At 37.3% G+C, this 139,249-nt stretch overlaps 5 protein-coding genes across 7 annotated transcripts; 2 read left to right on the forward strand and 3 right to left on the reverse strand.

Annotated features, from left to right (window-relative positions):
- The first annotated feature begins 12,362 nt into the window (after positions 1–12,362).
- LOC125225838 (RNA-binding protein 24-B-like) lies at positions 12,363–57,508 on the forward strand. 2 transcript variants are annotated; one of them, XM_048129697.1, is made up of 5 exons: positions 12,363–12,827; positions 31,392–31,518; positions 50,597–50,666; positions 54,105–54,343; positions 54,620–57,508. In XM_048129697.1, exons 1-5 carry the CDS (start codon positions 12,606–12,608, stop codon positions 54,751–54,753), a joined length of 792 nt encoding a protein of 263 aa, XP_047985654.1. In that variant the 5' UTR covers positions 12,363–12,605; the 3' UTR covers positions 54,754–57,508. The 2 variants fall into 2 exon arrangements, with proteins under 2 accessions (XP_047985654.1, XP_047985655.1); XM_048129698.1 differs by having other exon boundaries at positions 12,378–12,827; positions 54,623–57,508.
- Positions 57,509–60,996: 3,488 nt separating this feature from the next.
- On the forward strand, positions 60,997–72,755 carry LOC125225386 (mediator of RNA polymerase II transcription subunit 30). The gene is made up of 8 exons (XM_048129084.1): positions 60,997–61,285; positions 61,546–61,664; positions 62,452–62,521; positions 63,729–63,837; positions 68,776–68,848; positions 70,240–70,374; positions 71,104–71,235; positions 72,587–72,755. Exons 1-8 carry the CDS (start codon positions 61,165–61,167, stop codon positions 72,680–72,682), a joined length of 855 nt encoding a protein of 284 aa, XP_047985041.1. The 5' UTR covers positions 60,997–61,164; the 3' UTR covers positions 72,683–72,755.
- A 1,355-nt stretch (positions 72,756–74,110) lies between these two features.
- Positions 74,111–86,979, reverse strand: LOC125225387. Its single transcript, XM_048129085.1, has 2 exons — positions 86,822–86,979; positions 74,111–74,960 (listed from the first exon to the last, which is right to left on the reverse strand). Exons 1-2 carry the CDS (start codon positions 86,868–86,870, stop codon positions 74,623–74,625), a joined length of 387 nt encoding a protein of 128 aa, XP_047985042.1. The 5' UTR covers positions 86,871–86,979; the 3' UTR covers positions 74,111–74,622.
- Positions 86,980–110,723: 23,744 nt separating this feature from the next.
- On the reverse strand, positions 110,724–114,620 carry LOC125225792 (glycine-rich cell wall structural protein 1.0-like). Its single transcript, XM_048129642.1, has 4 exons — positions 114,328–114,620; positions 113,242–113,557; positions 112,540–112,906; positions 110,724–111,171 (listed from the first exon to the last, which is right to left on the reverse strand). The coding sequence occupies exons 1-4, from the start codon at positions 114,592–114,594 to the stop codon at positions 111,153–111,155; spliced, it is 969 nt and encodes a 322-aa protein (XP_047985599.1). The 5' UTR covers positions 114,595–114,620; the 3' UTR covers positions 110,724–111,152.
- Positions 114,621–122,160: 7,540 nt separating this feature from the next.
- LOC125225654 lies at positions 122,161–132,553 on the reverse strand. Of its 2 annotated transcripts, XM_048129468.1 has the most exons (6): positions 132,176–132,553; positions 131,952–132,086; positions 130,120–130,180; positions 129,053–129,106; positions 127,651–127,749; positions 122,161–122,263 (listed from the first exon to the last, which is right to left on the reverse strand). In XM_048129468.1, the coding sequence occupies exons 3-6, from the start codon at positions 130,175–130,177 to the stop codon at positions 122,211–122,213; spliced, it is 264 nt and encodes an 87-aa protein (XP_047985425.1). In that variant the 5' UTR covers positions 130,178–130,180; positions 131,952–132,086; positions 132,176–132,553; the 3' UTR covers positions 122,161–122,210. The 2 variants fall into 2 exon arrangements, with proteins under 2 accessions (XP_047985425.1, XP_047985423.1); XM_048129466.1 differs by lacking the exons at positions 131,952–132,086; positions 132,176–132,553 and adding an exon at positions 130,448–130,624.
- Between the last annotated feature and the right edge of the window lie 6,696 nt (positions 132,554–139,249).

The following is a 139,249-nucleotide window of genomic DNA, read 5'->3' on the forward strand; positions in this document are numbered from 1 at the left end:
CTTCTGTGACCATTTGTGCCTGTTACCAATCGTCCCCATTTGGGTCGCCGTGACTAAACGTCGACCGTACTGCGACTAAGCATTGAGACCCGAAGACCTGTGTGTACACAAAATAGGAGGATTTGCGTAGGAACGGCGACCGATTATGGTTATATGGGTGTATTAAGATTTGGAGTTTCAACTTTGCAAAGCGTTTATTGGCTACGTTGACTGTTCCATCTGGCGGACCGTATGTTTGTTTACCATCGACGTAGTATTAAAAAACCGGCCAAGAGCGTATCGGGCCACGCTCAGTGTAGGGTTCCGTGTTCCGTATTTTTCTCAAAAACTACTAAACCTGTCAAGTTCAAAACAATTTTCCTAGAAAGTCTTTATAAAGTTCTACTTTTCTGATTTTTTTCATATTTTTTACACATATGGTTCAAAAGTTAGAGGGGGGGGGGGACGCCCTTTTTTTCCTTTAGGAGCGATTATTTCCGAAAATATTAATATTATCAAAAAACGGTCTTAGTAAACCCTTATTCATTTTTAAATACCTATCCAACAATATATCACACGTTGGGGTTGGAATGAAAAAAATATCAGCCCCCACTTTACATGTAGGGGGAGTACCCTAATAAAACATTTTTTTTCATTTTTTATTTTTGCACTTTGTTGGCGTGATTGATATACATATTGGTACCAAATTTCAGCTTTCTAGTGATAACGGTTACTGAGATTATCCGCGGACGGACGGACGGACGGACAGACAGACATGGCGAAACTATAAGGGTTCCTAGTTGACTACGGAACCCTAAAAATAATAGCTACTTACAGTACCTACTTTGTGGAATCTGAGCCTTGAAAAAATATAAACGATGAGCGATGAGTCACTATGTGAATAAACAGTAGTTGTTATTCAGTGCGTACTAATCGCATCATCAGATACTAACCAATTCAGTATAGTGGTGGGACTGGAACTGTGACCTCCCGGAAACATGTAGCTGTTATAGATTTAGAGTTCATGATATACTGGAATGGAGGTGATGAACGAGCAGACCGGTGGAAGCTTGTGGTGATGACGACGATGCTGACTGTAGGAAACGTGGGTAGATAGATAATGCGTAATGATGACGAGATTTAATACGGCTGAGGAGGCTAGGATATGATGTAAATAATGATAGGTAACTGTAATGTGTCTAGAAGAACGTTGGCAGAGCCCTAGGCGTGAAATGAAATGACTAGGTAGTAGTAGTAGGTAGTTGTTAGCTAGAATAGTTATCTAGTTCAAAGCAGACTAGTGTTGCTTCGCTAATTTCGTAACCATGTATGTATATGGTAATATGTATAACGGAAGGCAGTGCCACGGCCTATATTTCTATGTTTGTATTTGAACATATTACACACCATAATCAATATTTTTACTAATAAAAAACAAACACCGTAAAGAGTAGGGTAGGTGACGCAAAAGGCGTCATCTCTCAAAATAACGGGTGAATAGATGAAGTACGAATAAATGACGTCACGGATGATTAACGCCAAAGACCTATATAACTTCGTAAAGACCGATAAAGTCTAAGAAAAAAACGTACCCCAAAACCATACAGAAAAAGGTACGGTGAGCTAGATGGCGATACACCTTTGGGGTACGCTCGGCTAGATGGCGCTCATATTAATATTTGACATTTTAAAACATATCAAGCTAAGAATAGGGCCAATCACGGGCCAATTGTCAAAACTGAGGTTCAAAAGTTTTAAGCTTGTGTCGAGAGATGGTAGTCTATGCACTGTGATTACACATTTTACTTTGACAGTCATTCTCTGTAATACTCGATCCTCTTTGTTAACGCCAAATGTCATATTACTTAGTCATCATGTCATCAAAGTCATTCAACAAAGAGACACGGTAAGGTACCTAATTCGCAAAAGTTCTATGCAGTTTCTGAATATTTTTTCCCATGTACCTGCACTGTTGAATGAGCTCCCTGCCGAGGTTTTTTTAGAGAGAACCTACTTTCTTGTATTTTGAGGGTTGGTACAGTCGCCATCAGATACACAAGAACACGCGAGGTCCTCAAAAATATCCGAAGGAACATGCCTCTAACGAGAATAAGGACTAGGCAATAGAGGCGTGCTCAGATATCTGTGAGCATCTCGGGCGCTCCTATATATCTGATGGCGGCTATACATGATAATGTCGTCGTTGGCACATTTGTTCAACTATGAGGTCAGAATGAAATGGTTCACACTTAGGTAACACACACACACACACACACATTTGATGGGTTCATCCGTTATTTTGAGATGTGACGTCGTTTGCCCTAACCTACTCTTATGGTCTTCGTAATTATTTAAATAACATTTTTTTTTCTTTTAATAAGAACATTTTTAATATACAGGGTGTATTTTGATAGCGGGGGCAGCTATGAGATTCCGTGGTCCTACTTACACGAGAATGGTCTAATTCCCTCGATTTCCAATTGACGAGGGCAAGCATGTGAAAAAAAACTTTTTATTTTCTACTATTTTCGACAATAGAAAAAGTTATCGCGCCTTTTCTAAGACCAAAGCTGGTTTGTGTTATACTGAGCCATCTATGAATAAAGTAGCATACCAATTTCATTTTAATTACAACGCCATCTAGGTGATACACCTAAAACTACAAAGTTACTAATGCAACTTGAAGCTAAGGTTGTTAGATGTCTACGCTGTCTACGTAGCTCAGTAGTTTTCGTAATCTCCACAAGATAGCGCTAAAATAAAATTTAAAATAATTGTTAAAATATTTCATAGATGGCGCTTTTCCATACTTTCGTTAATTTACATAAATGTTAAATATTTTTATTCATTCACGAACAATTTATTTTCAGTTGTCATCTATTGTTTGATATTTTGTATGCAATTTGTACGGGTTACCCAGTGCTACGCCTGTTAGTGACGAACTGCTACGCGCTACGACGTAGAGGCTACATTGGGATTGATATTGGACGATTAAATTGTAGGTATATATTTATGATTTCTCAAATAACGATTTCACAATAAAATAGACTTGTCATTATATAACAAATTTGTCGTTTTCTAACTAACTATGTAACTAGTAATGAATATAAATGAACGCAACATGCTGTGTGAACTCCTAATATATTATATTATGTACTCGTATCATACTCGTATGATAATTGTATTTATTTATGTTGTAACCTGTATTCTGCAAAAGAGAACCTCGAAACTCGCAATGCAAACGAGGGACTTAATGCCATAAGGCATTCTTAATCAGCCAACATTAGGGAGAAACAGAGATATTGTAATCGGCCCTACAATTAAATTACGACATCATCATCGTAATGACAAACTTTGCCCATTATCTTATTGGATTTAAGAGTAGCCCAGCCTCTTACACCTTTATTGACAAACAAAAACACCCAAGTGAATTATTTCAATTTGGTCAGCAGTCAGCACATTTCTTCGTCAATGATACGCACCTTACTTAGGTATAAAATCTACCAAATCTGAGTTATCATTAAAAATCTAAATAATGTCATATGTTACAGAAAAAATTACGGACACCACCAGTAAATAATTTGATTTGTTCCCATAGTTGCGTTTAGTCAGCATAATTATTTCTTCGTGGAAGTGGCGGAACTATGATAGTGCCGCGGCCCGCGCACCCTAGGTATGAATCGATACGGTCCGCTATGAAATCTGCCATGTGCATGGGGTGGAGGGTGCGCGCAGCTGTCGCGTGCGCACGCGCTACAATGCCCGCGAGCGTTGAACCCGGCCAGGTACGGTCGGAGGCTAGTGAGGTTCCGTAGGTGTCATAAAACACCAAAAATTAACTTTTAGGCCTGCAATGCTCATGATTGGCATGCCAGCCGCGGGTGTTACAATATGTATAAAAAGTTTCACATGGACCCCGATGGGGTGTAGCAAAGTCCTTATAATTAGGATTTACAATATAAAGTGTATCGCAGGGTTGAAGATGGTGATCTTAACATGTTCCTTGACATGCCAAAAATGGCCATTCCGACTTGTCCCATTCAACCTAAGGCACTGGTCCCATCGCGAGCTAGTAAGCTATGAGCTATCGGCTATAAAAATTGTCGTGCACGTAGCCAATAAAAACGAACAAAGATAAGCACCCCCGTGCTAATAAAAGAGACACGGCGATTTTGATAGCTCACTGGGCGAGTAACTATAAACAACGCCGTGTCTCTTTTATTTGCACGGGGGTGCTTATCTTTTGTTCGTTTTTATTGGCTACGTGCACGACAATTACGCCCACTACCATGTGAACTTGAAGTGGAAAATGTCAAAAAATGACATGTAAACAAACATTATATTATTTATATTTTAACGATTTTTCGTTAATTTTAAGTAAATCGAATAACAAGAGCTACTATTTCAAGTGTAATTTAGGTAGATAGATTATAAAGACATGGATATAATACCAAAAATCAGTTTCCAAAGCATTACTCACGGTATAAACTTCCAACCACAGACTACAGAAAGAGTCAATAAATTGGTGCTGGCAGGGCATATAAGGAATCTTGAAGAACATAGGAGTAATGGTACAAGTTCTTCGAGCTAGTGATATGGTATTCGCTAAACCTCCGTCCCGTTAATGCCATATAAAACAAATCTAAACGTAAGTACCTAGTCATGTCCGCGGCCGCAGAAATATCCGACACGGGCCTATTCCCAGGCTAGGCCTGAATCTTTAAGCATAATCTTTTACGGTAGGAAAAATACTAACAGCGTATTGAACAATATTGGGTAAACAAAGCTTAAATATAATTTATTATGTTTTGTTTTGACATGTCACTTACGTTTTCTTTTCACCGTAGCTATCCATTTAGTTCTTTGATCCAATCCAGTGTGCTCTAAGAAACGCATAGAACGTGCAACGACTATTTATGCCATTATTTTTACAATTAACAACGAAACAACATTGATGCCCTATATCAAACATTACACATTGTATTATATTTTATTAGTTTTGATAGATGACAACCACAATCAGTGTCGATTTTGACCACCGCAAGCACTGCGATCGCTTTGCTTACCCCCTCCATGCACTTCGCACGAAGCCAATAGCCGATAGCTCATAGCTTACTAGCTCGCGGTGGGACCAGTGCCTATCGTCCTTCCGAATCACGTAGATACTAAAAAAAAATATGTTTTCTTCTGAAACTCAAGCAATCAGCTCGAGATCACTGAAACCAAATTGCACCACAGTACAAGTCCCAAAATAGTTTTTTAAGCATTGGATCATTGGATCGTATTAGGAAATAAATGATTACATATATGATTTAGCCTTGTATTATAAATTAGTATAATAAATTGAGGATAGGCTGTGCTCTAATGTCACAAGTCACAATAGATATACTTATAGGGTATCCTAGCATAGGTACTAATGCAAAATCTAAATATTTTTAAGGTAGTGTTCTTGTACATTGAACTCTGTGATTGAACTTAAAATTTCAGGTGCACTATAGATCTGCATTCTATAATATCTTTGCTTTTTGGATTTACCTTATTGTAGCCTTGCCTTATAGTTATTTACCTTGCTAACAGAAACCTGCAGTTTCACTGTCGTGTATACATGTCACGATGACCACAAACGGTTTCAGGCTGAGGTTATAATTCTAGACCTATCTGCCCTGTGTTAGTCGAACGCTAAACGACTCATGATTGTATGCAATATTGCATGACATAATAATCGCTTTAGGTGCTTAGTACTCAGAGCGCTTTCATTAGGTATGCAAGTTGTTTTTTTTTTATGGAGAGTTATAATCAAAGAAAGAAAATATATTTTCAATGGGAGAGTCATCTTTATTTCAGAGTTGGTCCCATAGTAAAAGTTGATCAATTTTTGTAGGAATAATTGATTGTTTGAGATAAATAAATAATAAATACACTACATTTAAATTGTTTACTTACACATACAAATGTTTCATAATTGACAGGTCAACATCCAAATCTATCTTGTGATTCTAGTGATGTGCAATGATAAAAAAAAATCTTTCAATTTTCCGATACTTACAGTTATTTTCACAACGAAGTTAATATTAAGTGCTATTTGGCATTAACTGAGCCCAAATCTAGTATTTTGTATTACTTATTTGAAGTAACCCTGTATAGTTGTATACCTACTGTGTATTTTGATTCAAACAATTTCAATATGGCGAAAAGAAGTACAAGTACGTACCTACTATCATACGTGTACGGATTTTATTTCCTTCAGGGCTTGTTACGGAACTCTGCCTTCGCGAGTGTGTGATTGACTACATTTTTTTGGAGATCAGTCCCGCAGCTGCCAGTATGAAAGGCAGGAACAGCTGATCCGGTGAGAGAGGACTCTAAGGGATTGTTTGCTCGTCTTAGGAAACGGGAGCAACAGCTGATGCTTTTGTATCTTTATTTGTATTGACTTCGTAAGGTCATCCGTGGACGGAGCTAAAAATATTGCTTTAAAAGATGACTTCACTGATGTAATTTATCGTCACTTATTTTTACTGCTACCTAAATGGTAATTTAGTCAACACCTATCCAAATTTTGACTGAACTATAGCGTAAACAAGATCTCTTATCTATACAACTAGGACGAAAATAGAGCCCTATATAAATTGTTTAATTTCTCATGAAATATATTTTTTTTCTAATTAAAAATATTTTGAGAACATAGAAAAGGGTCATTATGATTTTGTTCATAGTCAAACATGTGCTAAAATACCTTGTCAGTAAAAAAATACAGCAAACTGAAATAAATGTAAGGATCTGATTTCCACTAGAATTTTTTTAATTTCGCGCATTAGGTTATTTCCAGTACAGTCAAGTGTAGAAATATCGTACTCAAAAATATGTCCCATGGCATCTTAGTCCGGTCCGGTGTAAGAAAGAGCGGAGTACCATATTTATGAGACGATTTTGCAATACATATGTTTGCGCTTGACTGTACCTTTATTTAGGCTTTATCTAGGTAGGGCCAAATTGTTTTGCAGGGACTTTCTCAGTAACGAAATTATTTTTTATAGCAGTGCGTACTATTGTTTTCCTATTCGATTTCAGGCGAGCGGAAGAAACCGATTGTCAGCGTTCTCGTACGGCGGAGGAAGCGACACAGGACAATACCACAGACAATATGCTTCCCACAACTCGCTTCCTGCCGAGTGCCGACATCCGATCCGACTCGATACACTTAGATACGTGCACTTGTGATCATTTCAGTCTACATGGTGGGTAAGTTGATACTAAAAGTTATTCAAACAAAACTACGTTGATAATAGATACATTCGGCTTATGGTGCGCCCACACTGGGCTGTTATAAATGTTATATTATATTTATAACTACCAGTGTGGGATTGCTGTAACGATACTGCCAAACGCATAGCTTCGCATGCCTCTGTTATTCAGGAATTTATATTAAGCTTTGATTAGATTGATTACAGACTACAGCAAAAAAGTAGAAATTAAAAAATATCAACATTGTAGTGTCGTCTCGTTTTCTCACACATTATCGATTTGAAAGGGACGTCACTACAATGTTGCTATTTTTAACCGCCTTCCAAATCTCAAAGGAAAGGGTTCTCAATTCGTCTGTATTTTTTTTTTTTTTATTTTTATTTTTAACCGCCTTCCAAATCTCAAAGGAAGGGGTTATCAAGTCGTCTGTATGTCTTTTTTATTTATTTTTTTTTTATTTTTTTTAATGTTTGTTCCTCGATATCTCTGTCGTTACTGGACCGATTTTGAAAAATTTTTTTTTATTGAATGTATAATTGTATATGCATACAGATTGGTCCCATTTTTCTCAGAACCCAGTTCTGATGATGGGATCCTGGAGAAATCGAGGGAACTCCTCAAATCTGAAAGGCATACATATGGTGATTTTTATGTTTTTAAAGGAACAGCATGCATTTACGTACGGAACAGTGACATTTGGTGCAGTGGAACTCCTGATGATGATCAGAACGGAACTCCTCAAATCTGAACGGCACACTTATAGTGACTTTGGTATTTTTATAAGAACAGCTTACATTACGTCCAGAACAGTGACATTTGGTGCAGTGGAACTGCTGATGATGGTCAGAACGGAACTCCTCAAATCTGAACGGCACACTTATAGTGACTTTGGTATTTTTATAAGAACAGCATGCACTTATGTCCAGAACAGTGACATTTGGTGCAGTGGAACTGCTGATGAACAGTGAGCCGCCCCTGGTTAGAGTTCCGTTTTGATAATCATTATCATCTGTAAGTACTTCAGAATCATCCAAATTTCAAAATTGGTTCAGAAATGACGGAGATATCGAATAACAAACATTAAAAATATACAGACGAATTGATAACATAATCCAACATTTGAAAGTATTTATCACCAAAACCCCAAAGGAAGGCGGTTTTTTTTTCTTAAAAATTATTTAATTTGGATTACAGTATAATTTTTACTTATTTTTTAACCGACCTTAACAAAAAGATTCATTCCAAAGCGTTTCTTCTTAAGTACTTAACTTGTTCTTAAGACTCGATATTTATAAAAGAATGAGCATGCTCCGTTGAGTGTAGATTGCCTGTTCTTATTATTCAATTGTCTACCCATAACTCAGTGACCGCGTGCGATTGTTGTATAATCGTTGGACGGTTCGGTTTTCCCATGAGATGTTCATGAAAGATTAAGCAATTTGATATGTAAGGAATCCAAACTTTGCAAAAATTCAACTTGGGATTCGCCTACACGCTACAGTTTTTTATAATTTTATATTAAGCATTTATTGAATACCACAATAATGGGAAACAAGCATACACATACAATATTAATGGTATGCAGCACCGTAGCCTACGGGCACCTTCAACTCCAGAGTTGATAATTTTTAAGAAAAAAAAACCGTCGCCTTTCGGGTTCTGGTGAAAGTTACTTGCGAATGTTGGATTATGTAGAAATGTGTAGGTATTTTTTAAAACTGCTTTTAATGCTTTAATTATTAGATGGCAACACAAATGAATATGTATAACGTTAAGGTTTGAGGAGTTTCCTCAATTCCTCATAAATCCGATTATATTATAAGAAATCGAAGCTTGACAAACTTTGACTTGAAAACTCAATATGCTTAACAAACATAACTAAATAAATGTCACTGTTCTGAACTTAAATGCATGCTTTTCTTACAAAAATACCAAAGTCACTTATGAGTGTGCCGTTCAGATTTGAGGAGTACGGTTCTGACTATCATCAGCAGTTCCACTGCACCAAATGTCACTGTTCTGGACGTAAGTGCATGCTGTTCTTATAAAAATACCAAAGTCACTACAAGCGTGCCGTTCAGATTTGAGGAGTTCGGTTCTGACCAACATCAGCAGTTCCACTGTACCAAATGTCAGTGTTCTAGACGTAAGCGCATGTTGTTCTTATAAAAATGGCAAAGTCACTGTAAGCGTGCCGTTCAGATTTGAGGAGTTTGGTTCTGGCCATCATCAGCAGTTCCACTGCACCAAATGTCACTGTTCTGGACGGAAGTGCATGCTGTTCTTATAAAAATACCAAAGTCACTATAAGCGTGCCGTTCAGATTTGAGGAGTTCGGTTCTGACCATCATCAGCAATTCCACTGCACCAAATGTCACTGTTCTGGACGAAAGTGCATGCTGTTCTTATAAAAATACCAAAGTCACTATAAGCGTGCCGTTCAGATTTAAAGAGTTCCGTTCTGGCCATCATCAGCAGTTCCACTGCACCAAATGTCACTGTTTCGTACCTAAATGCATGCTGTTCCTTTAAAAACACAAAAATCACCATATGTATGCCTTTCAGATTCGAGGAGTTCCTCGATTTCTCCAGGATCCCATCATCAGAACTGGGTTCTGAGAAAAATGGGACCAATCTGTATGCATATACATTCAATCAAAAAAAAATTTTCAAAATCGGTCCAGTAACGACGAAGATATCGAGGAACAAACATAAAAAAAAAACATACAGACGATTTGATAACCGTCCTTCTTGAGAGATATGAGGCGACGGTTAAAAAAACCGTCGCCTTTCGGGTTCTGGTGAAAGTTACTTGCGAATGTTGGATTATGTAGAAATGTGTAGGTATTTTTTAAAACTGCTTTAAATGCTTTAATTATTAGATGGCAACACAAATGAATATACGTATAACGTTAAGGTTTGAGGAGTTTCCTCAATTCCTCATGAATCCGATTATATTATAAGAAATCGAAGCTTGACAAACTTTGACTTGAAAACTCAATATGCTTAACAAACATAACTAAATGAATGTCACTGTTCTGAACTTAAATGCATGCTTTTCTTACAAAAATACCAAAGTCACTTATGAGTGTGCCGTTCAGATTTGAGGAGTACGGTTCTGACTATCATCAGCAGTTCCACTGCACCAAATGTCACTGTTCTGGACGTAAGTGCATGCTGTTCTTATAAAAATACCAAAGTCACTACAAGCGTGCCGTTCAGATTTGAGGAGTTCGGTTCTGACCAACATCAGCAGTTCCACTGTACCAAATGTCAGTGTTCTAGACGTAAGCGTATGCTGTTCTTATAAAAATGGCAAAGTCACTATAAGCGTGCCGTTCAGATTTGAGGAGTTTGGTTCTGGCCATCATCAGCAGTTCCACTGCACCAAATGTCACTGTTCTGGACGAAAGTGCATGCTGTTCTTATAAAAATACCAAAGTCACTATAAGCGTGCCGTTCAGATTTGAGGAGTTCGGTTCTGACCATCATCAGCAATTCCACTGCACCAAATGTCACTGTTCTGGACGAAAGCGCATGCTGTTCTTATAAAAATACCAAAGTCACTATAAGCGTGCCGTTCAGATTTGAAGAGTTCCGTTCTGGCCATCATCAGCAGTTCCACTGCACCAAATGTCACTGTTCCGTACCTAAATGCATGCTGTTCCTTTAAAAACACAAAAATCACCATATGTATGCCTTTCAGATTCGAGGAGTTCCCTCAATTTCTTCAGGATCCCATCATCAGAACTGGGTTCTGAGAAAAATTAGACCAATCTGTATCCATATACATTCATTCAAAAAAAAAATTTTCAAAATCGGTCCAGTAACGACGGAGATATCGAGGAACAAACATTAAAAAAAAAAAAAAAAAAAACATACAGACGACTTGATAACCGTCCTTCTTGAGAGATATGAGGCGACGGTTAAAAATTAACTTTCAAGAACCTTAAAAGTACATATATACACCTTTTTTTGAAGATACCCATAGGCACTGTAGAGGGATGTACCTATTAGGATGTAGGTATGCTCCCAGCGTAGATGCATATCACCAAAATCTTGTCACTGAGTTTTTGTGACAATCATTGTGAATCTCTTGTTGTTTTTAAATGTATGGATATTTTGTACGATAGACGAGTACAAGGTCTAAACATCGAACAAGCCAGTAAAATAAAATAGGTACAGTCGACTACAAAGAGATGTATCCACTTTTTCACCTTATTGCATTGTAATAAGCAGTGACACCGCAGTGACAATTCGCCTTAACGTTGCAAGGTCAACAATTAACATTGCTAGGTAACATTTTGACGAAAACTACCGTTTGGGATCTTGGGATACCTACTTCGACCCTGAAGTTGGAAAAAAGTTGACAGTGCCAGATGAAACCGTAGGTATAAGTAGTGAAATTACTCACATGAATTGTTATCGACGTTATCGTAGTGAATTAGACCCTTTGATACCAGTCTGGTATGGTGTTCTATTCCAAACCAAACATTGAAGGAGGTCAGTCTTGTTTATAGTTAGGGGAACTCTCGGTAGCAACACGCGGCGATGAGTTCCTAGAAAGGCTAGTTTTTTACCGTCTACAGAGGAACAATTTATCACAAATTAATGACTTATCGGACTTTTAGTGGGACTTGTAAAAATAGGTGTACATAATTAAGTATCAATTTCATTTCCTACTTACATGCTTAACAATCTACGCTCTTCTAATTTTCTAATTGTAGGGTAGTTCTAATGTACGGGAAGTACGGTAAACTTCAAACGTAACTAAGTACCTACACATGTCGTAATTCGTGAATAATGTAGAGGTAGAGCAATTGTAGAGCGAAATTTCTCTTCCTGGCCTTCGTGCTTTCCCCGTAAATGTGGAAACTGTGACAATTAAATGGGATCAGAAAATAATTAAGTAATCACCCTAACCATAAATATTGTGTCCCATTAGACGCTGACTTTTTTATAGAACACCTTCGAAGGAAAATCTGTCGATGTCGTACCTAATCTTAGTTAAAATGAAGTAGGTAGCTAGGAAGGCTTATGTTCTATTTTTTGTCATATTGTTAAAAATCCAAAATACCTAAATGATAACGAGGCATATCATTAGCATTACGTGGAGGGTAGCAGGCAGTAGGGCACGCCACGCATGTGGCGCGGTGCCGGCGCATCTGGTGGCGGGAGGGGAGCCGCGGGGGCTAAAATTAGTGCCGAGCGCCACGTGCGTCCACCAGTCCGCGCCCGACCTCCACCACGCACGCTCGCGCCCGGCACAGTGTTTACAAGCAAGTTTACCAGCCACCGGTTACCGAGACCGAGTCCCAGCGCCGCGCGCAGTGTTAGTGCACCCAGTGACCGTGGCCGTCGCGACGGAGGCAGTTCAAGGAATGCTCATGGCGGGCGCGCTGCCTGCCGAGCCGGAGGGGCTGCTGGCGTTGGGCGCGCTCCCCGGCCAGAAGGACACCACCTGGACGAAACTCTTCGTCGGGGGGCTGCCCTACCACACCACGGACAAGAGCTTGAGGGAACACTTCGCGGTCTATGGAGACATCGAGGAGGCTGTCGTTATCACAGATCGGCAAACCAGTAAAAGTCGGGGATATGGATTTGTGAGTGCCTTTATTTATTTTGCGGCTTCTGTTCCTTCGGGAACGTTCAGTCAACTGAATGAAAACATAATCAGTATAATATAAAAAAAAATAACGTAAACTTTGTATTCTCTACGTCCCAACCCAAATGGTCTTTCAACAAGTGGGAAAGCGTTAAGTTTGAATTTAGAAATGGCTTCGTATTGTGATTGTGGAGCGAAACAGCGCGCATATCGCACGGTTAGGAGCGTTATCGCACCTCAATGCTACTAACATACCTACCTAAGCCACCGGCAGCTACGTGTGTATAATGTATTCCCATACCTACAAGCTGTATCGCAAAATTACATCAAACACGGAAGTCGTGCCCTCCCGCGCAGGTGGTTTGTGTCGACACGGGCTGAAGAACACTCCTGAATTTGACACTAACATCGGTTGCCAAATGTTTTGGGATTTACTTTGAAAAGGCCACGTCATGCTTCTTGGAAGAAAACTGAAAAAGAAAATAGCACCTAGAAATAACATTTTTTTAGCTTACTGAAACTTTTTGTCGGTCTACGTAGATTCATGGACTGAAGGATTTTTGACGTTATGGACATTGCAACTTATAATTTCCAACTTCTTTTACCTAAACAAAAACATACCTATCATGCTTTTATAAGCATATAAATTATGAACACTCACTCACGTTTCATGATTTCACGACTGAAGCGACTGAATGCCGATGCCGGTGCCATTTTTTGCATGGAACAGATGCAAGTGAATTGTCCCATTTGTTCAAAACTGCGTGAATATAATAAATTTGGGAGCTTTGCAAGCGTCGGGCATGAGAAATGAATCACAACCCCATTTTCAATTCTCGGGTACAGGGTAGGGTGCTCGAGGGATGGCCGCTGCACCCCTGTGGCACAGAATGGCTGTAATAATCGCAATGCACTGCGCCTGTCACACTCCGACCCGAAGCCTAAATTTCGACGATAAATTGTGGGATTTCCAACTACATTATGTAGCTATTATTAAAAGTTAACTGTTACAAAGAATGAAATAATTAAATAGGTAGCTTCACACAGACAAGTTACTGCGCAATAGCAAAAGTACACGTGAATATTTGATAGGTCTTTGCAGAAAACAGGAATGTTAGTAAGGGAAATTCAGCTCTGCGTTAACTATACAATACAACCGTCAGTTACACGAATTTGACGTAACCTTAACCTTAATAGAATTCTCAAACTTCTTATTAACTTCTTGCTTCTTTAGACGAATCAATTCGATCCGTATTTACGCAGCTATCTAATTAAATCTAAAAATTACACAATGCAAAAATACTTCCATTTTCTTTGCACTCATAAGCTTCCAATTGCCTTTCAATACAGTGCTGATCTTACAGCCACTTAATGTCTTAAAGCCTTTACATTCATTGCCATTTCCCTTTGAATGGAGGCTTACTTGGATAGGTTGGTTGCTCGGTCGGCGGGCGTGCTTGAGTGGTGCCGGGAAACAAAAGACATCCGATACCGTGCGGGTGGTTGCTGTCGAGACTTCGGGAGGGAGCGGGGAAAGCACAGATGTGCCTCCTATACTAATTTAAAGCTAGATTAGCGCTGGTAAAGAAACAATTAGGAGAACATGAAATTGATTTACAGAGAATTTACATGTTGAAACGAAGGCTAAGCATACAACTTATTAGCCAGGTTATTTCTAAAATAGGCCCTTGAGGCTTTGTATTAAAGATGCCGCAGACATTTCTTTGCTTTATGCTTGTGAGATGTGTTCATGTGTTCTTAGGAGAAAATCACCTACTCCTTGATAATTATAATCTATATAATGCAAAAGAAAGATCCTATACAATTCAGTCAGATTAAAATACACATTAAGTCAAATAAAAGGCTAAAGTAATTAAAAATTCATGAAAAATTAAAGGATAAATAGTTATTTGTTTTACAAGGGGGCAAAGTAGTTGTTTAACCGCACGTGCCAATATTGATACCTGAGCAAGCGAAAGATTCCAATATTGAACCGCGAGCGTAGCGAGTGGTTCAAAAAGTGGAGTCTTGAGCGTTGCGAGGGTATCAAGGCACGAAGGTTAAACAAACTTTGCCACCGAGTGAAACACAAAATTTTTCACCACACCAACACGAACAAAATACTGACTATAAAACATCAAAATAAATCAAATTCATCAATTTATTCAATATTTTTGATTCAAAATCATCATTTATAGGGTAAAATCTAGCAGACATATTAAGACATCGGGTTAAAATTTGCATGAAATTACTTTGCCCCCTTGTGGATAAAATGCAATTTTGCTATCTGTTTTCGAATAGCAAAGAATGCCTTTACCAGTTGGTGTGGTGAAAATTATTTTAAAACCCCCCACTTGAGTTAATTATTTAGCTAGACTTATCTAATTATGGAAGAATTTAATTTAACAATACTTTGTTTATCTGTATACTGTCTGTTTATAAATTTCACTAAGGTTTAACATGCTTAACCTTGAAACTTCCTAACATTAGATTAGACAAGTTTATTATGGATTAAGATTATTTGTTTACACATAACATACCTGTTCCACATGGCATACGAGCTTTGCCTGGATCGTCGTAGGAATCGCAAGGGACCGGCTGTTTAGTTTCGCTTATCCAGGTTTTCCATTTATCCAGTTTTCCACTTAACCAGGTTCAAATAAAACGTTTTCTCACTTACAGAGGCTCTCGCTTATAGAGGTTGTCGGTGCTAGTAATGTCGCTTATAGAGGTCAAATAAATATGTATCTTTTATTTAATATGCATGTAGATATAAATTAACAAAAAATAGGTTTGTGATCCTGACTTCAAAAAGCAATAGGTAGTGTAAATAACCCACAATACTGTTATACAAAAACAATATCTTTCCTTTGTTATGAAGTAACTTATATACAAAATCACTCCTAATATTTATTTATGCAAGAGAAACCAGTATGGTTAAATAAATCAATATACCGATTGTACTTTAATGACAAAATCCGATTGTTTTTTAATTTATCCCCAAGAGATAAATACTTGATTGTGTGCTTAGGCATTGCTTATCTGACAGCACGGTACCGCACCGCAGCTAAAACTAAACTGAACGATGTGTGATCTCATACAAAATATATAGTTTAAACACAAACCATAATGTTAACGAAATAAGTTACCCTCCTTGTGGCGGTTTATTAAAAAAAACAAAATTTATAACGCCAAGCTTTTCCACTCATAGAGGTTTCGGAGACGACTGCTTCCAGTTGCAGAGGTAAAAATAAGAAATTTACAAAAAAATGGATTCCACTTATAGAGGTAATTCGGTCCTGAGGGACTGGGACCGAGAACTTGGGTAGGTTTTCTACTTACCCAGGTTCCACTTATCCAGTTTCCACTGTATTAGCGATTGAGCGCCATCTAGCCGAGCGTTTCCCAACGGTGTAACGCCATCTAAGGCCACCGTACCTTTTTCTCTAGGGCTTTAAGGTACGTTTTTTTCTTAGACTTTATCCGTCTATACGGAGTTACATAGTCTAGTTAATAAGTACCACGTCTTATCAAGATTCACAAATTAAGGTATCGCTATCGCGATACCTGAGCCGGTCTTAAACTTGTCTCAAGGGCAGGACCTTTCTTCTCAGTATCTTGGCAATAATCTTACCTTCATCTTCATCTTTATAGCATCTCAATATTCTCAAAGCAGTTCTTTTGTTAGCAAAAAAATTAACTTTCCTCCTATGGCCTTATGGGTGACGTAGAAGTCAACTGAAGCATATGGGTTCAATTAATTGTGATATAGGCGATGAGCTGGCAACCTGGCACTGCAATGAGTGCAATGTCACGATTTAATATTTTTTCATCTAAAAATATAAAAGAAGAAACTGACTGACTGACTCTAACACTGACTGCGTGACTGATATATCAACGCACAGCCGAAACCGCTGGTCCTAGAGATCCCAAATTTGGCACGTAGATTCCTTATAAGTTGGAGAGGAGCACTAAGAAAGGATTTTTCAAAATTCACATCCTAAGGGGATGAAATGGGGGTCCAAAGTTCAACGTTTGAATAAGATTGCTATCAGTACGCGGGCGATGCCGCGGGAAAAAGTTAATTAAATCCATAAATTGCTAAAAGTGAAACTTGAGCAGTTTCAGGTAGTCTGGCCCCCTTTTGAGAATACAGGCGTGAAATTATTGTATGTAATATGTAGTATATATACATTATATATATGTTTTATCTAAAGCATCATATTCAATAGCAGTACCTCAACAACTTTACATTTAGCTACCCATTTAATTTACACCTTAATTAAATTACAAAGAATTCAATGATCAAAAATGGTTAAGTGGATCATACTAATTAAGCTAAGCCTCGCTTCTTGACATCAACATTTTACTAAAGTACATAATACAATTAATACATAATGTAAAGTATTCTGAACTACGAGTATTTAGAAAAAAAATGCAAATACCAAATATACCAACGGTTCTCCGATAATAGGATTTTTGTTCATAGGTGTCCAGTCCAATATTATTTAAAATGGATTTTTTTTGAACGACTAGATATCTTTCGAATACGCTATTTACTAAAATTGTAAGTACATAAACGTATAATAGGTTTAAATAGCAGTAGCCATTACATAAGTTCAAAGTTGCATTGCCTCGCGTTTAGTTTAGTCCGGTCTACGGTGACTACGACTCACTGTTATGGCTTCTTTCGTTATCTGTTAGGTAGAAAGAAATGAAACAATAGACACGTATTATGGGTTTCGGTGCCACATTCCCCCAGAAGGGAAAATAATAGGACTAAGGAAAAATTCTCTTCATAGGAGATAGGAGGACACTTTGAGAATTTTCCTAAGAACGGCATATTTAGATAATTGTGTCGCTTGACTTCAAAACTGGGTAAATCCATTGTGCTATAAGGTTGATTATCTTTCAGATCATATTATATTTTTATATATTCAACCTTAAAGCGGAATGGATTTACCCAGGTTTGAAGTTAAGCGACACAATTGTCATGTTCATCTATATTTCTTTGGCCACAAAAAGGTTAGCTTTATGTGATTGAACTAAGAAGGATACTTCTTATGTTGGAACGGTCCGGGTGCGGTTAATTTATCCAGATTATCCAATGCTTATTTTTACAAAGAAAAAAAAATGACGTATTGATTCGAATCTTGTTTGTCTCACTCAAGATAATTAGTTTTCAAACAGAGCTGTAAGAATAGGTGCCAGTATCGGTAGAAACCAACCAGTTGATCAGGGAAATACAATACACAAACAAGTCTTATCTTATCCGATTAGGTAATATTTATTAGTATTCGCTACTCTTATCAATATGTGAAGGTTGTAATTAAACTCGAAGTTTAATTATGTGGCCTTGAAAGTTTTAATTCAATGCGTTTACGTCGAGTTCGTGGCAGGTAATTTCATTTATTTTTCCCAAAAAAAAAAATTTTTTTTATACAAATTGTTTTGCAGTCGTGGCAATAGACGCAATCGCCGACATAGGTATTCTCGGAGAAACATAATATTTAAATATGAAATGTAATTTTAATAACCACCTTTTATTAGGTACTTATTACATGACATGCCCATGGTTGGGCAGCAAAAATTGAAAATCATTTTATGTAGCACGAATAATTGTAGAAATTGCAGAACATTCCCAAAAAGCGGAAACATTCTTGAGAATGTTCGCAGAACATTCCCGCAACATGCAATTTATTATTTAAACAAGAGAATATACTTGAAATAATGTTTAAATGGGCATAATATAAAACTATATGTTATTATAGGTATAATATTGTCTATTACAGTTATCTATTTTGTTGATAATTAAGTGATAAGTTACCTAAATTCTCACTATACTTCAGGGAACATTTCGACTTTCAGACTTCCCAGTTTTAGTCCTGACTTTTTTAAATTAGGTACCGAACTATTATTTCTTGATGCCTGTTTTTGGTCATGCCAATATATGTATACTTAACCAAAAAAAAAAACAAACAAAATAAAAACGAAAAGATCGCTGTCAGGATCGAACCTGAGAACATCGGCATACGAAGCCAGCGCACTACCACGGGACTACGTCTTGACTTGCTGAGTTCGACGAAATTATGGTATAAACTACGAAGTTACTAAGTATTCTGATAAATTCTCGTTCTCGAGAACATTCTCAGAAGTTACCGAAAATTCTCATGAGGAATGTTCTGCAACTTTGGAAACTTCTCGACCGTGCATTGCTAAGCACGATAATGCACGACAGATGAAGTCGATGAATTAAGATGAAACCCATATTTTATGACAAATTAATAATAATTACTTGAAGAAGGTGTAAACAAAGAGCACTTGGTCCAAAATACCTAAACAGAGGTAGAATCAGCGAGGCGTGGCGAGAGCTACAAAGTAATGTTCACGGCGATTGGGCGGCTTGGATTTGGGCACGCCTCTCGACTCCCATCCACAATGCGTTTGCTTATTTCACTTCGCATTTCTTCTGCTAAGTAAATAAGTTAGTCTTAAGTAAATGTGTTGCCGTTTGGTAAATTATCGTCGTCATCATCGTCGAAGTCGTCAACGCTTTAGATCGAGAATGTGTGATTTGCTCTCATTTTTTAAACCCCGACGCAAAAACGACGGGGTGTTATAAGTTTGACGTGTCTGTCTGTCTGTCTGTTTGTCTGTCTGTCTGTGTGTGTGTCTGTCTGTGGCATCGTAGCTCCCGAACGGATGAACCGATTTAGATTTAGTTTTTTTTGTCTGAAAGCTGAGTTAGTCGGGAGTGTTCTTAGCCATGTTTCATAAAAATCGGTCTACTATGTCGCGGTCGGGGGTTTTTCAAAATTCTAATTCATCAGAATCAATTTTCTTTAAAAACTGCCACTGATGATGGATATAGTTTTTTTTAGGTTTAGGCCTTTAAGGGGCACTCATTTTGAAGTTTAGACTACATTAAATTTGTAAGCCACACTCAATCTAAAAAAATGAAACAATGTTCTATATTTTATCAAGTTATATGAGATCATATGAAGTAGGTTATCATTGTAATTTATTTTAAAAGGAGCAACTAGACCGGGAACCGAGAAAATTGATGTTCACCATCAACAGGACAGGAGCCATAATTTATCATTATAATGATAATAAAACCTCCAACTGATTCCGTTGTCTACACTACTGACCGACTAATAATTTAAACGATTTATAATCGTGAAATAATAATGACTCAAACGTACTTATTGACTTGATCTTGTGAGTTTTGGCACGAGTACAACTATTAAGAGTCATCTGAACATCTTCTATTGTTTACTTTCGATCTGCCAACGCGAAAATTATTTGGCTAGTTTATTTGCTAATTCCGAACCGGTATTTACTCGTACGACAGAAACTGTACAGTTTTTTCTGGATAACGTGGTTTTAGCCATAAAAACGTCGGTGAATGTGGGTCATTCCAGGACTGATAATACCACTGGTTATATTATTCCAATCCGATGAGGCACACGGTTCGCAACAAACCAATCTAAATGTGACTTCGGCATTATATTCAGCTATTCGTTATCGCAGATCACATTTTGCTGGTTTTGTTTAGTATGCGATATATTGATAAGCGGTTGGTGTAATTCCAGCTTGTTGGTTAGGTAAGGTGTTATAACTTATCGGGTATGCCTTGCCTTCTGTATAATAATGCTAATTGTGTCAGATAAGTAAAGTAGGCGATAGTCCCGAGCGGTGCGGTAGCATTTTTTCCACCATAGGATAATGTGTTATTAACGATAATGGAATGAGTTGATAACGGAAAGCCAATTGGTACGATATACAATAATTTGCATAACTCATATAAGTATGCGACATTAGGATAATGTATCTAAGTAGGCGTAGAAACTAGGTCCATGGGGTCCCAGCGCGAACAAGCTGTTCACAGAAATCGCGAAGCGGCTAGTTGAACAATTATATATTCTGTGGTTGAGGTAGCTAGTGACCGAAGAGCTGGCGACTTCCTCGCACAACGTATCAGCATTGCGATACAGCGAGGAAAAGTCGCTAGTATCCTTGGTACAATGCCTCAAGGACCTATTTTAGACATTAGCTAGCTTTTAAGTTTTGTCTTATTTTCTTATATAATTAATTATGTAAATATGTTCATGTAAATAATGTTCCAGTGAGATCATCATCACGTGAGAACCTTCTCTCACTTGAATTCGTTGTAAGTCTTGTTTCCCTTGCTAAGGTTGAACAACCTGAAAGAAAGGGCAGCCTGACCTTTTTTTAGGTAACAAAGGAATACTAAAAGCAAATATTACCGCCTCGCTTACATATGCTTGTGGGCTAACCGATGCCTGCATAATATAATGAACATAATGCCTGCCGAAGCATTATGTTCATTATTTTATGACTTTTATGAGTGTTTTAATTACCAGAAGCTATTACCGTGTGATACCGTACACCGTATGATTTGCATGATAACTCATAATAATTCATTTCTCCCGTTGTCTATCTGTGCCTATGTAGTTAATCTTTTTTATCAAACAGAAACTGCGAGCGATTTCATTTATACCTATCACACATCCAGCAGGCCTCTGTGACTCAGTTGTTCAGAGCAGCTAGACCGGCATTCCAAAAGGTCTAAGGTTCCAGTCCTCCCGGAGGTGTAAAATTTCCCATTTTTCTATTAATAAAAAAAAAAAATATTTGTGTAAGTCATCAAATCTCTCATGTTGGATTGACCCACTTGTTGTTGTTGTTCTCGATGCTGATGTTTGATCTAAGTATCTGATGATGGAAACAGGGGAGGCCACAAGAACCTTTAGAATCTTTAGACAATTGTACAGTCAGTTATAATAATACCTATTACATAAGTACATATAATTGCTTGTAAGATTTATTTTATTTTAGCGAAGTAATTTCAATATTCCTAATAAGACGACAATAATATTATAAATGTTACCGAAGTATTATTAGTTAATCTTTTTTATCAAACAGAAACTGCGAGCGATTTCATTTATACCTATCACACATCCAGCAGGCCTCTGTGACTCAGTTGTTCAGAGCAGCTAGACCGGCATTCCAAAAGGTCTAAGGTTCCAGTCCTCCCGGAGGTGTAAAATTTCCCATTTTTCTATTAATAAAAAAAAAAAATATTTGTGTAAGTCATCAAATCTCTCATGTTGGATTGACCCACTTGTTGTTGTTGTTCTCGATGCTGATGTTTGATCTAAGTATCTGATGATGGAAACAGGGAGGCCACAAGAACCTTTAGAATCTTTAGACAATTGTACAGTCAGTTATAATAATACCTATTACATAAGTACATATAATTGCTTGTAAGATTTATTTTATTTTAGCGAAGTAATTTCAATATTCCTAATAAGACGACAATAATATTATAAATGTTACCGAAGTATTATTAGTAGCTGTCTAGTCCGTGGTTAATTCCAAAACAATTGCATAAAGGTAAGGTATCTGAATTAAAAAAGGAAGAAAAATTTTATGCTAACGTTTCGCCTAAAACTTTTCTACGACTTATACCCCCTATTGTGTGAAAGGAAATTTTGGCTCGTGTTTTCATTTTTCTTTTAATTAATTACTAAAATGTTCTCCCAATTCTCCATTATATACGCTTCTGGCGCATGGCGAATCGAGGTCCAGTTTTCAATTCTAATTCTATGGATTACAACCATAATTTTACAAGCTACAATTATTATTACTTGTGTTACGATAGCCTGCAACTTTTATCGGTTCGTATCGAACTTTAATTTGCACGCTTTGATGAATGCGTTTCATTATACAGGATGGTAAGTATGTGATGTTTAGAAAATAAGTTAAAGTTGTTATTATAGAAGTTTATAACGATATTGAAGTTATGATTATGTATTTTCCTATTTTATAAACAAGTCATTGTTTTTTACCGTTAATATACTTCATATTACTTTCTGCATGTCAGATGTTGCTGCATATAATCAAGTGCTCGTATGCAAGAACTTTACATACGATTAAAATATTGTGCAAAATGTGCAACGAACCGGTGAAGTGTGATCCGAACTTAGTCGCTGAAGGCTTTGGATGTCTAGGCTCAGTAATTTGTGTTGGATTCGAATCTGATACCTAGTTTTCAAGAGAAAGAAGTCACAAAAGAGTATTGTTTACCTTGACTTGTTGCTTTGTATAATTAATTTATTTAACCGTGGACATGCTTGGTTCCTCACAAAACTAATACATTATTCAAGTTTAAACTCTTTTGTATAGATTCGTAATAAATTATAATATTTAGGTATATTAAGGTTATTTCGTATTTTAAATGTAGGATCTATTTACGTTTCGTATTCATATGCTGATCATTTTAAATTCTCTAAATCGACATTCACAAATCGGGAACACTATCAATATGCGATGGGTTTTTTACTTGCACTTTTGGTCGCACTTTGAAAAACGAACTCATTTAAATTGTCAATCGAGTGACGTCAGACCGCCGATATCCGGAGGTCATCAGACATTTTACTTTAGTTCAGTCGATTTGATCAACCCATCCGATATTATGCATTCAGGCCAGGTTAAAATGATCTCTGACGTTTTGAAACAGTATGAGAGTTTGTATGAGTGTTGACAGTGGAGCGCTGAGTGGGGAGGGTCAGGTACAACTGGTGAGTCGAACAGTGGGTACGCAGACCCGGCTCATGTTTTCATTACAATAGGTAATGCCGAGGTGTCCTCCAGCGTAGGCAGTAGGTACGGTATGAAAATCAATTCAATACAAACTCGGCGTGCGCTGAAACTATCGGTTTATTTGCTCTATAATTGCGGCAATAAAGTAAACCTAGATTACAACATGACATGACTAGTAGTACCTGCCTAATGCATATAATACGTTGATTACCACAATTGACGATTCTTCAGCTGTTTAATACTAACCCCTTTCAAGGGTCACTTGCTCGTTTTATGGTTCAGGTATTGCCTGTTGGCTAATCCGATTTCTAAAATCGAGTCGGCGGTAACTAGATCTTAGAAAAACAAAAATCAGTATCATCAGTCATGAAAAGGACGACAGAAACTAGGACTACTAGTATTAAACTCATGTTAAAAGCTATCTTTCAGCCGGCTCTATTAGCGTAATGGCCTGTCCGGTGTAATCCGTTTTCCGCAATTCAAACAAACATGCAGCTCTTTTTGTTCCAACTGCTCATCAATTATTCCAAAAGCTACACGTAACTTGCTAGAGGTGTCAATGAATATTTATTTGTACTATAGTGCCCCAATTTTGTTAACTGGCAGAAAAACTTTTAGAATGCTGAAAATAAATGTTTGCTCATGACATGACATTTGGTGACGCCTGGTAGCGTAACTTTTCAGTCGTGTAACATCTCAGTGTAACATACTATTACTCGAAGATTTAGTCGGTACCTATTAAAAGACCAATTTTACGGAGTACAACAATCGCAACCTTAAATTATCAATTAAAATCACTAAATAGTATAAAACAAAGTCGCTTTCTCTGTCCCTATGTATGCTGAAATCTTTAAAACTACGCAACGGATTTTGATCCGGTTTTTTTAAATAGATAGAGTGATTCTAGAGTGAATGATGAAATGACGGATGATAGGGAGGTATGGAAGCGGAAGACATGCTGCGCCGACCCCAAATGAATGGGATAAGGGCAGGCGAATGATGATGATGATGAGAGTGATTCTAGAGGAAGGTTTACATGTAGGTATAGTACCAGTGCGAAGCCGGGGCGGGTCGCTAGTAGACAATAAAGCCTGACCAGAATGACCAATATGACTGTATATTGTCAAGAGGGCGCTGTTATTCTGATGTATGCAGTGACAGTTCGGTATAGTATGAAGATTGAAGAATATAATTTTTAAGAAAAAAAAACCGTCGCCTTTCGGGTTCTGGTGAAAGTTACTTGCGAATGTTGGATTATGTAGAAATGTGTAGGTATTTTTTAAAACTGCTTTTAATGCTTTAATTATTAGATGGCAACATAAATGAATATACGTATAACGTTAAGGTTTGAGGAGTTTCCTCAATTCCTCATGAATCCGATATTATATTATAAGAAATCGAAGCTTGACAAACTTTGACTTGAAAACTCAATATGCTTAACAAACATAACTAAATAAATAAATGTCACTGTTCTGAACTTAAATGCATGCTTTTCTTGCAAAAATACCAAAGTCACTTATGAGTGTGCCGTTCAGATTTGAGGAGTACGGTTCTGACTATCATCAGCAGTTCCACTGCACCAAATGTCACTGTTCTGGACGCAAGTGCATGCTGTTCTTATAAAAATACCAAAGTCACTATAAGCGTGCCGTTCAGATTTGAGGAGTTCGGTTCTGACCATCAGCAGTTCCACTGTACCAAATGTCACTGTTCTAGACGTAAGCGCATGCTGTTCTTATAAAAATGGCAAAGTCACTATAAGCGTGCCGTTCAGATTTGAGGAGTTCGGTTCTGACCATCATCAGCAATTCCGCTGCACCAAATGTCACTGTTCTGGATGAAAGTGCATGCTGTTCTTATAAAAATACCAAAGTCACTATAAGCGTGCCGTTCAGATTTGAAGAGTTCTATTCTGGCCATCATCAGCAGTTCCACTGCACCAAATGTCACTGTTCCGTACCTAAATGCATGCTGTTCCTTTAAAAACACAAAAATCACTATATGTATGCCTTTCAGATTCGAGGAGTTCCCTCGATTTCTCCAGGATCCCATCATCAGAACTGGGTTCTGAGAAAAATGGGACCAATCTGTATGCATATACATTCAATTAAAAAAAAAAATTTCAAAATCGGTCCAGTAACGACGGAGATATCGAGGAACAAACATTAAAAAAAATAAAAAATAAAAAAACATACAGACGACTTGATAACCGTCCTTCTTGAGATAGTTGGGGAGTTTATTGAAAAACCTTAAATTTTTTGACCAAAGCATGAAACTTGGCACAGTTGTTCCTTATATCAAAATAAGCCGATTAAGATCGGGAGCCTTCGGGAGCCTCCCCCCTGGGGCCCGGGAGGGGGGGTCCAAGTACCGCTTCACCCGGCTTGGTTTGAAAAATTCTAACTTACCCCGTTTAGTTAATAGGTCATGTTTGGTATCGTTTTCGAGTAAATCAATAACGTAGAATTCATTTTTGGTACTAAAATTATAATTTAATGGTAAGTAAAATTAAAAAAAAATTAAAAATTTGAAATTTTCATCCATGATTTACAAATTCAAGTCATCATAAATGACAAACTGTTTGCTTTTTCTATAAATAAAAAATACGATATGAAAGCCTATTTAATGTAGATTATAAAAAATATAACTTTTATCCACCTTCACAAACGTTAAGTTCCACAAAAAAATTACTTTAAGACGCGCGGCGTCGGGACGCCGCGAGCGTAATTTTAAAATACCTCTATTTTAAAAACTCTATTAGACCCGGTTTAGCTATTAGGTCATGTTTGATATAGTTTTCGAGTAAATTAATAACAAAGAATTTATTTTTGGTACTACAATTATAATTTAATGGTAAATAAATTTAAAAAAAATCATCTATAATTTGCAAATTCAAGTCAACAAAAATGTCAACTGTTTGCTTTTTCTTTAAATAAAAATATGATGTAAAAGCCTATGCGTATGTCACCAAACACCCAGACAAGTTTGGTGGAAGCTTCCTTCACGAACTGCTTGGTGTCTGATGACCATGATCAATATGTAGTTGTTTTTTAAAAATGCATATTTGCGCGTTTAAACTGGGCGTTTTGCAGCAGCAGTCCCTGGTTTCTGGGCCGAGCGTTAGACGTTGGACGGAGCCAAGGTATCCACACAGGTCACGCCCCACGCCAAGGGTCGTCCCAAAAACCAAGGCAAAAGCGAGCAACCATCAGGCCGCTTTCCGTCTGCTGCTGACAAGCCGACAGTTTCGAGGGTTGTCGGTATGTTCGCTGTGCCGAGAGCCTTGCGGATTAAATCGTTAAGTGCAGCGTGTCACAAAATTCGGCCAGCAATAGACTGGCAGTGGAGTCCGTGGTGTCCTAATGCGTCGGCAGCAAGGGTGTGGTTGGCATGTCTTTAGCCCCAGTCTTAGACAAAATGGCAGTATATGATAAAGTAAGGCAGCCTCGGAAGGAGGTATGTTCTCCAAGTGTCGATCTTTTCTAGTAAAGAGGTTCTTCCGGCACTCATTCACTGTTGCGTAAGGACCCTTGATCTGAAACAATATGTGCATTGTCATTTTATTTAAACAGATTCTGCAACTATCAAATTACAACATTTTGGTGGATCACCTTCACTATTACACACTTACCTATCATACAAAATAATTACAAACTTTAGTAGAATCTGATTAGCCTATCTATGATATTGCTCCATCTCGTAATAGTTTGAAGCCTTGGGTGGCCATGTTTCTCCCTTGTTGATCGTTTCAAGCTGCGTTTATCGTATATATTACCCATACTATGTCTAATCTAGAAACGTTTTCTTTTGGCTTTGAAGCTTAGCCAGGCCACTCAAGGTGTCAAACTTAACAAGATGGAGCAATATCAGAGGCAAATCAGATTCTACTAAAGTTTGTAATAATTATGTATGATACGTAACGTAAGTGGGTAATACTGAAGGTTACGTGATCCACCAAAAAGTTGTAATTTGATAGTTGTAGACTCTAAAATGATAATGCACATATTGTTTCAGACCAAGTCGTTGCGTAACGGTGAATGAGTGGTCGAAGTACCTACCTCTTTAGGTACCAGAAAAGATCGACAATTGGAGAACATACCTCCTTCAGAGGCTGCCTTGCATCAGCATATACTGCGCACAGTGTACCAGGGGCCCATTTCTCGAAGCTACAAGTTACAATTTTCAACTGGTTGTCAATGTCTAATATGACAAGTTGGAAAGAGACTTCCTCTTGTAACTTGTAACTTTCAGTTTTGAGAAATGGGACTCAGGGCGTTCTTGTTTGGAGTCAGGCGTTGGTGCCACACCAAAATTTGCCAAGTTCGTCTTCTTGGGGATGGAAGGAAAAAGGAGACGAATGGGTACCACACTGGTCACTCTGGTCAGACAACACTGAAGTGGCCAGTATATGCTTAGAAGTTACAAGATGTAAATGTAAATCAGGTTGCAAAAAACGATGCAACTGCATAAAGAGGGTAGAGCCTTCTTTATGCAGTTCTATATGTACCCAGCTATGTTTCTGTGAAGGGAATGTATAGTATGAGTATGAGTATGAGTAATCTGTCAATTAGGACACCACAGACTAAACTATAAGTGCTAACTTTTCAGTGTTGGATACTCTATGGCAGTTCCGACTCAATTATAATAAGCTCATTATAATTGACTTTAGTTAATTATAATAATTTCAAAAATAGAACTTCATACAATTTCTATACTAATTTGGCATAACCTGGCATATACCTGGCAAATTTTCCTGCATCTGAAACATATTTTTTTTATCTGTCGCGTTATCGGCCAATCAGAGACGGTTATTACAAACAATTGGTTGCTAGGTAATTCGATGTTGATACAATGGTGAACGACTCTATTGACATTAATTTTATCTTGCATGAATGGTGATATTTCCGTCCATTGATGATGAAGATGATGACTCGTAGAAAAAGTATTGTATACAATAGTGATATAATTAAGCTTTTCACTCTCGTACTACACATGGTACTCTACTGAAAAGTTTTGTATTATATCACGATTGTATAAAATACTATTATATAAATTTCTTTCAGGATTCACTACAATAAATAAATAACAGGTACAGTCGGTCTTTAGATCGTGTGGTCCGACCCGAGTGTTGCCGTTGTCGACACCGGAGTCAATAATAATGAATCTTTTTCTATTTATGCATTAACACACCTCTGACACTGGCGATCAAATATATGAAAGAGGCGCGTTCCCCGCACACAGTCTAAGCTCGCGTAGGTGAACGCGTACTATCCTTTGTGAATAGGCTTTAATATCATATTTTTATATTTATAGCAAAAGCAAACCGTTTGACATTTATGGTGACTTGAATTTGCAACTCACAGTTTTTTTTTTTTAATTTCATTTAACATTAAATGGTCATTTTAGTACCAAATCTAAATTCTACGTTATTAATTTACTCGAAAATGATACTAAACATGACCTAATAGCTAAACGGGTTCTAATAGAGTTTTTTAAAATAAAGGCATTTTAAAATTACGCTCGCGGCGTCCCGACGCCGCGCGGCTTAAAGTTTTTTTTATGAAACTTAACGTTAGTAAAGGTGGGTAAAAGTTATATTATTCATAATCTATATTAAATAGGCTTTCATATCATATTTTTTATTTGTAGAAAAAGCAAACAGTTTGACATTTATGATGACTTGAATTTGTAAATCATAGATGAAAATTTCAAACTTTTAATTTTTTTTTCATTTTATTTACCATTAAATTATAATTTTAGTACCAAAAATGAATTCTACGTTATTGATTTACTCGAAAACGATACCAAACATGACCTATGAACTAAACGGGCTATGTTAGAATTTTTCAAAGCAAGCCGGGTGAAGCGGTACTTTGGCCCCCCCTCCCGAGCCCCAGGGGGGAGGCTCCCGAAGGCTCCCGATCTTAATCGGCTTATTTTGATATAAGGAACAACTGTGCCAAGTTTCATGCTTTGGTCAAGAAAAAAAAGGTTTGGCCTCTTTTTGTCGATAAACGTCCCCACTAAGATATGAGGCGACGGTTAAAAATAAGTTCGAATGAAATTCCGCAACATGGCGCGTAGTCATAAATTTCTGGTTAGGCTTTACATCACATCAGTCAAGTTGTTGTTATACAATATGTATACATATATATGATATACAACAATGACCATGAGACAGCGATTAGAATTTGTTGTAAGTCATGAAGATCACGATCTCTATAGGTAACATTAACTCATTTCAATCTTTCTCCTATCTCATGAACCACATTTTTCTATTCTCCAAAGCACAGATCAATACAACAAGATGGCCCTTACAGGGCGACTCGCGGTCACCAAGCATACGACAAATCAGGTTTATAAAAGTTTGAACGCGTGCGACACCGATCAGTAGCGCCCAAGTATACGACCCGCTAACAGTGTCCGTGTCCGCTCGGGAAAAAATCTTAAATAATCAATTTTGGTTGCAAACAATGGTCTCTTACAGCATAAAGTGGTGTGGCAAGTCTTCTAACACTTCTACATGTAAAAAAGATGGAACAACATTCCACAGTTAAGTCAAATTAATTATTTTGTTGAATATTGTTTATTGTCCGCGGAGTTCATTTATACTGGTCAATATGGTTGTGCTGAGCGGCGCCGAGGCGCGTCCATCCCTCTTTACCGAGTTAAGCTAAGTTCACATTTGTCTGTCGTGTCGTGTTGTGATGCTCTCTGTCGTGATGGCTACTGTTCACATTAATATGACGTGTTATGACGCATTCTGACGCAATTTTTTATCAGTTCGTTCTCAGCACTCGGATAGCTCACACGTTTACAATGTTTTTTCAAGAATCATCCGATTCAGATTCCGATTTTGAAGATGAATTGCAATTGTTGGCGCTGGCTACGCTTCTTAGAAAAGAAAAAAAGAGAAGGAGGTATTGGAGCGAGCAGTTCGCCATCCATACTTGCAGCTCTGATGCGTAACAACACAAGACTGGCGCGTTCACACTAGCCAAAGGAGCTGTGTCGTGTCGCTGCCCCGCCCCCCGTACTTCACCCGGTCTGACGCGGACCGGGATCGCTTGTGACGCGACACAACACAAGCCGTCACAACACAGTGCATCAGATAAATGTGAATGCAACAATATTAAATGGTTGAAACCGATACCGTTCTGATGCGTCACGACACAACACAACAGACAAATATAAACGCGGCTTTAAAAATGTGATATGCTATCCCTTTCACGTAAACGACTAGGCATGGGGCCATGTTAGTTTATGTCTGTTGCGGGAACTTCGTACTGCCGTTCGTACCATGTGCTACCATTTTATGAAATATAAAAGAAAGCAGATTTGTAATAGTGAATAATTATCTAGAATCTGTAGAGTCTGTAGTGGTATTTAGTTCATTGATTAGTTTAGAATATTTAGTTGGTTATTTAACTTAGTAAACGTAAGTAAAAATGCACAGTTTAGTTATTAGTTACTAGAATGATTTTTATTGAGATGCTATCACAATTATCATCCTCCTTGCGTTATCCCGGCATCGGCATTCGCCACGGCTCATGGGAGCCTGGGGTCCGCTTTGGAAACTACTACCAAGATTTGGCGTAGGCACTAGTTTTATGAAAGCGACTGCCATCTGACCTTCCAACCCGAAGGGTAACTAGGCCTTATTATAATTTAATTATAATATTATAATTTGTTGCAAAACAAATTTACCACAGTACTGGTACCGGTACCATTGTCTATAATAGACATGTCTCATTCCCATCCCTACTGCTAATCATAAAGGCGCGCCATTATTTGAAACGACCAATGGCAGCACCGTGCGCGCCCGCCTCACCCCGCAAGGATTGGTGATTTGCGTCTCGAACAATATCGCTTGCATTTGGCTTCTAGTGGGGTGTTCTGTGCTCCAAAGTGACTCTCGTGCCCTATGTTTCAGGTAATAATGGGCGACCGGTCAGCAGCGGAGCGGGCGTGTAAGGACCCCAACCCCATCATCGACGGCAGGAAAGCCAACGTTAACCTCGCCATCCTCGGGGCCAAGCCCAGAGGGAACCTTGCGCCAGGTACGTGAAGCCAATAAACGAATTCACTGCAACTGCATCCACCTAATTTATAAAGCTTGACCAAAATATGTGACTATTGCTTTGAGTAATTATGTTAACTAGAGAGGGCACCTCAACTTGATTTTGTGTAACAACATTTAGAGCCGATCGGCACAACCGCGCTTAGTCTGTGCCGAACGGCTGTGGTAGATTGACGTATCGCAATGAAAAATATTTCGTCTAAATAATGCCGTCATGTGTAGTGAGGTACTGTACAAACTGCTCCGGAAAATCTAACTAAAGCCAAGGAGTGACTTTTCATATGTAGGTTTACTGCATTTTTGTTTAAACACGCTTACTTTTTAAAAAATGTATCAATATAAACTCATGCCGAAGCGCCATGTTGCGGCGGCCATGTTTCGTTGAAACCAAAGAGTAAAAAATGCAACAAAAGCAGACGTGACAATATCGCAAGTTAGTTCAAGTTTCCTATCATACATTAAATTCTATCTATGTATCGACGCAAAAAAGGTTATTTAATTATTATTGTCAGAATTGCACAGTTTTCCGACATGTCGGTCTATAACAGATTCTCAATACGCGTGTCGAATTTCATGTGAATATGTAAATGTATGTGCAGTACCTAACCTATCTGAATGAATTTGGGTAGGTAGACGGTCAAGCAAATTATGAGAGTATAAAAACGCGCGAAATTCAAATTTTGTATAAGACGATAAACCCGCGCCCATACATACATGGATGTAGATAAAGTTATGTATGCGACTATACATAATTAGGCATTAAATTGTTAAGAAAAAGTTAAATCGCTGTTAGTTTTGCAACGATAATTAAGCATGGAATTTCAATAAAAACATCGTTTTTGTTTTAATTATGTAAATTATACTAAGCTATAATCTAAATACAAAACGTGAAACAAGTTTAGTTTTAAATACAGATTTCAAGCTTGATTGTCGTTACAAAAAACAAAACTAACAGCGATTTATGTTTTTTGTTAACAACTCACGCAAATTGAGAGTCATAAATTAAAAAAATGCCCATGTAAACCCATGTCACTTCTATACTACGACTTCTAATCTTCTTCTAATCTATGCACTCTATGCAGGACTCATCATCGCGACCGAAACGTCGTAAGCGCCGAGTAAAATCGTAGCGCTTGCGACGTTACGGAAGCAGGCCATTGGTTCACACCCCGCCCCCTCGCCCCGCCTTCAGCTTACAGGCTGTGACACGTTCGTTGTTTGGTATAGCTCCTCTATACGAAGTAATAATTACTCAATGGACTATTGTCAAGAGGGCGCTGTTATTCTGATGTAGGTACATATGCGGTGACAGTTCAGTATAGTATGAAGAAAATAGTTCTTATAAAATTCCGCAAGATGGGGCGTAGCGCAGTCAATATATTTCTGGTCAGGCTGTAAATAGTACTGCAACAATATGGACGACCGGTTATCAATCGTAAGAACAAAATTTACAGTCACGGCCTAACCAAATGAACCGGTTCGCGCAGGACCTGTAGAAAATTCTATAAAAAAATCCAAGATCTCTGAGCTTACTGGTATCCAAACCTTGGGTTGCCTTGATATATAGGATTCTGGTATTTATTTAAAATCACAATGCCTGGGCTAAACTTTAGATTTGCAAGTATTAGGAACTTAATGAATATAATTATACGGCCTTCCACTAAATATTAGAAAAGTTCCAAGTAAATTTATTTTCAAACGCATGGTTCGTAAGCACTTCACTGGCTCGTGATTAACGTTTCGTTGTAGGTACATGTAGGTATTATGTATATAAGTAGCTGTTTATGTAAGTATATCTTATAGAGTATATGTATAAGTTCATCCCCTCATTATAGTATTTAATGATAATAGTTTTAATTTGTAAATAGTAGAATAGAAAGTGATATCTGATTATTGTTTTCTGTCACGATGCCTGCACGTACCAAATGTTTCTTTTTAACCCAGTGGTTGACTGGTAGAGAATGCCTTAAGGCATTATGTCCACCAGTTGTACTTATTTTTTTATGTGCAATAAAGAATAAATAAATAAATAAATTATAAATAATATTTTTTATAGACTAACCTCTGTTAGGAGAGTATGCTAAATCTAATACTCAATAATAATCAAACGAAACATGTTTTTATATACTTATGTTGTACCTTTAGGAGGCCAACCTTTATCATTCGTAATAGCCAGCCGTTAGCCTAGTCTAATACTAATAATCGTAGATCAAAGTCGTAATTAAGAATGTTCCGAATATATGTGAATGTCTTTGAGTGTGTTCGAAACTTCCAAACGCTGTTAGACTGTAACTAATGGCTTCTCAAAATTTTAATGATTAACTTTTAGTTTCATTTCTAACGTTTCGTTTATATGCAAGGCATTACATTACTATCTGTCCTTGCATGTTTTATTAACATTTAATTACGTAATATTTTTTATATGTTTTAAAAACAACTACACACGATTAGATATTTAAACTGAAATGTAAGGCGTACCGATTGTACGACTATGTGACTAGGTAATAGGTACTATGACGTCACCGTCATTCAGAAGGGCTCCAAATCCTACAGATCTACTCGTGTATCAGCCCCCCTCTTACATTAAGTCTGACGTAATACACAACATAGTTGCGAAATGGCGTGGCGTTATGGACCTTTGTCAGTTCAACTGTACAATAAAAAAAAATCAATGTAATATAATGGATGATGTTGTTGTACCCTTGAGTCTATAATTGATTAGTACCTACCTATAAATTCCTACTGTTTTCACGCTGTTCATTATTAGCTTGTTAATCTCTTATCAACAGTAACTGCACCTTCAACGTATTGATTTGAAACAGGCAGCAAATAGCCATACCTATACGCTATAACTTGCAGTACATACGCTTAAGCTTAATACGCCATACATCGCAGGTACATACGCCTTTGGATGGTGCTTACGATAACAAAGTTATATATTTTCTGTTCTCCAAGTCTGGTGCTTAATTTCTAAATGTCTACATAAACGTTTACCAACAAACATATTATAATATTTTATTTCTAAAAACATAGCGGATATATATTGTATCATACTTAGCTTTCAAAAACAGGAAAAATATGTTAATATAATTATTTAACTGTGTGATAATCAACTGAAACTATATTCCAGAGTTTGAACAGCTCTATAATGAAGCAAACATTACGCTAAGGAATCCAGTACAAACCTTAACTCAGTAGATCATTAACGAACAAGGCGTTTAACCCGTGTATGCTCGTTGATTTCGTTAGTAACCTTATCGCTCAGCTGTTTGTAAAAGGAACGTTTTTTCTAGCAAGCACAATGATCCTTTTTTTATCTCCTCGCTTGACAAAAACTACGCCGTGTGTGAGACAATGCTTCGCGGGGGTCAGCGTACATGTGTCGCAAGCTTTACTTGAACATTACTTATTGATGCGCTTACTCAAATGTGGAATTTTTGTACAACTTCATTAGTTTATGCGTAGATTTCTGTATTTAAAACATTTCTTTATTCTTTAGATTACAGGCAGTGATTATACATACTTGAACTCAGATTTTGTTTAGGTCGGTCTAATGCTGTTAAGTACCGATTTTTTATTTAATTTTTTATACAACTTATAGCATAGTAGAATTGATAAACCGATAACAGTGAATCTAATTACTTATATCTGCGAATTCACTCGTGGTTAAGTATTTAATAATAAATCAAGCGTTATCAGGAGATAGTGCAGTCGATAAAATTAGCGTTAGATTAACTGCTATCTTTGCCATGAGCTGGGCTATGACGCCGACTTCTAGTGGCTTAGAACTTACTTGAAATATTAGGTGCAACTTACCTATTAGAATGTGTTTAAGTCGTTTAAGGTAGGTACCTACTAAATTTTACAAAGCAGTAAGGGCGAGTCGAAATTTCAGGCTACAATTAAAATAACGCTTTATTACGTGCATTACCTACTTATAGAAGTTTTGTAACAGAAAAATTCTTAGAGGGTTCTGAGTTTTTCTAGAGACAAAAACCGTGTCTAAGCATAGTTTCCCTGCTAGAAAATCTTTTCATCCAGTAAAGTAGTTCATATTGCAATCGCTTATATAAAAATACGTACCAGTGCCATTAGTTATCACGATTTTGGCAAGCGCCAAAAGCAGACATCGGGCTCTTAATCCCCGAGTAAGCGCCTACGCCTAGGGCCTCCCCACACTATAGCGTCCATTGAGCGTCACCGTTATAGAAAATAACGTTGCTGCGCAGTTTGCATCGAGGAACAGCCAATACAGTTTATACAGTTGACTAGACGCTCGGGAAATGTTTGTGTATATTGGCCCTATAAAGGGAATACCTTAGTTCAAGTTACTCTGGTAAATCTGAGAATATAACTTGCAACATATCAAAATTATCAAACTAATGTACTTGTACCTACCTTTGAGTAATTATGTTAACTAGAGAGGGCACCTCAACTTGATTTTGTGTAACAACATTTAGAGCCGATCGGCACAACCGCGCTTAGTCTGTGCCGAACGGCTGTGGTAGATTGACGTATCGCAATGAAAAATATTTCGTCTAAATAATGCCGTCATGTGTAGTGAGGTACTGTACAAACTGCTCCGGAAAATCTAACTAAAGCCAAGGAGTGACTTTTCATATGTAGGTTTACTGCATTTTTGTTTAAACACGCTTACTTTTTAAAAAATGTATCAATATAAACTCATGCCGAAGCGCCATGTTGCGGCGGCCATGTTTCGTTGAAACCAAAGAGTAAAAAATGCAACAAAAGCAGACGTGACAATATCGCAAGTTAGTTCAAGTTTCCTATCATACATTAAATTCTATCTATGTATCGACGCAAAAAAGGTTATTTAATTATTATTGTCAGAATTGCACAGTTTTCCGACATGTCGGTCTATAACAGATTCTCAATACGCGTGTCGAATTTCATGTGAATATGTAAATGTATGTGCAGTACCTAACCTATCTGAATGAATTTGGGTAGGTAGACGGTCAAGCAAATTATGAGAGTATAAAAACGCGCGAAATTCAAATTTTGTATAAGACGATAAACCCGCGCCCATACATACATGGATGTAGATAAAGTTATGTATGCGACTATACATAATTAGGCATTAAATTGTTAAGAAAAAGTTAAATCGCTGTTAGTTTTGCAACGATAATTAAGCATGGAATTTCAATAAAAACATCGTTTTTGTTTTAATTATGTAAATTATACTAAGCTATAATCTAAATACAAAACGTGAAACAAGTTTAGTTTTAAATACAGATTTCAAGCTTGATTGTCGTTACAAAAAACAAAACTAACAGCGATTTATGTTTTTTGTTAACAACTCACGCAAATTGAGAGTCATAAATTAAAAAAATGCCCATGTAAACCCATGTCACTTCTATACTACGACTTCTAATCTTCTTCTAATCTATGCACTCTATGCAGGACTCATCATCGCGACCGAAACGTCGTAAGCGCCGAGTAAAATCGTAGCGCTTGCGACGTTACGGAAGCAGGCCATTGGTTCACACCCCGCCCCCTCGCCCCGCCTTCAGCTTACAGGCTGTGACACGTTCGTTGTTTGGTATAGCTCCTCTATACGAAGTAATAATTACTCAATGGTACCTACACGGCTAGGGCTCCGCTCCGCCGGATGTCCCTAAACGCTCGGAAACGGAAGTGCTCGGTGTACGACGCCCGCTAATTGATTGCGGGCGACAACCCCCGGTTACCTGAAATCACCCTTTTTGGTTACAATGTTGCGTACACCAGAAACCAATATTGTCTGGCTTGTGATTAACATGTAAGTACTTGCTTTGGTTAAAACGCGGTACTCTATGTGTTATAGAGGAATACGATAATATATTAATTAACCCCCGACGCAAAAACGACGGGGTGTTATAAGTTTGACGTGTCTGTTTGTCTGTCTATGGCAATATGGCATCGTAGCTCCCGAAAGGATGAACTGATTCAGATTTAGTTTTTTTTTTGTTTGAAAGCTGAATCAGTCAGGAGTGTTCTTAGCCATGTGTAATGGAAATCGGTCCACTATGTCGGGGGTTTAATAGTTATTTGTTATACAAGGGGGCAAAGTTGTATTTTAACGCCGAGTGTGGAACTGAAAAACGAGCAAGTGAAAGGATTCTATAGTTGAACCACGAGCGAAGCGAGTGGTTCGAGAATAGAATCCTGAACTTGTGAGTTTTTGAACACACGAGAAGTAAAATACATTTGCACCCGAGTGTAACACAAAATTTTTCCCCTCACTATAGCGAGGAAACTACAACGCAAAAAATGCGTTTATCACTGCTTCCAGTAGTTCCACAGGTGGTAAATCATCTTTATTACTAGATTCACCTACTTTTATCAACTTTAAAGCAGTTAATTTGACTTTATTCAAGGTCAAATTACTTTACCCACTAGTGGATAAAATGCGTTTTTACCCGCTGGTATTAAAGGACAAAACACGTGTTTCCGAGCTAGTGAGGGGAAATAGTACATTACTATACAAGTGCGTAAAAAAGGAAGTTCGAAACGAGTGGCGATAAATTAAAACACGACCGAAGGGAGTGTTTTAAATTGACACGAGTTACGAATTTCCTTTTCGCACGTGTATCGTACGACGTTTTTCAGTACAGATGAGCCTTCAAAGTTTCGACCTGGCATATAATGAACCACTTCTCGCACTAGTGCGTAAAAAAACACCATCTGTACTGAAAAAAAAATTGTGTTTGGGTTATTTTACTTGGAAGTTTTAAAGGCGCGGAGTCTTTCTAGTTATCGAAATATAAAGTTGGAATATTCTGTGCACAACCACAGCGATGATGAGGTTTACAGTTAAACACGTCACCTCAGTCACCAATCCATTAATAATTAATGCTCTACTATGGAAATTATATGTACTTATTGTTTATTAGTAAGCCATGTGAATACACATGAGCACAAAATGTAGTACTTATACATTACTTTTTAACTGATTTCTTTTCTACTGATAATCCATACGTTGCCACTAAATCGATTTATAATCAATATAATCATGGCCTGGTTTTCCTGTTTGATTTGCTCAGTTATAGATATTTTATTACTTTTTCCCTATAACTAAACAAAGTGTAAATTACTTTATTATTTACATAGTAGGAACTAGGAACATGTGTACGTAACCTTTTCAGTCCTCATGAAACCACTAGCATTAACAATTAAATAAATTAATTGCGTTATCTGCAATCAATTTGTACGGCAGTTGCGCTTGCTGGCATAAAGTCAACAAAATTGCTTTGACCATCAGTGCATCACACGGCCGTGTGAGCCCAAAGACTTCCTCTCACAGACTCCACATTGTAATGAGTTATACTTATAATACGCGGTTTAGGTTATGAATATCATCACACAGACTTATACTTTTTTTGTGGGAAAACATTGACATAGAATTATTAACGTAAGTAAGTAAGTAAATATTCTTTTCCCCTCACTATCTCGGAAACACGTGTTTTGTCCTTCAATACCAGCGGGTAAAAACGCATTTTATCCACTAGTGGGTAAAGTAATTTGACCTTGAATAAAGTCAAATTAACTGCTTTAAAATTGATAAAAGTAGGTGAATCTAGTAATAAAGATGATTTACCACCTGTGGAACTACTGGAAGCAGTGATAAACGCATTTTTTGCGTTGTAGTTTCCTCGCTATAGTAAGGGGAAAAGTTTTGTGTTACACTCGGGTGAAAATGTATTTTACTTCTCGTGTGTTAAAAAACTCGCAAGTTCAGGATTCGATTCTCGAACCACTCGCTTCGCTCGTGGTTCAACTATAGAATCCTTTCACTTGCTCGTTTTTCAATTCCACACTCGGCGTTAAAATACAACTTTGCCCCCTTGTATAACAAATAACTATTATTGCACCATTTTAGCATTTTACATGTAAAAAAAAAAAAAAAAAACAGAATAAACGTAATAAAACTTATATGAATGACACTCGACCCGGTGTGCGAATTCTTCGCCGTGTTTGTATGTAGGTAATCCACCGTAATCACAAACGTCCAATGTCTATGAAGTTATGACGTTTAATTTACCCTCTACAGTGTGGGTTTTAGAGGTTTTTCTTACCCTAAAGTGATGGTTATTTAAATATGAAGTCTACAGTCTGTGCTAATAGGTATTAAAACACGTTGCATAGATAGATGCAATTGGTTTGGAATCGAGTCAAGTATCAGTGTATGGCGAATGGTGACCGAAATTCTTCTTCTTAGACAAAAATAAGCCATCTAGTAGGCAAATGATCTGAAGTGTGAGGTAACAAGAATGACATGTCATAATACACTTCCGTACACACACACATACAGGTATTGGATTAAATTGACGACTGACAATGCCATGCTAAGTTGGCTCCTCTTTAATTTGGCGCTGTATAGAATTACGCAGTTACGGTACGTGTCGTGATTTGCGAATTTGATCTTAATTAAAGGGGGAGAAGGTCGTACTTAAGTAACGGTTGTGGCTTGGTTACACGAGAAATGAGCCGTTCGGAATGGACCATGAAGCGATGAAATATTGCGTATATGAGATTGAAATGGTTTCGACGCATTTCGATCCAACAACCTAGGTAATCAATACCTTACCTGCAGTTGTTTATGTTTTCTACATTCTTTCAATAACTGCCTACTACAAAGAAGTAGAGCAATATTTTAACAGAAATATCAAAACAGGCACGACTTAATGTAACTTCCTACCACAGAGAACCTCCTAGGGGTTGGTCTGTGCTTCCTACTCACGCATTTACTTATGCGGGGATTGGATAAAAACTGCCAGGGACTGTTTACAGTACCAAAGAAGTGTCGCAGAACGACTGAATGGATCCTCGTCACATGCATGTCTATTGTGGAGGTCGCAGTATTGTTCCACGATGTGTCGGGTAATGCACACATTGAAAGCCGCTTGAGGCCGTGTGTGAGCTAAAAAAGGTCGTATAGTTACGGGATTTTTAATTACATACGGCTTTTTAGGGAGCCGGGTACACAATGGGCGCAGGCGCGCGTGACACCGCGCCACCTGGCCGTGGTGTACCGGCCCAGCCATATGCTCCCGCGCAAGCTTTTCTATATTGTCCACGCATCGGCAGCCCTAACGAAATGAGACGCGGCCCTAGTTACGGTGGGGTGATGGGGTCATCCGTGAACCTTATCGATCGCTTATGTTCCGGTGATAGGGAATCATTTGGCTGTTGATAATAAAGTTCCATGTGTAGTTAAAGGCCCCAGGGGTCTAGAATAGCTGATGATTCATCATAATGACCATCAGTGATGAAAGTCGTTTACGCTACGACAACTAAATATTTAACTTTCTGTGATAAATAATGATAAAGTATTTTCTTTATCGTAATGCAAATTGTCATTTTAGTTAGATCCGAAATTATAGTGTGATAATTGAAATCATGAATGACAATTTATCAGAGATGGATTTTTTGGATCATAAATGCGAGGCAAATATTAATATATTTTAGCCTAAGACAGCGTATTGCAGTAGCTATCTTCAAAGCGTTATAAGTTAAACAGTTCTGAGAACAATACCGACATAATGTCAGAACTGGATAAACGCATTAGATCTGCCGCCAAAATACCCTGTTTAGTCTACGGTAACTGCATGGCTGGGACTTACGAGCTGTATTAGTTTGTTTACAGAACCCTTCCGAAATGTAGGACTGCGCTGGGAACAGTTTACTGGCTTAGTCGTTTCCTCACAGTTTAATATCCACTGAGCTAGGGGTGGTGCGAATCAATAACTGACATAACGACATGTACGCTACTAGATTACAACGGACGTGGTCATGTTACAATAGCTTCTTTTATCAACGTCTTCCCACCGTGAGAACACAATACAATTAGCTTTCAAATTCAGGTCCTCGAAACTCGATTCTTGTACCTAGGTTTTGTGCTGTCACGTTTGATCAGGAGGGGCCGAGTGGGAACAGAGTCCGTTAAAACGAGTCCGGTTTTAGCGCAACCGTTTCATCCGGCGGGACGCAGCCTCGGGGTAGTTACCGTTATTTTAGAGGGGTTTCTATGAACGGGCGCATGCGCACCCGGCTCCCCTTCAATGTCCTCTGTACCTGCGATTTTTTTGTCTCCAACGAAAATAAGAGCACGTTTTTTAATGTAAATTAGGTGCATACAAATGTGCACGCTTGGTAAGCAGAGCCATTTGTTAGTTTTGATAAACAGGGATAAGATTATCAGAGATTTAAATTGGGTTTTTGTAAAATCTTGATTTAAATATCGCACAATAGGAAATACTGTCGGAGCAATATTTAAAACACGAATACAGATTTAGTTGAAGGGAATATTGATTGACTGTTGCTTCTATCGGTCTATCTACGTTCTATTCCGTGAGTTTTTTGGGGAAATCGATTTGTTACTGTTAGCAGCATTAATGGAGGAGTAAAGTCGTGTCTGTCTTCGCCGCTCGCGCATAGTGTTCGCGCCAAAATAAATAAGCGTTAATCTGGTTAAGCGGGGCATCAACGGATCGCGGCCGCTATCGAAACAGACTGATGCAGTTGTTAGCTGTAAACTATTCCTGTAGTTGGGGAATAATTAATCAACTATGTATGTGTTTTAGCTTAGCAGAATGTTTTATAAAATATGTATAAGTTTTACACATCGAATAATGAGAATTTTTGCCGTACTATCAGCTAATAAAATATTTGAACGGATTATATCATATCGCGTACAAATTGTCAAAGTAGGTAGTTTAATTTTACGAACAATAACGGTAATTGAAGACAATTATAAAAATTGAAAAAATATACATCTATGTATCTATATGTCTACACATATCAGCGTCAGGCGTGCCACCGTTATACGCAGCGCCTGTAGTTCAACCGACATTGAATTCGATTGTCGCTGTATGGCTGTTGTTTGACTAGCTGCTCCATATTTACTTACCTACATGAATACCAAAAGAATAAAACTACAGGATCGTTATCGTAAAGCCATTTACCATATTTTTATGTTGTAAACAATTTTTACTGTATTACCATCGTCTAAACATGCTAGCGGTTGCATACGGTGTATTCCTACAGTGGTGGCCGGGCAATTTCAGGAGCGTCGATTATGAAAACATTGTTAAAGTTTTATTGTACGAATGTACGGTGTTGATGAAGGCCGGCGGGGCACTTGTCCAAACACGAGGTGACGGTATGAATTATATAGTGGAGCGAGCGCGCGGTAATCGATTCACACCTGCCCAGAACTACGCCTTGTCCAAATTGTTGTCATTTGGGGCGCCACTGTAATTTTTAGACTTTCTGAGTCGGTATTTTTTTAAATATTTTTTTATCGTGTACGACGTGTACTGAGTTAAGGCTTATATGTAGTGTAACAAGATTATCAAATTACTTTTAAGCTAGATATCAAAAATAACACCAAAATCGCCATAAAATTGAGACTAAAGGGTAGTAGGGTAATTCACGTTCCGTATCAAATACCTATATCTGGCCATTATTCAAACAGAGCTTGTTATAGGCAATAAATAACAATAGACACTTAAAAATTATGCTTATGTACTAATTTTAGTTGATTACCTACCTAAAGCTACCTAAAACTTACTGCTAAATGAAACAGGTCTGACGAGTTAAAAAAAAGTAATTTACTCAATGCTACGTTTCACGTTTGTCACACTCACTGAAACCGTCCTCAGAGCACCGATGCGCGAATTTTCGAGAGGCACGCATCCAGTCATCATTGACTAATGAAGAGTTTAAGCTTAAGCCCTTTGTGCCGTCCCTGTTGGGCGCTCGCGTGCTTGCCCTTCGCCGCTGCATTACTTATGCATGTGCCCCCTCCGTCCGAGGACGTCGTGCAGGACTATCCCCGCACTAGTTTTTAGGGTTCTGTAATGTTGACCTAGTAGGTAGTTAGTTTTACAAGTTTCGCGTGTTCTAATATGCAGTGTCGTGTACAATCGTTGTAAAAAATGTAAACGTTCGGTGATGACTCATGTTAGTAAATTGAGCTTCAGTTCTTTTTTTGTGTTTTTAAATTATTGTTTTTCAAATTAACTTTAATAAAATTACTCAGCTTAAAATTCGATGTAACTTATTAAACTTATCAAAATTATCAATTAATACCCATCAGTTCGTGTTATGTCATTTCTAATGGTTTGCTAGGTAGTATAACTTCAACAGGCATTCTATTCCAATTGTTTTTCAACACTTTCTGTGTACATTGTTAGCGGAGGCATAAAAGTATTAATGTGGCATGGATGGTAAAGGCAAAAAAGACGACAATGCGATTCAGTACCCTTCTCCGTAAAGTGATTCGGGCCTGTGGTAGATCATGTCAATCTCGCATTCAACCTCCGACAACGGTGTCCAGCCAGTGTTACATCATACATCGTTTGCAATTAAACTCAAAGCAATTTTATTCTTCTGCGGAACCCTTTGGTGAGCTGGGAGTATTATATTGTTTTGGGTGTGGGATTTAGGCTGCACTGATGGGTAGCACCGCACGCGCCGCGATCGATATCGAAACGGCCGTTTCGTTCACTGCGCTTTGGGGAACGACCAATCATTATATTATTATTTTTACTTAGCTATCAACTTGTATGTTTATTGAACTTAGAAAATCCTTTAAAGTATTTTTTGAACCTTTTTTGATTTCTGAAGGAGTTTTGGTAATAGATAGAACTGATTAAATTTAGGTACCTATGGTCAGTCTATCTACACAGTGATTAGAGATTGTGGGGTAACTTGTTTGCTATTTCTCTACCTCTACCTTTGGTATGTTATTGATTATAGCTGTTCAAGCCACCCCAAGCGCCTTACAGGAGTAAAATTAATCACGAGTAGATTAATATTAGTCTACAAGAACTTAAAAGTTCTCTCTGATTTTCCTTTCCTTACTAAGTCTGTTAAAATTTGACATGCAATGGCTGGCTAGATAACATTTATCTATTCTCGTTTTACATTGTAAAGCCACTAATTTTCTAGGCATCTGATAGCATCTATAATGTATTAATCCTCTAATGAGCGCGGTCGATACTGCGCAAACTTGTAATTGTATGAAGCGAAGCCATAATCGGCGCTCCGCGGCGCCGCGTGATTCTGCTGTTATCGATATGCCGTCATACTCTAATTTCTTAAATCACATTTCTATGGGTTGCAGTATTGATTGTCTTAAGTGTATGTGTGTCAGGGTTTTAATTTGTTTTATTTTTAACGGATTTACTCAGTAGGTCAGTAGGTAGCTAGGTATTTAATTGTTATTAGCATGTAGGTTGTAGGTACCTACCTGAGGTACCTACATAAACCTAATTATTCAGAGTGGCTATAAGTATTGGAAATAGGTACATTAATCATAATATAACGTAGTTCTGTTCCTTCCTTTTAGTTCTGTTCTGATTAATCGTGTATATTTTTTATTTCCATTTAATTCTCTACATAATTAATATAATTATATTAAGTGGACATTGAAGAAGGACACACCGTTTTAACCAATCCATAACTTTTAGTTTGAGCTTCCTTAAAAACCTGACTTTATCAAATGGAGATTGCACCTCAAACCTCAAATGTATTGTATATGATAAAGGGTTGCATATGTATTGCATTGAAAGACACGTTAACGTTATCACGGTTCGCAGTAGAGCCGCATTGCTTGTTATAGGTATCATATCAGTATTTTATTGTGCACGGCGGAAACGAGTAATTACTAAACCGCGTGGCAGCTTGGCTGTGATCCCGACCGTAAAATCATTTCTATTACATTAGAATCGTGAATACCATAAATTTTATCATACATAAAAACCACGCTTTTACACTTCCGCAACTAGGTACTTTTTACACAAATTCTTCACTAGCTAATAAATAAGCTATGAGAATCGTTTGAAAACGTCTTTTATATACGAAGACTGGCCTATTTACAGAATGCATGATCATTGCCAAGAGGAAGTGAGATACCTACTTTCAATTAGTCATACTGTCATACCTGGTCACTACAATTTCTAGAACGCGAATTTACTTGCTAATATTAATAATTTCCACTTGAAAATTGTGATTAAATTTTCATTCAACGTGAAACATTCATTCAACGTTAAAATTTCCTTGACGTAAAACAGGCATTTCGCGTTAATAAATTTTCCCTTGGATATCTTCCGTGTCATCTGACATATGGCATACATCCCAAGTATGTGGTTCTGCAGTTTGTTGACACGATTATAACGTATTGGCTTTGTGCGAAGTGCATGGAGGGGGTAAGCAAAGCGATCGCAGTGCTTGCGGTGGTCAAAATCGACACTGATTGTGGTTGTCATCTATCAAAACTCATAAAATATAATACAATGGGTATGTTTGATATGGGGCACCAATGTTGTTTCGTTGTTAATTGTAAAAATAATGGCATAAATAGTCGTTGCACGTTCTATGCGTTTCTTAGAGCACACGGGAAATTGGATCAAAGAACTAAATGGATAGCTACCGTAAAAAGAAAACGTAAGTGACATGTCAAAACAAAACATTATAATAAATTATATTTAAGCTTTGTTTACCTAATATTGTTCAATACGCTGTTAGTATTTTTCCTACCGTAAAAGATTATGCTTAAAGATTCAGGCCTAGCCTGGGAATAGGCCCGTGTCGGATATTTCTGCGGCCGCGTACATGACTAGGTACTTACGTTTAGATTTGTTTTACATATGGCATTAACGGGACGGAGGTTTAGCGAATACCATATCACTCGCTCGTAGAACTTCTACCATTACTCCTATGTTCTTCAAGATTCCTTACATGCCCTGCCAGCACCAATTTATTGCCACTTTCTGTGGTCTGGGGTTGGAAGTTTATACCGTGAGTAGTGCTTTGGAAACTGATTTTTATTATTATATCCATTTCTTTATAATCTATCTACCTAAATTACACTTGAAATAGTAGCTCTTGTTATTCGATTTATTTAAAATTAACGAAAAATCGCTAAAATATATGTTTGTTTACATGTCATTTTTTGACATTTTCCACTTCAAGTTCACATGGTAGTGGGCGTAATTGTCGTGCACGTAGCCAATACTCATGAATATATGTCTACGTTGGCATTAATTTACCAGGTTTGTTCAAAATATTCTTTATACGACCACACGCACCCAATGCGCTGTTGTTTACGTAGGTATGTCTTTTGGGATAGCTTTGTGTTTACAAGAATTTTTGTTTTAGCCATGAATCTGGAAGGATAGCATATCACGTATCAAAGAAGCTGTGTCACATTATTTTATGTTTTAAGTGACATTTAATAATCTAAATTCTAAATTGTACTTTAAAAGGCTCCTAGAAAAGTGACATTAAAATAGTAATAACTAAATAAGACAGCGACAGCGTAACTAAAGGTTCCGCTCCCTTTGCCTTTGTAACGCGATCCGCCAGGCGACTTCCGCGCGAAGCCCTGCTCCGCCGATAATCCTTCGTAGATTACTCGCTAGCTGACGTTACCCATCACCACCGTTAGCGCGGTTGACCTCTTGCTAACCTATTGTGTTGTACCTACTTAAATTGAGATATATTGATACATTTACTAAATGTACCTTGTAAACTTCTCTGTCTTCTTTGATAAGTATTTAATTTGTGCCAATTCAACACATAGCGGTAGTGCAGTGTCTGATTAGCAACTTCTGGATGAAATTATCTTTCTTTAATTAAAACCCAGTCTAATTCGTCACAATCATCTCATCACCAAAAAGATTAGATAAGACATCTTTAAGTTGAAAACGTAGCTTTTTTCGTGTCTTAATTATTATTTATGTACAACAGCTGGCGAGCAGAGGTTGGCCGAGCGAGGCTGCCGTCCGGCGAACGACGCGGTTATTTATAAAACAGAGTTGCGTCTCGTTTTGTCTTCGGCTCGCTCTTTATTTTGTCTAAATATACGCAGTTTTGGGAACGTCGCTCGTCGCGGCCTCCGCAGCGACACCCGACCTGGCAGCCAGCCAGCGCTCCGGCTTCGATTACTCCACCTTTTGTACAGCCTACAAAGACATGCTTGTTTCGAACTTCAAAGTGCGTCTTTTGACCTGGACTGGGTATATTGAAAACAGTAATTTGCTTTAACATTGCGAATTATTTTAATTTAGGAGTTCAATAGAGTTCAACGCGTTTTCTGAAAATAACCGAATCTCTGAAACGTGCAGCGATTAATGAGCCTGTAAACGGAGGCTGGTCGGCGATAATTATTCCCGAGTGGATTGATGGCTACCGACGTTAAAGACGCCTTATTAGATCAAAGAGAAGGCTAACGCTGTTAGTTTAAACGCTAACCAAACATAATCCAAAATTTGAGTGGCCTCAGATCATGAATAAGTTCTTGGGATGTGACGGGACAGTGTTTTATGATGTAGGTAGTGAACATGAAAAGTGACACGGTCACTCGGAACGTGCAGTTTGGTCAAACGAAACCGGGCCACGGCTTGTCTAGTTCTATTCTCGGACCGGTAAACATGCGCGACATCGCAATCATGTACAATGTATTTGAAAGCAATATTGTATTACAATTTTAACGGGTTGTTTTCTACGTCTCTACCTCGGGTTTATTGCGATTTTAGCTTAACGCATTTCCTGAAAGTCGTAAACCAATATTAATGACTGTATTGCCCTATTCGCTTCGGTTCATAGGTAACAAATTGTTGTTTCTGACATATTGACGATTTGATTTCAACGTTAGCATGGTTTTGGCAAACGTTACAATTCTCATGAGTAGGTATTTAGAGAAGCAACACTTAGTATGCGAAAAGATTACTTCGTAGGTACTTATGTGGATAGCTGATGACTGATATTCGTATCGCCGCCCCACTCGATCCGCCTGCGTCTAAAATCGTATTTCCGTAGAATCCTTACAAGCGACTTTAAGCTCTTAGTGTCGGCTTCGCAGTTCGTCGACCCTCACGAAGAACGTAGACGTCCTGAAACAGGCGAGGAACATTAAATATAAACTGTTGTTTGCTACACCTACGGGATCCATGAATCACAATACCTACATGTTCCAAATTACACGTCGTTACTCTCATTAGATACACATTTAATGACGCAGGTATGACTAATTTACGTTCTTTGATCTGTACATATGTTAATCCAAAAAAATTACATATTTTTTAATCCTTACCGGCATCGATGATTGATATTCTGCTTTTAAACCGAATATGGAAACCAACGTTCGATTACGACGAAATTTAACTGGGTCACGCGCCGCTAACAAAGGGCTTACAACGCACTGTATGTAGGCTGAACGACAATGGTAATAAAGGAAAAAAAAATGAATCAAGATAAGCTTTATGGTGGACAGTGGTTCGACCTCGGCCGTCAAATGGCATGGCATCGATCGACTGGCTGCGGCCCATCACGAGACCATGCCACGGCATGTACGTAAGTAGGTATCTACCGTGTAGCACGCGACCAGCGCTTTCCGAGGGTGTCTTTGTGGTTTTCCTGTCAATTCGATTGGTAGTATCCATTCATCCTTAATGCCGCCTTGAATTTGTAAGAGCTAGTTTTACATTTAACCACAATAGTTTTAGCCAATCTTCTATATACGTGTTTATTTCATGGGTTATTATTATTATAAACCAAATTTGGTTGTTGTTTGGGCATCAGATTTTATTGAAAGATACAGCCTCACGGAAGGTTACAGTGACATTATCGCGACTGCCGAACCGCGACTCCATCCGGGCCATTCCGGATGTGATCCGCAGTAATCACCGATGAAAATTTCACCATATACAATAGCCACCATATTTACAGCCCGGCAGAGGTCACGCTCTTTTGGTCGTTGGTCATTAATCAGCGATTTACCAACGCTGTTATAATGATTGCGCATATCCGAAATGCGACATGTTATTTGCTTCCCGGAGTACTTGCCAAATCCGCGGTCGACTGTGGTTAGCATGAATTAATAGCGAGCGACATGTAGGTACCTATCTATTTGGAATTAGCGCATACCTGCAATTGCGCAACGAAAGGAGAGGCATTAAGATATATGTCGACCGGTCTGGCGCAGTCGGTAGTGACCCTGCCTGCTACGCCGCGGTCCCGGGTTCGAATCCCGGTAAGGGCATTTATTTGTGTGATGAGCACAGATATTTGTTCCTGAGTCATGGATGTCTTCTATGTATATAAGTATTTATATATTATACCGGGTGGGGCCTGTAACAAAAGCAAAAAATTAAACTGTAGGCTGTACTCCTTACACAGACCAACATTTGTTCAGCTACTTTTAAAAATAACTTGTATTTTGTTATTTATCACCCTTAAAAGTTTTTCCTAAGAGGTAATGTATTGCGAATTCTGTTAAGTCTAAAGTGTGACTGACAACGTCAATGACAACAATAATGGCGTCCATTGAAGCTAATATTTATTTTGTATGAAAAATAAGAAAATTAAAGACTTCATAATTTTTAAAAGTCGCTGAAGAAATGTTGGTCAGTTTAAGGAGTACAGCCTACAGTTTAATTTTTTGCTTTTGTTACAGGCCCCACCCGGTATATATCGTTGTCTGAGTACCTGCAACACAAGCCTTCTTGAGCTTACCGTGGGACTCAGTCAATCTGTGTAACAATGTCCTATAATATTTATTTATATCTTTACTTTGCCTTTTTGGACGCATCGATCCGTCAATCAATGTACCTCTAGGATGCCTCCTGAGAGCATTCTCTTCATTGGCCGGCGGTGCCAACGATTGAAAGCCATTTATAGAAGCCGTTTGTCGTCTTCTCTTCTCGCGAGCATGTCCCTGGATGCCGACGTCGGAGCCCGGGCGGGCGGCGAGCGACCAAAATAGATGCCGCCTCGGGCGACTTAACAATGCAATAAAAAGAAATTAACATTTTAACGTTGCCTGCGCTAAGTTCACTCTTGTGTCATTTGGAAGTGTTCCAATATCTTTGTGATATATTTTAGTTTGAAATCTCTAGCCACTTCCGTTAAGTAAGATAGTATATTAAAAGTTTCAAAACAAGAATGATGAAAGACTAATGTTTGCCGGGATTTAGTGTCCCCTTTTTTTCTGTCAGCTAGATTTATTTATTGTAACATTACAGTGTTATTAATAGGTTGGTTTGTTGCAGGGTTCGGTTTGGCGGCGGCGGCGGCCGGCGTGCGCGCCGGGTACCAGACGGTGTTGCCCACCCCGTACGGGTAAGTGCGGACTTGCTTCCCGCCTTCATCATCTGTATCGATGTTCAATGGTTCAACACTTTGATATTTGCCAGCACTAGCGGCGCCGCATGCCGCTGTAAACATCTCACGAGACAAAAATCAGATATCGATGCTCCAATGGACACTTTCGGACATCGTAAGCTAAAAACAACTGATACCTAATTACTATTACACAATAAGAGATACAAAGATAGTATAGGTAATGTAATGGTTTCTCTCTACGGGGTCTGTTTAATTAATTAGCTCAAACCTATTAATTTAGTGACTAACCAATCCAACAGTCCATATCGAGATATCGCAAGGTCAGTTTATGAAAAATTTTAGGTAGTTTATGAGAAAAAATTAATGGGAAATCTATTACTTAGTGAATTCTATAGTAATCTGGGGCAATGATGACTGCTAGGAAAATTAGGGTACTTATATGTGTGCAGGTGGTATTAATCGAAGAAATAACTGTTGAGCTGACTTTTGTCTCGGTAGATGAGGCGAGCGGCGTCTCCGGACGGCTAGCGGCGCGGCGGCCGATGGACCACACCTAGACTAAAAATTATCAAACATTTCACATAGGTATCTATGGCAAGCGTGAGCGTGAGAGTGGATTTTTCGTTTTGGGTGTGACTTAGTCGATTGGGTTTTTTAATGTTTACGTTTTACAATGCTATATCGGAGCATGGGCGGCGCCGGCTGCGAGCGCCGCGGGCGCCGCTCACCGCAGTGACACCTATACGCATCGTTCTCGACACTTCTGTTTATTTACTTTTTATGTTTTATGCCGTGTTCGTGTACGATTTTGTTGATTGGACTTGATTTTTGTTGGTGGTGGATTTCGTTTAATACACTTACGAAGACTGTATAGGAAGGGCGGCGTCAGCTCGCAGCGTCGGTCGAGGGCGCGTTGTGTGTGCGTAGGTGTGAACGCACTCGACCTGACCCTGTATTTTGATCGCTTGCCGAGCGCAGGTTAGCGTCAGCTCAGACGATCCAGCATAACAAAGTGACTCCGACACCCGTAAAAACTTTGTGTAGGTAATCAAGAGCCACGGATGCTGGTTCGCTTGAGCCACACGCCTGATTCTGCGGTCGGCGGGCACGGGCATGAGTGCCACGCGCGCGCCGCCCGCGCCGCTGCCGTGTCGTCCTTAACTGGGAAGTCCACTCCACCGAGTCAGGGTTGCATCCACGACGCCTTCAGCGTGCTCGTGACTTATATTCGTGTGCTGTTCGATGCGGCATCATCAAGCACGCCCGTCGCTTCACCACAACATATATTATTCATAGAAACACTACTCTTAATAGAAACACAATCAAGTGAAAGTGTCATTTGATTAATGGCTTTTTGTTATTTTTCCTTAGCACTTACAAAGCCGAACGTACGTCCTTACTTATTTACAAATGTACACGTCCACGTAGAGCAAAGTTAACTTTAACATCTACATGAGTCATTAACATGCCATCAACTGTATTTGACATGATTACCAATATAAAATGACTGATGATAACGAAAGTAGCGGGTGGGTAGATAGGTACTATCTACTTACATGCGATAATTATAATTGTGGAGATCACTTAAAAGATAAAGTTTCAACCTAACTATAGTTATCTTGTCTAGTGTATAATGCTAGGCTATTTCATGGTCTTTTGAAGTTATTTTGTGGTTTAGATACTTTGGGCTTGTGTGATGTTCCGCCAGTGTAAACTGCTGTGTTTTGCGTGTTTATTTGTATTAATTGTTAGACATGTTGTTATTAAGAAATCCTCCACACACCTTGACTCAGATAGCATCCAATGACTGAAGGAAGTATAAAAATCTGAATTGTCGTTTAGAATATTAGGAGAAACTGTTGGTAGGTTTCCACAAATTATACCTAGCGTTGCCAATAGAGTTTAGAATAAACCATGCCACCTTCTATTACTTAGTACCTACTAAACAGCATTTTACCTCGATTTGACGAGATAAGTACCTGCATTTATTCATTTTTTTGGATATGCAAGTCAAACTTAAAAGACTAGGTACTTGAATTTTATACTGCGAAGTAGGTAGTATTCGCAAGCTGTAGCAGAGCACAGGTGGGCGTGTTGGGCGGGCGGAGCGTGCCGGCGGGCGGGCACCACGCATGCGCCCCGCGCCTCCTCTCTGCAACCGCATAATCCCAACGACTCAACCTCGAATGACAATCAATCGCCTTCTCTATCAGCTATTAACGGAAAGAAAAGGAAGCAAAATCGCGTTCCAACTCCATTCACTATCAGAAGCGTAGCTCCCCGAGAGCCCTTACAAAATGCTGACGCGGCGAGCCGAGCCGCTCAGCAGAACCACTCCAATGCACACTTGACCGCCTTCACAAGAAATCAAGCGAACTCTACGTTATTTCCACACCTCCTAATGAATGAATAAATTTACCAATCTAACTCCTGGCAAGAGAACGATGCCGTCCCTGATGATGTACCGGTGTCTAATACATCACCCGATTTGCCGCATTTTGGTGTTATTTATGTTCTGGAACCTCTCCAACTATTTACCTTCACCGTAGGTAGCCATTAAGATTAGTTATTAGAGGTAGATAATCTGCACTAATGAACCCGAAACCCCTTCGCGTTTCGTAATTGACACGTGCGGCATCTTAATCTTAATTCCGAGAGTCTCCACCGGCGTCGCGCGATAAGACGAGTCAAGACGAATGATGCGGATATTTCGGGCGAGGCGGAGTGGACGGTGCCGCTTGCTCTATATTTTAAATACCTACCTAGTTTTTTAAATATTTTTCTGGCAATGACGCACGGCGGCGGTTCCTCCACGGCGACATCCCACTGGCTCCGATCCGTTGCATACTTACAGTTTTATATTCTAGTCGTTTATCGATGTCTACTAACCTAACAAAACTAGATTGCTCGTGCGGTGTCAACGCTGCAAACAGGGCTAGGTACTAGAGTGTGATGACAGTTCTGTTTTACAGTATTAATTATTAAAATGTGATGATCTTTCACATGCGTTCTGATTTAGTACACTGCTTGTGAACGGTTATCTTGGGGTGAATTAGCAGCACGCGCTGGGGAATACTAATCCTTTACTCGCGTACAATACATAATTAAATAAATTACCACAATGCAATGCGACCAATACGCATTAAGATGAAACATTATTACTTATCTAAAAAATAACCAATGGCTAGTATGCATTTTGGCTATGAACCGAAAGAGCAAAGTGTCTAACAAAGAAATAGAAGCTCTATGAAAGTGAAGAAAGGGACTTTCTCAGCGGAAGCAAACCCCTTCTTAAACATTGATCACTGTTTAGCTTCTTAAACATTGATCTTATTGCGTATTGGTCAAATCTCAGGCGACTAAAGGTTTATTCCTTAGCGCATGTTGTCCATAGCGTCCGCACCGGCGTTAACAATATTCCTTGTGTTTGGTCAGGTTGTCTCCGGGATACGTGTACGGCACGCCGGGGTACACGATGGGCGCCATGTCGGGCGTGGGTGCGGGCGTGACGTCGGGCGCCGGCGGGCTGGTGCAGCTGCCGCAGCTGCAGCACGCCGCCGCCATGGCCGCCGCCAACCACCTCTACGAGTACCAGGCGGCTGCCGCGCAGGGCGCCGCGGCCTACCAGCAGCAGTACGCGGCCGCAGGATTCGACCCGTACGCTACAGCTGCCGGTAAGTTTTGTTTACTTGCATTGCAGGATTGAACGACACTACTTACCTAACTCTAATTAAATGTAATTTTCCCGTGGCAAACTACCAAAAAGTAGCCGGTAGTATATTTGCGCCGTAAATATGCCAACTAAGTAAGTATCGAATCTACTCCACGTTACAGCATCCATTAATCTTATGGATTATTCTAATAATAAATTAGTTTCAAATCCTTTTACCTTAGGTTTTTTTCCAAATGTAGTAAGTTTGTTCCTAATACTCGTTTTTCATTGATTTCAGCAGCTGCTGCGGCGGCGGCCAGCGGAGCCGGCTACATGTCTCCCTACTACGCGCTGCCCAGCGGAGGGGTGCAGGCGCCCCTTCTGCCTCCCCTCTCCTACCCCCCACAACTCCAAGAGGCACGCATGCAGTAACCAATGAAGGAAACAGTGGCTATACTATGACAAAATTGCCCCAGAACATTTTAAGATCTGACCCAAAATTAGTCTTTGGATATCTTATTAAGGCTAGTGGATTATTAAATTTATATATCTGACAGCGTTGCAGTGTAGCCATGCAAATGACGACGTAGGATTTTAAAATGTGATGAAATGATGATAGGTAAATATGGCTGAGGGAATACATTTAGCGTTCCCGTTTTGGACGAACGAATATTAGGGAATCATAGTGCCTATAGTGTACTATACTTTAGGTTATTATAAAGATATGAAGTGAATAAATGAGGTCGAACAGTCCGTTTGTTACCACAGGAAAGCCAAATATTTAGACTAAACGTTAAACAATTTCTCGTACGGCTAGAAATTGGTGTCAACCAAAAATAAGCGACGACCAAAGCTGTGAGCTTTTAGTAGGATTAAGATGGCTGACGGGAGATCCACCAACCGGACGTCGGCGCGGCGCGGCGGTCCGTCTGGTTATTATACGTAGATATGTAAAACAAAGCTCTTGCCTGATTCATCCATTCTTCCTGACATCACATTATGTAAATCATATTTCCTATTTTTTATACTTGATAGATTAATTAGATATACTTTTCTAGATACATTTTCCATCATATTTTAATACCATTGTATAATCTTACCCAGTATAAATTACAACACACTTTATTTAAACTTACGTATCAGCTGTTAAATGACAATAAAATATAATATACTATTATTATCATCGAATACAGAATATTGCAGCTTGTGAGATAAAAAGGTCTCACCAAAATATTGCGATATATTTTTACTGTAAGGCAGCTAACGTCTTCAAATTATATTGTGTACTTCCTGATTTAACACATTGTATTTACACATATATTTTACGTAGATACCTTTATTACTTTATCAGTAAAATACCTAAATACATAATTAATATTGTAGAAGTGCCATTTCAAAAATACCATATCGTCAATAAATGACCTTCTCTTATTGTTATCTCCAATAAATAATTAAATGTTGTACTAGCTTCCAATCCATGTTGCAATACTGCACGTAGGTATAAGGTACATACATAATTTAACACGGTCCGATATAATCTGAGGCTATTAAAATGAAATGGCTTTGTAACTCCACTGCATGTATCGCAGTCGTAAAATAACTTATCATGGAAAGGACATGTTAGGAACTGGGCCTATTTACAGAGCTGAAAAATACTAAAAAAACAATGTACTTATTATGAATATAAATCGGATAATGTTATTTTAAATGTAGACATTATAAAGACCCACATTTTTATGTAACGCTTATCTATGACGTACCAAAGCTAATGTCATTGTGAAGCACTAGTTAATATAGCTTATTGAGGCAGGTAGTTCCCAGTTCTATAGAACGCTTTACCTACACGAGATCGTACCTTATGGTTAAGGGTCCTAAAGTTGTATAGGACAATTGGGAAGTACCTGCTTAGATTGAATAGCTTAGAGTAGTAAAGTCTGGAACGTTGAGTCCGGTCCCGGCTGATCGTTCTTTCAATCGATTATTGTGGAAATAGTAATTTGCGCTTTAATAATACTATTGTAGATCGGCTCCGTGAATTTAGGTTTCTAGACTTTAATATTCTTGGCTTATGTAGGTCTACGACATGTCCACGTTGCTCAATATGCCCAACGAGGGCTTGGTTTAGGGTTAAGGAGAGCAATAAACTTATTAAATGTTATTAATAAGGTTAATGTAATGAAATTCTCGGAAACGTAATTTCTTGTACTTGCCTCTTTCTAATATAAGGTTCGTTCTCCAAGGCGGTAGAGAGTACTTACTAGTTAGAATAATTCAATGACTAGTCCATATAACGTTATTTTAATGAATTTCAATGTCTGCCGGCCTACTTACTTAAATTCCTAACTATATTTTAATACTATACGATTTATAAAGCAGATAACTAAATCAATTTGTTGGGACGAAGATACTTTTAAGGCAATTGATGTCGACATTATCGACTGTGCAAAACATTGCCTCTTAATTTTCTTTTGTAATTGTCATAGTATTTTAAAATAAACATAGTTAGGTTAGTATATAAAATGAACCGTAAAGTTGGCCGGTGACTTAGTACAAGTTAGAAGCACTAGACATAGGTATAGATCACTGAATCGTAGTCTGTAAGGATAATTTTAATTATTGTAATATGCTGTTATTCGTAATTTATTTTGTTGATATTTGTAAATCTACACGTTGATAACTATTTATTATGTGGAAGAGGAATAAAAATTGTTGAATATTTACGCCGAATCGAATGACCAATCACAAGCGTCTAAGCACCAGCCAGATTCGGCTCTCTAATTATATACGAAATGTACACAATATACATTATAATTTAAGTAGATATTAACTATTAAATGCATACCAAATAAAATATTGAAACACGTTAGCCATAGCGGTGGCCATCTTGCCTTATATATAGACTACATAATACATAGTTTATAATAAATACTATACATATTACATATCCAAACGAGTAGGTATACCTACCTGCATATATTATTTTCTAAAGTTTCTAGGCTCATCACGCCAAACTGTCCACTATAGTGCATTTCATTCACAGTAATTTAAGCACAATATTTATGTATTATCTATGTACGATAAATGAGAAATCATAATAAAAACTTAATAATTGTTATCATTAATTTAAAAGTATACTATAATGTACTTAATATAGGATAAACCTAAAATGAAAAATTAAATTGTAAGGGACAAATGTGTTGTTTTTTTCTTTCTCTTATCCTTCTAGATTATATTATAACTAACGCACCTAAGCATACGTTTGGAGTAACGTATGCCAAGGTGGGTTTATATTCATTTGGTAATTCTATGATAAAAAGTTATATGAGCATTCTTATTTATGTTATACTTATGGAGGAAACGAGCAGTTTAGCTACTTAATGGAAAAAAAAATCATCGCCGCCCATGGACTTGAGCAACATCAGAGGAGTCACAATTCGTCGCCAACCTTCTACATAAATGAAAACAAAATATTATACTTACCTATTCGAAACTTCCAAAACCACAGCAACACTGTAAGAACTGAACACAAAATCAACAACGTATATATTTAATAATAATAACACAATTACTCGTGTTACACAGATAAATAAAATTTTCCTCCGATTTTTGACTTTGCCGCTTGCCGCCATTTTATGTGATGACAGCAATGTGAAGGCGCTAATGATGCAGTCCAAACGGTGCCTATTAATCTCCCTTAAATGTTGAAACACAGTAAATCTGCCAAAAGTCAGTACTAAGAGAGCGCGCACACGGGCAACTTTTGGAGGCGACTTTTTTGTCGCTCACGTCATCGGTCTATGGGCTAGTATGAAAGTGCGCACACGAGGCGACGCAACTTTTCATACAAATACGAAAGTCGCCGAGCAACTGTGTCGCCCGTGGGCGCGCACCCTAAGGGCCCCCACAGACGGGAGACAAACTGTTTTGTCTCCGTCGCTCGGTCTATGGGCTAGTATGAAGGTGCGCACACGAGGCGACGCAACTTTTCATACAAATACGAAAGTCGCCGAGCAACTTTGTCGCCCGTGTGCGCGCACCCTAAGGGGATCGAGTATACTACAAAATTAAATATATGTCATTGGTATGAGTATTTTGAGGGTTTACAAAAGTTATAGAGATAAAATAAATCAAATATGTTAGAGTACTTTAGCGTCAATTGGAACCTCGATTGATCTTCTTAGACTCCGCGCACACGGGCGACAAAACTGTTTTGTCTCCGTCGCTCGGTCTATGGGCTAGTATGAAGGTGCGCACACGAGGTGACGCAACTTTTCATACAAATACGAAAGTTGCCGAGCAACTTTGTCGCCCGTGTGCGCGGAGCCTTAGTAGTTTGTGGTAGTGGGTAAACCAAATACTATATACTATAATACGTGCAGCTTCTGACGTTTCCCATACAATTGAGCGGCAACAATTTTACTAGCGCCATCTAGCGGTTCGAGTTGATCAAAGTAGTTGTTCAGACTTTTATTTGAGTAAATTAAAATAGAAAATGCTATTACTCGATCTACTTTAACATTTTTAGACGGAATAAAACAAAAAAATAAGAATTTGTATTTTTTTTTAATTTTATGCTGTATGAAACTAAACTATTTTGATCAACTCATGCCGCTAGGAGCGCTAGTGTGCCTGTTGCCAACTTTGGCACCGAGCTGCACGTATTAACTCGTAGAGTTTACATAGTATTTGGGTAAACCCATGGACTTTCAATAGGGACTGAGCTCACACTTTTTTTGCCATACTAAATTAAACCTTATCACTGGTCCAGAAAGGCGTTCGTGTCAGACTAGTAAAAGTGTGTCCACATGAGAGGGTCAAAGTTGGAGCTGGTGTCCCTCTCGCACGTATGACCAGTGTTACTGAAGCTTACTATAGTAGTAGTATTTTTACCTGTATGATAACTAAGTTTATAAACTTCTTAAATTATTTTTTTCTACTCCCGAACTGTTATTAGTCATTTACAGGGTCGCGCATAGATCTTTAAAACCCTACATAAAGGTCTATTCCCCAAAGCCAGCGTCCGCCGGCTTTCCGCGCATGCGCGCAGTATCGAAAAAACTGAAAACGCATTGTTTGACTCTGTAACCATGGCAACGCATTGTTATGACGGTACTGCGCGCGTACGCGGGAAGGCTTTGGGCAGTTGAGCTGACAGTGCAAACCTTTGCGTCAAAATATAGGCAACAGTGTGAATTTCACGAAAGTTATTCAAGAAAACTATTAAAAACTAAGTGCATGGTCGTAGAAAAAGTATTGTATGCAACGGTGTTTAACTGAGTCAAAAAATACTCGTGGCATCTTAATAACAATTTTCGGCTTCGCCTCAAATTGTTACCCACGCCACTCGTCTTTTTTGACCTCCTTTAAACGCCTGTTGCATAAAATACTATTGTATTATATCCAGGCAAAGGTATTAATACCTTGTAACGAATTGGTATATCATTATTATGAAGCAATAAAACCAAAGATTTGCACACTTAAAAAAACCTTTAATTTTGTATTAGTAGATTTGGTAGTAACTTTGAATATTGACTGGTATCCCCAAATAATGACAGTGATGACGTCATTCAAAATTCAAATGATTTTGACAGTGGCAATAAGTGCGAGAGGGACACCAGCCCCAACTTTACCTTTACCAAAGACCTTTACAGGGGACAGCTCAATCACATTTTTTGCCATACTAAATTGAACCTTATCACCGAGAGAGAAAGTTGATCGTGTCAGACTAGCGAAAACGGTCCACATGAGAGGGCATTGTTTGGGCTGGTGTCCCTCTCGCACGTGTGACCAGTGTTAATGAGGTTACCACAGTAGTAGTATTTTTATCTCTATATTACCTGACTTTATAACTTCTTATATTATTTTAGTGTTATATTCAAACTAGGGTTTCGATATATTACAAAGAATTGGAAAATAATTATAATGTAATTATTTTGATGCCAATAAATCAAAGATTTGTATAATTAAAAAATATGTTCAAATGGGTATTAGCAAATACTATGTAAACTCTACGAGTTAATACGTGCAGCTCGGTGCCAAAGTTGGCAACAGGCACACTAGCGCTCCTAGCGGCATGAGTTGATCAAAATAGTTTAGTTTCATACAGCATAAAATTAAAAAAAAATACAAATTCTTATTTTTTTGTTTTATTCCGTCTAAAAATGTTAAAGTAGATCAAGTAATAGCATTTTCTATTTTAATTTACTCAAATAAAAGTCTGAACAACTACTTTGATCAACTCGAACCGCTAGATGGCGCTAGTAAAATTGTTGCCGCTCAATTGTATGGGAAACGTCAGAAGCTGCACGTATTATAGTATATAGTATTTGGTATTAGTAGATTTGGTAGTAACTTTGAAAATTGACTGGTATCCCCAATGTATGACAGTGATGACGTCACTGAATAATGTTGACATTGTCAGTAAGTACGAGAGGGACACCAGCCCAAACAATGACCTCTCATGTGGACACACTTTTTGACCTAACTACACAATCTAGTTTAATAATTCTAAATCTATGACCTTTACCCTCTCATGTGGACACACTTTTTGGCCTAACTACTCAATCTAAATCTATGGGTAAACCGCGATAGAGCGCCTGCCAAAAGGTTAAGGTGTATAGAAAAACGCTTCATAAACGGCTGTCACGTGGCTGTCACTGTCACAACTTTGACAAGTGTCAACCAACCTCTCCTCTCCTCTCCTCGTATCAGTCGTATCGTAACAAAATAAAGTAGAGAATTAGCCAGCATTTTTATTTGGCTCGGATTGTTTTTCTTATTGATAAAAGTATTTTTTTAATCTACATTTCAGTGTAAAATCATAACGTTGTTTAAACTGTTATAATGGCTGGGCAGGGGCACCAGTTCCCCGGTAACTTCCAAGGAAATGCCGGCGCGATGCGGTCCGGTTTTGGCGGCGCTCCGATGGGGGGACAAATGCAACCTATGCCTAACCAGTTAGCAGGTGACTATTAAAATGATTTCTTGAAGCAGACGGTATCTTCAACAAAGTAGTTGGAACAAAGTTGTTAACTTTTTTTATTTTTTTTATTATAAATGGGCTTACTCTTGGCCACAGACTAGCCTAAGGCAAAGACGTGGCCTACGATGGAGTGAGCTCGCCCAGAAGATGCCTGTTCACTCTTGATTTGAAGGTTGCCGGGTTATATTACTACAGTACTATGTCACTGTTATTTGTACTTTCATTGTTATTTGTACTTTCAGGGGTGATGGGTGGTGGTATGGCCAATCCTGGCGGCATGGTGGGTATGGGCAACCAGATGGTGCCTCCGTATGGAGCAGCTATGCAAAACCAGATGGGAGCTATGGGCATGGGCCCCCAGGTAATTACATTCATACTACTCTGTATTTTAGATTCAAAATCAATGGTTTGTTCATGGTAAGCACATAATTAATAGACTTTACAGCATTCTGTACTTTGTTGCTATTGTTGGATTCTGCGCAATAACGGTCAGCGCTAAAGTTATGTGCCGCTACTTGTACCTCGGGCTCCGATAAGCTTAGTTTATAAATACTTGATATAGACACTCACAGATATACCCAAAATGAAGAAAGTGTTATACCCAAATGAAAATAGATTATGTAAATTTTAACTATAAAACTCCCGTGAGACTCATACATATCCGCGCGCACCGAGCAAGCGCCCGCAGTATGCGTCGCGCTCTCGACATGTAAAGGCGGGGTGTCGCTACTCTTGAGAAAGGCTCTCGAAATTGAGCCGAAACATGTCGAACGCTATATCGACTTAATACGTGAGTAACCCGCTTAAAATATTTTTAAATATAGATTATGTAAACATTGCTTTACATTCACAATTTATTTGACTTAGTGTGTAAAGGGTTGATTGTTCAAAATTAGTCTCTTAATGCACCACCTACAATCTTCTCTGCTTTGCTCAAAGGTTGACTGGTAGAGAATGCTTCATGGCACTAAGTTCGCCTTTTGTACATTAAGTTGTTCTTTTGTGCAATAAAATTTGAATAAATAAATAAATATTTTCAGAAACTTTAGATATTTGTTGAAGTAAGAAATTGGTCCATAAAATTTTTCTTTGTTAGCTAATTATACTAATTATGATTAAATTATTAAAAAAGATTTATCTGTTTCTAGGGCATGGGAGTGGGTGTTGGAGGTAACCCAAACCCAGGATTAGCTCAAGCTGTGCAGCAGCAACAACAAGGTACTGGAATGTATTGGCACTGTTCTCCTTTTCTCACAGACCTCTCTGTCACATGGCTTCTTCATATATAAAACCTCATGACTGAGGGTTGTGGCCACCATAAGGCACTGGTCCCACCGCAAGCTAGTAAGCTATGAGCTATCGGCTATAAAAACGAACAAAAGATAAGCACTTCCGTGCAAATAAAAGAACTATAAACATCGCCGTGTCTCTTTTATTTACCCGGGAGTGATCAAAATCAAAATCAAAACAATTTATTCAGCAAATAGGCCACAGGGGCACTTTTTACACATCACATGTACATATTTAGAAAATATTTAAAATTGAGTTGAAATTACAATTGATACTATTATATACTAATTCTAAGTTCTAACTAAAAGTTAACTCTATACAATTAATTAGAGATGTAGAAGGTCTCTAAATGTCGAATTACAACCAAGAATTACACTAGGTATAAAAAGTACAAATACAAAAAAAAATAGTCTAAAATTACTTTAGAGGTGCAAATGACTCTAAATGTCACAACTAAAGATAAAATGTATATCTACTTAATCTAATTCTCCTTAGAGATGTATATGGTCTCCATGAGTCAAAATCATTCTGTGATTATCTTTTGTTCGTTTTTATAGCCGATAGCTCATAGTTTACTAGTTTGCGGCGGGACCAGTGCCTACGTAGCTGCAGTGCCCCATACACAGGCCGATCTTTTGCCCTTCTTAAGGATCCCTGGAACCCAATCAGTGTGACCTCCTTGATAGTATAGAATCACATGTAGGACAACAAGATTTTGTGCTGCTTATACTTCTTACATTTAGCGCTGGTAGCCTAGCGGCAAGAGCGTGCGACTTTCGATCCGGAGGTCGCGGGTTCAAACCCCGGCTCGTACCAATGAGTTTTTCGGAACTTATGTGCGAAATGTCATTCGATCCAGTCGCTTTTCGGTGAAAGAAAACATCGTGAGGAAACCGGACTAATTCCAATAAGGCCTAGTTACCCTTTGGGTTGGAAGGTCAGATAGCAGTCGCTTTCGTAAAACTAGTGCCTACGCCAAATCTTGGGATTAGCTGTCAAAGCGGACCCCAGGCTCCCATGAGCCGTGGCACATGCCGGGATAACGCAAGGAGGAGGAGGATTCTTCTTACATTTGTAGATACAGAAAAAAATACTAACAGTACAGTTTGGTATAGATAGTTTGTTGTGTTTCCAGCGAGTATGCAGCAGGCAGTGGCGGCGCCTGCATCTGCTGCACCAGCAACTGCCTCGGCGCCCGCGCAGCCTCAGCAGAACAAGGATTTCAACACAGCTTCACTTTGCAAGTATGTCCATCTCTCTCTCTTTGCCTAGCCTCATCCCACTCCACTTGGGGTCGGCTCTCGTCAATCGCCACACTCTTCAGTTTTGGGTTATTGTGTCATTGACTTGGGTTTTCTTTAGATTAGTTGATAACGGCCATCTAATTTTGAGGTGGTTTGCAAGTATGCCCATCCTGGAAACTAAAGTATGACGCGAATAAGCCCCCACACTGACCTGTTTCTGATGTAAACACTGTCTACATATAGCTTTTGATGTGATGCTCTCCAGCAACCCCACTTTGCGTTTTGGGTTTTTTTACTATAGGAGGATTTAGTACACAATAGGTGCTGTATTTGTACTTACTTGAAATAATTTGTACCCCTTTAGTTCAGGAGTAAAAGCCAAATGAAGTTGGGGTTGCTGGAGAGGATCCTCCCAGCAACCCCCTACTCAATTTCCACATATTTAGGCTCCAACTTTTCCAATAAATAAAAGGCTAGAATATTTAATGCACATGGTTTTATTTTAATTTAAGTAAACTCCGTTTAACTTCATATAGTCAGGGACCAAACGACCTCTTTTACAAAAAGTCGTCGACATCTCTTCTAAATACCTAAAACAGGTATAGATGTGTTCCTCGTTATCTCCAGATTACGAATTGACCTGTTTTAGTTTATGGAGGGGGGGACGGGTTGAGAAAAAGGGGGGAGAAATATGGCGGCCGACCATCATAGATATTTATTCACATCTCGAGTCCTATGGCACCAATCTGTTCGTGCAAGGTGTCGTTTGAAAGCTTATTAAACCTACTTTAATTGTTTTTAAATAACTATACTCATAAAAGTAACCGTTTAGTAAATATTTGAAAATTTGTGTTTTTTTATCGCGCATGATTTGCACAAGTACTAGAAAAAATGCGTCTAACTCAATAAACAATAACTTTACCGCAATTGATGTTATTATAAAATTTTTGCGTCTATTCATGCTCTTTCTAAAAATATAAGTTTCATTGGTATATGATAATATATAACCATGTAATTACGAATTTGGTTTAGCAGGAGTCACTCTGCCCGGTCGCAGAAATGGGCGCTGACCGTAGTAAAGTATTCAATATTTTTGAGGTCCTAATTTACGGATCCATATGCGAGAGGTATCGTTTCAAAGCTAATTAAACCTACTATATTTTTTTATAAATAACTATAATCATAAAGGTAGCTGTTTAGAAAATATTTGAAAATATGTGTTTTATAGACCATGAGTCGCACAAGTACCTACTGGTAAAAAATGCTTCTTAATCAATAAACAAAAACTTTTCCGGAATTGATGTTAGTATAAGATTTACGCGGAATTTCGTGCGCTTTCTAATAACATAAGTTTTATTGGTGTATGATATTATATAACCAAGTAATTACAAATATGGTTAAGTAGGGGCCACAGCGCCCGGCCACGTATGGATGCTGACCGTCGCCAAATTTTCTATATTTTTCAGATCCTATTTTATTTAACAGGAATCTTTTGAAAGCATATTATGCGTACTATCATTAGTTCTCAATAATTTTAGTTCTAACTGTACTGTAGTAGCTAACAAAATATTTGAAAATATGCATTGGAACCGATGTGAGTAAAACATGCTTCTAGCTCAATGAATTATATTTTTTCCGCAATTGATTTAATAACAAAATAAACGGCGAAATGTATGACCTTTTCAAATAATAAGTTTTGTCAGTATTGCATAAACAATTAATGTTAATTTATCCATCATACTCACTGCGCACCGTCATATACATGGATGACCATTTTCGTTGCCGTTTTCATAATTTTTAAGACTGTATCTTGGTGCATGACCAATAAACAATAACTTTACCGCAAATAATGTTATGATAAGATTTACAGGACATTTCATATGCTTTCTAAAAATATAAGTTTTATTGATGTATGATATTATACAACCAAGTAATTACGAATTTGGTTTAGCAGGTGTCACTGCACCCCCGTGACGTAAATAGGTGCTAACCGTCGCCTAATTTTATGTATTTCTCAGATCCTATTTTAGCGATCAATTTGTGAGAAGTATCATTTGAAAGCATATTATGCGTACTATCGTTACTTTTTAATAATTTTAGTCGTAATTGTAGAAGTTTACAAAATATTTGACAATATGTGTATTTTTACTGTATATGAATAGCATTCGCACTGATACGAGTGAAACATGCTTCTAGCTCAATAAATTATATTTTCTCCGCAATTGATATAATAACGAAATGAACCGCAAAATGTATGGCCTTTACAAAAAATTAATTTTGTTAGTTTTGCTTAAACAATTAATGTTAATTTGTCCACCATACCCACTGCGCACGGTCAATCGTCATATAAACGAATGTCCACCGCCGTTGCCTTAATTTTTTCATCATTTTACAGATTTTATTTTACTGATCAATTAAGTATATAAGTAAATTCAATACGTGATAGATTATATTTATTATGAATATACAATTAGTGAAATAAAATCTGAAAAATCATGAAAAAAGGCAACGACGGTGAACATTCATTTATATGATGGTGCGCAGTAGGTGAGCTGAACAAATTCAAATTAATTGTTTATGCAATACAAACCAAACTTATTTTTTGTGTAAGTCATACATTTTCCGTTTATTTTGTTATTATTTCAATTGCGGAAGCGTGTCTTATCAATGCCAATGCTATTCATGCACAGTAAAATACACATATTACTAATCAAATATTTTGTAAACTTCTACAGTTTTGACTTGAGATATTAGAAATAAAGATAGTACGCATAATATGCTTTCAAATGATACCTCTCACAAATTTATCAGTAAAATAGGATCTGAGTAACGTAGAAAATTTGGCGACGGTCAGTCAGCACCCAATATCGTGACAGGGCGCAGTGACCCCTGCTAAACCAAATTCGTAATTACTTGGTCATATATTATCATATACCAATAAAACTTATATTTTTAGAAAGCGCATGAAATTTCGCGTAAATTTTATTATAACATTAATTGCGGTAAAGTTATGGTTTATTAAGTTAGAAGCATTTTTTATCTGTATATGTGCAACTCGTGCTCGAAAAAAAAACTCATGTTTTTAAATATTTTGTAAACAGCTACCTTTATAACTATAGTTATTCAAAAGTTATTATAGTAGGTTTAATTTGCTTTCAAATGATACCTCTTACATATGGATCCGTAAAATAAGAACTTAAAAATATTGAATACTTTACTACGGTCAGCGCTCATTTTTATGCGACCGGCGGAGTGACCACTAGGAAACAAAATTCGTAATTTAATGGTTATATTATCACTTACCAATAAAACTTATATTTTTAGAAAGCTCATGAATAGTCGCGTAAATTTTACAATAACATCAATTGCGGTAACGTTATTGTTTATTGACTTAGCAGCATTTTTTACCAGTACTTGTGCGATTCATGCTCGATAAAAAACACATATTTTCAAATATTATGTAAACAGCTACCTTTAATACTATAGTTATGTATAAACAATTATATTAGGTTTAATTATCTTTCAAACGATACCTCTCACATATGGATCCGTAAAATAAGACCTCAAAAATATTGAATACTTTACTACGGTCAGCGCCCGTTTATGCGACCTGGAGGATAACCCCTGTCAAACAAAATTCTTAATTACATGGTTATATATTATCATATACCAATGAAACTTATATTTTTAGAAAGAGCATGAATAGACGCAAAATTTTTATAATAACATCAATTGCGGTAAAGTTATTGTTTATTGAGTTAGACGCATTTTTTACTAGTACTTGTGCAATTCATGCGCGATAAAAAAACACATATTTTCAAATATTTACTAAACGGTTACTTTTATGAGCATAGTTATTTGAAAACAATTAAAGTAGGTTTAATAAGCTTTCAAACGACACCTCGCACGAACAGATTGGTGCCATAGGACTCGAGATGTGAATAAATATCTATGATGGTCGGTCGCCATCTTTCCCCCCCTTTTTCTCGACCCGTCCCCCCCTCCTTAAACTAAAACAGGTCAATTCGTAATCTGGAGAGAACGAGGAATATACCCATACCTGTTTTAGGTATTTAGAAGAGATGTCGACGAAAATCGTGAAGGAGACGACTTGTGGCCAAATTGTCTCTAGACTAATACATCGCAGTCGTCAAAAAACGTTAACTAACCTAACCTAACCATAAATTAAAATTTTTAAAAACCCCCCACATAGTGAACAGATTTTCATTAAAACACTCCCGACTAATTGAGCTTTCAAACAAAAAAACTAAATCTCAATCGGTTCATCCGCTTTTGGGAGCTACGATGCCACAGACAAACACACACACAGACAGACAGACACGTCAAACTTATAACACCCCGTCGTTTTTGCGTCGGGGGTTAAAAATAGCAGACGCTGGACATTGTTTTAAATTGGTTTCTCCGCGGTACCAATGGCTGAAGTAATAATAATAGTTATGTAAAAACAATGCTTATGAAACGTACTAACTCGTTTCTTCAGTATTAATTTCATACTCGTCATTTTTGCAAAGAAAAACGGCCTCAATGGAATCCAACCACAAGTTACACATATTAATCATCATGTATATTAATCACAAATAATGGGTCCAGGAGGATCCTTCCTCCTTCCTTATCCTGAAGATTAGAATATTGCACATTAGGTGGCAACCAGGCAGGCAAAGTATGGTCGCGCGATAAGTGATAAAACATCTGGCCGTCCCTATCGCACTATTAGTAAGTGCGGTAGGGACGGCCGGATGTTTTATAATTCATCGCGCGACCATACTTGCCTGCCAGGAAGTATATAATTATATATTAACATTAGCAGAGGCCTGTAACAAGCTTTTTTATTTTAATTGTATATGACAATAATAAATATTGTGATATAAAGTTTTGTATTCCTAGTAATTTAATAAAATTCCGTTTCAATATTTCTAGATTTGGCCAAGAAACAGTACAAGACATTGTCAGCAGGACGCAGGACGTTTTCCAAACACTGAAAGCAATTCAAGTAAGTTTATGTTCATATACGAGGTGTAAGACAAGCAGTGGGCATATTCATATGTAAAGGCTTATTATTTGGAAGAATAAAACATATTCCTCATATTAGGCGGTCATAAATATTAGTTCGAGCGTATTTATAACGTTGTTTGAGTACCCGCAACAAGCCTTGAGCTTGAGCTGACAGTGGGACAGTCAATCTGTGTAAGAATGTCCTATATTTGTTTATTTATTTGTAGAAGGCGACTGTGGGATATGGGGTAAAGTGTGGCGTAGGCGAGAGGCTGGCAACCTGTCACTGCAATGTCACAGTTTCGATTTCTTTCAACCCCTTATTTGCCAAGAGTGGCACTGTAACTTTGGCAGTTTCATGTGCTCTGCCTACCCCTATATGGGAAACAGGCGTGATTGTATGTATTGTATGTATGTATGTGTGTTATTTATTTATTTATTTTTGGTTTTTCACGTGTGATGTTTTGGTGAAGTTCAAATGTGAACAATCTTCATTGATCATTCTTTTATCACATTGGTAAACATTTAAGGCTGCTTTCAAAAAAAACGTCAAAAAAATGTAAAATTGATAGTTTTAGTCGGTGAAATACTACACTTTCCGTTATCCAACAGATTTATTTAATTCAAGTTCCAGTTAGAGCATCTTATTATCTTGATTTTTATAAGACTGGATTTTTGAAAACTAACTCACTAAATTAATTATGAATTTTTCTCTAATGCACGTTTAGAAAAACGCACGTATAGAGCTGAATCAGTCGATCTTATTTGTAAAATTTGGACAATTTTGAATATTAAAACGGGTAAATTTATAATTCGTATATCCTGTACCACAATCATTTCAGACTAGATTTTTATTTTAAGTTTTTGAAAAAGAGTAAACTAGCCTAAGGCGAATTCAATTTTTTTCAGAAATTACCTAAAATTAAGTGACAATTTCTTTCAAAATCTACATCACATCGAAGTAAGTTTTGTACTAAATGAATCTGCAACGTTTACTTAAATTGCTGTTATGCCTTAGTGATTATAAATTGCTAGTATTGATTTTTGCCAATTTTTTGAAAACGAGCCTTCACCGGTACAATTATTACCACTTTTGGACATTTTCTCATATTTTGTTAGACCAAGTAGAAAAAGTCCTATAATGTGATATATATTTATAAACTACTCGCAAAGCCCTTTAATTTGATACCACACACGGTATGATCGAGCGCTTGGTTGCGATTTCACTATTTTTAACACGAAAGCCCTCTTAACATAAGTTTAAGTGAGTTCGTTTTGTTATTCCTTATGCAAGATTCGTAGTTAGTTGTTGCGTAGGAATTATTTTTAGATTTTATTTCTTGCTATGTTTTTTTAAACGATATATTTATTCTAAATTATATTTTCTAGCCTCCAAACGGTACTCAAATCGGCGAGAACGCGAGCAACGATAAAAAGACGAAGATGCAGGAGCAGTTGCGAACGATACGGCTTTTGTTCAAACGTCTGCGCCTGGTTTATGACAAATGCAACGAGACGTGTCAGGTAAACGTTTGCTTTAACTATTTGTACTACATCTAGACATATTCCTTCAACTAAAGACTTACAATTAAAATATCTCATAATTAATGAATCTACGGTTTGTTTTCGGAGTTTAGCCACCGCGTGAACTCCTATATGCCTGAAGAGGGGTCTCCAAATTGGCCCAGTTTTGTGGTCCCCCCCCCCCCACCCGGCAATTAAAATTTTTGTATGCAATCTTTAAATGCCGGGTCGGGGGAGGGGGACCACAAAACTGGTTGGCAACATCTTTTTATTTTATAGGATGACTGGGATCTATACAATATATATCAGAAGTCAGAATGAGATGCGCTATTTTTGCAAACGTACATCCCCTTGGAGCCTCGTCTAAAAGGTATCAAGCCGATAAAGTTCGTTTGTCCCTTTCCGACGTATTGGTGTGATAGAAAGGGACATACGAACTTTATCGGCTTGATAACTTTAGTGAACGTTTATGAATAAGGGGGTAAATCTTTAGTAGTAGAAACTAAAGGACTTTAATTAAGGTTAAACGAATGCCACATTCGCGAATGCACGTTTGAAAAATCAAAGGCACAAGAAGTAGTTTCGTCTAAGAGCATCCCAGCTAGCGTGGATAAAATCTGTAGCACGCGTCTTTGCCAGTATAATGTATAACCGCGCCAATTTGCGGACGCCCTAAAGATTCTCTTATCCATGCGCCTTTTTTGTGTATACAATAACAACTTGTTTCAGGGAATGGAGTACACACACATGGAGAGCCTGATCCCGCTGAAGGACGAAGCCGACAATAAGACCCTGGACGAGCGGCGGAACACGGAGTCTTACCGGCGAGACTTGGAGGAAAACCGGGAGCTTACGGAACAGGTGAGGATGGCAAAGTTTTCTCCTTTACAACATCACAATAAAGTCACCTCGGACAATGTCGATCAAATATATGAAAGAGGCGCGTTCCTACGCTCACAGTCTAAGCTCGTGTAGGTGAACGAGTACCATGCTTGTATGAGTGAGATATGAAAGGTCGAATGGTCGCGTTCTTGACAGGCGGGTGGGCGGTACTTTCAGCGGGGAGTGGGAGTGGTCATAGTACTCTTTATTATACTGTGATAAGGTGTTGTTTAGTTCGTCAACAGCGGCAGTTGACGTCCACGAAGGTTCATTATAATTCGCCATTTACCACTTTATGAGCTATCGCCAGAGTTTTGTAAAGTGCCTACGCTTTATTGCTACGTGAGATTACAGTAGATTGAACCTGGCGATTCTGCAGAGTAAAGACTGGTTCGACTTCCATTCAATCTATAACAACAATACCATCACTTAAGTTTTGACTGGCTGGTCTTGTAACTCTTATTGTTGTATTTGTTACAACCATAGAGGAATAAGTAAGGGAAGAATTTCACCACGCGTCAAATAGCGTGAATTATCAATACACCACTACTCGATACTAGGTGGCAACTGTGTCTCGTCTGCCAAAAATTTAATATTAGAACAGTTTACAACTTATATTACAAGCAGAAGTAATTGAAAACAGAATACTGATTGATACTATTGTAATATTAGCTAAAAATTGGTGAGTATTAGACTTCGTTCGTCGCGACATCTATTGACAAGTAGCAGTACTGATAATTTACGCTAGTTGACGCGTGATTGACGCTAGATGTCACTTAACTATGCCTATACAAATAACCCGCCTTTACTGATGTATGGAGTTACAACTCTCCGCTTACGCCTTTATGGTTACAACTGAACACAATAATTAGTGGAACAACTATACTTGCCCCCAACCAATCTGACGGCCGAGGCAATAAACAGTAAACACCTTGAGCTTGCGGTATCAGTTTATTCCTATTACCTTCCAAGGAGCGAGCCGAGACCTATAATCCAATTATTAGTAGTAAACCCACATAAAGAAATGTCGATACCTACACCACAGTATAATAAGGAGTAGTATCGTACAGTATAACCACTCCCTCTCCCCGCTGAAAGCGCAGCCCACCCCCTCTCGGCTACTTCACAGTTACCGCCTGTCAAAAACGCGAACAGTCGACCTGTCATATGTCACTCATACAAGCATAGTACACGAGCTTAGACTGGTGCTAGGAACGCGCCTCTTTCATATATTTGATCGCCAGTGTCCGAGGTGTGCCTACACTAATTGGTACATATTATTGGAATCATTGCCGCCATTGTCATTTAATGAATTGTAATATTGTTGCAGGTGGTCCTCAAGAACAAACAGCTCAAAGAAGTCATCACGAATCTAAGGACTATCATATGGGAAATCAACGTTATGCTTACTATGAGACGGTCTTAAACTATTTATAAATGTGTTAAAATCAACACGTAGGTACATTGAAAGGTTAATAAGGTATTGGAAGTACAGTCACCTGCAAACCTGAAAGCCGCCAAAATAGTTCTAATGAGACCGTGTCAGATATTTGTGGTCTTTGTCGTCTAACACTTATTTTTGTGACTGTACTCCGGATACTAGATAGTTATAAATTAAGGATCCTTAATTAAGTACGGTTTTTAGGGTTCCGTAGTCAACTAGGAACCCTTATAGTTTCGCCATGTCTGTCTGTCCGTCCGTCCGTCCGTCCGTCCGTCCGCGGATAATCTCAGTAACCGTTAGCACTAGAAAGCTGAAATTTGGTACCAATATGTATATCAATCACGCCAACAAAGTGCAAAAATAAAAAATGGAAAAAAATGTTTTATTAGGGTGCCCCCCCTACATGTAAAGTGGGGGCTGATATTTTTTTTCATTCCAACCCCAACGTGTGATATATTGTTGGATAGGTATTTAAAAATGAATAAGGGTTTACTAAGATCGTTTTTTGATAATATTACTATTTTCGGAAATAATCGCTCCTAAAGGAAAAAAAGTGCGCCCCCCCCTCTAACTTTTGAACCATATGTTTAAAAAATATGAAAAAAATCACAAAAGTAAAACTTTATAAAGACTTTCTAGGAAAATTGTTTTGAACTTGATAGGTTCAGTAGTTTTTGAGAAAACTACGGAACCCTACACTGAGCGTGGCCCGACACGCTCTTGGCCGGTTTTTATTCTGTGATTGTAAATCTAGAATAAGTAAATTAATATATCTTCTATGAAGGTATCCTTCCCTCTTATCATTATAAATCACCTTGACATTAAATAACTTTGATCAATGATTTGTTTTCTTATTCTCAAGTAATAGTTTCCAAGAACTGTTACGATGAGTAAATAAATGTATTTATTTTCTATTTGATTTTGTCGAATCGAAGTATAATATGTAGATTCGATACCTATTGAGCAAGAAGTACGATATAACACGGGACTGACAAAGCCCATACAAAAAAGCGTACCCCTGATATGTATGGGCTTTTTAGGCTTAAAACTAGATGGCGCTGTTTCGCAGCCTGGAAGTGGCCAAAATCATATTTTCCCCAAATATTTTTGCTTCTTTTATTTTTTATAAGAACAAATGACATATTTCTTTATTTTAATACCATGATATCACTTCAATAGACATTTTGTAGGCATCATCAGTGCAGTTATGATAGATGGCGATAAAATCCTTGCTATTGAGTAAGCAAACGTGCTCCAACCCCAGGGAACTGGGCTGAATGAACACGACAAGTGAATCACAGCCCGTCTCGTCTGCTTCTACACTACATCTACAAGCAAACATTCTTGTAAAATGTTAAGTTTTTGTACCTATTTTAATGTTTTTATTTCAACAAATAAAATAATTAAAACTGAAATAAATAACTTTATTTCTTCAAAATTAAAAATAAACATAACATAACTTATATAAAAATCGGCAAGCCGTCGGTTGTTTTTGATTCAAAATTTTCACGCTTAAGTACGTTTTAGGAAATAAATAAAGGAAAAATCTTACGTATATCTAACTCTGGGATTTAACTGATCTGCTGTTAAAAGCAAAAAACTCGTATTTACATACAAATTTTATTACTGAAATACGAATTTTTGGTTTAAATCAGCAAATATCTTGAGTATTGTGTTTTGTGGTCCCAGTACCGCATTATCAACCTGGAGTTTCAAGTGTGTGCTTAGGAATATTTATTTGTTTTATAAAAGTACATACGTTTAAGTAAAATTTGAACTGGTGAATCCTATCGTGCGAATAATATTTTAGTTTAACTTGCTTCCCTGAGGCCAAAATAATAATAAAAACGTGCACTTTTCTTACTTTTATAAAACAAACAGTAATCTCAGTCGCAATTCTTACAAACTAATAAACCCTACGCTTATCTACGCTCAATCGGTTTCGCGATCTCCGAGCTCGCTTTCTTCGACTTCTTCTTTTCATAGGGGCGATGGTCGATAGGAGAGTTGTCAACTTTACTCGGCTTTTCGGGTTGCTCAGGGAGCTCGGGTTGGTCGGCTAGTTCGGGTGTTTCCGGGGCGACTTCGGGCATCTCCGGGGCCGCCTCGAGTTCCTTGCCGGCGCTGCGGCCGGCGGGCAGCGCGTGGAAGGCCTCGGCTAAGTCAGGGTTGATCTCCTCGAGAGGAGTGTCGCCTGTGCGGATGTAGACCGGCACGTAGCCCGGCACTGGGGGGAGGAACTGCCATTTTGGACGGGCCTCTGGAAAGAAGAGAGATTTTATTAGGACATGATTGACTTCAATTAGATAGCGTATAAGTACCATCGCGACCGGCTCAAATATAATGTTCTTATATCGAGCCTCCTCCTGCCCAATGGCATATTCCTGAAATAACTTGGTTTAAATTTCAATAGCTCAAACTGAATATGGTCGGGAGAATGAGGCTATGAATGAACTTATACGTTAAGAGAGAATATTCAGTTCACAACATAATTATAACATTTGGATATCGTAAAAACTCTGACGATGACATACTGCGTTGGCATTACGAGTATCCGTTAGATATCATTGGTACACACTTAAAAGTCTCTTCCTAATGTAGGTACCCTACAGTTACTAAATTAAATCTTTCAGATTCAGAATTAACATAAACAGACTATGAACGTTAGACCGTTTTGTTATCCGATCCCAAAGGAAAACTATCAAAGAAGGCGCCTTTAATATAAAGGATATCGTATGTATGTATTTTGCTTGCTTAAGCGGTTGTGTGAAGTGGTATCATACAGAGATACTTTCATATTTATAATATTAAATTAGTAGTGATAGTTATCGCCGTGAACCTACATACAGTGTCACTGACGTACTTGCCAGACTTTGCTCTCACTTTGAACTTAAGCCTCGTATCATAACTCATGATCCTACGTCACGCGTCACCGAGGAAGTAAAGTCCAGCGATATCGCAGTAATAGCAGCTTTAGACAGACACAACATGCATTTCGCTCATAGATAATAGCCTGCTTGAACGCTCGCTCGTTACCGCGGTCGTTCACCTCTGACTTATTGGATGGACTATTGGCAATGATGCGTTATGCGTAGATTCCGCATGAAGCTAATATTTAGCTACTAATTATGTGTCTGTAGCTATCTACTGTCGTTAAACTTTATTTGTTAAAAAGTTAACAATGTTACAAAATTTAAAAAAAATTGAGGGTTCTCGACTAACACGGTTTAAAATTACCTTTTGAATTTGGTTGGTTATACAATTTTGGTAAGTGTAACAATTAATTAACTCATATAAATGAAGCAGGTTTTAGGTAAAATGTTTACGAATATTAAGCAGGGGAGTTGTATTACTATGCTCTATCTATTAGTGAGTAATCTGCGACTATCGGCATATGGGGAGCTAAACTCTTTAAATAAGTAACTTAAGCTAAGTAAGAGTGATGCTAAGATTCGCAGTCGGACGCGTCCGGATTTTAGGTCCATAGAGGCATTTTGTAATGGAACTTTGGAATGGAAGCCATGTTACAAAGTTTTCAAATATGTACCTAGTCGGTTTAGGCACATTTAGGTGTAAAGGGAGTTCATGTAGAACCTTTCTACTCACTTTCTAGGTATTTGAGCAGGCTAGTTGTTGACGTTTTACTCGACGTTTATGTAGTGTTGAGTTCTCATCTATGAGACACATTTACTCGTAAAACATTAGGTATGTTACCGCCGTAGGAATTTATCCCTTTAAAATTTTCATAGAACATAGCTTTCTATGATAAGAGTTTTGAATGATTCACGGTTATTTTCATTAGACTTATATTGACCGGGATATAGACCGTGCAACTGCGTCGAAATATCGGGAGCTCGACAAAAATCAAAAAGGTAATCACGGTCTATATCCCGGTCAATATAAGTCTAATAGCTTTCTATGGGAATTTTTATTTAACATTGGGCCGTAACCAAGCCGTAACTGACTGATTAATATTGATATAAGATTTTTTTTTAAATATTTAGAACTTTCAAAGGGTAGGTATAGTCAGTTCAGGCTTACTTGTCGAATATACTTAGTAAACAAACGAAACGTCAAATATGGTCAAAGACAATTACTAGTGATTGGAAGTGTCGATAAAATGATATATTAACGATAATTTTGCTGCTGATGTCATCAGAGGATTTTCAATTTTACGTCACACAATATCCTGATTCCTCCTCTCAGCTCAAAATCCTGAGTCTCCAATCCATCAACTCACCGCCCTTTCAACCCTGACTTTGTAATAAAGACGTTAGTGCATATAGCTGGTAAGGCTACAATTGTGCTACATCGAAATGTAGGTTTTCCGAAAGAAATGCTTCGGCTACTTTAGTAAACTTTTAAATCCCCATACACTTCTGACAACTAATGTGCGAGAGAGACATCCGTAGTAAGATTATGCTATTTCCTTACCTTTAAACTTGTTTATATGAAGAACAGTTTATTGATTTCAATACTTTGTGAGTTTATTTAAGTGTATAATAACATTTTAGTGATGGTTAATGTGTAATTCCAGAGAAAAGTGAGATAATGTTTTCCAGCAGTGTTTGTTTACTATATTGGACAAGTAAGCCTGAACTGAGATTAGGTCCATTCATTCTATAAGTACTGAAATAATGGCCGGTATAAAACTTGAAAATTCACATCTTATTGTATGTACCTACTTTAAAGGTAGAAAATTTACCGTGTAAAAGCAATCTGCCTTATGGACAATCTCGAACTACAAGTGCACGGTGCAAGTAGCGAAATACGACTCTACATCAATTTTACGACTCTACTTTCAGATATATGGCCGTCGTAACAACAAGGACTTTACGAACAGACATTAACAGATAACTAAAGATGATAATATATGTTAGCAAGTTAGAAAGCTTGTTTATTGCAGTAAAATAAACATGCAAGCGGAAGTCTGTGAGGAGAGCCGACTTGCAATGTTACAGCGGGCCGATTTTTGAGTCTCACGCATTCGAGTTCAGAAAATTGTCACTGAAAATAATAAGCAAGTCACCGTTTTTTTACCCGGTATTTTAGTGACAAAATCCCGTATGCGAGATTCAAAAATCGCCCTCCTGAAGAGAGTTTTGTACATTCGTAGAATGTTTAAATTGGTTTCATAAATTGTCTCTTAAACAAATCAAAACGCTTTTTTTCATTCATGTTTAGGTTTTGCGCCGCGGGATTCACTTTGCCCCGGATCATATAAACTAGTACCTACACACCCAGAAACACTTCACTGGATGGAGGGGCTTAGTCTGTAGGCGGCTGGGTGAAAATTAGTATCCAATGAGGATTACCCTCCAACTAAGAGCATTTGACTAACAAAAACTGCGCTACATACATTTGCCTCTAGCGATGACAGATTTAGCATAGCCTGAGGCATTAAGATAACATTAATATTTGTACACCGGCATAATACCGCAAGTACTCTGGTACAGTTACTTTCATCTGATGGATGCGGAGCAGTGGGTCAAATTCTCTTGTGCTCAAACAGTTTCGTTGTCAATAAAATCTTAAAGCACGCATGAGTGCAACTTACGAATCGCCTGATATGATCCAAATGGGGGTAAGAAAAAGACTGTTTTAAAAGGCGTGGGCAGACTTTTAAATATTTTTTCCCCTCACTAGCTCGGCTGCCCTACGCAGAAATCAAGTATCTCAAAATTTTCCAAAAAATGGTTTTTTTACATCATTCGATTCATTTTTTCAAAATACATATTTTAGTATTTTTTTGAAATTTTTATAATGTATATTTTTCAAAATACAGAACTTTAAAAAATTCAAGTATCTTTTTTTAACGGGGTATTCTACGCTAAAGTCAAGTATCTACCCTATTTCTATCTTGAAATCGAGTATCTTGCGAAAGATACTTGCAGTTCATATTAGATGGCTAAGTTACTTGACTTCAGAGTTGAAATATTGACATTGATTGCGAAGTTACTTGACTTCAGCGTAGAAATATTGATATTTATTGATAAGTTACTTGACTTCAGCGTAGAACTATTGATATTCATTGCGAAGTTACTTGACTTTGGCGTCTATCATTTTGTTATGATGTCAAAATCTTGTGATTACTAATACATGTATTAATTTGGGTTTCGGGTAGAAATTGTCTTAGTATTAAAAAACAACCAGATGTAAACAGTAAAAGCACAAGGAACTTGTCTTATTTAATATGTAACTTCTTTTATACAAAATACGAAAATACACATACTTAACGAACATACGTTTACATAATTATTGCATGTTGGTTAGTTGATAAATAGGCTACTAGCCTCGTAGTCAAATCAGCTTCTTTTTAAGAACTGTCAAAACGAATTTGAAAGACTTGCTAATATGGAATTTATATGACATTGAATTGAGTGACGTCACGGTCAACTCAGTAACTTTATACATATATTTCTACCTGGCTTATTAAATAGAAATTGGATTTAAAAATAACTGATGTCCATGTTAATCTCATAATTCTGATGCTTTATTTCGTGCATGGTATAAAATATTTTATTTTAACTACAGTCAAGTTCCCTATTATTATAATTAAGGAAGACTATAACTTTCATTATTTTTTTCTGTCTTCGAGTATTTAGGCACCTATCTACTGTACTTAATTAATATTGTGCGTTCCACGGGAAATCGCTTTCGAGGTTTTTTTATTATTTAAATAGTCTCCTACAACGTAAGTACTTGATTAAGATTCAGGAGTATTTTTGAACTCTTCGTGACAGATAAACCTCTTAAACCTATAATCTTAAGACAACTTGCATTCAAACACACACCAGAGCTTCTTTTCCGTGTATTACTCCAATATTGCATTTATATTAAAACCTAATTTACACAAGCATGACATACACTACATTAAAGGCATCTATCTAAAATGTATACATTGTCGGCTGCGCACGGGGCTATCATAAAAATGGTTATAGTAATTTATCCTTAAAAGATAGACATATGCTATTACTGACTTTTTTGTATGTCTATGAAAGATACACAATTTCGCGATACATTCAACTAGGGAACAAATCAAATTATTTTATTGAATATTTTTTGATTTGTTCTTTTTTCAAGTAGTCACACTACTATATATAAATTATAAATTTAATTTTTTTTTATTTTTATTTTATTTATTTCTAGTTGTATAGATGGCAGCACCATCTCTCTCGCTATATCGTAATCCTGCAAAGGATTCGTATGGGAGGTGCAAGCACTAATTGCTCGCCCTTAGAGTTGGTCAAAAGGCGCCTAGCCTTATCAGAGATAACATACACTAGAGAAATTTCGTCGGGTACCACGGCGGGCGGGTGGTCTAGTGGTGAAGACGTTAGCCGCGTAAGCTGAAGACCCGGGTTCGATTCCCGGCTCGGCCACCAGTGGGCCTTGTCGTTTTTTCTTTCGTGTATGATATCTATTTAAATTCGCGATACATTGTTTTGATACAGCTCAAACAGTTTGGGCAGCGTTTTCGATTAAAGCTCTCAGCCAGCAGAATTTTGTCCGACTTGATTAGCAAAAATTGACATATTTCAACCAATTCAAACAAGATCTCAACAAATTATATATCAAAACCTTTCCGCAGAATCATTTTATTTATTGGTGAAAACCGCATAAAAATCCGTTCTGTAGTTTTTGTTTTAGATACAGTTAAAAATAACAAGCCTACCAAAGCTAAATGAAAACAGTTCAAGATACTTGCTTTCTTGTAGAAAAGCTTTAAAATTTTCTTATCGCATTCTACGCAGAAAGCTGTTTTTGTATTTTAAAATGATTGTGCTAATCATTTTGAAGAAAAAATTATAGTACACTATTAATGATATCTAGCATAATAAAGTTCGTCTGTTTAAAAGGCTATAAATTAATTAATAAGCATATAATCAGGAAAAATAAAACAAAATCGTTTTTTCGCTCTACTGTAAAATTTGGCAAAAAGCAGATACTTGATTTCTGCATAGGGCAGCCGAGCTCGGAAACACGTGTTTTGTCCTTTAATACCAGCGGGTAATAACGCATTTTATCCACTAGTGGGTAAAGTAATTTGACCTTGAATAAAGTCAAATTAACTGCTTTAAAATTGATAAAAGTAGGTGAATCTAGTAATAAAGATGATTTACCACCTGTGGAACTACTGGAAGCAGTGATAAACGCATTTTTTGCGTTGTAGTTTCCTCGCTATAGTGAGGGGAAAAGTTTTGTGTTACACTCGGGTGCAAATGTATTCTACTTCTCGTGTGTTAAAAAACTCGCAAGTTCAGAATTCTATTCTCGAACCACTCGCTTCGCTCGTGGTTCAACTATAGAATCCTTTCACTTGCTCGTTTTTCAACACTCGGCGTTAAAATACAACTTTGCCCCCTTGTATAACAAATAACTATTATATAATGAAAAAATCGACCCATCTGCTGTCATTCAGGTGGCCGAGGCATCGACTGCTGAGGACGGTGATTCCATTCTGGCCTTGGTTTCTTTTTCTTTCGTGACAAGAAGGTATTACAATTTTTGTTGCTCAGCAATTCCCGTCAACTTTGTACAATGCCACGTCAGCAAATTTTAATTGATCCTATTTTGTTACCAACATTTAGTAATATAATTCGACTTTCGTAAGAATTATACAGGATAATTGTTATAATTAAGAAAATATAGATACTAGAGAACCTTAATGACGAAATAAAACTTAATAAAATCTCAATTCATCAACAAAATCTTGGTAACAAAATAGGAATTAATAAAAACAAATTTAACTTTTCCCTTAATTTTTGTACAAAGTTGACGGGAATTGCTGTGCTACTCGTAATAGGAGGTAATACTTACATCGATCGGGTTGCAAAATGGTACGCTCATTTGAAGTTTAAGCTTTATCTATGAACCATTCTTGATTTGTTCGTGTAATTTTTAGCTTACTGCATGGCAAGTATTTGTTGGATTAAGCCTTGGCATCATAAAAGAAAAAAAAAACGTTTAACGTGAAATGTTATTGATAATTACGCTTCCTATTCATTTGTTCTGTCATAATTCAATGAGTGGTTAAATTAGAATACCTAATCTATGGCTAATCGACCCATTAGGAAACTGTGTAAGTACCTAAGAATATAAATTATGCGCGGAGATATTTTTTATTTATTTACAAGACGCTTTAAATGTTTATAAAAATATGTCTAAAATATTGTGATTTCAGCATTGGTCTCATAGTAAAAGTTGTTCATTATGACATTTATGACTTCAAAAGTCCCTATGCAAAGTTTAGCTCATCTTTAAAAAATCATCCTGCTGAATAGAGGTACAGCATTTCCAAAAGATCATCACATCCATGTAGGTAGGTAGTTAGATACCATGAGATTAGAACCTTCCGACCTATCATTTTTTTCCGGCATTTGCCACGGCAGTGTTTTTATATCAATTTAATCTCCTATGTATGTTCTTTTGTCTATCTCGGATGCACCGGCCATATAACAGAAAGGTGTTAAATTGCAGGTAACAGTAAAGCTAGTTAGCGCCGAGTGCAAGGCAATGACCGCGGCTCTCTGATTTTTGATTGACCATCGTGTGTGGCTGACAGTTGCACAATATATAAACATCACACACATGTTCATGCAGTTTTATATTTAAAAGTAACTTTGTAGCCAAGTATGGAGAATTAGAAAAAAATAATGAAGGATGCAGTGTGTGCTCACTATACATCACTTTCCTTCCTTATTAAACGCTTAAGGTACAGCGGGGTAAATCTGCGGGCGATTTTACCATGAAGTAAGCTAATTGAAGAAATATCGCGTGACATATAGAAATGTACCTATTCAGCTAATACTCTGACCGAATTAACTTGAATTCCATTTTCAATTCTTTATGCTGCTTGTCATTTGTAAATTGACCAATTCATTTTTGCCAGTTGCGACGCTCGTATATCGTAAATTTCTTAGTCAAGCAATGACTTTCAAGTTAATATATTGCTAGTATTCGACTTACTGTGGCCTCACTAATAGTGTGGTAAGTTAAATACGGTGAGTACTTAAAGTTCAAGTGCGTCGCCTTTGCATTTTTTTTATAGTAACGGTCAAACGTCAAACTGAAGGTGCCAAGATCAAAGCCTCAATGATCTTGGATTTCAAATATTATTTAACTTAGCGAAATAACTATATACGTAAATACTTACAAAGTAAGTAAATACCATACACATTAGTTGAAAAAATTAACATTGTTGGATTAACATTGAAATTAATTATTATTCACTTAATTACTATCTACCTATACCTAGTACCTGTTATGAAACCGATGGCACTGATTTAAAATTCTGGTAAGAACATTTATTTGGGTGATAAGAGAAATAAACATATGTAATGTAGGTACTTATTATTATTTCGGATGCGCTTTACGTCATTTTAACTTATTTTAAGGGCATTTTTAGAATTTGGGACACCCCAATTAGCGTAAGTTGTTTACAAAAATTAACTCGCTGTCAGTTTTGTGACGACAATTAAGCATAAAATTTGTCTAAAAATTTACTTTTTTCACATTCTGAATGTAGATCATCGCATAAAGTTTATGTAATTAACTCAAAAACCATATTTTTTTAGAAATTTCATGCTTAATAATTATCGTCACAAAACTGACAGTGAGTTAATTTTTGTTAACAACTTACGCTAATTGGGGTGTCCCAAATTCTGAAAATGCTCTTAAGCTAAACATCACAGTTGGTCTCTAATGAGTCATATACCTATAAAATTTTATCTGTTAAGGTATTTGTCTACATCTAAACTAAAGATTTTTAGCGATTAGTAAGCTCTTTTAGACATCTGTACTTTTGCTGGGTTAAAATCTAAACGGCCTTAAATAAGGTTTAATATGTTATTATGTTAGGTTCATGTAATTGCATTATATCTAGTACAAGACCTCGGATCGTGTTATCAATGTTATCATGGTAGCAGATGACTTGTGGCTGAATACATTGCAGGCTCGCGTGTACACTATAAATAAACACCAACTTTAACCTTTACAACGCGGTCAATTAATTATCACTTTTTGCGTACTATTTTAATATCACGCGTAATTAGATAAGTTAAGGAAAAACGCTAAAGTCTGTGATATGGAGAGATGAAAGCAAAACAAAGAGTCAGGAAGTCTTGAAAATATTTGATATCTGTATTTACTTTATTTTTTTAATATTACGTCGGTAGCAAACAAAAGTAACAAAACAGAGACTTCTTGAATTTGTTGATGGTAAGCGGTCACCGTAGCCTATGTACCCTTGCAGCACTAGAAATGTTACCCAACAGCAACACATCCTCATGATCTCAGGCAACATCAGAAACTCGTTTAGGGTCTAGTGTTTTCGAACAACTTCACAAATTAAAGGTCTGCTAGATAAAGTTGTACAAATACATTCTAAATAATCAGCTATCGGATTGGCAGGTGAAATTGCAGCAGTAAGTAATTGTATACATAAATTAGAGAAACGCAGGCGCAGTAATCTAGTACCTAGTAGATCAGTACTTGATTGAGAAACTGGGTAAGCGAGCTGGCCAAATAAGTCTGTCTGTCAAGTTCATGTAGGTATCTATCATGTCACTTTTCTTTTAAGTGCCAGTTAAGTAGGTACGTCGTTACTAATATACATATTGCTGTCGTTCTATATGCGTAGTTGAAAGCTCAAGCTCAAGTTGTACACAATTTACAGCTTTTGCCTGCGTATGATTTTTATGCGCGGTTCTTTTATTTGACATGGATCTGATCTGACACAATTATATCAGAATAGAATTCGTAAGGAAAAATGATTATCACGATCATATAAGCTTAAAAAACATACGTTAACGTTCATTATATTTCAAATTAGTTATGTTGAGGTCTTGCTTTAAATACCTAATACTAGTGACTTTCCAGTCATTTTTATGTGACTTCTTTTTTTGCACATGTCTCTACTTCACTTTGGTTAACATGTTGGCTAAAATTAATTTATCAAGAACTACTCAAAATGTACAAGTGGCAAACTAATTTAATAAGCAATAGTATCGAAGTAAGTCGAAGGAAGTCATCGTCCGCTGTCCAGCGGCCCGTCCCGCCGGGAACGGGTTGATCGCGGTTTTTACGTCATTATAAAATTCCAGTCCCAACAAATAACTTCGCTCTACACTATACACCCAGTACGCCAGAGCGGCCAGAGTTACTTAGGACGCTACAAGAGCGAAAATGTTAAAATGGAAATTTCAATTTGGGAATTCTTTTTAAATATAGTAGTGTTATTAACTAGACTTATCAAAAAAAATGTCTATTAACTCAGTTAAACGATATTGCAAAATATCTTAAAAATCGAGGTTCCGCTCTTGACTGTTTCCTCCTTTAAAACTTAATAATAGTAAGTAACGAAATTTGAGAATCTATAACAATGAAATATTCTGTGTCGGACCGTTTAGTTTTTTTGGCTAATTGTCACCAATTTTGAATAGGTACCACATCTTTTTTTGCGCCATAATCAATAACGCCGTTTTTGGAAATTTTTGATGGGCTCTATGAGACGATTTTCACCTCCCAGTCGAAATTGTCCCTGTGCATCTTATACTTAGGTCGCGTTAGTTTAGGTATTATAATATGTTTTATGTTTACAGTAGCTGACCTACTGTCGACCCGTGATGAAACCCTGCCTACGGCTCTACTACCTTAGTACAACAGCCCGTCAAAGCTTCCCAGCTATGAATAAAATTGGGTATAGTTACACGGATACGATTGGTTAGAAACGTAGCAGGTTGAAGTCGTGCCAATTAACTTTTTTTGGTTTTAATTCAATGACGTGATACTTTTGGGCACCGATGAGTTCATGCTCTTACTCGGAACCGATGAGCCCGCTTTAGATTTCGCAGGGCGATATGATTTTAAGTTCAAGGGCTATAAATCATTTAATGATTCTTAAGTGCGTTTTCACATTATCCGATCCGATATCGGACGTAGGACCGATATCCCATACATTGAGGCCGCCATCTTTGATGTTTCCCTTTGAAATCCTTCCGACATCCGATATCGGATCGGATAATGTGAAAACGCACTAACACTGATCGATCTAATTTTCAACGAACTGCGCCAAAAATATTCTACTACAATATATTCGTCCACTGGTTTGAAAGCACCTCACCAAAGGCAGTTTTAAGCGCTTTTTGATGACCGACGTTTTTTTATTTATTTTGGCTTGTTTAAAGATAACGGGCTTCAAAATTGGTTGGGATGCGCCAGCATCGCGATATAACTTAAGAGCACATTGACCTATGAGTAGGTAAGTGAGACTAGGTTACTGCCAATTACTTTCATGCATGTTGAATAAATCCGGTTCCTCGATATGACATTTAGAGGTTAATATTAACTTGTTCAGTTATGACTCAAGTCTATCCGAGTCAGATTCATCGATTTAAAAGGAACGATTTTTTTCAATCAAATTGATATATTGTTCAGATTGATGATGTTATTGTATCAAATCTCATTTGTACTTAGTCATATATTTTTTGTAACAAAATCATGTTTATTCAACAAAATGAAACAAAAATGACTGGGTAGGTAGCTCACCAGCATATTCAATAAACAATTAATTTTTTACTCAACATCGGGACTGATTGAATTGTTGGGCAGTGTTTTAAGTTTTTTCTGATAAGGTTGATCTAGGGGCACGATCGCGGAAAAGATGCGCAAGAGATCCACGCTCGTGATTCATTGCCGAATAAATTATTATTGGCCATTAATTACCGTGTCAACTAGTTTTTGTTTCAGCACTTTGCTTAATTGTGCCGGTTAAGGCACAAAGTATTTTAATCGATGTGGTAACTTTGGGAGCATCCTTCCTATGGATCCAATGACTTTGATCAATTGAACATGAATGTTGAGAACAAAAAAAGTTGGAGTTAAATATTTTAGCAGCCAGTCAGAGTTATCTTTAAACCGTTACACAATTAATTAAACACACAAAATTATGATATAAATTAAATCGAATTTCTACTTAAATTCAATTAACATTTTTTTGCTATATATTCAGAAAACTTTCTTCTTTTTATTTTCCCTATTCGCCACTTACCATTATAAACCCGAATAAAAATAATTATATAATAAACTATAGAATCAATCATAACTAGATCAAGGACTCACCCACAACAACACAGTAAACAACACACAGCAACACCAAGGACTTGTACATCGTGATCTATTTAGTTAATTACTAGCGAGTGGGCAGCGCGGGCGGCGGCGAGCGGCGGAATGGTGCGCCCGCGCCGCCGGCCGGGTTAAAAGCGGCAAAACCTGCGCCGCCCTCGGTGCCCCCTTCCCGCTCGGGCTAATCTGTACTGGGAATATTACTTTTAATGGAAAGGGGTACATGTTAATTTTATTATTGAAAGTTACAAGCCAGCTAAGTACTTGTATGGTGTTTACATCCAGTTTCAATCTCATGTAAATTTCCACTGATAAGAAGTACTTGTTTGTAGATGCTTAATATATAAGTTTCTCTGTAAGATACTCAAACCCATTTACCTTATCATCAGTATCATCATCGTATATCCAATGCCATCTCTTTGACATCCTGATACGACGGGATGTTGATTTAAGCTGTAAGCTTTCCTTGACCATTCCTTTTTCTTCTGTTTAAATTCTCAGTTTTTAAATGATATTTTTAATAATTTCTTCATAACTCGACATGGTTGGTCAATCTGTTTTCTATAACCAATAGTTATTTAAGCATATCTCTATCCTGCTATTAGGTATACCTACGTAAACTGCTCGCATTTAGTTAGCGCGGAAATTTAAGCCAAAGATTCCTTTTAAAATAATGTGCCAACATATGAACACGTAAAAATAAATGATAAGTAATTACCTACTTAAATATATATTTTCATACTTTTCCTTATTCAAATCGCCGTTGGCCAGCTCATCACCCAGTTGGTAAGCTAGGTGCATCAGAATAGTGGCAGCTTCCTGATGGGCACAATTGCAGTCATATGATCACGAATCACGAGCTACGAGCCGCGGGAGATCGTCTAGACTGTCTGAATTACCTATGTCATATGATTTATATGACTGATGTAATAGGCATTAGAGACCAGAATATTCTATAACAAGTGTTAACATCCGAATCTAAATATTGTCAATGAACTTTCTTCATGACACCTTAGAGGGTGGCTTAAGCTTTTTGATACTACATAAATTACATACGAGAATGCAACGATCAAAACATTACGTTATCAAAATATGTTTAAATGCAATTTGTTTTATAATTAGGTAGCTCTCACGGATATTTAAATCTTAGCAGGCTATATAAATTCTGAGTTAGAATTTAGTTTATGGTAATCAAATGCGGATAACGACTTGCATGCTTTTAAAGTTTCCATTCGCTACTTTCATTTCAGACTAGAAAAATCTAACACTATCCTTTGGTTGTAGGCAATATTGCGCCACAATAGAATAAATGTTATAGCCAATTCGTGTGATCCTCAACAGACTCTTTGATTGTGAAGTCCGTAGTTTGAACACTTTGAACTTATTGTCGTTGTAGCTCAGATCAGATGGCAAGAGTGGTCGGAGCGGCTTGGTTCTGGTTTCATCAGGATCACGTTATCGAGAATGTATCCTAGGTCAATTATTTTTGCAGCAGACGCAATAAAATTAGGTTGTTGACTTAGTCTAGTCTGCATATTTATAATTACTTTAATTGATAACCTTAGCGTAATAATGCAATTAGTCCACTATTATTAGATTGTGTATATTAGGTAATTAATTAAATGTCTATTTACACAAATCATGGCACTGTTATTGACCCTGACCTAGCATATGAAAATAAAATGAAAAATGTTTATTTCTTTTAAAACACATATGTAGGTCAATTTAATATAAATAATACGACGTAGGTATTTACTGTAAATGACTAAGGACATTGTGTTTTAGTGTCTGCCGTACTGTAGCATTTTACACAAGCAACAATTCAAAAATACTAAAAGCTGTAGTCATATATCTGCCCAACCATAGTGACTGTGCATAATAGCCGTAATAGCCCTTGAATTGTTTATGCTTTTCTATTGAACATTGCCGCCTTTTGTGAGTAGAGTGGCAGATATATCTGAAAAACTTTAAGAAATACAGCGTTTCTTACTAGCAGAGCGTAAAGGTTACATAAGGATGTCAACTGCAACTGGTTGATTTTGCCACTGTCCAGTTGCAATGTGCAGCTATCGCTTATTGCGCGTTCTTTGGTAAGTATTGGATAGAAAGTCGGAATCTCGAAAGCTTTACAACTTCCATTTCTGAGGCAAAAGGCAGATAAGCGTCCGCGTTTATATCCAGAGCTAAATTATTGTTCTGGATATAGACGCGGACGCTTATCTGCCAGTTGCCTCAAAAATGGAAGTTGTAAAGCTTTCGAGATTTCGACTTTCTGTCCAATACTTACCAAAGAAATTGACTGTCGACATCCATGCCATCGCAGTACCTAATGCAGCATGTAAATGCAAATCCACCTTGTACATTTTGAAGGGGTCATCACTGGCTCTTAAACTCGTAAGTCCCGACGTACTTGTACAAATACCTACTAATTATTTTCGAGTTTGTAAAAGAAAGTTCAAATTTTAAAATCGGAAAAATTGGCATGGGTCTTACGAGGAACTTAGTGATAAGGTTTTCGAATCTGCGTAAGTTGTGCGTACCTACCTAGAATATGTGATGATGGTACTAAAACATTGTTATGCTTATGCCGACATTCATTATATACAAAACAACAAATTCCTGTAAGTGCGATATCTTGAACTTTCCAAGAATTTGATATCTCAGACAACGTGATTTATTATTACAGAGGATCTAGTCGCGCAAAATATTGAAGCAAATAATAAATAACAGCCGAAGATAAATCGAATAAGATAACACAAATATAAACAATATTGCCGGCTTGATGAAGTTAATGAAGATGAAAATTTTGTTATTAGAAAGTTTTGAAAAGTTTAAACATGATATAAGAATAATTGTAATCTCCTTAGCTGACTAGGTATATAACTTTCCATTATTTACTTTTTTTCTACTAAGAATATAAATCTGTCCGTCTAACTTTTCGTGTATCTGAATGCCTGGTTTGTCCATAACCTCTTCCTCTGTTACCGGTCTCTATGTAGATATAAATATATTTTGAACAAACTAAATTTAGACTGCGGATCAGACAAAGTTGTTGCTTGGGAAAGATTATTCGAGATAGCCTCCGTTGGGAATGGCACCTAATAAGGACCAGTCTAATAAACTGCCCCTCGTATGGTTGGTATTTAGCTAGTGGCTATTCTCCTAAGAAAGTGCACCATATATGTTTTTGGAATCAGATTAGCATTATTATCAGATATAATTAGATATGCTATTCATTGTATTTAGCAGGCACCTGCCTGTTCGTTATCCCACCCTTAATTTATGTTGTTATTAAATTTCTGTATCATGTTTTTCTATTGATATCTGCAGTAAAAATTATTGATGTGGTATTGTTTATAAAGGTATCCTCATTAATTTTCAGTACCTACTGCTGGAATGTTGCGCCGTGATGTTGTTGCCTGCCGCATCGATATTGCAAATGTCAAAATTTCCGGACCCGTGCAGTTGCCAGAAATATCGTACTACAATACTGCAGCAGTAATGCTGTCACTGCATTGCAGTAAAGAGCGTTCTTTACATGCTTTAATCCATGTGTTCGACGCAAATCAAGACGTGACGAGAAACTCAAGCAAGAGTCGCAAATACGGAATCATGAGTTGGAAGTTCGCACGATATCATCTGTGCATGCTGAGCGTGATTACAATTCAATTATAATGTACATTATTAATGGTGAGTAATGTCTAGTGTTCTAACATAAATAATATAAATATACCATTCTTCCTAGTATCGTAACCTTCCAGTTATGGTTCAAAAGCTGAAAAAGTTCTCAACTTTAGTTAAATAAAAATTCTGAATTAAGTAAAGACATTACAACTTTAGTTATTACAAAATTTACATTTAAGCAGGGTGTTTAATTAAATAGTTGCCTTTAATTGGGTGAATGAATAGGAATATAACGTGTGACTCTTATAAGTAATATACGAAAAGCATAAATGACGAGTACCTACGTACCCTGTACAAACCAAAAAATCCTGGAATCTTAATGAAAATAATAAAGATACTCAAATAATCATAAACTTTAAATCAATGTTATAACTTACATCGTCGCATCTATCTATGAAGGTTAATACTATATCCCATAAATGTTTAATGGAAATGCATTGAAAGCGCGAGAAAGTAGTACTTGACCATTGAATGGTTGTCCCTGCAACAATATTATGAGCGGAAACCCAGGCTTTCTACAACTTTTGAGCTTTATTGAAGCCCGCTTGAGTCGGAATGCTTGGTTTCGCAGATTTTATAAGCTAGGCAACGTACTGTCGACACTTAAAACCTGATCTACTGTTAGTAAGCTTTAAAATGTATCAGCACGCCTTGGCCCTATAGGTATGGCAATTGCTTAATGTTTATCAAATTATGTATAGGTACATTGACTCACTTAAAATGCTACTATTTTAGTCGTATAGGTCTTGAAGCATCCGTTGTGATTTAACATGCTTCTGGTGTGGTCTGCCAATCTCCAATACAATGACGTGTGCCAAGGCATTCCTTTATTTTTAAGTCACCGCCATGTTTTAAAGCTTACACATTTCCCGTCCCTATGCTGATATTCATGTTATCCAAGAAGTTAAAGGGGATGATCAAAGACACTGGGCTGAAACGGTGCAACCACGCACAATACATTTCGAGCATGCCAAGTTTTGCCACTGTCAAGGCTTGCGTAATTTTGTCGAGCTTCAGGTATACATGCTCGCCATTGAAGTGCCAAGTGGGTTGTAATAGGTGATCAAGGCCGGAAGGCCAGATTTTTTTATTACCTACTTAAACGCGTCATATTTTTCCAACCCCCAGGACTTGCGCAACTGTGTCAAGTTCTATGCACACGCTCGTTATCCAAGAGTACCTAGTTGTATCCAGTGGGTCGTAACAGGTGATCAAGGCCGCCGGAAGGCCGGAACAGTGCATCGACCCGAACGTTGACCGCATCTAATTTTTGCTACTGTCCATCCATGTGCACTAGCGATTTGATTTTGAAACTATTGCTGGTGATTTTGATATTCGAATTGCAACTGCAGCTACCTCGTTATTGGGATTGGTCTCAGATGAACCACGTTCTCTCAAAGTCAACTTTTTAATGTATGTAACTTATTACCTACTCAAAGGATGAATAAATATATATCTAACAGTGCAAATGAATTGTAAATTGGTTACGTCGTTTTTCCTCTACCTTATACCTAAGAATTCTGAAACCAAGAGTCATAAATTTTAAACGAGATAGTAATTTCGCGGTTATATCTTTAATTTCGTAGAAATTATATGGAATTAAAAGTTACTAGTTCCACTTGTGTTTCTTAGTTACGGATGCTCATTTATTATCGCTTGTTGATTATATTCTACAATGTAAGAACCTTGGGGACAATCTGCCTCGAATTAAACGAGCATGTTCTATGGTCAGTAGGCGACAACACGCTTCTATAGATAAAATACATAAATACTTAAATAGGTACTTAGACATAGAAAACATTCATGAATAACATTCGTGATTATGATTATAGAAATAGAAATATATTTTAACTTAAAAACATATATACAGTAGGGAAACAAGCCTTTAGGTTCTGAGCTAGGATATCCTGTGACTCAGACCTGTGTTACAGAACCCATTGGTAATATTAACGAACAAGCAAATAGTTTAACCTTAGAGTCTAACAGGAACTCAAATCCAACACGGATAGACAGGGCAAATGAAATTCCATGAAACTTATGGGGATGAAAAGCGAAATTGTGATATTGTAGTAATTGATGGCTAGCCCGTCGTCCACCACATACTAGTAATTAATTGAAATAATATCCCACAGTCGACTTTCCGGGCGGAAATTCTTAACCCTTTACCGCCTAATATTTCCTGTTAAATTAAATCTCGTGACGCACTTGCATCGGATAATTGCATCAGGTTAACAATAGCTGTGACCTAGGGAGTTAGGGTCAGATATGTGCGCATGCAGACGCCGCTGACGTTCCAGATAAGAGAGTAGGGTGAATGATCAATCGTTTACACCGGTTACAATACCAGACCACACAAGTATTGGTAGACTTAGTTAAATTGTAATGCAGCCCGTCACATCCTTACCACCACACACCTCACATTTACTCCCATTTACCTGCGACAGTCGGCGTTGAATTAACGACCGGTCTGACTCAGTCGGTAGTGACCCTGCCTGCTAAGCCGCGGTCCTGGGTTCGAATCCCGGTAAGGGCATTTATTTGTGTGATGAGCACATAATTGTTCCTGAGTCATGGATGTTTTCTATGTAATTATATAAGTATGTATTTATCTTAGCACTATAGTACGTTGCTTCTGGAAAGTTATGTATGAAAATTTTGGCATAATTAATGGAAGATTTTTTTTGATTGGGATATGTACATTATAGGCCGAAGTTATTTTTCATCAACCCTCCCCATCCCTCCCCCCTCTGCGTCACCCCTCTTCCCCCCCTTAAATAGCTGAAAATGCGGTTTTTCGCGATTTCTGACAAAACCGTTGAAGATACAGAAAAAGCGTGTATGAATAAAGTAATCCTTAATAAATTTACTACAAATCATTAATTGACACTTTGGTTCTAGCACTTATAGTTTTTGCGTGATCCATCACGAAAGTTGGTCCTTTGCTGCAATTTTCTTTAGTGAATGTTAAGTTTTCTCCCAATTTGCTTACGAAATCTGTTTGATATTACTAAAATATTATAAACTGAAAATGAATTTCAGGGGGAAAAATCACTACCATGGGTGGAACTTGAACTCACGGCTTCTGGATTGATACTCCAGGGCTCTACCAACAGCTACCAAAAGCTCATCCCCAGTCATCGATATACTATATGGATGGGTCTCTATTGGTTCCCATAATTTTTTTAGTCCGATTTTTACAATCCATAACGTTGTTAGTCATAATTTTTAATAGTCATATTATCATTAGTCATAAAGTTGAATGTCAGAAATTGGAGGTCAGATTTTTGCAAGTCATCATTATTGTTAGTCATAAACATTGTTTGGCATAATAATCAAATTGCATTTTGTATTATGGACATAATGTTGAAAGCAATAAACATGTTTGTCATAATTGTCGTAAAGTATATTTTCGCAAGTAATAATGATTACTGTCCACATTAACTTTAATCATAACATTCAATGGGATCTATATTATTTTTCATTAAGTTTGAAGTCATAATGTTTGTTCGTGTTCACTATCGTTAGTCATAATTTAGTTTTTCACAGAAGAAACTTTTTTCGTCTTTTACATGTTATGTGTTTAATTTTTTCATGTCGCTTTTAAGAATATTAGGCCCCGACAGCGATTCGACGGAGCCCCGCTATGCGGGGCTCCTATTTCTGCTCTGAATGACACAAGGTAACTAACGAACCTACCCGAGAAATGAAAATTTTCTCGTTGGGCTCACTGATTTTCTCGCCATTTCGTCTTTTACATGTTATGTGTTTAATTTTTTCATGTTGCTTTTAAAAGTATTAGGGCCCGCCAGCGATCCGACAGAGCCTCGCTATGCGGGGCTCCTATTTTTGCTCTGAATGACACAAGGTAACTAGCGAACCTAGCTGAGGAATGAGGATTAAAATACTCAATGAGCTCGCTGATTTTCCCGCCATTTCTTCCTTTGCATGCTGATTTTTGTAGTATTCGGCTTCGTCAACGAGTAGAAGGGGGGCAGGGGTCCTATTTCCGTTCTAATAGACGCGAGGTAAATGCGGACTACCAATAAAGTCATAAGGTATAATGTATCGATTGTCCACATTTTCGTTAGTCATAATTTGGTTTTTCTCAAAAACGCGTAACTTTTCAGGATTGCCATAAAACAAACCTAACCTAACCTATCTATAGGTGACCCTAATGAAACCTTTTCAGAATTATGACTAATGATAATCTGGCTAACAAAGGGATCCGTTTTAAATATTATATTCATCAACTTTCTTGATTCTAAGATTACAGTATTCTATAATATGGGTTGTTAACGTTAGAACTATTAAACGTTATTCGTAACAAAGATTATGACTTATGAGGTTTATGCCTTAAAACTGTATGCAGAACAATCAGTAGGGCTCCAAAAAATATGCCTAGTAATATTTCTGGATAATTATTGTTATGCCTTTCAATTTTATACTTATCAACTTTATGACTTTTAAGGTTATGGCATCCAATATTATGGGTTGTTAATGTTAGTACCATTAAGCATTATTCGTAACAAAAATTATGACTAGTGATGTTTATGACCACAAAATATATGAATAACAACTTATGACTAACGAAATTCTGACCAAAAAGTTTATGGGAAAGAAAGGGGTCCCTATATGGGTCAATGGTACTCCTAGCGACTACTACCGTGAAAATATTACGTCTTAAATAGTTCCTGGAATTCCAAGACATATTGGAAATTCCACCCATGGTAGTGATTTTTCTCCCTTAATTTTATTTTAGTCATGAGTTAGAATATTTTAGTCATATCAAACAAATTTCGACGATTTCGTAAGCATTTTGGGCGAAAACTTAACATTCATTAAAGAAAATTGCAGCAAAGTACCAACTTTCGTGACGGATCGCGCGAAAACTATACGTGCTAGAACCAAAGTGTTAATGAATGATTTGTAGTAAATTTATTAAGAATTACTTTGTTCCTACGCGCTTTTTCTGTATCTTCAGCATTTTTGTCAGAAATCGAGAAAAACCGCATTTTCGGCACTTTAAGGGAGGGTAGAGGGGTGACGCAGAGGGGGGAGGAGTGGGGAGGGTTGATGAAAAATAACTTCGGTCTATAAGGTACATATTTCAATTAAAAAAAACCTTCCATTAATTATGCCGTAATTTTAGCTAATTTCCCCCTACTACTAGGGAATGCAATCTCGACGAAATTGGGGCCCGGGCGAGATCTCGAGAATTCATGAAGCCGATCTCGCGAGATCTCGAAATTCGCGAGATCTCGCGAGATTGGCCGGTTTGTGGGTTTATTCTTGTAAATAATCACAATATAGCAATGAATAAAAATAAAAATAATAAGAATGATTGGTATTATGAAACAAATATTTATATTGACTATTTTTTCATATTTTTTTATGTATATTACTTTGTTTAACATAAATTATGTACCTCACAACTCACAGTATATTTTTAAAAACTTTGAAGTATAGAGTGTCATTTGTCATGTAAGAAAATTAAATGAAATTATTATTCACGAGTGAGTAAAAAAACGAAGCGTGCCAAAATCGCCAAATTCGAATTCATTACCATGCCAACCGCAAACAGTAGAGACTACTTAAAAATTTCTCAACGGATCGCTTTATCAAATGATAAAAAATTAACATTATAAAAGTCAAGGTTATCCCTACCATCATTAAATATACCCACATAAAAACATTAACTATACTCAATTATGACTAGTTGACTACTAATAAATCACATAAAAATATTAGACTACCAATACAATACGCTTCTAAAACCAGACAGTTAAATATAAAACTAAAATAAAAATTAAAAACAAAAATAGATATATCTACTTATAACAATAACATATTATAATAGATAATATTATCTATAGTAGGGTGGGACTATTTAAATAAGAAATTAAAATATATAATAAAGTGATTTGATTTTTTGAGTGTAAATTGGAAGTTGTTATTGGTTGCCTAACAAAGAACAGCCGTAGTATAGGCTTCTGTTCTCTCGACATCCAACAAAAATGTGCACGAAAATTCGTTAAATTCGTAAAATAGATGGTTATATATACACAGAGCCATATGTAATACCATAATGGCGAATCAAGCAAATTGCCCTGGCACCCTCCGAATTCTTTCAAAATGGTCCGAATTTGTCATTCGTCATTCCGAACATTTGACTGAGATAGTAGAAATTACTGAGTGAAATAAGCGAGTTGAATGTAGACATAAATCTCTATAGGTACTGAGTTGACGAGTTGGCGAGTTCAGTCAAATGATATAATAGTTCATATAAATCACTTGAAACTCGCGAACGAAACATGTCGAGTCAGTTCGCGAGCTTTGAATAAGACGTTTTATGCTTGAGTTTAATCTCGTTGATCTCGCGAGATCTCGTCGATTTTTCGGCCGAGATCAATCTCGCTTAAAATGACCGAGATCTCGTACAAAAGAGATCTCGCGAGAACGAGATTGCATTCCCTACTTAGCACCCATAGTACAAGCTTTGATAGTTTGGGGCTAAGTTGATCTGTGTAAGGTGTCTCCAATTTTTTTTTTTTTATATTGTGCCAGGCTGCCAGCCAAAGCTAAATATATATAAGGTACAGCGGGACCAATCTCGAAGGGGGGGTAATTTTAACTGATCCATTTTTCCACTATGATGTTGAGTTCTACATATATCCACTGAACACGCCAACCATATATAACCGGTGGAAAGAAAGAAGGAAACAATTATATTTAGCAATTTTATTTTAGGTGACTAAAAGTCGAAAAGATTTAGAAACTAAACAATGAGATAGATATTATTTTATAATTGAGTACCTACTATTTTAAACAATATAACAGCGTTTTCCACATAGTATGTGTGTGTGTGTGTGTGTGTGTGTGTGTGTGCGTGCGTGCGTGCGTGCGTGCGTGCGTGCGTGCGTGCGTGCGTGCGTGCGTGCGTGCGTGCGTGCGTGCGTGCGTGCGTGCGTGCGTGCGTGCGTGCGTGCGTGCGTGCGTGCGTGCGTGCGTGCGTGCGTGCGTGCGTGCGTGCGTGCGTGCGTGCGTGCGTGCGTGCGTGCGTGCGTGCGTGCGTGCGTGCGTGCGTGCGTGCGTGCGTGCGTGCGTGCGTGCGTGCGTGCGTGCGTGCGTGCGTGCGTGCGTGCGTGCGTGCGTGCGTGCGTGCGTGCGTGCGTGCGTGCGTGCGTGCGTGCGTGCGTGCGTGCGTGCGTGCGTGCGTGCGTGCGTGCGTGCGTGCGTGTATAATTACATACATATAATTCTGGTACCTAAAGTGAATTCTGAACTATGTTCGAAACGTCGGGCCAAATATAAATGTAAGTGATTACGCGATTCAGTTTGTTCTAAAATTATGAATTCTGAACTCTTGAGTCTTCTGCTGAATTCGCCTATGAACCAGGGTCGCTATCACTACCATCCGAAGGAACTACATTGACTCAATGTTTATTCGTATGAGATGTCAAACTTCTATCTTACGGTACATTACAGAACTTCGTTAGACTTCAAGTGTAATAAATGCTGGTTTATCAGAATTTCAGTTGGAATTACAGGTAGAAAGAACCTAATTGAAGTAATATCATCTGTAGTACCTAATATATGTACCTCATGGCCCTCATATGGTAGGTATATGTCGTCTTCTCAATATGAGTCATTATGTTGTTCGCTCTGATCAAATACCTTTTACACGAATACCTATCATTATCTTGGGGTTCTGTAACCTTTACGATAACCTTTGGTTTTGGAGTAAGTATAAGTATAGGCAAGCCACTTGGGGCTTTTGATTGCGGTATGATGATTTGGATATCCAATATCATGTATGGATATACCTACTTATCATATTTTAGATTTGACTCTTTATTTTAATTTTAAAATGTAGACTATAAGTAATGTCACCTCATAATAAACATTTCAAGTGATCCGTTAAACGTTAAGTACGTATATTATTTAACTAAATAATTTGACGATTAGGAAGCTATCTAGGAAGGCAAATCATATCCGAAACCGTTTTGGATAAATCAAGAAGTATGCCTCTAGGTCGTCCCTAGCAGTTTAAAATAAGTATTAATTCATAAGATACCAAAATATAAATAAGGTGGTGATTATATTTATTCCTCCATACTCAATACTAAACGCAGATTCACACTTGTCATATTTTTTAGCATCCTCACGACTACCAATTAAATTAATTGTGTTCGATCAAAGCATGACGGCTGTTTGAATAGGTGTCAGACTCGTCAAACTGTAAATGGGTAATGCTCTTATTTATATCTTCAAATAACTCAAATAAAACACCAATCATTTTTTTATGTAACTTGATTGGCTTTACCTAAGTATTTGAGAAATATCGAAGACCAAATTTATTATTCGAGTATTTAATTTTAATCCCTTTAAAGGCCACGATATGTGATTTTTCGCAAGTTCACAGTTCACTTGTGTATCTAATTGAATAGTTATTTACAAAAATGTTAATAGAAATTGGCCTATTAATTTATTCGTAGTCAAGAAATGAAAATAAGCTAAATTTGTTTTTTTTTTTCTGATTTTTGTCTTCATTTTTCTGACCGACCGAGAGTCCCCTGCATCCTTTAGTAAACGTGTAGGTTAACTACATATTTCTGCCTGTAAATAGATGCAAGACAATGTCCAGCCCAATCCCACTTTAGCTTAGCGGTCTTGACGCCCACATCCACAACTCCTCTTCTGGAGTGTACTTAGTTCCGTGTTTCAGCTGCGATGCGATCAGTTTTACGAACACTACTACGCTCCATCGCCAATTTTATTATTACAGACTGGGACCCGTTCACGTTATGGTGTTTCATGCAGGCCGGGGTTCGGGCAGGCCAAAAAGGAGATGGCGGCATGACCTGGATGAATTCTACACAAAATGGTGGGAAAACGCCGACGTCAGGGTCAAGTGGAAAAAAATGAGGGATGGCCTTTGCCCAGAGTGGGTCACTAAAAGAGGCTAAAAAAATAAATGAAACCTCGGCTTTGCCTCGGTCAACAAATCCCTAAGAGGTTTCTTACTTTTAATTGAGTGACGTAAATGACGAATGATAAATTATAATACTTTTGGCTTTTTACATTATTTGATCAGCTCACATGATCTCAGCTAAGTAACTTGTTTCGAGTCACATTTTTTGCTCAAATCTTGTTAAAAGTTGCGGTAGGTAATTATATGTTATTTTTAAAATTAATCAGGCAGATTGATTAGCGTAAGTAACTTGAATTGAGATAAACCGTGTTTTAATAGTAAGCAGTATTGTTGTTTGAGTTGTATATTAGGTATAAAACCTACTAATAAAACCAAAGTTAAATAAATAACAATTACGTAGTTATATTCATATTCATATTCATATTCATATTCTTTATTCAGTATTGATTATACATTGTCAGGTTTTACATTCACATATTTATATACAATTTACAAAAATATTATCTACTTAATTATAATTAAAACTGAGCTGTCTACTCACTAATACTTTTTTAACCCTGGATATAATATTAGTATTAATTTTACGATAAAAAAACATTTTTAAAGAGCTTATCACTACATAGTATAAAACAAAGTCGCTTTTTCTGTCCCTATGTCCCTATGTATGCTTAAATCTTGAAAACTACGCAACGGATTTTGATGCGGTTTTTTTAAATAGATAGAGTGATTCTAGAGGAAGGTTTTCATGTAGGTATAGTACCCATGCGAAGCCGGGGCGGGTCGCTAGTTAAATTATAAAAACAAGACGCACAGTCAATAATAACGCTACGATACCCCTCATTTCTCCATACAAACGCTCTCGCCTGTTTCCTCTCTGGTTTTTGAAGCTAGATCAATGGTTTTTTCAACACAGACTTTTATTATCAATATCTGTGTCGGACCGTTTTGCTTTTTTTGATATTTTTGTTTTAAAAGGAATTAGAGCCTCTCAAAGTTGGCAAAAACGGCTTAATTGAATTTGCCAGAAAGAAAGGCGTGGTATTCAAAACTGAGATCAATTATCCAAAAAAACGAAACGGTCCGACACAGATAATTTCCTTGTCATTCTGATTTCCAAATTTCGTAACGATTGGTTAAGTTTTGGAGGAGGAAACAGTCGAGAGCGGAACCTCGATTTTTGCAGTTTTTACGCGGGATTTCGCGCCTGAGCTGCAGTTGTCCCTATCGCACCAAATTTAGGGGCGGGGCTTAGTTTTTATATACGTACACTGAAATAAAGTGATGGGAAATACTCGACATCTAATGTCGATAATCTAGTGATGTGAAAAATTATCGATATACTACGTCGAAATATCGACATACCGTGTTTGACGAACTTTTTAGTTAGAAATACGTACTATTATATGTTCATATTTAAAATTGGTGGTCCAAAAAAGACCAGTCTGCTCCGAAACCACGGGGACAATGCCGTCCTTGAAACGTCGGAGGTTAGTGTTTAAAACATAGTAAATACGCGATTAAGTCCCGTTCGCAATTTTAAATATGCGTAAAAATCGTGAAAGTTTGAATCTGTATTATATATTCTGTGGAAATACTAAGTTCATATTTTTATAAGTATAGGTACGTAACAATTGCATACAGGTATAGGTTTATTTTATACATGCATAACTTTTCTCGTCATTGGTTTACTAGTAACAATTATAAAGTTATGCTGTTTTTTACGATAGATTCCACGAATATTAGGCAACTATTTGGTATTCGGTCTTTTCAGCCATTTTGCCGAAAATTTGGTATTCGGTCATCATTGTTTATTTATTACTATTCTGCCGAACACCAATTAGGTAAGTAGTTATATTAGTCATATTATATGTACTTATTTACACACAATAAAAACAGACATAATATTAATAATTTAAGTCATGTTTTAAAATATTAAAAAAAACGATGGGCCTTATTTAGTAAAACATAGTTTGTTCAGGTTGGTACCAGTACCTGCCCTTAATAAGGCCCAGTGCTTATATTTCTTCTAAGTTTTATCAATCATGCCGTTTTGTATATTTTCTTCGCAGACATAGAATCAAAAAATGCCCTAAATAGTTACTTCTCTAAATAAGGCCCATCGCTCGCTTCTTAAGTTTTATAACTTTGTGTAAACATTGTGTTCATGAATTCAATCATCAATTTTTGAGATAAGTATTTATACTACGGTCTGTCGTCTAAAACACATTTATTCAGGACTATGCATTTAAGATATGGTACTCTAAATTAGAGGGGTTCAAGTCTTAACAAACAGTGCGTCAAGGTCAATGTGGTCAAGATAGGCAGACTTTATTTCATATTAAGTTTAAAGGGACAAAATTAGGTACTTAATTAAAGTAGTGTGGGGTAGCCTGCTGTCCTACGGGGCAATAAATATTATAATGTATTGTGTTTATGTGTATTGTGTATCATAAGTACTGGGCGTTTGCGGGGTCGCCTTCCACTCTGAGGCCACCACTCAAATACTGGCGCTGTTGATATAGCTCATCTTTGAAGATTATATCCGATCCATCTCTATTTCCGCAGCGCTACTTCTTGGGTATCGAAGGTTGTGAACATGTGGACACATGGGCGGCATGGGCCTTATTTCATACCTGCATCAAATAAGACCCATAGTTTTTCTGTTTAATAATACTTACTTTTTACTTTTTTACTTACTGCACGAAATTTTTGAACCATTTACACTTATCAATTTATAAAATGTATATAACATTTACAAACTTAATAGCCGGGCCTTGTTTGCATTGACATTACATATGCCCTTAGTAGGTAGATGAAATGAGTATTACCAACGTTTTAATTCTGCGGTAACAAAAATGCTTTGCCGAAAAGTATAAATAAGATCTAAATAATAACTATAAATAAATAAGATAAAAGTATCTATACGTTTAAATAGCCTAGGTTTAAATTTAGCTGGCAAATTAGTTAAAAGCATTTTTATGGTTGGTATGCATGTTGGTAACCACGAAAAAATGCACATTTTATTACATTATGGTAAGTAATTAAATAATTAAATAAATATTGGGGACACCTTACACAGATCAACTTAGCCCCAAACTAAGCAAAGCTTGTACTATGGGTGCTAGGCGACGATATAGCGCAGGACACCATCGCGAGCGCAGACTTCTGGCCGAAAGGTGTGGTTTTTCGGCGATTCCGGGGCAACTTGCCGAATCCTACACCGGGGCAAACGACGCAACGGAGCCACGCTGTTACGTCATCGCCCAAATAAATTGTTTAGTTTTAAACTTGATTGTATGTTTTTTTTTTCATGTTCTTACTTACTGTTTTTTTTTCTTTTTTGTTATCTAAGTTTCGTGACGCATTGGTTTTACTGTAATGTCATGTAAACATGTTTTTACTAATAAATAAATAAATAATACATACTTAAATAGATAACATACATACATACAATCACGCCTGTATCCCATAAAGGGGTAGGCAGAACACATGAAACTAATAAAGCTTCAGTGCCATTCTTGGCAAATAAGGGGTTGAAAGAAAACGAAACTGTGACATTGCAGTGACAGGTTGCCAGTCTCTCGCCTACGCCACAATTTAACCCATATCCCATAGATAAATACAAAACCATACTTAAATAGATAAATACATACTTATATACATAGAAAACATCCATGACTCAGGAACAAATATCTGTGCTCATCACACAAATAAATACCCTTACCGGGATTCGACGAACGACGAACGACGACGGGAACCGAAGACAACATTAAAATTAGGTAGTTAATTAAAGTACTTTGAAGTAACCTGCTCTCCTACGGGATAAATATTATAATATATATAGGTATCCATATATTTTTATTCTTTTCCTTCCGGCGACCGTCCTTTGTCACCCATGTTTCACAACTAAAGAGTAAGACGAAATAGACGAGTGAAGATGCTCTGACTGAAACAATTACTTTTCATATTATTAATGTTTACCATTACACACAGAGCACAATCTCATCGGTAAATATTGTCAATTTTACTTTATTTCGACGTGCGTTTATCATAGCGCTCTTGAACTGTGCTCTTGAATAATACGATTTTGTAAAGAAAATATCTCCTAGATACATACTATCAATTGTGTCGCTTAGTTTCAAACTTGGGTACTTAAATCCATTCTGCTTTAAGATTGAATATATAAAAAATATATATTAACCTTGTAGCAGAATGGATTTATCCAGGTTTGAAGTTAAGCGACACAATACGCTTAATTCGGTATGTAAGAAATGCCTTATTTTTTGTTAAGTTACTGATGGGCCTTATTTCATACATGCAGCAATTTGGGAAAAGTGCACCTACTTAATGCACAATTGCACATGGACCCAATTTTTTGACCCATTTACACTTATCTAATTATAAAATGTACATAACATTTCGAGACTTTTAACCGGGCCTTATTTGTATGTAGATTACAGATGCCTTTAGTTGGTAGATGAAATGAGTGTTATATACGTTTTAATTCTATGGTAACAGAAATGCTGATATGTAAGTATAAATAAGTTTTAAATAATAAAAATATCAAAAGTATCTATACGTTTAAGTACCGATACCTAGGTTTAAATTTAGCTGGCAAATTAGTTAAGCATTTTTATGGTTGGTCTTGTTCTGTGCTAAGCCTTGTATATCTAATGCTAGGTAGGTAATATGTATACACAACCCTAGAACATTAGAAATATAAGATGCATATGTAGCTTTCCATAAAGGTCCTTATGCTTCATAATTATGCAATAAGATTTTGTTTGGCAGATTTTTTGTTAGTATTCTGCTAAAAAGTTCTAATTACCTTGGAACATAATCCGGTGTCTGGTAAGTATAATAGGTACCAAATTGTTACCTAGTTAAATTTTCCTACGCTGTCACTTCTGTCAAACATGTGCAAAAAAAAGAATAAGATTCACATACATTTTTGGTAGGTAGATACTGTCAACCAATTATGTAGAATCCTAGGCCACTCTAGAACCCTGTCGTATTGACACCGTCCTTTATTTGCTACAGAAGCCAGTTTTACTTTTACTGTGAAAGGGTCTAGATTGGCCTATGACCTAGGATTCAGATTAATTGGTTGATTGTACGTACCTACTCCTATACTTAATATGGCTTCTCTTTGAAATCGAAAAGGTTTTAGCTTTTTACATACCGAATAACTTTATTTCGCTAACAATGTGACTATCTTAAAAGAAATCATCTTTTAAGATAATCACATTATGTATAAGATAAGGAATTGTTTCTACCATTCCTTAAAACATTAATATCTTCACGGAGTCCAAAACATTATGCACGAAGTCCGAAACAAGACAAAATATAGAGAGCGCTTGAGCGCGAGTAAGTACTTGCGCCGACGGCGGACGTGGGTGTGTGCGTGCGCCACGCGCACGCACACAGGGCCTCTCTGTGGGTGCCGCCCCCGTCAGCGCGACGGCGATAAAGACCTAAAAATCTCAAATTTGAATTCGTGCTTCGGTATCGTATCCTCTTAAGTTATTCATTATGGTTAGCAATAAAATTTTTCACTTTGCTCAGGATTTTGTTTTGGAATCCTTTCATTCACGTCATTTTGCTGCCTTCTGGCATAATGTAATACTTACTATTTCTTATATTTAAGTCAGGAAAAGATGTATCTACAGTCGCCATCAAACATATCGGAGCTGCCAAAGCTCTCAAAAATATCGGGATGCGCCTCTTTTGTGAAGAGTTAAAGACAGACGCACTCTTACATTTTCACATTATCCGATCTGATATAGGATGTCGGAAGGATTTCAATGGAAAATATCCAAGATGGCGCATGTAATGTATGGGAAATCGGTCCTACATCCGATATCGGATCGGATAATGTGGAAACGGACTAACAGTACGTGTTCCTATATTTTGTTAGAGTTTTAGAAGCCCCGGTAAGTATGACGACGACTGTACAAAGAAGGCAACATTGAGCAATTACGGGGTATTTCAATTAAGATATTATGATATGAAGTCTAATGATAAGAGATCATGTCTAGAGATAGGTTCTGATTAATATACCATTAATCAGAACCTATCTCTAGACATGATCTTACCGTTTTGCATGATTCCCTTGATTACTTAATTGTAAGACCTAGGTCATATATAAACAAAGAACATGAATCATACACAACACAAGTTATTATACTAACGATAGTGTTTCACGACTACTAAAATGTTTATATCTTTGACATACTATCATACCGGAAAATCCAACTATATTTATAGCTATCTTTTATAGTTAATTTCTTTATTTCTATCTGCCCACAGACATGACAATGTCAATGTTCATTTGTCAGAAAAACTATAAAAAAAATGAAAACTGAAAGTTGGAATTACTACTTTAAGGCCCACTTGCATCAACTACTTAACTCAGGGTTAGTGGGCTGTCAACTGGCAAATTCCATATAAAATGGAGGGTTAACCGTCGGGTTAACCCTCCATTTTCATTGGTGCAAGTGGCCCTAAGTGATTACGAGTATTACGACGAACCTTTTATTACCTGTAAATTTTACTATAGGCGATATATTTGTATGTTCATTTCTAAAAGAACCTAAGTGCCTGTACGTTTCAGCATTGCAATATGACTTTTATGAAACATGGCGATAATATACTTAGGGTAAACTCGCCTCATTCGGTGACATGCCTAATTCGGTGATACAAGCTGTGAAGCTGAAGCTGTGTGTGTGTGATTCCGAAAGACGATTTTTGGTTGTTTCACCGAATTAGGCGTGTCACCGAATGAGGCGAGTTTACCCTACCGTTATTTTGCAAATGGCTAGTGTACATAGGTAGAAAGGAGTAGAGATATAATATACGTCAGTGTTGAAGATCACTAAAGTAATAAAATAAGTTTACTAAGACCAAGGACGATTATAAATGGTCCTTGCTAAGACATATGAAAATAAAGATAAGATAAGATAAAATAGGCAATTTGAATTAATTGTACAGTCGATTACAAAGAGATGTATCCACTTTTTCACCTTATTGCATATAAGGTGAAAAACTAGATACATCTCTTTGTAGTCGACTGTACGAATGCTTAGCATGCTTGCGCCTGACGTCAGTATTTAAAATCGTGTTCAGCGACATGGTGTATATTTTAAATTATCAGGCGCTTATAATACAGGGAAACTTACGACTAGATGGAAAATCATGACAGTACCTACCTATACAGTCTTTAAATTACGCTACCGTTTTAGGGTCAAATGTAATTTAATTACATTTAAATTACATTTGACCCTCCCTACTTACAGTGTTGTGTTCCTGCTAGAGAGGGTAACGTTGCCAGAGAGCTGAGGGTACGGTGTGTTAGGGTCGGAAATGCGAACGTAACACTTACTGTTGCCGGCGTCCATAGACTGCGGTGACTGATCACCATCAAGCAGGCCATAATATGAACGTTTGGCGTCGACGTAGTGTAAAACGAGGCTACATTGCACCAAAATTTGCTCCAAACTTTTTACTCATTGATTTTTGAGAAAACTTAATATGCAGAAGTATATTTTTTATATATGTATATACAAAAGTCCTCCCCAATTTCACCTGCCGATATTTAAAATTGTGGTATGATATTAATATCAGCATTATCAGCCCCATATCAAAAAATAAGTTAGGAGCATTGTTACCCGGTGTCTGGGTAACATTGCTCCTGAACTGAATTTATAAAAAAGAATGTAGTTTAAAGTTTAGAAATCAGTTCTACCCCCTGCTCAATCGAATAACGGCATCCGATAAATCGTTAAACCTAGTCCGTTTTCACATTATCCAATCCGATATCGGATGTCGGAAGGATTTCAATAGAAAAAATCAAAGATGGCGCCTGTAATGTATGGGATATCGGTCGACATCCGATATCGGATCGGATAATGTGAAAACGCAATAAGAAGCTGTAACATTTTAAATACGCGCTAGCTCACTATACGTCGGACCAAATAAAAATACAGAAAAATATGTCTGGGTGCATCTATCGCTATGTGATTCGATTGTTCCGTAATATTTTGTACTTAAATACCAGTATCTTTTGTATGACGTTTGAAAACCAAAAACATTTTTTTGCTTGTAGTGTAACTTTTTATTTGACACTTTTTTGATATGTGTATAAGGGTGGATTTAAATAATTCATCTATTTTGATTTTTGAAGCAATCAAACCATATTTAAAGGTGGTGCAAAGTTACCCATAGGGGAGTAAAGTAGCCTCGTTTTACGGTAGTGTAAAGAAATATACTTAATAATTCCACCTCGCTCCTTTACCTACACTTTATAAATAAATAAATAATACATTTGAGTTTTAAAGTCACTGTCTTGTTGGATAGGAGTGAAAAGCTTGATGGCACAAAAAAAATACACACAGATACTTACCAAACAGTCATTTTATTTGCAATATAAGTAAGTTTTATATTAGAACTATACGATTTACAGTTTTATATTATAAAAGTTAGCGAAAGATTTTTATATTTAACGATAAAATCTTTAAATATTTTTCGATTTTTTTTAAGAAATGTAAAATTAAATTATCAAAACATCATGTTAATTTATGAAACACTTATGTAGGTAGTAGGTTATGTAGGTACTGTAAAAATAAATCCTCTTGACGAGAGCGAGAGCAATTTATGCAAGTCCCATCTTATTGCGTACGCATCGTATTATGTATGTACTTGTACAATAGAACGATGTAAAAACACCAAGATTTATGGGACTGACTAATCGCTCCTAGGAAAATCCTGTTTGTGGGTTTGTTTGAATCGATCATGTTTAATTTACTCTACTTTGTACTACATGTTCTAAGAATCCAACACATTATTGTTTTATTTGATTTTGAAATACAATGTGAACTTGTACAATGTTGTTGCATTGTTTCAGACAGGTCATTGTCACTTAATTGATAGGAATAAGGAATAAGTGCTTTTCCGTGCGTGATTAACGCAAATTAATGATAATTTTTTTCAACTTAGTTGTCTCATCGGAAAAGAAGCGATGGATGTCGTAAGCAACGGACTGATATGAGACCCTTTATATTAATATAACATTGGATGGGAACACCTTACACTGATCAACTTAGCCCCAAGCTAGGCAAAGCTTGTATAATGGTTACTAGGCGCCGATATTCCGCGATATATAAGCCGCGGTCCTGGGTTCGAATCCCGGTAAAGGCATTTATTTGTGTGATGAGCACAGATATTTGTTCCTGAGTCATGGATGTTTTCTATGTATATAAGTATGTATATCGTCGCTTAGCACTCATAGTACAAGCTTTGCTTAGTTTGGGGCTAAGTTGATCTGTGTAAGGTGTCCCCAATATTTATTTATTTATATACATACATACAAATTTAGTGCGAAAATCTTTTCCTTCATATTCTAACGGAAACGTACGAACGTATCATGCTATTTCAGTCAGTCTCAGTAGTCAAGTCAAGACGTACTGACGCTGTCTGAACTAACCTGACAAATACGAATGTTTCCGGAAAAATACGAAGGAAAAAAGCTTTTCGCACTACATTTGTAGGTACTTATATAAATAGGAAACACCCATGACAAACATCACACAAATAAAAGCCCATACCGGGTTTCGAACCCAGGACCGTCGTAGCGCATTTGAGTTTTATTTAAGTGCCTACAATAGTTATTTGTTATACAAGGGGGCAAAGTTGTATTTTAACGTCGAGTGTGGAATTGAAAAACGAGTAAGTGAAAGGATTCTTTAGTTGAACCACGAGCGAAGCGAGTGGTTCGAGAATAGAATCCTGAACTTGCGAGTTTTTAACAAACGAGAAGTAAAATACATTTGCACCCGAGTGTAACACAAAACTTTTCCCCTTACTATAGCGAGGAAACTACCACGCAAAAAATGCGTTTATCACTGCTTCCAGTAGTTCCACAGGTGGTAAATCATCTTTATTACTAGATTCACCTACTTTTATCAATTTTAAAGCAGTTAATTTGACTTTATTCAAGGTCAAATTACTTTACCCACTAGTGGATAAAATGCGTTTTTACCCGCTGGTATTAAAGGACAAAACACGTGTTTCCGAGCTAGTGAGGGGAAAAATTATTGAATACAATTGTTTGGCCAATCATCATCCTCCTTGCGTTATCCCGGCGTTTGCCACTGCTCATGGGAGCCTCCGCTTTGACAATTAAAAGGACCTTTGACGTTTGGCAAATACATAGTCGAGTGTAATTTTCAACTTGGGCGTTAACACTTGAATCCCTCAGCATACTCAGGATTTAATGAGAAGGCACACTGGCATTTTATTCCGCCAGGCGGCGCCTGTGCAAGTATGTGCCGCGTAGTGTGTTCCTAGCTTGAATGTCGATATGGTTATTATCCTGACGTCGATAAAAATTACACAATACACATCATCACTAGGCCAAGAACATAACCTAAAAACAGTTTGCAGATGGAGAATTAATATGGTATTAGTTTAATATAAACTATTATCAAAATTGAACGAAACTCCCCAATCTCAATATGACAATGGGAAGGTGGGGAAAATCAGGAGCCGACATAGTGTGGTCACCCTACTTGATACATTTGTATGAGAAAAGTTATGTCTGAATATCTTTAAAACCAGACAACGAATATAAAATATTAGATGGTGGATATTTAGTAAAAATTTTTACTAAATGTTGAAGTACTTTCGAGTGTCTTAGGTGCTACAAATCGTAAGATATTTACATTTTTAACTTTCTCAAAACGTGTGGACTGAGTGAGCACTTACAAAAATTTATTATAAAAAAACCTGACACGTTAGTGGTACGTTTTGTATTTTACAAATTCCCATTTCACTTTTACTAAACTATACACATATAATAGCGGTCTAAATCTTATGTTTTTCATCAAAATTCAGCTTTTCAAAAGTGTGAGGATTGAGTGAGCATAAGAAACTATTTGTAAAAAATTAAATACGTCACTAGGTGATCTAATATTTATAGAGGTAGGTTGGCCTATTTTTTACTAAATGTTAGTATATAAATATTATATGTTAAATGAATATATTCACTGTTTTCGTTGGTAGTTTGTGAGAACTGAGTGAGCACATGTTAATGGCTGTATCTTTTGATTTATCTTTTTACAAATTCAGAGATTCGTTTTACAATTGTTTTAGAACTTTTACTAAATGATCAGCATATTTTATTTTATTTTCGGAAGGTGCTCACTCAATCCACACACACACATATTTTAATGTATAATACTTCTTATAAATAGGTCCAAAAAGGAAAAAAATAAATGACAAGACAAATACAAATTATAGTCTTTATTCATTGCACATGTTCTTGACTGGTATACTAATACTTTACATGACAGAAAAAGAAGAAAGCTACCGAAATCAGAAAATTTTCATTTGGATGTTCTAAAAATTATCCTATGATGTTCTGCATAGGAATTCCTGCGAATGTTATCATACTGCATTTCCTGTATTTAAAAAAAAATTATCTGATTGAATTTCCAACTTTCGAAAACTTTCCGTAATTAACTGGCATTAGTATAATTATCATCGTTCTTAACTAAAATTAACATTCACTTTTTCTACTGCTATCGCTTTTCACATTTTAAATGTTCTCATTTTCTCTCACGATCACAGATTACTTCACAAAGTACAATTGTCTAAGTGATGCCGATTTTCGACGACTGGAGTCTAGATAGACAGTTCAGACATTTATGTCTAAATTTAGCGTTTTTTACCGTACCTGAAAATAAAGAAAATATTTTTAATTTAGCACAACATAATTAAGATAACATAGTAGAACTTGTTATTAATACAAAGTTGTTATGCAAATTTTTGTGCGCCTTAAAGTTATACTTGTTTTCGCCCAAAACAGGGAATTAATTTTAATCTTAATTTTTATACCTACGCACGGACAAAAGTCCCACTTTGTAGATTGCTATAAAGCCGCTTTGTCAGTATAGTCATATAAAGATACATGTAAATCTCGCCTTAATGGTAACCGACAAAGTGGAACGTTTTACTAAACACACTCACATATAAGGTAAGATTTTTGACAGATTTTTGGGTAAAATGTACAGTTATGTCAATGAATATCATGTATTTGGTCAGTTTACCATAAAAAGACTGATTGAATGAGATAAATATTATAGGACATTCTTACACAGATTGACTGATTCCCACGGTAAGCTCAAAAAGGCTTATGGCAGAGTATGAAATTACCTTATTTTAACGAGATGAAAAGAAAGAGAAAATAATTTTCTGCTGACTGTAATATTTCAAATATACTTCGAATGCCAACCGGTCAAGCTTGTATTTTTTTAAAGCTCATCACCACTAAGATTTAATATCCTGATTTTATACAAATCTTTCACTCGCCCAAGAAACATTTTTTTCGTCTAGCCCCCGCCGGGCTGGCCATAAGGAAATTTATTCCAAAAAACAGAAGGTCTATAAGACCATTATGGCATTATGGAATCTGATCCCTTTAATTTAATACTATTTACTAAATATATTGATTTAAACTAACACGATCTTCACTCATATTATTAAATTAAAACGGGACTTAATCGCGTAAAACTTACTACTACTACTACCCTTACTACTTACTATTTACTAAATCCAGTTTGGTAACGGTTGTATCACGTATTAAACTCGCAAAACCCGGGTACCTAAGAGAGCAATGAACTTGAAAGTTCGGTAGACAGGTCAAACTAATATGTAACAAGTAAGACCTTATGACACACAACTAAATTGAATAATTTGGATGCATACACGTATAAATATAGGTATCTGATACGACTAGCGGCAGAATCAGTAAACTAAAACTAAAGGTCACAGATTTCGGCTGACATTTAAATAAAACCTGATTAAGAACAGAACAATTTAACTTTGCGTTAAAAGCTATAACTATTATATTAATGAATGCAAATATTTTTTCTATACCTGTCGGTGTGGTGTTGTTGTATTTATGCCTATTGAGTACCTTATTAACTTTTGGCAAAACAAAACAACACGTAACGTCACATTTAGGTACGCTCTACTATGAAACGTTTTTTATCACTTAAGTGATTAATTGTCTATTATAATACTGTAAACAAATTATACATACCCTCCGCCATAAGAGTTAGAATGAGCAGTAGCCGTAGCAGTGGCAGTAGCGGTGGCACTGGCTGTCGACCCGCTGCTTTGGTAACCTCCGCCATTTCCTCCGCAACCGCCGGGGCAGCCCCCTTGGTTGCCGTAGCCATGTCCAATTTGACTGTCGCCCCCGTAGCCGCCTCCGCCACCATAGCCACCGCCTCCGCCGCCACCGCCGCCGCCGCCGTTACCGCCCCCGTAACCGCCGCCGCCTCCATAACCGCCACCGCCTCCGTATCCGCCGCCGCCGCCATAGCCGCCACCGCCGCCGTAACCGCCGCCGCCGCCGCCTTGGTAACCGCCACCGCCGTGGTGACCGTGATGGCCGCCGCCATGATCTGTAAAATAAAGAGAAAAATATGCTTGAATATGTTTAAGAAATGTAAGAACAGGACGCCTATAATAATAATAATAATGTTGATGTCTGCCACAATGCCAGGTTTATCTATAGTGACTTGAGATTATAAGAACACTACCGTACGTATTCTTTCGATCAGTGGTATTATAAAAAGTCTGTCAAAAGTACATAAAGTAACTGGTTTTCTGAAATGTTAAAGCCCTCTTCTTTCGTCACTCTAACATTAATATTAAGACCCTTGATTTAGTGATCCCGAACACATAATATCCTAATGTTGTTGACTAAAGTAAACATTTCTGAACTACAAATATTTACCGTGATTCTCATGAACGACTTTCACAACTATCGTCTTGGATGGCTCCTGGTAACCACCACCCCCGTTGTAACCGCCGCCGCCTCCGTAACCACCGCCGCCGCCGTAACCGCCGCCGCCGCCGTAGCCGCCGCCGTAACCACCCCCTCCTCCGTAGCCGCCGCCGCCTCCATAGCCTCCCCCAATGCTGAAGCCACCTCCTCCATACTCGTAGCCGCCGCCGCCATGGCCTAAGAGGATTTTCTTCAGCAAGTGCCGCTTTTGGCGGTTAGTTTGAGTCCTTGTGGGTTCTGATGACGCTTTTTGGTCTTCTAGTTTCTGTAATAGAAAGAAAATATACATATAAATATGCGTCGGATTTGGAATTCAATTTTGTAACATTTTATAAATTTTTTCATCTTCTAAAAAGTCCCGGGTATTCTTTCGGGTTTCAAATACAACGTGCAAAGTGTTTAGGCAGATTAGGTCTGGTGATGAACATGTCTAATGCATGTTAAGTTATTTAAATGTTAAACTAATGAATATGTTTTTGCTCTGAGTAATTTTAAACTATCATCTTACATTGTAGGCTGCATAGGAGCTTGTGATAAATATTTAGATTCACGATGTAATAACAAGTATCCACAAAGTAACACTAATAATACTTATAGGTACCTAAGCTAATTTGCACAAGTTCACATTTAAGTACAAATAATAAGCGATATAACGAAGAAGCAACCCGACTGACCGGTCTGATGGTGTTGTCAAACAGGTAGCGCCTCACAATTACGTCTAGACTTATAAACTAAAAGAGCTTAATAAGGTTCAAGGTAAACTTAGTGGTTCTTGAATATGTAGGTAGCTTCATTATGAATTATGAATAAAAAGCTTTCCACGCACGACTTCTAACAATAATAATATAAACTTGGTATATAATTGCAATAGTAAAAATTAATGAGTCTTCAAAATTACTATCTTTTCATGAAATGCTTATACTAATTTTCTTTTCCAATTGCTTACACTTCTTGTGAGGAAAACATAACTACACTAACGACGCTCGCTAAAAGCTACCGAAGTAAACTAAATAAAAATGCTTAATCACTATTTACCTGAACATAAATCGGCTTGGGTGGTCCACCCAAAGATTTGGCAGAAGGCTCAGACCGGCCTTTCGGCGCATTCTGCTGCGCAAGAAGCACTAGCACGGGGAACTGGCGCGCGCGGTCGTTGCTGTGCGTCCGGGAGTCCCTCGGGGGCGCCAGAACGGGCGCCACTAGCACCACCCGCTCCCCGCCGTCCAGGGTGTTGTCCGCCACGCTAGCGCCGACCAGCGCGACCAGCGCCAGCAAGCTCGCTACCTCACCAACGCGTCCCATTGTGATCACTGGCGTAGGACCCACAACGCCAACCTATTTATATGACCAGTTTTTTCTGCAGACTCCGTGCGACGTCACTTCTCAGCCGTTTCGTATGAACCGCGTCTGATTCCCACAATGACGTTATCGTTGATGAGATACATTAATCTATGTTCGATAATTGTGTTTTTCCTGATTTATAATTAAGTATGTATTATGGTGGCTCGGTATTTGAGGTTGATGTAAACAAAACAAAAGATGATACCCGTAGTGTGGGGCGAGCGAAACGTGATATAACACGCCTGGTAATTTGCAACGTCCACGCACGTACACATCTGGTTATTCCCTTAAACCGGATACCTGCTTGGAATGTATCTATATAACGCACACGCCTCATATGTGGTGAGAGCCTTTTTATCTTCTTTTGCGAGATTAAGATAGTTATTTACATATAGTTACAAAGCTGTGGAGATTTAGCTCACGCCTGGTTCGTTTCTTTTTTGAACACGTTTGCGTGCGAGGCTCAGTGAAGTTATTCTTTATTTGTGGCGAATCTTGACTCATATCACATAATATTGTATTATGTTACAGGTTTAAGCCAGGAATAAAGTTCAGTCACATTTAAAATGATTTATGTTAAGAGCACTTTCGTTATACAGCACACATTATCTTGTAATGTCATTTCTTACTCGGAAATTGCAGGCTAACAACAAGTGACCTGTTGGATATGAAATTTTAGGATATAGTGTTTATTGACTATTTGGTAGGCTTTAAAAAAAAAGTTTTACAAAATCCAATTACCTATAATTTTCTGCTGTTAGAAGAATCCTTATTTCTTGACCATAAGGAAAATCTCTAAACGACTGTAGTTTACATAGACTACAAAAGTGAGAAAATATACCAGAAAAATCCTACATACCATACAGATATAGTTAGAATGAACCCGCAAAAGGTAAACCTAGAAATTGCAGCAACGGTGTTGAATTTCTATGAAAATACGACGAAGTGTATAGTAAACACTGAACAATGTTGACATAAACAATTAAACATAAACATCCTTTATATTATTGGCTTTGCCGTAGGTAGTGGCTAGAAAAGTTTGGATTTTCTTCGTAATTACTTATAATAAATAAAAAAAACCGGCCAAGTGCGAGTCGGACTCGCCCACCGAGGGTTCCGTACAAACTTTCTTTCAAACTACCTAGTAAAAATAATCTCATATTTTCATATAACTCTAATGACTTGACTAGAAGACAAAAGTATAGGCACTAATGAGTATTATAGTGTATAGCGCCATCTCCCGGTCAATTTGCTAACTAATTTGCGCGACCTGGTTTTTCAGGGATAATTCTTTATAATGTTAACCGATTTAAACAGTTTTTACTTTATTGGACAGAAGATGGTTTACGTAACATCTCGTATTAATTTGAAGTACGATATTCATCCGCAAGGGTGGGTAAATTGAAAGTAAAAATCTGAAAAGTTTTTTGTGAATTAAAAAAAAAGCATTCAAAATACAAACACGATTATATTTTTCCTGTAATATATAGCATAAAACCAATGTTTACTAAAATTTTCATAATTTTTCGTTGGTAAACTTCGGAGATAAGGGGGGGGGGAACGGTATTTTTTTTTACATTTTCCTTCAAAATTCTTTTTTTTCCACAACAAAAAAATTATAAAAAATAGCTTATTTACGTTCAATTTGAGCTCTTTCCAACGATACCCCACTTGACCTAGTAACTTGAAATTTACAGTTTGCCCCCCTTTCATTTTGGCCATTTTCTACAATTAAAATTAATATATTTTAAAAAATTATACTTTCTATTTGTAGAGGTTTACAATGTTCACAACTATTCCAAATTTCAAGTTGATAGCATTAGTAGTTATCGAGATATTTAGGAATGTGACAGACGGACAGACAGACGGACAGAGTCGCACCATAAGGGTTCCTGTTGTACCTTTTTGGTACGGAACCCTAAAAATGGATAAATAATATGAAATAAATTGAGAAAGTGTCAATTTTGCACAATCAATGGTTAAATACCATTAGCACACTCAATGAAGCCTATCTCGCGGGAAATAATTCGTGTATAGGCAAATTTTGGCATAGTTGTAGGGAATGGTGTTCTAATCCACATACTCAAAGTACTGATGGGTAGGGGAGGAGCTAACGGGTGGAGGGGAGTGTAAAGGTCCCTTTTTTTAGTTATTCGCGAATAACTCTTAAACTGTGGCCCATAGCAAGAAATGTTCTGAAACACAAGTAATCTTCATAAAATTCTCTACAAAAAAGTCTTATACACTTTTTATCTGGGACCAATCGTTCATGAGATACGGAAGGGAAAAGATGGACAATAAAGGAATAAACTCATTTGTTTATGAACAATACGTTTATTCTTATAGAGACGCGGTAGCGTGTCAAGCCAGGTTCAAGTAACAAAAGTAGCAAGCAGCACCGTGTGTAATATTACACGAACCGTTTGGAGCCACATTTGACCCCCTTCTAACTCAAAAACTATATCACATAAACGTGTTATAATGCAACGTAAAAAGAAACCAACGCGCGTAGTAAAAGTATGAGCTATAAGCGCTCCTCAATAAGCCCGGTACTAGCAGCCCGCTTTAGTGCGTTTTCACATTATCCGATCCGATATCGGATGTCGGAAGGATTTCAAAGGCAAAAATCCAAGACGGCGCCTTAAATGTACGGGATATCGGTCCTACTTCCGATATCGGATCGGATAATGTGAAAACGCACTTACCCCGCGCGCGCGCGCAGCCCTTTATAAGCCACCGCGCGGCCAGCGCTCGCTCATCCCAGTCGTCCTCAAAACGTCGACGTAAGACCGCCCCACAAGGATGGGGCGCGACCAGATACAGCCCTCACAGCGCCCAGCGCGGAAAGGGCTACTCACACCTATTTACAAAATATTTTTATTCATTCTTCAATACAAAATATTTGTACGCCTGCTTGAATATTGAATGCACGTGATAAACTTACTTCTATTTTAGGAAAATTTTACTTATTGAATCCGAAAAAAAGGCGTACAAATATTTTTGTATTTAACGTCCAATTTATTTACCACCTACTGAATGGGTATGAACTAGAAGAGGCGATGGCATATTAAAGCCAGTGACAACCAACGACCCAGTGGCACCTGACTCCATTCTCAAAACTATATTTTGCCGATGCAAGACTGGGTGTGGGGTGCGATGCGGCTGCCGAAAAGCAGGAATTACCTACTCCAGTGTCTGTGGTGTATGCTCGGGAGCATGCACTAACGGAGCTCCCATCGAAGTAGAGACGGAAGATAGTTAGGAATTTTATTTATGAATTTATCCCATCAAAGCAAAACTGGGCGGTCGTGATGCTTTGCTTGTCAAGTCAGCTACAATGTAATCGGATCGCTGCGCGAGACAAACTGAGCGAGCGCTGCTGTAACGTCGTTCAACACCCCTGCTGAGGTGTGAGTAGCCCCTTCCGCGCTGGGCGCTGTGAGGGCTATATCTGGTCGCGCCCCATCCTTGTGGGGCGGTCTTACGTCGACGTTTTGAGGACGACTGGGATGAGCGAGCGCCGGCCGCGCGGTGGCTTATAAAGGGCTGCGCGCGCGCGGGGGGGTAAGTGCGTTTTCACATTATCCGATCCGATATCGGAAGTAGGACCGATATCCCGTACATTTAAGGCGCCGTCTTGGATTTTTGCCTTTGAAATCCTTCCGACATCCGATATCGGATCGGATAATGTGAAAACGCACTAATGCGGGCTGCTAGTACCGGGCTTATTGAGGAGCGCTTATAGCTCATACTTTTACTACGCGCGTTGGTTTCTTTTTACGTTGCATTATAACACGTTTATGTGATATAGTTTTTGAGTTAGAAGGGGGTCAAATGTGGCTCCAAACGGTTCGTGTAATATTACACACGGTGCTGCTTGCTACTTTTGTTACTTGAACCTGGCTTGACACGCTACCGCGTCTCTATAAGAATAAAAACGTATTGTTCATAAACAAATGAGTTTATTCCTTTATTGTCCATCTTTTCCCTTCCATATCTCGTGAACGATTGGTCCCAGATAAAAAGTGTATAAGACTTTTTTGTAGAGAATTTTATGAAGATTACTTGTGTTTCAGAACATTTCTTTCTATGTGCCACAGTTTAAGAGTTATTCGCGAAAAACTAAAAAAAGGGACCTTTACACCCCCCTCCACCCGTTAGCTCCTCCCCTACCCATCAGTACTTTGAGTATGTGGATTAGAACACCATTCCCTACAACTATGCCAAAATTCGCCTATACACGAATTATTTCCGCCGACGGACAGTTAAATGTCTTCGTTAGGCGTGCTACATGATCCATACTAACCAGCGCAGCGTAAAGGATTTAATTAAACGATATCGTATGATCAGTGCATGGTTCACCGCAATTAAAGGCGGTCGGGAGCAATTACTCACGCTAATGGACGGTTCCGAGTAATGTGGAAAAGGTACTGCCATTGTTACTTTATTGAATCCCATAGACTGAAAAACCCTTTCAGGTACTTTACCTTAGGAATAGTTGAGATATACTTTTTGACAAGGTCTGAACAATTGGACCTAGTTACTCTGCCCGCTACCCTGTCTTAGCTTAGCCGATGTTTATGGATTCGAATCCAGTAAGGGCATTTGTGTCATGTCATGAGTACAAATCCTTAGGTATGGATATTTTCTATGTTCTATTTCTTGACTCCCCCCAACTGAAGTCTCCGTGAGCTTACCATGGGTCATTTAATTTTATACTTATGCGGCTCTTTGGGCCTGTAATTGCTGTTCATCAAGACTCAAATAATTAGAGCGGTAATTCGTAATCTGACGGCAATTTGATTACCAATCTCCGATGGGGTAATTTATTGGGTTGGTAAGAAAGTAATGAGCGAGCGATTGAATTCCACATAAAATTTTTGAGAGAGTTCTAGAATCTTCTATGGTCGAAAGTATATAAAGGGCGAGTCGCACAGTTTCTCGTCAGTCATTCACTAGCTGTCGCCGAGCTAATATAAGGAAGAAAATGGACGAATTAAAAGTGCATGTAAGGCATTGCTTACTATATGAATTTCAGTCTGGCCATTCAGTCGCCGAAGCAATGCGTAATATATGTCAGCGTGTTGCTCCTGAAGTTGTGTCTGAGACCACGGCGAAACGATGGTTCCAGCGGTTTCGTAGTGGCGACTTTTCATTATCAGATCAACCTAAGTCTGGTCGACCGGTGAAGATTGATGTAGCCAAATTAAAAACCTTAATTGAAGGAGATCCGAGGCTAACGAGTCGTACTCTTGCTACCGAGTTAGGCTGCTCTCATGTCACCATAGAAACACATTTACACGAGTTGGGAAAAAACTACAAATACAGTGTTTGGATACCGCACGAACTTGATAGAGATCAACTAAACCGCCGTGCCGATATCTGCATACAACTTCTGTCTTTTCGCCGCACATTCAACTGGTTGGACCATCTTATCACTGGAGATGAAAAATGGGTCTTATATATAAATCACACACGCAAACGTCAGTGGCTAGCTCCAAACGAAAAAGGAATAGAGGCACCAAAAACAGAGCCTCACCCGAAAAAATTTATGCTGTCCGTTTGGTGGGATATTCATGGTATTATTCACTGGGAACTCCTACCATGTGGAATGACTGTTACCGCACCAGTATACTGTAATCAGCTTGAAAATTTAAACCAAAAAATCTGTCAGAATCGTCCACAGCATGCTAAAGTTTTTTTCTTACACGACAATGCTCGTCCACACATTGCAAAAGTGACTCGGCTAAAACTATTGGAGCTAGGTTGGAAAGTGATACCTCATCCACCGTACTCTCCAGACTTGGCACCTACGGATTACGCATTGTTCAAATCGCTAAGCAATGCCTTGAATGAAAAAAAGTTCGATGATCAAGCCCATCTACGACAGTACATAGCTGAGTTTTTTGAATCTAAACCTAAGAACTTCTTCGCCGATGCTATTCATTCTTTACCAGAACGATGGAGACAAGTAGTAGATAACGAAGGCCGTTATATTTTTGATAAATGATTAAAATAATAAATTAAATAAAAATTACAGTTTTGGTTATGATTCGCTCATTACTTTCTTACCAACCCAATAGAAATTCATGGGAATGGGGGCTATCGCGTATGTATTTGCGACTAGAGGCTCTGTTGTCACGTGAGGTCCAAAAAACTACTACTACTACTGGTTTTGGCGGGCTTCGTGATATAAATTGTAATTTCTTTAATCTACCTGTTGAAAAGAGATCTTCTTCGTGAAATTATCTCAAATATGGTACATCACACACACACATCATACATTATTTGGCACGCTTGAACGCCTTGAAAGCGGAATTTAAAAAAAAGGCGAAAAAATATGATGATAAGATTGATAAGTTATGTATAACGAATAATCTAGATATTATTTATAATTAATTAATGAGATTCTCAAAACTTTGTTTCGGCACCAATCTGCTACGTCTCTGGACCTTCTGAACAGTGGCGCCAACTAGTGAGCAAAAAAACGATAGTGCCCATTGTCTGAGTGGTATTGGAGTAAATTCAGGACTCCTGGATACTTGGATAGTCATAGGGGTGATAGGACTGCAAATTTTGGGAACCACTTGCACTAAATCACAGGACTCAGTCTGGTTCCATACCCGGACATACATAAGCAAGTTGTCAAGCCCTAGACCTACGTTAACGCTTCGGCCAATAATATCGCGATCAGTTAATTCTAATCCTTGCCTATGAAGTTAGCACTGAGATGAGAAACACACATACATAATGGGTACATCATCCTCCTTGCGTTATCCCGGCATTTGCCACGGCTCATGGCCTGGGGTTCGCTTTGACAACTAATCCCAAGATTTGGCGTAGGCACTAATTTTACGAAAGCGACTGCCATCTGACCTTCCAACCCCAAGGGTAACTAAACAAGTAGACCTTAGTGGAATTAGTCCGGTTTCCGCACGATGTTTTCCTTCACCGAAATAATGGGTACATATGTAATAAATATGTACAGTCGCCATCAGATAGCATAGCAAAGCTCTCACTAATATTGGAACGCGCACTTTGGAACGCGCTGAAATATCGATCCAGAGGCCGTGGGTTCAAGTTTCACCCAAGGCAGACATTTTCCACTTTTAAATTTATTCTAAGCCTAATAGAGACGTGTTCCGATATTTGTGAGAAATTTGGCAGCTCCGATATATTTGATGGCGACTACTTGAATAAACCCCATCAGTTTATTGACAGGTTGTGCTCGTACTTACGAAGTAGGGTGACATATTTAAAACAGGAAAGTACGTGATACGCCATGCAAATGAATAGATTTAACTATTTGACCGCGAAACATAACGTCATTTCTGGTATTCCTCCAGAAAAAAAACTTATAGGAAGTTTTCACATTCCCAAAATATAGATTTCTTTGTTTGACGTTTAAAGACAATAATACGAAGTTAATATAAGCAATCTACTTTATTTTTAATGATAGCTGTACAAATGTGAACATGAAATATGCAAAGACAAAGATGACTAAATAATTTAAAAAAAAAATCACACTATGGTTACAATCACAATTTAATTACAAATATTATGGTATATAATTTTCCTTATAGGGTTGGCACGACGCCGTAGGTCCGACCAATACCGTTGTAATTATATTCTGCAACAAGGAGATAAATATTTTGTAAAAACCATAACTTAGAAATGTTAACTTCTCTCTTATAGATCAAGAGCCCAGGCCCGCCAGACCTTCCTCAAATTCTCAAGGATGAAACTTTGGGACAATGTAGAGTTCATATCGGCGGTTAATGTGTGCATATTTTCTAGTTGGGCCCATCGGCCAATTTTTTGCTATCAAGTGATGAAGGTGAAAAAAAAAGTGCTTACTTTCCTTAAATTCTCAAGGCTGATTTTTATATATGTGTTAGAGCACGTTGTTAGAAATTGGTTATCATCAATTCCAGACCGTTTCCGCCGGCCATAACTTTTACCAGACGCGACAAAGTTGGCAAAAAACGACTCTAACTTACCTCATTTTCTCAAGCCTGATTTTGATATATGATACGCAGGGACCTATAGACCGTTTGTAAGCAGCCAGACCAATCGGATGGACCCAACCATCCGCCAGACCGACTTAAAGTTTCGATATGAGCATTAGTAGAATTGAAATATTCCGGGTCTATAAAAGCTAAAAACTTGAATTTTCTACATTAAGCTACGTGTATAATAAATTCTTTATTTACACATAACACATTTACATAATTATATATATTAACATATTTACATAATTATATAAGAAACTAAGACTAAACTTAAAAGCTAGCTAATGTCTAAAATAGGCCCTTGAGGCATTGTACCAAGGATACTGGCGACATTTCCTCGCTGTATCGCAATGCTGATACGTTGTGCGAGGAAGTCGCCAGCTCTTCGGTCACCAGTTACCTCAACCAGACGCTTCGCGATTTCTGTGAACAACTTGTTCGCGCTGGGGCCCCATGGACCTAGAGTTTCTACACCAAAGGGTACAAAAAGGTATTCTTTGCCAAGACTTTTGTATTTATTACGTTTCAAAATTTCGGCACTTTCTGCCGCTGCGCCCGCTTTTATCTTGGTCCGTTGGAGATGAGACGGTGCCAATGTGTCTACGCAGGTAGCATCCCACACTAACATTCGTCCCATACTCCAAGGGACCAAGGACACTCCATCAGGCCTCTTGCCATCATCTCTGATTATGCTACGTGTATATTGTATACTTGACGTAATAAGCGACTTTCAAAAATTTTACTTCTAAGGAAATAAAAAAATGAAAGTTTATATGTGGTGCAAGATTAATTTTAAGCTATGAATTTTATTTACACTGCATAAGTACATGTGTATTTTATTATAAATATAACTTTTACCAGACGCGACAAAGTTGGCAAAAAACGACTCTAACTTACCTCATTTTCTCAAGCCTGATTTTGATATATGATACGCAGGGACCTGTAACTAGACCGTTTGTAAGCAGCCAGACCAATCGGATGGACCCAACCATCCGCCAGACCGACTTAAAGTTTCGATATGAGCATTAGTAGAATTGAAATCTTCCGGGTCTATAAAAGCTAAAAACTTGAATTTTCAACATTAAGCTACGTGTATATTGTATACTTGACGTAATAAGCGACTTTCAAAAATTTTACTTCTAAGGAAATAAAAAAATGAAAGTTTATATGTGGTGCAAGATTAATTTTAAGCTATGAATTTTATTTACACTGCGTAAGTACATGTGTATTTTATTATAAATTTAAAGAAGAAAAGTAAATTAAACTTTTTTTTCGGTCGTCGAACAAGGTGGTTTAAAATTAGTTTTAAGATCGATCCTTTTTAATTTGTGGGCGAGGGACCTCACACTATGTATAAAGGCACTATGTGTATGTTGCATATAATGTCAAATCCCTCGCATACTACAAAAGTTATTTAAGCATTTATATAAGTTCAGTTAAAATGAGGTAGAAAGTATAAGTGTAGGTATATGTTGTGTACACACGTAAAGTATTCTAAACTTTAAGTTAAGTTAAACTAAGTTATATTTATAATAAAATACACATGTACTTACGCAGTGTAAATAAAATTCATAGCTTAAAATTAATCTTGCACCACATATAAACTTTCATTTTTTTATTTCCTTAGAAGTAAAATTTTTGAAAGTCGCTTATTACGTCAAGTATACAATATACACGTAGCTTAATGTAGAAAATTCAAGTTTTTAGCTTTTATAGACCCAGAATATTTCAATTCTACTAATGCTCATATCGAAACTTTAAGTCGGTCTGGCGGATGGTTGGGTCCATCCGATTGGTCTGGCTGCTTACAAACGGTCTGGTTACAGGTCCCTGCGTATCATATACCAAAATCAGGCTTGAGAAAATGAGGTAAGTTAGAGTCGTTTTTTGCCAACTTTGACTCGTCTGGTAAAAGTTATATTTATAATAAAATACACATGTACTTACGAAGTGTAAATAAAATTCATAGCTTAAAATTAATCTTGCACTATATATAAACTTTCATTTTTTTATTTCCTTAGAAGTAAAATTTTTGAAAGTCGCTTATTACGTCAAGTATACAATATACACGTAGCTTAATGTTGAAAATTCAAGTTTTTAGCTTTTATAGACCCGGAAGATTTCAATTCTACTAATGCTCATATCGAAACTTTAAGTCGGTCTGGCGGATGGTTGGGTCCATCCGATTGGTCTGGCTGCTTACAAACGGTCTAGTTACAGGTCCCTGCGTATCATATATCAAAATCAGGCTTGAGAAAATGAGGTAAGTTAGAGTCGTTTTTTGCCAACTTTGTCGCGTCTGGTAAAAGTTATGGCCGGCGGAAACGGTCTGGCATTGATGATAACCAATTTCTAACAACGTGCTCTAACACATATATAAAAATCAGCCTTGAGAATTTAAGGAAAGTAAGCACTTTTTTTTTTTCACCTTCATCACTTGATAGCAAAAAATTGGCCGATGGGCCCAACTAGAAAATATGCACACATTAACCGCCGATATGAACTCTACATTGTCCCAAAGTTTCATCCTTGAGAATTTGAGGAAGGTCTGGCGGGCCTGGGCTCTGGGTCTATTATAACTCTCGCTCATACAACTCTGCCCAGGGACCCCTTCGGTTCAGTAGAAAACCGTATTTAGGTTTTCAGACGTGTCTAAATAAACAACTATACCTAAGTGTACAGCGGGGCAAATCTCGACTGGGGGGCAAATGTAACTGGTCCAGTTTTTCCATGTTTTACTATGTTTGCATTATTACATATAGTGTTCACCGGTTATATATGGTAGGCTTGCTCAGTGGATACATGTAGAACTCAATACATCATTTTGACGACCGGTCTGGCGCAGTCGGTAGTGACCCTGCCTGCTACGCCGCGGTCCCGGGTTCGAATCCCGGTAAGGGCATTTATTTGTGTGATGAGCACAGATATTTGTTCCTGAGTCATGGATGTTTTCTATGTATATAAGTATTTATATATTATATATATCGTTGTCTGAGTACTCACAACACAAGCCTTCTTGAGCTTACCGTGGGCCTCAGTCAATCTGTGTAAGAATGTCCTATAATATTTATTTATTTATTTATCATAGTGTAATAATGGAAAAAATGGATCAGATACATTTGCCCCCCAGTCGAGATTTGCCCCGCTGTACCTTACTCCGTTTTTTTTTGAATTAGAAAATTCGTGTGATTGTCGTCGTTCGACTTTTAGGAAAACAATTTAAAAGCTAACACAAGTGCGGAATAGACAAAATTCGACACGAATGACGATAAATTAAATCACGATCGAAGGGAGTGTTTTGAAACAAAACGAGTTTCGAATTCCCTCTCGACTTAGAATGTAAAACTTCGCACGTGTATCGTACGAATAACTTAATGCGGAAAAATATATTTTTGTCTCAATTTTAAACATCTGTCTCGTGTTTTCCTTTACGTAGGCAGTGATGTAGGTACACTTAGGTGCAAGTTTTCTGAAGTCATAAATATCCGCATTCCTCATGTTGCAGTTCAAGTTAGATCCATAACAATTAAATTTTATTACAATCACACACTATGCATATAAATATGATATAATTTAAATACACAATGTAGGTACAGTAATAGTATTTTATGCAACTGGCGTTTAAAAGAGGTCAAAAAAGACGAGTGGCGTGAGTAACAATTTGAGGCGACACAGTTGCAAACAATACTTTTTCCCCTCACTAGCTCGGAAACACGTGTTTTGTCCTTTAATACCAGCGGGTAAAAACGCATTTTATCCACTAGTGGATAAAGTAATTTGACCTTGAATAGAGGCAAATTTTCTGCTTTAAAATTGATAAAAGTGGGTTAATCTAGTGACGAAGATGTTTTACCACCTGTGGAACTACTGGAAGCAGCGATAAACGCGTTTTTTGCGTTGTACTTTCCTCGCTATAGTGAGGGGAAAAGTTTTGTGTTACACACGAGTGCAAATGTATTTTACTTCTCGTGTGTTGAAAAACTCGCAAGTTCAGGATTCTATTCTCGAACCACTCGCTTTGCTCGTGGTTCAACTATAGAATCCTTTCGCTTGCTCGTTTTTCAATTCCACACTCGGCGTTAAAATACAACTTTGCACTCTTGTATAACAAATAACTATTTCTACGACCATGCACTTAATTTTTTAATAGTTTTCTAAAATAACTTTCGTAAAATTCCCACTGTATTTTGTATTTTGACGCAAAGGCCTTCTCTCTGTTCCTGCACTCAACCTGTCGCTCGCACTACCCCGCGCCGTCGTCAGCCCCCGGCCAGCTCCCTAACAATGCGTTAAGGGCTATAAAGTATGCGTGGGTGCGCGGGGAGCCGGCCGGGGGCTGGCATCTTTTATGTAGGGTTTTAAAGATCTATGCACGATACTGTAAATGACGAATAACACTACGGGAGTAGAAAAATACATATTTTAAAGATCCGATATTTCATTTAAACTTGACGCGGTGAACGATATTATCCCCGTGACTGTTCGCCCAATTCACTTTTGGAAAGTGACCCTGATGGTTCTGATCTGAGCTCGGTCTCCCATGCAGATATCATCTATCCATGTATATATCGTTGTCTGAGTGCCCACAACACAAGCCTTCTTGAGCTTACCGTGGGCCTCAGTCAATCTGTGTAAGAATGTCCTATAATATTTATATATTTATTTATTTATATCAAACACAAATACGCCGAACTAATACGTTGAATTTAAAATATGTCTGGGGTTCGTCCTCCTAAATCTTTACATTGTATATTCTGTCTCACTCTCTCACATATCTTTCTCTTTACTGTGTAATAAAATAAAATGTGGGACGTAAATACCAATTTGTATTTTTTTTAAATTTCTAAATGTTTTTTTTACTGAAGGAGAGTAAAAATAGTACATTACGATACAAGTGCGTAAAAAAGGAAGTTCGGAACGAGTGGCACACATACAAAATTGTATTTTCGTAAAATAATAAATACACTTTAGGACTGAGGTAATAGTTAATTGTTTTGTTTATTACCTGGCACTTGGCTGACGACCACCGTCGTCCCTCTGTTGGGGTTGTTGACGCTGTACGGCGACATGGGAACATTGCTGTACGCTGGATAGTTCCCGGCACCTGCAATAACAATGGAAATAAAGTAAATAAGGTGTAATAAACCGGGATAAGTGGCGTACACGAAGGGAGGCCTATGCTCAGCAGTGGGCGATTAATGGCTGAAATGATGATGATGATGAATAAACTATTTAGTCACCTGTGTGCGTTGCAGAATGCAAAAACGCTTACGATAATCTCTTTCGTAGTTAAGCTATCTATCTCTATCGCTCTTGCGTATTGGCGCGACAGAGCCAGGGTGGCTAGCCGAATGGCACAATCGCTCACGAAACGCTCACGAAACGAAGCGCTAGTAGATATCTATCTCTATCGCGCTTGCGTATTGGCGCGACAGAGCCAGCGGCGTATCGCTTTCGTTTGGCGTCGGAGAAATGACATTCGGCTACGGGGCCAGACTACCTTTCTGCGGCGTTTCGATTTCGTTTCGCGTCGCAGAAATGCCATTCGGCTACGGGGCCAGAAATAATCTACGGGCTGAACATAGACCCTCTATAGACGTCATACCTAGCGATTTTAACGATAAACAACACTTTTTTCGCAAAGTTGCTCAGTATGCCAGAAAGAATCTAAATTATTACTGGCCCCTAAATAAAAATCCTGTATATTTAAAACAAATATATTGCAGTGTTACGGACGGTTTACATAGAAGTAAGTCGATATAATTAATTAGTTGGGCAAATAAACTTTTTGACCGACAATTTTCAGTGTACTCTAATAACAAATTAATTTAAATTTCAGTTTTTAGTTTTGAGTGTCTTTGGCGTTACTCAAAATGTTTGTGGAGTTACATATAAATCGAACTTCTAATTAACAAAGTCTTTTTAATGATATAGGTAGCAAACAGGCAGACGAGCCGCCTGATGGGAAGCAGTCATCGCCGACCATGGACATTAGCAACATCAGGAAGGTCACTTATGCGTTGCCGACTTTTGAGAACCCTGAATACCTGATTTTTGAAGAAGCCCCATGTCATGGCGTAAGTGCGTTTTCACATTATCCGATCCGATATCGGATGTCGGAACGATTTCAAAGGCAAAAATCAAAGATTGTCAAAGGCAAAAATCAAGGCGAACACCTCAGAAGGTAGCTCATTCCACAACCTGCACGTTCTGGGCAAAAACGAGCGAAAGGCCTGTTCTTGGTTTTCCACGTGTCAAGAAAGTGAGGACGAACTTTGTTTCTTTGGCAAGAGGTACGAACGGTGATAAAAGTTACAGTTTAGGTACCTATTGGGTTTAAGGGCCTTGAATATTTGGAAAATAATACCATAACGATGAAAGCAAAAAATCCAGTGTTTAAGGGTTACCTCTTTCAGGAACAACAATCACAGTCGGTGATCGTGCTCTCGCTGGTCCAAAACCTAAAAAAAAATGTTTCAGAACATGATTATGAAACATAACATTGATAAAATTAAATATATATATTTATTCTTTTGAATATTATTTAGATTTATACTTTTTGTGTTTAAACTGGGGAATATTTAGAAAATAATAGGTACTTATATACTTCCATTGTCGGGAAGGAAGGAAAAGCAGACCCCAAATCAGATGGGAATAATAATGCTGAGAAGAGAGAAAGAGAGAGAGAGAGAGAGAGAGAGAGAGAGAGAGAGACTTTTGTCAGTCGTGTTAATTTTTGATATAATTTTGTAAAAAACGTAAAGTAAAAGTAAAGCCTGACCAGAAATATATACTACGCGCCATGTTGCGGAATATCATTAGAATTATTTTCTTCATACTAAATTGAACTGTCGCATATAAGTACATCAGAATAACGGCACCCTCTTGACAATAGTCAATAGGTAAGAAAACACCTTATGTTAATAACGTAATTTAAAGCCAATTTTCCGTCCGTCCATCCGCGGATAATCTCAGTGAAATTTGGTACCAATATGTATATCAATCACGCCGACAAAGTGGTAAAATAAAAAGTGGAAAAAATGTTTGGTATCCCCTACATGTAAAGTGGGGACATTTTTTTTTTCATTCCAACCCTAATGTGTGATATATTGTTGGATAGGTATTTAAAAATGAATAAGGGTTTACTAAAATCGTTTTTTGATAATATTAGTATTTTCGGAAATAATCTGTCCTAAAGGAAAAAAAGTGTCTCCCCCCTCTAACTTTTGATCCATATGTTTAAAAAATATGAAAAAAATCACAAAAGTAGAACTTTATAAAGACTTTCTAGGAAAATTGTTTTGAACTTGATAAATTCAGTAGTTTTTGAGAAAAATACGGAAAACTACGGAACCCTACACTGAGCGTGGCCCAACACGCTCTTCGCCGGTTTTTCATTCTTAATTTATCTCTAAGCTTAATAGTTTGATGTGCAGACGTTTATGCTTTATATAAAACTAATTTGTGATATTACCTGGTCTAAAAAGCTGTCTTTTTATACGCTGCATAATCAAGCCGTTCTCTCTGTTCATATTCTGAAAATAAACAAAAACATTAACTCAGTTAATGAAACAGTAACCTCTGACATAGATACAAACTTTTCAATGAAATTTAACTAAGAAACGTAGTTCTTTTTTGCACAACTGCCCAAAAAAATATTGTTTTTGCGTAAGTATTTAAATCGGTCGCAAAAAAGTTATGGTAGGCTCTGCACTATTAATTGTAAACAGACTTGTGTCTGTTTCCAATGAGAATTGACGATACCAATGATAGATATTTGTATATCTATTGTATAATCTGACCTCAGCTATTCTGATAAACTTCGTGGCGTCATCTTCTTGGAAACACAGCGTTGTGGTAAACAAGGATACTGTCACAAATAACAGAAAAATTGTTCCAATTTTTTTTAACATTTCGACTTGAAAATATTTCTGGCAACAGTCGAGCTAGGTCCGAGTGCGCATACAGGTATAGTGTATATTTTGTGTCGTCTCTTTTTATATTCTTCAGTGGAAATTATGTTTTTCTTATCTTATACAATTAAGCTCTGTATTTTTCTAATTGCACCTGCACATCAAGATCTATGATTATTACGTCAGTACACTTTGTAAGAGTCATGGTCATGGCTATATTAGTTACAGTAGCTAGAGTTGAAAATCAATTCTAGCCAAGTAAACCGCATAGATAAGTAAAATTAATAAAATACCTGCCTACATATTTTATTAAACAAAATATTTTAGAGTACGATAAGTGGGTAAGAATTTATTTAAATTATTTAGGTTCTCATGGAAATAATCGGTTTACCCTTGAATCGCCGACAGACACTTGTTCGAATATTATTTCAAAGACAACGTTTCAAATAATTTCATTTCATCGACAGTTCATATCATAGAACAATCGACACAAGTAAAATCAAACCGTAGACTTTTATTTCGTAGATAACTTATTCCGAGTATACTTTATATCGTGGTATTTCATTTCGTGTTTTTTCATTTCATTTTGTTTTACATTAAATACAATTCATTTCATTACGCATAATATTATTTCAATTATGTTTCTTTCTTAAATTGTACAATTTGTAAACTGTTTGTTTGGTCACAGTTCTAACCTAACCCAAACCTACTCTGTAAGCTGGTCGTTTTTGTGTGTGGTCACAGTTCTAACCTAACCTAAACCTAATTTAAAAGCCATTGGTTGTAGTGTAGGTCGCAGTTCTAACCTAACCTAAACCTACTCGGTAAGCCGTTTGCTTCTGTGTGATCACAGTTCTAACCTAACCTAAACCTAATCTGTAAGCCGGACGTTTTTGTGTGTGGTCACAGTTATAACCTAAACTAAACCTACTCTAGGATTTAAGCCAATGGTCATAGTTTAATTATGGACGTAAATATGTGATGTGCCACGATAAAATCGACAATTTGAAGTTTTCTAGAATAGAAACATCTATTAACGTGTAGTACGACAAATAAGAAAGTATTGTAATAATACGTCGAATAAATGAATTGCGATGTTTTGTAGTTCTGCTATTTGAAGTAAGTACTTTGAAACGAATCAGCGATGAAACAATATTCGTTGAATAGTATTTATAATAACTAAGAAAATTTCAAATAAATAGTAGTTGAAACAAAATAACTCGAAACAATTTTACTCGAACTAAACTTTCGATGATTTGTTGTCGATGAAATGATATTCGATGAAAAGTTTGTCGGCGAAACAAGGGTACACCGAAATAATCAGATAAGATGGTCAGAAACTAACAAGTTTATGACGTCAAACTTGAAGAATATACGGAAAATCACAACTTACCTACGCAATATATTTCTGTATCTTATAGTTGACCTTTATTTTACATCTAATTATATTACACACTTCGACTTATTTCCATTATGTTGTTTCATGCTTCTGTCGACGAATTGGATAAGGGGGCTGATCTTCTAGTTTCTGCAAAAAAAAAAAAAAACAAGCAACGTCTACGCATAGTTACTTTTACTTATGTAATTTGTTACTGAATAATGATATTCATTACTTACTTTAACATAAATAGGCATCATATTATCGATTTTAGATTCTTCACTTATCGTAGTATTAGTCTCACTAGCCAATACCATCAAAACTGGAAAATCCTTCGCAGTTCTTGATACTTTATCATTAACGTTTGCAGTTGGTGATAGCACTGGTGCTATAAGTAATACCTTCTCATTTTCTCCGTCAATTATTGCTGCACTTAATAAAAACACTAACAGTGTTATGATTTTAGATGTATTTTTCATCGTGTCTTATATGGAATGTTTTAGGAAGGATCGGTTCCGTATTTATAAGGTTTGTTCAATGGCAGCAGGGTTCATATCGTGACGGGTGAGGCATGAGTGACCTAATGCACACATTAAGACGATACGGTAGGGGTCAAGTCTCCATACAAACGCTCTCGACTATTTCCTCCCTGGTTTTTAAAGATAGAGAAATGATTTTTTCAACACAGATTGTTATTATTTTTATCTGTGTCGGACCGTTTTGATATTTTTGATATTCTACTTTTTAAAGACTCTAGAGCCAATCAAAAATTTCCAAAAACGGCCTTTTTCATTGTAGCGCAAAAAAAGGTGTGATACTCAAGATTGGTAACAATCAACCAAAAAAGCTAAGCGGTCCGTCATTGTTATTCAGATTCTCAAATGTTGTTCCGATTGATTAAGTTTTGAAGGAGGAAAGAGTCGAGATCGGAACCTCGATTTTAAAGATTTTTTTGAAATATCTTTTGACTGAGTTGTTCTTAATGGACAATTTTTTTTCAATAAATCTAGTTAATAACACTTGTATATTTAACTAAAATTCCCAAGTTGAAAGGGGAGCTCCTTTCCATTTTAGCATTTTCGCTACCGTATCCTCTTAAGCAGGTAATATTGTCAGGAGCCGTCGTGAAACTTCGTTTAATAATACTTTGTGAAGATATTATTAGATGCAAATCAAAATGGCCCTTTCAGATTCAGTAAACTTAATAATTATAAAACACTGGATTTAAAAAAATTGTGACACATGATAAACAATAAAAATGAATTTTTATTTGAATTTAATCTTATCAACGAAATTATTTATTATCAGTAACAACATTACTTATATATTATACAGAGTGGGGCCTGTAACAAAGGCGAAAAATTGAACTCTAGGCTATTCTCCTTATACTGATCAACATTTGTTCGGCGACTTTTAAAAATAACTTGTATTTTGATTTTTATCACCCTTGAAAGTTTTTTCTAAGAGGTAATGTATTGCGAATTCTGTTAAGTCTAAAGTGTGACAGACAACGTCAATGACAACAATAATGGCGTACATTGAAGCTAATATTTATTTTGTATGAAAAATTAAAAATTTAAAGACATCATAATTTTTAAAAGTCACTGAACAAATGTTGATCAGTATAAGGAGAATAGCCTACAGTTCAATTCTTCGCCTTTGTTACAGGCCCCACTCTGTATAATTATCGTTGCAATTTTGCTTACGCTTCTAACTTTAAAAAAAATGGTATGTACGTACGTAGAGGCAGCTCTGGATGGTCGGTATTGTCGGTAATCAAGTTTTTTGTTAAAAAACGAAAATCAAATTATTTAATGAAATGATCGTTAAAATGTAATAAATAGGTATAATGTAATAAATTAAGAGCGCTATGACAAAAAAAGGCGATATATTGTAAAATGCACAATATTTATCGACAAAATTGTACACTTTACTCATACTAAAAGACAGTGAAAGTACTTGTTTCAGTTAGAACATCTTATTAACTGTCGGTTAAATAAAAAACATATGAAAAAAAAAGCTTTTTCAATTAGTAATGATTGTTTTTCTGATGCTCGTTTAGGAAAAACCGCGTGAAGCACAGAATTCGGAGCTCTTATTATGTACAATTTGATAAGATCACTCTCATAAATGAGGTAAATTTAAGTTCCAAATATCTTGTACTTAAGGCCCATTAAACAATATTTATCATTTAATCCTTTGAAATTGAGAAATTGAAAGTAAAACGAACTCAATTTTGTCTTGAAAATACATCGAAACAAGTGATCATTTCTCCGAAAATCTACATGTTATCGAAGTTACTTTAGTATATAAATAATCTGCACAATGTGCTTAAACTGCTGTTATCCATTTGTCGTTATAATATTTTATCATGATTTTTTGCCAATTTTTTGAAAACTAGCCTTCCTGTCGCTATTTTACCGGCGACGGACGCCTGCGATTTCAGTGCCGCGCCGGAGCTCGAGCAGGTAAGACGTATGTCACTTTGGTCTCCGAGTTTTCATCGCAAACGTCGAGAATATTTATTGTTGTGTGGGTCGGACCCTTGTTTCTACACGGGCTATCCTCGCATTGTGTGTGTGTAAACAGCGACCAACGAATTTGATCCTAGATCCGTAAATATTTGCTTTTGTAATACTTTGTTATGTTTGAATGTTAAAGTATTACAACGTTGTGATGATAAAAATGTGAAAATTACAATACGGTCAAGATGATAAGACACATCAAGATGGTACTCGGGATCTGATGATGGAGCCAGAAGGTGGTCACGAGTACCAGTGAACCATGTAAGTAAACGACTTCGTGTTTAGGCTCGTTGGGTTCGTCTCAACAAGACCTTTGACAAGAGGTGGTACTCAGGGTCTGATGATGGAGCCAGATGGTGGTCACCAGTACCAATGAACCATATAACTAAACCCAGAGATGGGGAAATCGTAATCGATTCCGGATTACACGATTACTTGATTTTACTTTGTAATCTGACACTACTGGGTGTCAGATTACTTGTAATGTAATCAAGTGAAACGGTAAATTACCATTACATGTAAAGGAATCACTAATCGTCTATACAATCATTACTATTACCAATAACTCGGAATCATAGTCGATTCAAAATAACTGAAATTATTGACTTGATTACTTTCAGATTACGAATATGTAGTACCTCAGATTGCCGACTGTCACTTTGACACAAAAGTCATCATGGGTGTCGTAAAATAGGTTTTAGGGGTGCTGATTCCAAAATTAATGACCAATGTGGAATCTGACATTGCTGACTGTCACTTTGACACAAAAGTCGTCATGGGTGTCGTAAAATAGGTTTTAGGGGTGCTGATTCCAAAATTAATGACCAATGTTCAATCTGACATTGCTGACTGTCACTCTGACACAAAAGTCGTCATGGGTGTCGTAAAATAGGTTTTAGGGGGTGCTGATTACAAAATGAATGACCAATTTGGAATCTGACAGTGCTGACTGTCACTTTGACACAAAAGTCGTCATGGGTGTCGTAAAATAGGTTTTAGGGGTGCTGATTCCAAAATTAATGACCAATGTGGAATCTGACATTGCTGACTGTCACTTTGACACAAAAGTCGTCATGGGTGTCGTAAAATAGGTTTTAGGAGGTGCTGATTCCAAAATTAATGACCAATGTTCAATCTGACATTGCTGACTGTCACTCTGACACAAAAGTCGTCATGGGTGTCGTAAAATAGGTTTTAGGGGTGCTGATTCCAAAATTAATGACCAATTTGGAATCTGACATTGCTGACTGTCACTTTGACACAAAAGTCGTCATGGGTGTCGTAAAATAGGTTTTAGGGGGTGCTGATTCTAAAATTAATGACCAATGTGGAATCTGACATTGCTGACTGTCACTTTGACACAAAAGTCGTCATGGGTGTCGTAAAATAGGTTTTAGGGGGTGCTGATTCCAAAATTAATGACCAATGTTCAATCTGACATTGCTGACTGTCACTCTGACACAAAAGTCGTCATGGGTGTCGTAAAATAGGTTTTAGGGGTGCTGATTCCAAAATTAATGACCAATGTTCAATCTGACATTTCTGACTGTCACTTTGACACAAAAGTCGTCATGGGTGTCGTAAAATAGGTTTTAGGGGGTGCTGATTCCAAAATTAGTGACCAATTTGGAATCTGACATTGCTGACTGTCACTTTGACACAAAAGTCGTCATGGGTGTCGTCAAATAGGTATCCGGAGGTGTTTGAAAACTAATGACCAATTTGGAATCTGACACTGTTGACTGTCACTTTGACACAAAAGTGATCATGGGTGTCTTCAAATAGGTTCTCATGGGTACTGATCTCAATATTAATGATCAATTTGGAATCTGACATTGCTGACTGTCACTTTGACATAAAAGTCGTTATGGGTGTCGTCAAATAGGTTTCCAGGGGTACTGTGCAATGTCAGGTTCCAAATCGGTCATAACTTTTTAAATCATTTCATTAATTTTAGAATCAGTACCCCCTAAAAACTATTTGACTACACCCATGATTCATTTTGTGTCAAAATGACAATTAGCACTGTGAGATTCCAAAATAGTCGTTAATTTTGGAATCAGCACCCCCGGAAACCTTTTTGACGACACCCATGACGACTTTTGTGTCAAAGTGACAGTCAGCAATGTCAAGATTCCAAATCGGTCATTAATTTTCAAATCAGCACCTCCGGAAACCTATTTGACGACACCCATGATGACTTTTGTGTCAAAGTGACAGTCAGCAATGTTAGATTCCACATTAGTCATTATTTTTGGAATCAGCACCCCTAAAACCTATTTTACGACACCCATGATGACTTTTGTGTCAAAGTGGCAGTCAGCAATGTTAGATTCCACATTGGTCATTATTTTTGGAATCAGCACCCCCTAAAACCAATTTTACGACACCCATGACGACTTTTGTGTCAAAGTGACAGTCAGCAATGTCAGATTCCACATTGTTCATTAATTTTGGAATCAGCACCCCCGCAAACCTATTTGACGACACCCATGACGACTTTTGTGTCAAAGTGACAGTCAGCAATGTCAGATTCCACATTGGTCATTAATTTTGGAATCAGCACCCCCTAAAACCAATTTTACGACACCCATGACGACTTTTGTGTCAAAGTGACAGTCAGCATTGTCAGATTCCACATTGTTCATTAATTTTGGAATCAGCACCCCCTAAAACCTATTTTACGACACCCATGACGACTTTTGTGTCAAAGTGACAGTCAGCAATGTCAGATTCCACATTGTTCATTAATTTTGGAATCAGCACCCCCGCAAACCTATTTGACGACACCCATGACGACTTTTGTGTCAAAGTGACAGTCAGCAATGTCAGATTCCACATTGGTCATTAATTTTGGAATCAGTACCCCCTAAAACCAATTTTACGACACCCATGACGACTTTTGTGTCAAAGTGACAGTCAGCAATGTCAGATTCCACATTGTTCATTAATTTTGGAATCAGCACCCCCGCAAACCTATTTGACGACACCCATGACGACTTTTGTGTCAAAGTGACAGTCAGCAATGTCAGATTCCACATTGGTCATTAATTTTGGAATCAGCACCCCTAAAACCTATTTTACGACACCCATGATGACTTTTGTGTCAAAGTGACAGTCAGCAATGTCAGATTCCAAATCGGTCATTAATTTTTAAATCAGCACACCCGAAAACCTATACTCGTGGTATATGCACTTGAAATGTGAAAGTGAAAATGCTAGAATGACATGTAAACCACGAAGTTGTATAGTCATATTGTTCATTGGTATTGGTGACCACCATCTGGCTCCATCATCAGACCCTGAGCACCACCTTGAAGTAATTAGAATTGTATTTGTCTTATTTTATCATCATATTAATATATACTTTACTCTAATACTTATCATACAACAAAAGCAAATATTTGGGATGGGATCTACTTTTATAATTATTACTTTAATTTTTTAAATAAATTTTAACATAATTGATATTATTTCGCGCTATATTCTCGTATTTTCGTACAAAATAATGTTTATTAGAAACCAAAAGTTTATATCGAGATAGTAGATTGTGGTTGTTATCAAAATTCCATAGAAAGGATCAAGATTGTTTTGTCCATTATTGTAGTGCGAGCGAGTGATAAGACGTGCTAGAAAGGGTCGGCATATTGGGCTCGCGCGGCGGGTAAAATACCTAATTTCGCCCGACGCCGAAATGTTATAACGCTCTTAAAATAAAAGTTACCTCGTTGGTTATTAAGTTCAGTTATTAAAGATTGGACTCAAATATAAGGAAATAAAGAGGTCGTGGAAACGTATCGAAATATATGATTTATTTTGTTTCAAATTGTTATTTCAGTTTTGGACAATTATTTTTTATAATCAGGAAAAGTCAATGAAAATGGCTGACACCCTGAACCCCACAAAACACAGAAAGTAAACAAACCCATTACTGGAAACCGCATTAAAATCGGTTAAGTAGTTTAGGGTTTAGGAGATAATCGGTAACATTCGTTTGCACAAACAAACGCACAAGTACCCTAACCCTAAACGCATATACTACCTTCTCCGTGCCGTCGTGGGTAAAAAGCATCATGGCGTTGTATTGTGTAAAAGCAGGGAGATGTTTGTGGTTGTTTTAGGTAGATAAAAATAGGTAGATATAAAACATGCCGTTTGACATAAGAATTCTCATTAGAAACAAGATTTATTAATAATACCTTCTCGTAGGTATTGGTCGACCTCGATACCCATGGGATTCCTTGATTCAGTTAAATTTTATGACGGGTTTTCTCCATGGCAGGTTTTTCAAGATGGTGTAGGTATTTTATACACCGGTAAATTAACTGCCATCTCATTTATATGTAAACTGGGTACGTAGCCGAATGGCACAAACGCTCACGAAACGAAACGCTCGTAGATATCTATCTCTATCGCTCTTGCGTATTGGCGCGACAGAGCCAGATTACCTTTCGCGGCGTTTCGATTTCGTATCGCGGGATCGATTTTTGAATTTCGAACGCACGAATTCGCCGTTCGAAAAACTGTGCAAAACGACGTAATGCTGTTTTTGAAAAAGGACGGCTAGTAATTTTAAAACTAGTGGTAATGACCACTCGTTTTCGATTCTGTTAGTACAATTAAAATCGCTAGTAGTGGAGATATTATTGAACGAATTTCACGAAATCGAATGGTCGAGACTCAAAAATCGGCCCCACGGGTTTCGGCTACGGCACCCGTTATTTTCATCTTGATAAGTATTTATTTATTCATACGGTGTTACTGAACCATAACAGCTAAATACTTTAT

Source organism: Leguminivora glycinivorella, chromosome 4, assembly GCF_023078275.1.
Source record: "Leguminivora glycinivorella isolate SPB_JAAS2020 chromosome 4, LegGlyc_1.1, whole genome shotgun sequence".
Lineage (NCBI taxonomy): Eukaryota > Metazoa > Arthropoda > Insecta > Lepidoptera > Tortricidae > Leguminivora > Leguminivora glycinivorella.

What these genes read in the sequence shown, in the direction of transcription:
- LOC125225838 (XM_048129697.1), top strand. Translation starts at nt 12,606, where the DNA reads ATGCTCATGGCGGGCGCGCTGCCTGCCGAGCCGGAGGGGCTGCTGGCG. An exon ending in GTGTTGCCCACCCCGTACGG is followed by an intron (nt 50,667 to 54,104) that starts GTAAGTGCGGAC and finishes GTGTTTGGTCAG; the next exon opens with GTTGTCTCCGGGATACGTGT. An exon ending in CCCGTACGCTACAGCTGCCG is followed by an intron (nt 54,344 to 54,619) that starts GTAAGTTTTGTT and finishes CATTGATTTCAG; the next exon opens with CAGCTGCTGCGGCGGCGGCC.
- LOC125225386 (XM_048129084.1), top strand. Translation starts at nt 61,165, where the DNA reads ATGGCTGGGCAGGGGCACCAGTTCCCCGGTAACTTCCAAGGAAATGCC. An exon ending in CTATGGGCATGGGCCCCCAG is followed by an intron (nt 61,665 to 62,451) that starts GTAATTACATTC and finishes ATCTGTTTCTAG; the next exon opens with GGCATGGGAGTGGGTGTTGG. An exon ending in AAACACTGAAAGCAATTCAA is followed by an intron (nt 68,849 to 70,239) that starts GTAAGTTTATGT and finishes TATATTTTCTAG; the next exon opens with CCTCCAAACGGTACTCAAAT.
- LOC125225387 (XM_048129085.1), bottom strand. Translation starts at nt 86,870, where the DNA reads ATGTACAAGTCCTTGGTGTTGCTGTGTGTTGTTTACTGTGTTGTTGTG. An exon ending in TGTTTACTGTGTTGTTGTGG is followed by an intron (nt 74,961 to 86,821) that starts GTGAGTCCTTGA and finishes TCTTCTTTCCAG; the next exon opens with AGGCCCGTCCAAAATGGCAG.
- LOC125225792 (XM_048129642.1), bottom strand. Translation starts at nt 114,594, where the DNA reads ATGGGACGCGTTGGTGAGGTAGCGAGCTTGCTGGCGCTGGTCGCGCTG. An exon ending in CCAAGCCGATTTATGTTCAG is followed by an intron (nt 113,558 to 114,327) that starts GTAAATAGTGAT and finishes TTTCTATTACAG; the next exon opens with AAACTAGAAGACCAAAAAGC. An exon ending in AGTCGTTCATGAGAATCACG is followed by an intron (nt 112,907 to 113,241) that starts GTAAATATTTGT and finishes TTTATTTTACAG; the next exon opens with ATCATGGCGGCGGCCATCAC.
- LOC125225654 (XM_048129466.1), bottom strand. Translation starts at nt 130,558, where the DNA reads ATGTTAAAAAAAATTGGAACAATTTTTCTGTTATTTGTGACAGTATCC. An exon ending in AGTTTATCAGAATAGCTGAG is followed by an intron (nt 130,181 to 130,447) that starts GTCAGATTATAC and finishes GTTTATTTTCAG; the next exon opens with AATATGAACAGAGAGAACGG. An exon ending in GATTGTTGTTCCTGAAAGAG is followed by an intron (nt 127,750 to 129,052) that starts GTAACCCTTAAA and finishes TTGTTATTGCAG; the next exon opens with GTGCCGGGAACTATCCAGCG.